This window comes from Coturnix japonica, chromosome 2 (genome assembly GCF_001577835.2).
Source record: "Coturnix japonica isolate 7356 chromosome 2, Coturnix japonica 2.1, whole genome shotgun sequence".
Taxonomy (NCBI): Eukaryota; Metazoa; Chordata; class Aves; order Galliformes; family Phasianidae; genus Coturnix; species Coturnix japonica.
Window position 1 is genome coordinate 7,076,770 of NC_029517.1, and position 144,179 is coordinate 7,220,948.

Consider the following 144,179-nt stretch of genomic DNA (forward strand, 5'->3'; position numbering starts at 1 on the left):
GAATTTGAAAACTCACAGAAAGGAAACAGAACTCACTTGAGTGAAGGTGAGTACAGCCACTACACTTGTCTCTGTCATCGTAGTTTGGTCCCTATTCCAGACCTGCTTAAGTTTAGGTGTTCAGAAGCAGCCACTTTTCTTTGTATTAAAATCGTACAAAATGACTGAAGAGTCTATATACTAACAAGCAGATTAAGAGTAAACTACCCTATTACTCCTCCTTGATATTGAACAGGTGTGTCAAGCATAAGCAAGGAAATACATGCCAACTTGATTTGCATTTGGATTCACAGTCACAAAAAGTCAAATCACTAGTAAAATAAGCACAAATATAGAACATTGAATGCCTATCAAGTAGACCTTTACATATCTGAATGCCACTCAGATATGCACTGTACATACTGTTTACATTTAATACTTCATTTCCCACCCTCAGCCAGGAAGAACACAGAGATTTCTGTCAAGAGCTGTGAAATGTAACAACCTGCTGCTGAGACTGACTGATTCTCACCTCACACATTTATTCCTGCAGCCTTTAAAGGGACCACAAAACTCCCTCCCGCACCAGGAAATCCTTTTGTGTTGCAAAACAGATACGCAAAAGAAAGATGGACACCAAGATGTGATGGCTGAAATCCCAGCCCCACAGGAACTGCCACATTTTTTACCGCTGGTAGTAGTAGGATTCACATTTTAACTTCTACCTCCATGTGAAGCAATCAGAGCTGGACAGATGGGCTATGTATTAAGTTACGAGCTCTGACCTACTGGTGGTGTGTTTCCTAAATTAAAGTAGGAATTTGGCTGTGAGTACACAGAAGTCTATTAAGAATAAACCTCTAGCAAAGCAGAGAAGCAAAGTTAAAAAACGAGACCAAATGCAATGTAGGGATGAATCTGCAGGGAGCCTGGAGCAAAGTGACATGAGAACTTCCCTATTCTCTTAGCGTGGCTTTAATCAGATAACGTTGATAATTTAAATATTAACATTGTTAATTATTTCCATGAGGATTTGTCCACTTGGGAAAGTTTTGCTTGTTACTTGAACTAGTCTTGTTATACGAGGATCCACATTATTCCTTTAGTTCAGATTGGGCTTTATAAGTAGTATAAACTAAGTTGGCTGTATATAAAGACACAGAATCACAGAATGACCCGGGTTGGAAGGGACCTCAAGGATCATGTAGTTCCAACCCCCTGCCTGGCAGGGCCACCAAACATACACCTTTACTAGATCAGGTTGCCCAGGGCCCCGTCCAACCTGGCCTTGAACACCTCCAAGGACGGGGCATCCACAACCTCCCTGGGCAGCCTGTTCCAGGGCCTCACCACTCTCCTAGTGAAGAACTTCCCCCTAACATCCAACCTAAATCTTCCCTCTTTTAACTTAAAACCATTTCCCCGTGTCCTGCTATTGTCAGCCCTTTCCAAGAGTTTACTCCCCTCCTGGGAGTAAGTTCCCTTCAGGTACTGAAAGGCTGCAATGAGGTCACCCCGCAACCTTCTCTTGTCCAGGCTGAACAAACCCAACTCCCTCAGCCTGTCCTCATAGGGGAGGTGCTCCAGCCCCCTGATCATCTTCCTGTCCCTCCTCTGGACCCTTTCCAAAATCTCCATGTCTTTTTTGTACTGAGGGCTCCACACCTGGACACGGTACAACAGATGGGGCCTCACCAGAGCCGAGTAGAGAGGGACAATTCACCTCCCTATCCCTGCTGACCACCCCTCTCCTCATGGAGCCCAGGATCCCATTCGCACCCCATATCCTCACCCCCAACACCACACCGCGCATGCGCACTCCCCCCCGCGGCGCCTGTCGGCCTTCCGTCCACGAGAGGGAGGGGCCGCTCCTCCTCCATCCCATCATGCAACGCGGGGGCAGCGGCGGCGGCGACAGTGACGGCGGTGGCGGCCGCCATGTTGTGGTAGTTTGTTGTTCAGCGGTGCTGGCTGAGCGCCGTGAGGCCGCCGCCGCCGGGCGCTGAATCCGAGCCCCTTCCCCGTTCCCTTCTCTCCCCGTCGCTCCAGGGGGCGGCACTTGAGGTGCTGTCGGGGGTTACCGCTGCCTGGGCACGGCGAGGAGCCATGGCTGCCGCGCTGGGAGGAGGAGCAGGTGGGTGCTGCGGCCTGCGCCGTGGGGATGAGGGGAGAGGGAGCAGCCGCCTCTCTGTGGTGGGGGGCAGCAGTGGGAGCCCCCCATAGGGGTGGGTTGGGGGAGTGGCCGTGCCGTTGGCCCCGCGGCCTTCGATCGGGCTGCTGGGCCCGGTGGCTGTGCTGGGCCGTACAGCGCCCCTCAGAGCAGGTTGGAACCCTCAGGTGGAATGGAGGCGTTCTGGGCTCTGTTTACATTGAGGTTCCGGAGTTAGCGTTCGTTTGGTTCAATGTTCTTTAAGCTATCAGTGTGTGAGCTGTTTAAAGAGCTGATCTTTAATCTCGGCAGTTTCACGGATAACCCAGAAGCAGAACGGCTCACTTGGAATAGGTAATAATAGGTAATAGTCTCGTGTGGGTTGGAAGGGAACTTAGAGATCATCGGGTCCAACCCCTGGGATTCGAGCCTCTGTGCCAAAGTGTGAATGTGTAAAATGAAGTCAGTGCTCGGTCCCAGGGTTCTTGGTTGCACCACTGTGCTTCTTTTAAGCTTCTGTTTGCATCATGTTAAGTGATGCTTGGACCCAGTGCTATTCTGATAGGCATATCCTGAAACTATTGCTTTGAGCGATTTTTAAAGAAGAAAAACTTCCATCCCATTGTGGATTTAAAAACTTCCATCCCATTGTGGACTGTGCATGAGGGATGTTTAAGGAATGTATGTATTTTAAGTGCTGTGGCCTTACCTTCACTGGGAATAATAGGTTAGGTAGCTCTGATCAGTCATTGCTTGACCCACTGGTCCTTATCTGCAAGATAGTTTGTATTATCTTCATTGCAGTTTTTGATGTTGGTAGCCATCACAGAGAAGAATATGGCTTGCCCTTACCAGAGTGCTCACATTGCTACCATTGAAGCAAACAGTGACGAGCAAAGTGTGTAAAATACAATCAAATGTTACAAAGAAATCCCCCAAAAACCTGGTGGGATTTACAGAAATGGTGCACTCAGCTCTTGTTGGTCAAGAGGCTGCTATCTAAAGTCAATATCCAATTGGGCAATAGGCATCCAAGGTGAAAAGAGCAGAATTGTGTGGTTCTTTGGCTTCAAAGCTATTGGTCACTTACAGGTGCAGATTGTCTGCGTGGATATGATGCGGGGCTGATAATCGAAGAACAAAAATGCTGCGTCTGCTTAACGCTTTGTGTGTCAAGATGGAAGGAAGGAAGTTGATTTGTGTGTTGTATGGATTGTGTAGAGTTGTTGGTCACTGTTATTCTTTAAGCTCTTAGGAAACATTGGCTTGATTCAGGATAGAGTGCTCACGTGTGCTTATAGTTGTTAGTCTGGTGTGTGGTTAAGGTGGTGATTCCCAAACTTTGGAGCAAACTTGCATGCAGCAGATGTTAAGACATCTGCTGTCTGATAGTCTGTGTATGAGCCAGCAGTGCACTCTGGCAGCCCGGAAAGCAAATGGGATCCTGGGCTCCATCAGGAGAGGGGTGGTCAGCAGGGATAGGGAGGTGACTGTCCCTCTCTACTCGGCTCTTGTGAGGCCCCATCTGTTGTACTGTGTCCAGGTGTGGAGCCCTCAGTACAAAAAGGACATGGAGATTTTGGAAAGGGTCCAGAGGAGGGACAGGAAGATGATCAGGGGGCTGGAGCACCTCCCCTATGAGGACAGGCTGAGGGAGTTGGGTTTGTTCAGCCTGGAGAAGAGAAGGTTGCGGGGTGACCTCATTGCAGCCTTTCAGTACATGAAGGGAATCTACATCCATGAGGGGATTAAGCTCTTGGAAAGGGCTGACAATAGCAGGACACGGGGAAATGGTTTTAAATTAAAAGAGGGAAGATTCAGGTTGGATGTTAGGGGGAAGTTCTTCACTAGGAGAGTGGTTAGGCCCTGGAACAGGCTGCCCAGGGAGGTTGTGGTTGCCCCGTCCTTGGAGGTGTTCAAGACCAGGTTGGACGGGGCCCTGGGCAACCTGATCTAGTAAAGGTGTATGTTTGGTGGCCCTGCCAGGCAGGGGGGTTGGAACTACATGATCCTTGAGGTCCCTTCCAACCCGGGTCATTCTGTGATTCTGTGTGTGTGACAGCACTGATACCTTAATGGATGAAGCTTCTGAGTTTATGCCTGAATGATGGTGAGTAAAGCCCTGGATGTGGTTCCATCTCTAGGTATTGCTCTGTGCTGGATGGATGGATGCAGCTGGACACTGTGACTTACATTGAAATGTATGCACTCAAAAACTGCAGTGTGACAGAGACCTGTATCATGAAATACAACTGTTTATTATTATTGAAGGTTTTTTTTACGACAGCTGAAGCCAAACCGTACTTTGTTACATCAAATACTGGACTGTAAGTTCTGTATGACCTGAAGTCTTACAGTCTAGAATGTTAGAGATAGCGATTGTTTCAGATTCAGCTGAAGTGACCTCCAGACAAGTAGTTACTGGTCCACCCAATGTTTGCTGTGTAAGATGCTGAAGAGTTGAAGTTCCTTATTGGTGTCCAAAGCCATTTAGGAACTGAGCTCATGTGGATTTCATTTAAACCTTTGGCCTTTATTCACTGTGAGGCAAGAAACCATGACACTTAATGTTTTTCCAAAGCAAATGTATTATTAATTCTAAGCAGGCTTTGGAAACATTTTTTGTGGCTTGGTTTAAATGCAGGTTTTTATTTTGTTCCTTTAAGATACTCTTTCTTTCAAGCACAGATTAGAAAGAGAACTTCAGTGCCTGTGGCATATCACTATTGGCTCCGTTCTTATTGCTAACGATTTGCTTTGTATCATTATAAATATGAGAAGAACACGTGGAATACAGAAGCTGAGGGACACATTGTGCAATTATTATGTTGTGACAGATACTTAATCACTGAATACTTAAGGCTTGTGTGAGTAATTGTTTACCAACATGAAGATGAGATGAGATGATATTTGTCCCTAAATACCTAAACTGTGTTTGTGGTGTGTTTCTTCTGCATGTGTTCTCCTTTGCAGAAAACCATATTGTGAATGACTGTGATTTTTATGACATGGAGCTTGACTGTCGTAAGTGAAGCAGGATTCATGGTGTCTTTCATAACATGTTTGCTTTGCAACACAGGCTTAAGGTCAGGGCTTCCTGTTGACCTTGTAACTAATTATAACAAGAAAAGCACAAGGAGTTTTTATTCAGTTGGTGTTATCTTGAAGCTTGTTATTCCCCTGTATCACATAGCAGGAGATGGGGAAATTCAGTAGAGGAAGGTGACAGCTCTACACTAGTCAACTAATGGAAATCTGGGTTATGCAATACCTGTATGTTGTATAAAATCTTGCAGTGAAACACGAAGAAAAAATGTTTAGCAGATAAGCTGGTAAACTGTTCTTAATCTTGCAGCTCATGCTTGTAGTGCTGCCAGGTTGTCATATTGGATGTTTGAAACACAGCACTGGGGAATGGGAGAGATCAAGATGGAGATTATCATCTTCAGATCTAAGCATAGAGAAGCAGTGTTTTTCCATGTAGGTGATGGCTTTTCCCTCTTCCCCCCCCCCTTTATTTATTTAAAGTAGCCTCCTAATTACTTTAAAAGGCTACTGCATAAACAGGGTGTGATGGAAATACTAAAGTGGGCTGGAATACCTGATTTGAGAAGAGAAGCCTAGAGAAGAGAAGGTTGCGGGGTGACCTCATTGCAGCCTTTCAATACCTGAAGGAACCTTACACCAGAGGGAGTAAATCTTGGAAAGGCTGAATAGCAGGACACGGGAAATGGTTAAGTTAAAAGAGGGAAAGATTTAGTTGGATGTTTATGTTAGGGAGTTCTTCAACATAGAGAGTGGTTACCTGGAACGGCTGCCCAGGGAGTTGTGGAATGCCCGTCCTTGGAGCGTGTTCCAAGCCAGTGGACGGGGGCCATGGCAACGAAAATATTATAACTGTATGTTTCGTCGGCCTCAGCAGGCGGTTGATAATATCCTTGACGGTCCCGTCCAGCCTGCGGTCATTCTAGCTGCTCTGTGATTTGAATCTGTGAAGCCAGAACTAGTAGTTGGCCTTCCAGAAAGTGTGCAGGTGCTTTTGTAGCAAGAACAATGTAACCAACAAATGTTTTTCCCAGGCTGGAAGTCTTGGGTTACAGTAATATACTCCATCTTAGCAACAGTTGCTATGTAGGTCTACCTTTTTAGGTTGTGTTGGTACCATTTGAAGATATGTGGGAGCTTTGCTCTGCGGCATTCTTGCTGATTCACCTCCCACACTCGTGAGACTTTGACTGTGTGGCTTAGGACTTCCATTTTACATGGGAAACGATTAGTGTAAATGTTAATGAAAGGAAGACCAGAGAGTAGGCAGGCAGACCTAACAGCATCCAGGGTCAGTCACTCTGCTGCATCCTGCAACCTTTCTGAAGCTTAATAGATGGTGATTTTCTTAGTGCTGCAGCAAGGAAGAACAGTTAGAGGGTCTGTGTATTTAGTGATCAACTGTCAGACTCTTCCAGTCGATACTGTTAATCTACACACACCTCGGTGAGCTTTGCCATGAATGAGGAGCCGTAGCTGTTGTGTTCCTTCCCTGGCTGCAGTGATAACACTGCAAGAAATACAAACCCTTTTTCACATCCTGCAATGGACATTTTCATGCTTAGAGCCCCTATGTTCATAGCTTCCCCCCCCTTCCTTTTTTGTTTTCCTTCTCACCTCGCATATATGACAGAATTATTCAAGCGAGGTAAAGTCTTCTGCTGTTGCTCCCTGCCCTGTGCTGAGTGTTTGTCTTTCTGTAGGAGTTAATGTTTCATGAGTACTTAACCATGCTTGACACAAAGATTGACTTCTTCAAGGGGAAACGTCTACACAGGTTATACTGGTCGTTGTTTTTGCCTGAAAAATGTAGTTTAAGAAACAAAACCCTAAGTCACTCTGCAGACATATGCTAGGTATTACATGGCACTGCATGTGTAAGGCCTCAGTGCCCATTGCAGTGTTTGCTGTCTTATACTATGAATCTGGGACTGAATGATGTTTGCAGGTCCATGGCTGTTGTAACCTGATTTTCTAAAGGAGAATTAGGAACTACTTTGGGTTCTGACAATGATTGTTAACATAGTGGTATAATTTGTAATTGTTATCAGTGTCAAATGCCATGGGACAAATAAATATAAGGCCTGGAAAAGATGTCTCCCCTTGCCACAAAGATCCTTATGTCATAAGTGTGTTGTGAGATGGGAAATGATGGCAAGGAAGTGATAGGGGACATGTGGAGCAGTTCTTAGCTCCGCTCACCGCACACACGTTAACTGGGCATTGCTGAGGCTTTGGGATGCATCTTGGCACAGGGCACTTGTGGAAAGGGCTTTGAAGGAGTGTAATACAGCTTTGGCCTTTGGTAGTAGTTGCTCTTAATACAGCAGGAGAGTTTTTGTGAGGTTGGAAATGTTGAAGCTTGTGTCACTTAGTCTGTGAGCACTCCTAATTTGGGTTACTCAAACTCAGTCACATTACTTTAAGTGACCTTTGGAGGTGGTTATATCAAGTGAGTGGATTACTGCAGTTCAACTGTAAGAACATCGGCACTGCAGGATATTTATGCCTTTAAAATGGCAATCCACTGTGATAATCCCTGCAGCATGGTTTGGAATAATTCTAGGGAAAACAATGTGCCAGTTGTTTTAGTGATGACAAAATTGGATAATTCGATGTTCCAGAGGAAGATAGTGTTTGAATATGTCTGGCTTTTCCTTATGGGTAGAATAGGATTTGAAGGAGGTTGTGGTTCATGAATGTTTGAGCAGGGAGATATAGGGTTAGAGTTGGTTTCAGTTGTGAAAATACAGAATATCAATTAGAATTTAGACGTATCTGAAAGCAGTAATTGGAATAAAGGAGAGGTTATTTTAATCTACTGTTTCAAAAGCAGCGAGTTGCCACACATTTTTTATTGCATTATAATTCATACTGAGCAGCCTTATTTCCATAGTGACATATGGTAGAAAATTCAGGCCTGGGAACATCACTAAACCAACGTTTTTTTATAAGAAGTTTCAATTTTTAATGGTTTTTTTTCTTCCTTTTTTGATTAATATCGGTCACTTATACTCGTATTTTGATTATGTGAAGTGAATAGATGTGTTGCTGCATGTGGTGAACACTCACTAAAGGATGTTGGGATTGAGTTTCAAGAGGAAAAGACAGACATGGGGTTTTTCTTTTGTTTGAGGCTTTTTAAAGGCAGAAATGTGCAAAACCAGTTGATCATTGACATTGTACTTAGACAAAGATTTGAGCACGGATTGTGCTGGAAGGACAATATGTGTGTGCTTAGTAACAGTGTAACCTACTTTCAGTTCTTGTGTAGTTTGTTCTTTTTAATCCCTGGCTGAGACAATTGAAGGTGTTTTATGCCTGACTTCCCTCGACCTGCTTGAGTTGCTGGTACTTTCCTGCCTTGTGCTGCTGCTTGCTTCCATTTTCAGAGTACCTTTCCAGGAGCCCAGTGTGGATGGATGGGTGTGATGTGCACAAGGCAAGCGAAGGACTGTTGGACATCATTTCCTTGACCTCCACAGTGCTTGAGCTTCTTGAATTCCTGGGAAGCTCCTGTCTCTGAAGTGGTTGCTTTAGAAACAACCTTGAATTTCAATAAGAATTATTTCATGTAGTTGCCTTTCTTTCTTTGTTTTTAAACAGATGATGACTTTGATCAGTTTGATAAGCCTGGTGCAGAAAGATCTTGGAGACGAAGAGCTGGAGATGATGAATGGGACAGGTGGGTAGAATATTGTTATGTTCAGCTTCTGTATATTAAATTACATTGTTGTGTTTTCCGATTCTCACATTTTGTATTCTAACATTTGCCGTAGTGCACATTTAGATACTAATGAAGACGTTGGTTGTTATGCATGTGTCAGCAGATGTTAGACTGTGCCAAATGTATACTTGCCTTGAGGAATATAGAGAGCACTATGAAGAGATGCTATTTAAAATTAGATAAGTATAAAGGATTTTTCGGTATGTAATTAAATTTACAATTACTGTCCTGGTTTTCCTCTACATCCTTAGTAGGGTCTTAATTGACTTAAACAGATTTTTTTCCTAGTGCTTGAATTTGAGGATTTTTAAAATAGATATTTAAATTCTTCAAAATCCTTTGGTAATGGAGCTTACATATGACCTTCTATTGAAAAAGTATCATTGCTATGAGGACTTAGAAATGCATGAACTTGGTTATTTTTAGAGAGTGTGTTATGGAAAAGCCATATCTAGCTGCTGATTTGACTTGTCTGTTCTTTATGGGAGAGAACTTTTCACTTTCTGTGAAGCTGATCTTTTTTTTTCTTGTTATTCCTGTTTAGTAGTTGAAAGACTTGTTCAGACTGTGCCAGTTGTCATCAGGTTTCACTGTGAAAAAGGGGAAAAAATGAAATAGGTCTTATCTAATAATCGCTCTTGTCACTGTAGTAAACAAACTTTACTGTAAGTAGTTTTCCACTGAGCTGAGCACTGGGAGTGAACCAGCTACTCTGCATTTATTGTCATTCCAGAGGGATTAGTTAGTTTCCTCTTCCATGCTTTCCTGCTAGGCTGAGTGAGCAGTTCTCATTGCTCTAGGAGGTAAATAGGAATGAATAAGCAACTCAGACAATATCTTGAGCGTACAAATGTTAGAGTTATTATTTTACTATTTTTTCATAGATTGCAGCGTTCTCTTGTGGAAGTGTTAAGTTCTGTGGTTGTCTGGGCAGCTGTAAATACCTTGTTCCTGAGTATGAGAGTATGTTACTGGCTAATGTAGTTACTGAGAGGGTGATGCATCATCCATCCACACTTGCACTGTGTTGCTTCTTAGCAGAGTCCCATCCCCCATACATGTAAACCATTTTGAATTCCCAGCTTTTTCAGCTCTCAAACAGCGAAGGGTGATTACTGAGAATTGGAAGGGTTTTATTAGTTTGGAGTACAAATGTCACATTGTTCTTAGAGATTTTTTCCCATTACTTTTTTTTTTTGGTTTTGTTTTATTTAAACATTCCTTCCGAAAACATTTGTCCTTGCTACTGCTCATGTTTAATGGGGCATGCTCATGAAATCAGAGGCCGGAGAGGCCCATATAATCTGATGTGTTTATCACGGGCTGTTAACTTAGACGTTTATCTCTACAAGTAGCTGAAAGCTCGAGTTTGGGAAAAATGTACCATTCCGGTGCTGTTCATTGAGATGACAGAAGTGATTTGATAGTTGATTTTTGTGGGAATTTATTTGATCTGACCCTCCTCTGTGACAGTTTCTCTATACTGGCAAAAAATGTCTTCCATTTTGTTGTGTTTTGTTCTTTTTTTAAAGGGTATTTTCTCATGGTGATTTGGTGAGCTGAATTTATTCAGTGAAGGGAAAACGAATATTGAAGTCAAAGAAAGAGGGGAAATGAGTCCGTCTCTTCTGAGAGCAGCAAACTGTTTGAATACTGTAGCATTAGAAAGACTTATGTCGTGGTGATACTGAGGATCAGTTTCCTTTGGAACTGTCACGGATGTGTACTTTTATTCCAGCTTAATTTGTTTTGTATGGCTTTGGGATCATCTTGCAGCCATTTGGTTTTCTCTTGGTTTTCCCTGCTAACCTAAAATCTTACGGTAGTGGTTTTTTAAGTTGATTTAAGTGAGATCCGGTAATTCTGGTTCCTCTTCTTCCTGATCTATAACTTCAGATTTAGCTCAGGTTTCTTTTTAAATAGCTGTGTGTGCTTTATTGTGGAGGCTTTCCGCTATTTCCTTGTCTATTCAAATAATAACCAACTGCTGATTTAGGAGAAGAAAAAACAGTGTAAACACGGAAAAACACTGTGAACTATGACAACTTTCCAGTTGTTATGAGCTTCATTTATTTGCTAGTGTCATTTCTTGGATTGTCATGTTATATATAGTATATATATACTATATATATATATTGTAGTGTGAATATATATATATATACTATATATAACATACTGTATAGTGTATATATATATACACACTATATACATATACTATATAGTATATAACTACAGCTATATAGTATATATAGCATACTATATAGTGTATATATATATACACTATGTAGTATATATACTATATATAGTGTATATATATATATATACAGTGTATAGTAAGTTTGCAAATACTTCTATCAATCCTTTCTTAAAAAAGGAGAGAAATCAAAGATATTTTAGTGATATTTTTGAATAGCCTTAACTATATTTAGATAATAAATTTAGTCTTTCATTGTCTTACAGTTCTGATCTGAACTTCTTACTAGTTTGACTTGCTTTCGTCTCTGAATGCTCGTGCAACACATGCTTGCTGTCTCTTGCAATTTGTTCTGTGCTATTTATTAAATGCTGTCAGTGGTGGACTTCACTGCTGGGAAACGTTTTCAAATCTTGGTGCATTTGTCAGGTTACTGGCAGCTGATTCTGTGCTGAAGAGATTAGGGTTGTTTCCCTACCTTGGGTTTGACTTGAAATTCTTCTGGATCCAATTCTGTTCCATAAAGTTTTCTGTCTCTGAAATAAAGGGCTGAAATTCCAGCTGTTCTACTCATTGTGATGCGTGATGTGTCTTATGTCCCAATTTGTGTTTAATATTGCAGCGATCACAGAACAGTTGCTATTAATGTTCAGTCATTCCTGGAACTGTTTGAGATCAGTAACTATGGACAAATACTGTGTGCAGATGATAACATCCTATTTAGTGCTGATTTGGAATATAATCGCTTTTCTCAGAAGATTCTTTTTAATGTTTTCAGGCATTATCTGTACATTAGCCACGTCCTTCATGAGATACATCTGCCAGCTTCTAGCAATGCTTCATGTCTTGGGATCTCTTCTAACTTCTTTTAAACATTCCACTGAACTCTAAAGAGCTCTTATGCATTTACTCCAGTATAAATTTCCTTTCTAGCTTCTTTGAAAGGGTGACAAATAAACTCTTTCTTGTGGGCAGAAATACGATGAAACTTGAATTAGTCATTATCAAAGTGGTGGTGAGCCACAGCCTTGATTTCTGTAATCTCAGAGATGTCTGGCCTGTCTTTATTTCCTTCTCCTGAAGCTTGGGGTTTTCACAAAATCTATAGGACTTAATGCCTCTCAGGTTAGCTGGTCTTCAAGTGTGTCCTTTGCCAAATGCCGCTCTGGTCCTGTAGCCTGGAGGTTGAGTCCTGCCTGCAGCATGGCATTGTCACAACTGCTGCTTCGGTGGGCAAGTGGGAAGGGACAATTTGGGCAATATGCCCAGATGGCCTTGAAAAGAGTAATCTGGAGCAGGTATCTGGCTGGCCACATCATAAAGTGGTATACTTTGCCTAGGTCTTTATGCTTTGTCATGGTTGGATGGATTTGGAAAGGATTAAGTAGAGAAACTGAGTGTTTGCCACAACAGCAGTGTTACTTTAATGTGTTTGGTTTGTTGTTACTTTTAAAATCTTGCTAAGTGCTTTGATAGAAGAAAAGCTTTGTATGGAATCAGTAACAGTTCTCAAGTTACTTTCCTAAGTCATGTACCCTATATGGTGTCTTTCTGTTTTCTGAGGTTCAACTCTTTCTCATTTTCTTAATATTTTCCAGTGAACTTGAAGATGATTTGCTTGGAGAAGATGTGATTGCTGGCAAAAAGGTAAGGGATGTACATTGAACGAGTTGTTAAGCATATTGAAATGTGAACTTTGTTCATCTTATTCACTCTATTTATTTGATGTAGCTTTTTATGTATCATACGGTTGCAACCCCAAAGACAGCTGTATTGCTCAGGTATCTGAGATCTGCTGTTTTAGCAGAGCAATCTGTCCCCATTTGTTTTAGTGAAATGCCTCCAAGTAGGGTGTTTTTTATAAATTTCTTAGATTTTTTTTGGCTATCAAAAATATTAGCAGTTAATGTAGTTACCATTATATATATTATACCTAGCACTACTCCATCACACAAGCTCATACCTACACATACTGCTGAGCACTAGGACAGAAAACTGAAAATACAGCTAAGATAAATATATAACTGTTAGCAGTTAATGGTAACTATATGTATATATAGTTACCATTATATATATGTGTAGGTATGAGCACGTGTGATGGAGTAGTGCTAGCTTTCTTGGGAAGTTTTCTGTGAGCTATGCAATGTAAACTTGCTTCTACTTAATTCTATCTCAGTACTTTTAGTTAAGCGTACCCTTGTGTAACCTTTCTGCCCCCATTAATTCAAGTGGATGGGAATAATGTGGCTAAGCAAAGCTGTGGTTTTCTTCCTGTTGTGTAATTATTTAGAACAAAATAAATGAGGAATATATGTATGAAGAAAGTGAAAGTTTGATTGTCAAATAAAGAGTTGAGGAAGGTCACAATATTTTCTATATTTTTAATTCACTTGAAAGCAAAATACATTGTGTCAATGTTCTTAATATCATTACGTAATTTCCTCTGGCCTCCTAAGTATTTCTGCCCTTTACACAGAGGTGCAGCTTGGTGTTCTTGAGTTACCTGATGCATCAGGGTCACAAGGCAGTAAATAAGTGCACTAATGCTAACATTTCTCTTGTCCTTTCAAGTGAGTTATCATATTTGGCTATGTTTGGGAATACCTCAGTTAAGGTCTAGGTAGCTGGACAAATCTGAGTAAGGCTGTCAAACATTTATTTACATATTTGTTGTCTTATGTAGTATAGTTTTTTCTTGAATTAGGTAATTTCACTGGAGATATGGTCTCAGTCTGGAATATGTTCCTCATTTAAAAAATATAAATTCAAGCCAGTCTTTAGAAGTTTGGGTAATATCTGTAGTTAAACATTGTATACTTCTTATGATAATGATTACTTTTTTTTTTCTGAAATCTAGAATCAATCAGACTTGTCAGATGAAGAGCTAAACGATGACCTCCTGCAAAGTGACAATGAAGAGGAACAAGAATTTCGGTATATCTTTTCTAAAGCCTGTGTTCTGGATAACAATTAAGCTATATGCACAACCATTATATGCAAATTGTTAATGACTGCCACTGATGATAGCCAATAATGAAACAAATTAAAGCTGAACTTAAATTGTTACATATTTGAAATATACTTTTGCTTCTTAGTTAACTACTTAATGGTGTATTATTATATAGTGTGTTGAGTAGCGTTGTTAGCAAATGAATAAAATTATGTTTAGTTTATTTGAATTGGATAAAATTAACATAATCAAAATTTATTAAAAAACAAAATAACTTGAAGAAATAACATTTCCTGTGCTGTTTAGGTCTATTTGTAAGTACTTGCAGGACTCGTGTTCTATGCTTTCTTTCTGTTGCAGTAGACTTTCTTTTCCTGACAAGTCCATTTTGGAGGTGCTGCCTCCTTTTTATCCTTATTTCTCCCCTTGTATGTGATCCTACTATGTATCATAACATTGCACGTACAATTAAGTCTAACTTTATGAAGCCCAAGGTGGAGTGGTTAATATTATTTAGCCTATTAAACCTGTACAGTAAGTCCAAGGTTCCTAAGTTCAAGTTGTCAATTGATTGCTGTTGCCTGTCCTGATTTCCATTGGTTCTTCTTCCTGATGAGCCTTATTTGGGGAGAGTTCACAAAATAAGTACAGCTATCAAGCAGGAAGTAATTTAAAAACGTTTGCACAACCAGTTTAATATCTTGTTAGCAAACCTCTTTTGTCTCAGTAGCTCTGAGCTGGACTGAAAGGTGTTGAAGATGCTTGTAATGTGGAAGTAATGCAGTACTGCTGCTATTTTTAATGTCCTTTGGATGCTGTTCTTGATGTGTCATGCTGTGCAGGTGTATATAGGTGCCTCCCTGTGTTGGTGATAGTGAGGTAAAATATCTCTGACCATTCATCTCTAAACTGGCTGCTCTTCCTCCTTGTAGGAGTGGTCTGTTCCCTTCAACATGGGAAATCTCTGCTGTTTCAGCTCTGTATTTCCTCCTTGTGAGCTAATGGGCAGCAGGGATAGCTATGTGACTGTGCTAGTGCTGAGAAAGTATTTGAAGTGTGGTAGTGGAAGCAGGTTTCTGTAGAAAATTCTTGCATTTTTAGCAGCTTTATTGCCAGGATATGAAAGCTTTGGTCCACTCCTTTCTCTTTGTTACCACTGAAACTCATCTGTGCCTCTATAGTTGAGAGGATAATGATAATCCTGCATAATGTCTTGGTTATTGTGTTAAATCTCCTTCATCTGATAGATGCAAATTGCTCAAAGCTGCCTTGATTTTGTGCCTTCAAACTTATGAAAATGGTTGATAATAGGAATGTAATTTAAAAAGCAACAACAGAAAGCAACCTTTATTTTCCTTGTACCCAGAACCTCTAAATCAAAGAGCTTTTTGTCCCTGCTTTTATAACTAGTCTGTTGTTAATGAGTCATTCTTTTCTGTGTTGATGACGCTAGCTTGTGTCAAACAGTACATTCTGAGTTTTGCTTTTCTTCCAGATAATCATCTTAAATGTTTTATTTTGCTTCTATTCATTGTATATACCAGTGCTGTGACTAATTTAGATTAAGTCTTAGGCATTTAGAAGACATGCGTATATATTTGTAATTTTGACAATATATATTATATTAGTGTAGTAAATCTGTCAAAAGACAAATTCAGTATAATTAAGAATGAACAATATTAATGCATGCTATTTAAAAATCATTTACTGGTTTATTTTGAGAGATTGGGAAAACGGATGCAATTATAGTAACTTTTTGAATTTTTTTTTGTTATTCTTGGCATTAAAATTAAATCCAGCCTGTTTTGGTTACTGAGCAGGACTTTTGCCAGTTTGACCTGTTAAACCGTCTGGCTGGTTTGATTCCCCTGGTCAAATAGCCTGCAGCTAGTGATAAGCTACAGTACAGTATGCATTATGAGAGCATGGCATAGAGTCAGATAGTGTGTGAGGAGCAATTTTATTCATAGACTTACAAAATATGTATTTGTTGGCTTTATTTTACTTAGTCTTTGTGTGTATGCTTGACTGTTTTATACTTCAGCCTTTTAATCTTTTTCCCCTACACTGTAGTTCTCAAGGTGTCACAGTTAGCCTCAATGCTACGTCTGGCATGTTTACATCGTATGAACTCTCTGAGAACATCAGTGATCCATCAGTCGAGCATGAGTCTGGGTACAACCAAGGAGAAGATGAAATTGGTTATGACAAATCTGAAGCACCTGGAGTATATGCTTCAGAGTATTCAGAGGAAGGACATTACGAAGGGAACGATCCTGAACTGACAGAAGACCAAATAGAATATGGGGAAGAGCCTGGAGAAGATGATGAAGTGCTAGACCTTGAAATCAATGAACCCCTGGATGAATTTCCAGTGAGTTTCTTTCTATTGTATCTTCAAAGATAACGTTGCTTCACGTGCATAGGGTTTCAGACTGATTTGAAATCTGTTTACCTCCCTTGGGAGGAGGGGAAATTAGACCTATTATCACTGTCTGCCAGTTTCTTTATCTAGGCTGTGACAAAGTTTGTGTTGACAGCTTGTTTGTTGGTAGGTAATGCTCCTTTGTCATGCTGGAAGGCAGTTGAGAATCATGACCTTGAGGATTGTATCCTTAAGGAAGAAAACAGCTTTGTGTGGTGGAGATACACTGCCAATTGTTAGAGTACTTAATGCAAAAGCTTTTATCCAAGCTTTAGGCAAGATCTGATAAAGTCTTTCGAAGGTGAAAAGATTATTGACCTGCTAAAGACATCTTTAAGGTGCTAATATCCTAAAGTGATTGATGTCCTGCTTGTTCATCCCTTTTGTAACTGAGAACTGTCTAAACCTGAATGAAGAGATTGGAGGTTAGTTCAGAAAATGTCACCTGCATAATTTGGTATAGTTAAACAGTATATTAGAGAACAAGAGCTGGTTTTAATTGCTAGATAAATGATATAATCTTAATTAACACTGTATGTGATCAGTGAGATGTCATGAAACATCAGCAAACTTCCTCAGAGGATGTTTTTGTTCTCCTTTATTGATAAGATTTATACAAAGTTACTGAGAATTGTACAGAATGTAACTCGTTAATTTGTAAATGATCTGTCTTCTAAGAACGTTTGTTTTTGTTGGACTGAAGTCTGGTGTTAATGTGTGTGCTGTAGGTGCATATTTCTTCTGGAAAGAAATTACCGCAGTTCTTGTTTCCCGAATTTATAATCAAAGGATGTAGAAGAACAGAAGCAGATGGCAGCTTTATGAGATGATGTTATTGGAAACAGTGAAAACATTTTGGTTACATGTATTTTTTTTTTTAGAATATCGAAATTGTCATCTAGTTAAAAGCCTGGCAATTATAGCTCCTATGATCTGTCATTTATAGTTGAGAATTCTGATAGATAGAGTTATCTTCCAGTTCTAGTAACGATAACAATACATTCAGAGCCTATTTGTTGGTGGATTTATGTTTCTGTAAAGTTGGCTTATGTCTTCACAGTTTCTTGCATTGTTGTTTTAGGATGAAGATTACATGCAGTCATACAATGAGCAAGCAATGGAAGAACAGGAAGAGTATACAGCTGATGAGGAGCTGGAAGAATCCCAGACAATGGCAAATGAATCAGAAGAGGTATGTTATGAATTTAATGGAAAACTGAATTGAGTTGTTTCAAAATTTGGATAGATCATATTGCTGTGTAAGAACTAATGCAACTTTGCCAATGTAGAATTATTGGTGGCATTACTCTTTAAGAGATGAATTGTGATAGCATCTAATGCGATAGCATTGGTACCCACCATACTAAATGCCCTCTGCCCCCTGGGCTCGTACTTGTAGGAGAGTACAAAGTGTTTGTATTTAATCTTAGGTTCAGCATTAGAAATTTTGGGAATCCTTTTGGGTAGGACAGTAATGGTGCATTATGTTTAGACTGATTAAAATCTCTAGTAGCATTGGTGCATTGCTTTCCAGACAGATGATTTCCTGCTGTTGAAAGTGATGGTGGAGCTCTCAGTTATCACATTTTGAGGATGACTATAAATGAACATTCTGTATATTGGAAAGGCAAAGATGAAATTTTTGTTTTGAAAGAAGTTGTATTGGGACAGACATTTCTGTGAACTTCAGTTCTTTGCTTAGAAAGGAGGCATGAGTTCCTTCATTTGCAAGGAGGAAGCACATGCCAGAAACTATTCAAGTATATGTTGCAGCCTGAAACAATGATATCATACTTGTTACTAATTTGCCTTCCACACCAAATGCTTGCTGCAGAGGGATTTTTTTTACTTTCCCCACTAGGAATCTGGTTTCATATTACTTTTATCCAGTTCTTAATTAAATAGGATTGAGTGTAATACCTGCTGAGAAGCGTAGTCAAGAGTGTGTGCCCTCTATGGAGACTGAACTCATCAGAAAATTAATTCCTCAAAGACACAGCAGCATTCTTCTCTAAGATTCTAGCAAATGGGTGTGCTGTGATACTCACTGGTTGCATGAAACTTTAAATAGCATTATTTGATAGAAGAACAGAGATATTGAAAGACAGCCTGTAGTGTTTACTGTTCTGTGCAATTGTGACATCCTCAATCAACTATAACTTAAACATCATTTACTTCCTACATAATAAACTTATCCCTTAAAGAAGTGTTGCACAGTTTTTGGTCTTTAAGAACTACTTTTTGTCCATTCACTGGATAAACAGTTCTTTGTGGTGTTCTAAAGGCAGTCTGCACTTGTGGTATCTGCAGTCATGGGTTCTGTGAGATGGTGAGAGCACTGCGTATCATATAAAATGAAGTACTGATCTTCTGTGTCAGACTTACTTCTTAAAGGAAGCACAGCTTTGTATTTAGAATATAGAGAATATTTACTACAGAACTCTTGATTAGTTTAAATTTTTCTAGTTCAGAATTCAATTGTTTTCATTCAAAAGGCAACATTAATTTTTAATTGACTTAATAGAAATTGTTCCATGTGGAATGCAGATGTTCTGTCTGCATCTTTATGCATTTGATCTGTATACTGGCTTTATTTTCACACCTTGCAGATTTCTACAACTTCTTTATTTCCAAGATAGTGCTATCTTTTTATTTATTTTCCATTCCAGATGTGTTTTATTTACCTTTACATGTAGTTTACCAATTGGATTCTCCCAAAGAGCCTTTTTTACTTGCGTTAGTGTATTGAACTTGGGTTTTGAAACACAGTAACACTTTGTGAAGCTTCCTTGGAAACTTACACAGGGAAATGGTTTTAAGTTAAAAGAGGGAAGATTTAGGTTGTATGTTAGGGGGAAGTTCTTCACTAGAAGAGTGGTTAGGCCCTGGAACAGGCTGCCCAGGGAGGTTGTGGATGCCCCGTCCTTGGAGGTGTTCAAGACCAGGTTGGACGGGGCCCTGGGCAACCTGATCTAGTAAATGTGTATGTTTGGTGGCCCTGCCAGGCAGGGGGTTGGAACTACATGATCCTTGAGGTCCCTTCCAACCCGGGTCATTCTGTGATTCTGTGAAACTGTAGCAGTGCTTCAGAAAACGATTTTTTCTTCACTAGATACAAAGGAAGACTCGCTAGATACAAAGAAAGACTGCTGTCTAGGTGTTTCAGCAGCAAAAAGTCGTAGTAAAACTGTCAGTTACATGAGTTACTATGTCCCATATATTTTCAGAGTGATATCCCTAATTACTTCTACAAAATATTCATTAAAAATGAATTAGAATTTATAATTCTGTTGTCACTTCAGTATTGGAACTAATTTCCTGTGGAGTCAGTGATGGAGCTTTCTCAATGTGTATGTTTAAACCATGTCTTGGGTTATACTTATAAAAATTATTTACTTAGAAGGAAAATATTTCAAAAAAGAAATGCTGCACATTTGTTTTCTTTTGATAAAATACTTAAAAATAAGAGGGGGAAAAAGAAAGTCAACATTTGTGTTTGTTGGGAGAGCGTTCATTCTGTGCTTAGCTAGAACTGTTAAGTTATACTCTTGCTTGAGTTTAAAGACACTGCTTATCAGCCTGGAAGAAAATGATGAACAACTACAAGTCAGAACATTCAAATTTGTAAATATTTTTCAAAAAACATTTAGAAATTCTGAGGCTTGTTTTATAGTCCCATTTTCTATCTGTAGGTGTCCTTGGAATTAGTGTAATACCCTCTTAACTGCTCTGTTGTTTCTTGATCCCTTAGGATTGAGCAATCGCTCAGTCCTCAGTGTTAACAGATAAGCAGGGGCTACCAGAGGCCAGCAAATTCATGAAAGATTCTTTTCATTTCTAATCTTTCTTGTGGAAGAAACGTAGCTTAGTCTTTACAATGCTTACCTGGGTTGTACCTCTTGGCATTATGGCAGAAAGGTCTCCAGAACACTTGCCAGTCCCATGTCTAGGATCCTGAACTAAGATCAGTACTGAGCATGCTGACTAGTGTTTTGTGCTGCTTTCCTTGGGCTTCCTATGCCTGTTATCAGTTTTGCTGCTGCCTGGCAAGCTGTTGGTGCAGGAACACTCCTTGCTCTGGAGCAGGTCATAAACCAGCATGGAGAGTTCTGGGCAGTGCCTGGGATTTAAGGCATAGTTCTCTAATGAGGAGGGTAGGTGAAGGTCTATATGCGTATATATACTGATTTTTCATTATTAGGAATATATATATATATACACACATATGTGTGTATATATAAATAATAATAATAAAAATATATATATATATGCACACACACACACATATATTCCTAATAATGAAAAATCAGCAAAGCAAAGCTCTTTGGGAACTTAGCACAAAGTGTCGTAATGGCCAGTGTTAAGCTCCTTTAGATCAGCGTTGCTAAGAAGCCTTGGCTAGCCAGTCCAGTCAGGTGATGTCGAGTGGCTGTTCATGTGTGTAGAGAGGTTCACCATTAGCTAGTATTAAATAGAATCCTCTAAGTACTATTACCTGTTAATTCTGTGCCTGCACTTGATTTCATTGCTGAAAAGTAGCATCTATTTATATGTTGTGATATTGGGAAAATAACAAATTGCAGTGGTAGGGTGTGCATTCCCACACAGCTCAGATAGCCTTTCCTGCTACTATATGTAGAGAACATATGGCTGACAGTCTGACATGTTCATGTCTCCATCGCAGCTAAATAATCCCTCAGTAATAGGTATAATCAGACTTGGACATAAGTCAGCATTCTCAAGCCTTGCCTTTGTCTTTTCGTTGTTATTCTTTTTTTCTGTGGTGGATAACACTTATATGGGTGTTATTTGTTAATAGGCTGCCTGAGCATTCTACTGATGAAGTTAGACCCAAAAGACCACAGAGTTTATATAAAGTGAGTGAGAATAATGGAGTGATGCAGGTCTAGAAAAGTTGGAGAAATGGTTATTCTTTTTTCCAGAGTGATGTGTTAGTTTTCTCTGGATGATTAAATAGTTAAAGGCAATGCTTTCCATAGGTTTTTTCTGTAGATGTCATTAAAGGATTTCAAGATTTCTCAGGACACTGCAGGCCACGTTAACCATTGTGGGCCTGATTCTTCAGTCCAAACTATGCACAGAGCTCTGGACAAGCTTGAAATTACATGATTGAATCCTGACTTTAATGAAAAAAAAAAAGTAGAACCCCAACACAGCTTTTAAGAGGCATGAGCAGCAGGAATTGATGTGCCTTGTTTTTGTGTTCTAAAGTAGAGCAAGAGGCTCAGCACAATGACAGCTTGTCCCACGAAGGAACCATCCCATGACTTCCTGATCCTGAAGGAAAACAAGCATTGGAACAGTAAAATGAAGGCTTTTAAGATATTTCAGAGTGTAGATTTGATGGAGGAATTAATTGTGTTATTCTTTTCCTTCTTGGAAGTCCCACCTTTGGAAGAAAACTTCTAGCTTTCTTCTTTTTGTTGTTTGTTTTTATTAAACTATGTTAACATTTTTATCCTTGTTAATGTGCCTCCTTTGTTCCACTGGTTTCTACTGCCTTTCCTCAGAGGTGCTCTGATTTTATGTAGATATATTAATCAGACCAGTTGTTCTCAGTTTGGGTTTTTGAGGCTTGAATTTCTTTCAGTCCTGAAGGACTTCCTTTGCCTGCCATCCTGTCTGTTGTTTCTAATTATATTATTTGATATGATAGCCCGTGTGTAAAATAAATATCTCTAAAAGTATCTGGCTTAGAGCTTTTTGTAAACTTAGACTGTTTGGTTAGCTTTACCTTGAAGAATTTCTACAAAGTCAGGATGTACAATGCTTGAATATGTGCTTACACTGGATAAACAACAATCTGAAATGAGATGAGATCAGTAAACCAAAAAAGCCCGGAAACTAAACATATGAGACCAAAGCCGGCGAAGCTTTGAGCTAGAGTTCTTACACTGTGCAGCCGTGTACAAGTTAAAGATGTCTTGCCAGGTCCTATCTTTTTTTTTAATTTTTTCTAATATAAAATGGGGTGATGGAAATTGGCAATTTTTTGCCCTATTCTGCTATTAATTCTTTTTTGATGTTTGACTTAGTATCTGTCTGCCTGACTGACACCTTTTGCCTTTTTCATATAAATTACTGCACCAATCTGGTTAATTAGAAGATTAAACCATTTCTTGCGTGTTATGTTTCACTCACTTTTAACTGTCTGAGCAACATAAAAGTTGTGATGTATTTAGTGACTTCACAAAGGATTAAATTGCATGTGCAGTCTCTAAGAAATGAGCAAGTGGGCTTCTACGAAAAATAGCCAACTATAGTAACCAAATAATTTATGGAAAATCATATTACGTTAGAACATTTTTAATTTTCAATTCCAGAAATTAAATATAACTTGTGTAACATTCTAAGCATTAATTTTATCTTACCAGTGCAGGAAATGACGTTTATTTACATATTTTAATTTGAAAGTGAGAAATCCATTTTCAATTGGGACATTTTCATCTAAATAAATGTTCCCTGTTACAGAGACAATTGGCAAGTAAATGAGGACAAAGGAGCAGCATTCCAATATACAAATTTAGTATATTCAAATGTTATGCGATCATTTAATCCATTCTCTTCCCCAGTGAATTAAATATTGGAAATATTCAAGGAGTAGAAAAACTAAAGACAAATACAGTTCTACATACATAGGGGAGTGAAGCTGAGAAATAGGAGGTCATCTGTATTTTTCTCTACGATGCAGTGCTTGTCATCGTTAAGAAATTAACGATTTAAAAATGAGTTAAAAAATGAGTGGTTGGGTTTCTTCAATCTGGTTGTGTCCCAGTATTGCATCTTAGTCAACTCAGTGACGGAATATCTCTGTGTGTCCAAAAGCAGTTAGCAATCTGATAGTGATTCTTATTGGAGATTCTGTATCCCTTACAGCATTGCAGCATAGTGTGTTTTAACAGTGGATATGACTATATAATTGATGACATGTTGTATTTCTGAGTTTTCTAATTGCTAATTTCTTAAAGTTCACTGAGTTTTTTTGTAATGTATAGTGGCAAGAAGACTTTTAAAGGAAGCTTTTTCTTCTGAATCTCCCTGATAGCAAGAAAGTAGATTTTCGGTTTGCATTATTGTCTGTATTTTGTGATTCAGGCAGCTATTGAATCTCTGGAACTTCAAGAAGAAGCAAAAGAGGAATCTGATGAAGAGGAGGATGATGATGAAGAGTCTGGACGATTACGTTTCAAAACTGAACGGAAAGAAGGAACGATAATTAGACTGTCAGATGTGACAAGAGAAAGGAGAAACATTCCAGAAACTTTGGGTGAGATTCTGTGGCAATGAACCATTTTGAAGAGCTATAATAAAAGAAACTTAAGAGGCTTTAAAGAACTTATGACAGCTACTTTGATAGTGAAAGATAGAATGGCCTTCTTTTAACTTACTGTCCTCCATCTGAGTTGTCCATAGTCATTTATAGCATGTGTTGTGTCCGTTTCCTTAGTGGTAGTGTTTAAGCTTACAGCATTTTGAATGTGAGCACAGTGTTTCTTCTTTGACATTTTTGTGGTCTCAAAAGCCTTTCTGTTCTCAAGTGGCAGCTGCCTGATCTCTGTTTCACTGCATATTGTTGTGGAATACATTTAAAGGAATTCCTTGAGGAAGGTTTTCACTTTATAAGACAGACTTTGTTACCTGTGTTCTGCTGTCAAATAGCTGTATGCTTACTTTTTTTCCCCACTCAAGTGTATGTTGTAAACCTATTGTGTTCCCACTGCTGGATTGGCTTAGAGAAATAATAACTTGTTGATCTCTGAATGTATTTTGAGTGCTAGAAAACTATGGAACCCCTGTCTTCTCTTTTCAGGTTTGTGAATTTATCACTGTTCAGAAGAAGCAGTAGATCATACAGCTACTTCATACAGCTGCCCTGTTTCAAAATAGAATAAAATCGGCTTGTGTTTTTTGAGGCTTGCTGTGAGGGAGACTTCAGTATATGAGCTTAGAATTAGACTCGCTTCTGTGGGTGATTTAGGATGTAGCTCTGACTTAAAAGGAGAAGGTGATGCAAATGCAGGTGAATCTATAAACAACTTACTTCACCTGTTTTTTGGACGAAATACAATCTTGCTGTTGTGAAATGGCTTCTATTCATACTAGTTTTGTGTGTTAATTTATTGGTGAAGAGACCAAATGATTGATCACATAGTGGAAAGTTGTCCCCAAGAAATACTTCTTCCTTGCTTGTGAGACTGCAGAGCAAGTATTTAGACACTGCTGGTTTAAAAATGAAACTTCGTTGTAGAGCCTGATCTCCTCACTTTAAAATCTGAACGTAGTTGAGAAAACACTTACAGAGAAATTAACATTTCAGTTGAAGTTACAAACGTAATTTCCATCCTGTCACATTTTGGTGACCTTTTGTGACAGCTTGTCTCTATTGGAGTAGTGCATTCTTTCTTGCTGATTAAAGATGTCATTTGAAAGCATTTTATTACTAGGGATATTGAAATTAACCTTGACACTTAGAGACACTAGAAAAATAATTGCTGATTCACTGCATTAACTGCGTGCATTTGAGAGAACTGTACAGTTAAGATCAGAGTTAGCATGTGCTGGTCAAACCATGTGAAAACAGAGTATTCTCTTAAATATAGCTGTAGTCTCTCCTAAATATTTTCTTATCCAAGGTAAAGTAAGTAATTGCATTGAAGAGTTTGAATAGAGAGACTGTAGAATGGCTGGGCCATTGATTTCTAGAGATGCTGAATCTTTTTTATCATTTTTTGGTGAGGAATACACCGCATTTAGTGCGTGTAATTGAACTCTTCACTGAGTTGAAACTGTCATTTTGCTGTGGATCTGCTCACCCATAAAGGAATATGAAGGAATAAAAAAGAAACATCACCAAACTAAAATGTTAAAAATTAAAAGAAAAAAACAGGACCCTGCACTTCTGCAGACTTGCTTGCAAACTGGTAACAGTTGTTATTGTTTGAGGAATTACTTTCCTATGTGTTCTCATTAGTCTGTGTTCACTGTGCCAACTTACAGCTGAGATTTCAGGCAAGGAAGGAGGCTTGAAATAAGGGCTCTGTTTTTCTCAGCTTTTTTTCTGCCTGCTCTTTCCAATTCTGACAGCAACGGTGGATAAAGTGATTATTTTAGTTGCATCTAATGCTTCTGATTGCATTGTGTAAGAGGATAGTTATGTAAATTTTCCTCCGTAATCCATAATGTGCGCACATACTGTAAAAAGTCTTGAGGGTCTGTGATTCCTTGCCCCTTATCTAGGTGTGGTATGAGTTTTTTCTTGAATAAACCTGGTTGTCCTGGGCTCTGCTGATCTCCTGAGGCAGGTACTAGGGCAGAGGTGGCACTTCGTAAGATCATCTTATAGGATGTTAAGAATATTCAGAGAAACTTGTCTCATTGCCAGCTTGCAGAAATGGCAATAGGAAGCGCTATGGCAGGTACTGGGATTTTAGACAGACTGTCATTTTGCTGTATTCTTGGACATATCGAAACTTTCCTTTTAAATATCAAAGAACCTGTAGGCCTTGAATATCTCTGAAAATTGGGGCATGCAAAATGGCAGCCTTTGCAGCTCCATTGTACAGGTGGTATCTGTAGTTCAGTAAGAACAGCTGAGTCAGTGGGAATATGCTGTGAGTCAGTGGGAATATGCTGTTCTCAGTCTTTTGTGCCCTTCTGTCAGTCCTCGATATCAAAGACTGAGGTTACTTATGAAGATGTTTAAGGTGGTGGGTTAAGTAGCTTTGGCTATTACACTTGCAAGAAATATTAGCATCATATTAATGTCTTCAGCTGACTTAAGTGTCATCTGAATGCTGTCAGATGTGAAGTGCTTTTATTCTCATCTTTGTATTCAGCAGTATTAGCAAGTAGCTGTCTTATCCTGGAAACAGATCTCTGTGCCTGGCTTCTTCTAAGAGGAGAATTTTTGTAAATGGAAAAAAAGGAAATCTTGCTCTAATTGCCATTCACATGAATTCAAGAGATGTTTGGTTTTGTTTCTTCTTTTGGCCAAGAGTGAATTTCTTGTGGAGTCACAGAATCATAGCCTGGGTTGTAGAGGACCTCAAAGATAATCCAACTTCACTCTCCCTCCCTACCACAGGCAGGTTTGCCATCTAGTAGACCAGGCTGCCCATAGCCACATCCAGCCTGGAAAATGTAGAGTAGTTTAATTTTCTGCTGTTAAATGTGGAAGTGAAGGATCTCACTGGCACATGGTGGAATGCTCAGCTGCATGCTTGGGTTTCATTTTTTCCCCTTCAAATATGGATACCTCAAGAACAGCACTCCTGGAGGTGTCACAGTTTGGTGATTCTATTGTAGACTTTCCCTGTATATCCAAATGTTCTGGTTACCTGGCTCTGCTACTGCATAAATATCTTAATGTTATCAACGCTGTTTCAGTTTTCAACAAGTCTTCATTGAGTACCATGTGTTCTCCAGTGTTTGCCTGTGATGTGGGTTGGGTGGCTGTTATCAGTGTCTGTGTGTCAGACTTCAGCTGAACTTGAAGTGTGCTTTAAGTGGAACTTGTGAAGTACTGCTGGTTTTTCAACCACATCAAATATGTATAAGTAGTTTAACAAAGCAAAAATGCAACTCACTGGCAACAGTGTCCTTCTTTGGAATATACCAGGTGTGCAGAACTTTCTTTGGGTTGAATCTGTTTCTATGGAAGACTCAATATATCCTTGGCACTAAAGATTGCTTGGGCTTTCATTGTGCTTCCTGGCATTTCTGCAGATAATCATCTCTTGTGGTATTTTTTTTTTTTTTTTAACAGAACTTTCTGCAGAAGCCAAAGCAGCGTTACTTGAATTTGAAGAAAGGGAAAGGCAGCTGAAACAGGGACGGTACGGCTCAAGAAGAGGAGGGCGAAGAGGAGGCTCAATTATGTGCCATGGCATGGGAGATCAAAGGAGAGACAATGATAGGGGAAGAATGAAGGATCACAGACCTGCACTGCTGCCAAACACACCATCAACAATGGTACCTTTTAATCCTTAGTATTCTTTGGACTTGCTTTCAGGAAGTGATGGAGAGAAGGCGCTCTAAATCATGTGTCTTTATGAAAGTGGAATGTGTAATTTCCAACATATTCTTCTTACTCCTTTGGTGTGCTGTTAGGCCAAACAAGTGTTGAGTAATGTGGTGATTGTAAAAGCACGGGGTTAGTCCTGCTACCAGCCTTAAAGAATCTCAGTGCTTGTGGGTGAAAACCAGATTTTGACTCAAATACAGACAGGCAAGGCAGTAGAGACCCTGATTGAGCATGGAGGAGTAAGATAATTGCTCTGAGATAGGTGCACTATGGGGACACGTTTAGTCCTGTGCTACGAATAATAACATAGTAAAAATAAATATAAAATAACTCAGGGTTATTTGAAATATTTTTTTGGGTCATACTTTACAGTTTATAAAAATAGATCTGTATTTCCACCATTCTACTATGGAGTCAAATAGAAATAAAATGATCACACCTAGGTGAATCAATTCCTTAGGATTTCAATTGAAATTTAACTTTGTTACTGTTATTGTTTTAGTTTGTGATACAAAGTACAAGCAGAAGGTGGTATTTTTTGCTTATACTTTGTAACCCAAACAAGATAATGTTACTTTTTCCATCCAGAAAGGCAGTGAGTAGGATCCAGGGGGTATCCCAGACTTACTTTTTTAAACTGTGTTATGGTGTACTGGAAACTGAATCGTAGAACAAACTCAGAGTATGACTTTGCAGGATGAGGTCATTTGTATTAAACAATGAGAACTTTTTCCAACAGCAGTAACTGTAGGTACTGTTCAGTAGCAGGACTTGGTGGGTGTCTCAGTGGTTGAAAGCCCTACCAGAGGAATGTTTTGCATTTTTAAAACTGTGAAGATGAAATAATTTTTTCTGTACTGCTGAGGTCTTTGCTACTTATTCTGATCTTAAATGTTGTAAACATTTCTGTGCTAGTCGTAATATCTTCTGCATTCTTTGTAGCTGCCTTGCTTGACGTACATGACTGCTGGAAGAAACAGATGTGATGTATCTTTGTTACTAAGGGGTTTTGTACTTGACTCTTCTTGCATTATGATTTTAAAGCTCCAATTTAGAGCTGACCTGTAGTATCAGTGAGTTCAGAAGCAGAAGGGTGAAGCCTCTCTGAAGGAAGGAGAGACATGATCTTTGTTATTAAAAAAATTAAAAAGAATATAAAAAATTGGCTATTCATGTTTGAGAATACTGAACAAGAGACTTGTTTTTGTTTTGAAAGGTATCTTTGAAGGATATGAACTTCTTTCCTTTCAAACAGCATGAATAAACTGCACTGATACCTCAGGAGTCTACCTTAATTTATGTTTTGAGTTTTCTTCCAGCTGTTAGTTCTGTCTTCTCAAGCTCTCATACATGAGACAAAAAGTTAGTGGATTTGCTTTGTTACTGGAACTCATCACATAAGTCCTAATGCAGCTGATGACAGTTTCTAGTGACATATGCAAACCCTAATGTATGAAATTAGGAAGTTTCACTGTTTAAAGAAAAAAAACCAACAAAAAGAACATGAACAAATGAATGCATTCTTATAATGTTCTGTGTGTGCACGTTCTGGGCAGCACTGTTGTTCACTTGTGAATTTTTTCTTGCTCTTTGCTGTTTTCTTCTTTGTGCTAAGTTCTCTGCTTTCCTGTGCTAATGGTTCTTTAGAGTTCCATTTGATTTGATGATATGGGGGGGAAAAAAGTTTTTCCATTCATATTTGGCCTTAGTTTTGTTCTCCAGAGGTGTCTTAATTTTGTGCAGGTTATTTGAACTTTAAATCCTATTGACTTTATTCTTTTGTCTGACTTTAGACTCATTCACAGAGATTAATTCCAACACACCAGCAACCTGTTAGGAGTCTGTTCCAGCACCAGCAGCAGCAACAACAACAACAGCAGCAGCAACAGCAGCAACAACAGCAGCAGCAGCAACAGTTACAATCTCTGCTTCCTTTACAGCATCAGCATCATTCTTCTCCTCCTCCAGGGCTACATATGCCCCCTCAGATAGAAACGCCTAGAATAATGATGACTCCACCACCAGTGACACCTCAGCAACCGAAGAACATACACATAAATCCACATTTCAAGGGAACAGTAGTGACGCCTGTACAAGGTGAGCTTTCTGAACACATTCATTATTATGTATCTCATTGTTCTTTGCTAGGGATGCAAACATATTTGTTTTCCGCTTCATGTAAGCGTTCCTCAGGCTGATTTTTTTTCTTCATTAAATATTTTGTAAGACTAAGTAAAGTGACATGAAAAAGGAAATCATATGAAAGAAAGAAGATACAGTGATGTACGTCTGTTGTTGGACTGTGGCCAGCAGAAATCAGTAAATCCATTTCTTTATCACCTTTGCTTCTCTAAAGCCTTCAAAGAGCAATAGAACTGTAAAGAGAATGTGTTTTAAAAGTAGCAGATGTTGGTTTTCAGTACCAGATAAGCACTGCAGTTTGGAATTCCCTACATCATTCTAGGTTCAACCAAGGGTTTGCAGAATGGCTACCCACCTATTTTAGTGAGAATACATAGAATTATAGAATTATAGAATGGTTTGTGTTGGAAGTGACCCCAAGGATCGCCAGGTTCTAGCCCATCTTGCCATAGGCAGGGCCATAAAACTCCAGATCTGGCACTAGACAAACCTGGTCTTGATCACCTTCAGAGATAGAGCATACACAATCTCTCTGGGCAGCCTGTTTTGGCACCTCATCATTCTCTTGGTAAAGAACTTCCCCCTGACATCCAGTCTAAAAGTTCTGTCCTTGAGCTTAAAACCATTCCCCCTTGTCCTGTCACTATCTACCCAAGTAAAAAGTTAATTCCCCTCCTTTTTATAATTTCCTTTTAAATACTGGAAGGCTGCAGTGAGGTCTCCTTGTAGCTCTTCTCCCGGCTAAACAAGCTCAGCTCCCTTAATCTGTCTTTGTGAAGTAATTACATGAAAGTAGCCTTTGAACTGTAATTGTATAATTGCTGTGTGAAAGGTACAAGCTGTAGTCTTTGCATAACAATATGTATGTGTTCAATTTTCATTCAGTGCTGCATTTATGATTATTTGATAGTGTAGAAGTACGCTAGAAGCACACTTTTTCTGCAACTTAACACAAGTACCCTTTGCACCTTTTAGGGCAGCTCTCTCAGCAAGCAGAGCTGTTAATATTGATACTTACTTGGAAAGCATTGTCCTCAAGAGGGTAAAGGAAAGGCACCTATTTATCTCTGATTTGCGATCAGTCTAGACAAAACAAAACAAGCAAAAGATCTACATGGGTGTATTTACCAATTAGGTTTTTTTTTTCTTCTTCAGATCAGCAGAATTCCAAGCCTGTGTTATCTTTGCTTCATTTGTTTGTCCAATGGAAGGCAGGAATTTGGCAGGGTAGGATATTGCCGGATGTTAGAAACCTGTTAGACATCTCACAGTTGGCTGCACAGTAGCTGCTCTACAAAGATTACTGCATTTTTTTCTCTAATAAAATCAGTGCTTCCCTAGGAATCAGGCATCAGGGCAGATTATCTGGTAGCAGTTTGAGAAGTTCTTGAGTCTTGGTCATATGCCTTCTGTGCATATTACTAACGTTTCCAAAGCAACAATTCCTGCTTCGTGGGAAGCAAAAATAGGTTTTGGACAATTCTAGATTCCACTCCATTCTCCCTCTGAAACAGTCCATACATCTCAACAATAGTGTAACTGTGAAAATTTTAGTGATTTAAATCTAACCTCTTTATTAGTGAGCAGATACCTTTCTGCAGTGGCTGTGAACAGTGGCCATCTCAGTCTTAGTACGTAGTAGTAGAGTTATGTTGCATGAACGTATATATTTGCACACTTAAGGAAAATATGTAGGACATCATGTGTCTTCTCTAGGGAAGATAAGCACAATTCTAAGATCTTCAGTGGAATTTGCATAGTAAGATGAATTCTTAAGCTAACACTGTAGGCAAATGGCTAATAGAAATTCCAGTGTAGGGATAACTGTTCTAAATTTCCTCTTAAAACTGTGCAAGAGTTTTCATACTTCTGCTTGAGGCCCTGGCCATGTTTGGAAGCGCATGATGGACACACTTAGGTTCTGTTAGTTTTAAGTGTGCTGTCATTTCTTTGCATGGACTGCCATTTTTTTGCTTCTCTAGTTTTATGGCATGAATATATACTTAAATTGTTGCATCAAGCACATGTGTTCTTACTTGCAAGCCACAGAAATATTTTCTCAACATATTTTTGTCTTTTCATCTCGAAATGCATTCAGTATATCAGTATTTTCTAAAATAGACTTAAAGTCTGTAAATTGTCGTGACACTTTTATTTGAAGAAAATAGCATATCAGATTTCTCATAGCCATCTGCTTTAGCCAGAGTGAGTTGAAGCACTCCTAAAGAATCCCATTATTGGCTTATTTCTTTGTTTGTTCCAAAAGCAAATCTTCAGTCTCAGTTCAGAACCCAAGAACTCCAACCAGCAGTTGCTTTTTGTCAAGCCAGTTTTTTCAAACAAATTTCTAGTATTTTGGGGGGGCTTTTGATTAAGAAAGGCTCATTCTGTCAAAGCCCTTAAGTGAATGTCTGTTGCAGATACTGTTTGTTCGCATTCAGTTGTACCTCTTGTGGCATTTGAATCCCATGTCTTACAGTTGACTGTCATAATTTTTTTCTTCTTTGTCCTATTCTGAGAATTAATTTTGATTTGTTGGAAGAACTTTTTGCCTGAATGCGTGTCCAAATTTGAGTATGATCAATTCATAAATACAAGAGGATCATCATATGGTGGAAGTAGATGTGCTGTGAAACACTGATTCAGCCTGTGAATTTTGGTACTGAATGTTTTTCCTTAATGTTTATATCACAAATAACTATTTCAAGGATACTGTAGTGCTACTAATGAGCAGCTTATGGCAGCTCAGTGAATTTTTGTGCCATTTACCTTTTTGAAAACTGGTGTCTTGGGGAAAACTACATTATTATTCTCTTAAATCGTCAGTATGGGAATGGCTTCATCTTTTTAGATAAAGCCTTGAAATTTACAGGCAAAGATAAATGAATCCTCTTAAAATAGCATCTAACAACATAATACAATGTTTGAAGCATAACTTTCAAACCTTTTGAACCTGTGGAAGATGTAATGTAGGGAAAATGAATCGTTATTTGAGAATTCTTTGTTGCTTCAGCAAGTGACTGGATACAGAAAGGGCACTGAGTTTGAACCATCTTCCAGGAGTATTAAATTCATTTGTTTAAAGGAGAAGATATATCTATATACTCCTGCCACAGGCAGGATACCAAAATAGACCCGAGTGCCCTGTACAGATGACACTCGTTTGCATTTACCACCTTCTGTGATTTTATTTTCCCTCAGTGCTGCTCTGACCTGAGCTATTTTAGTTGTAGGTCTATCAAGAGCACGCTGTCAGTTTTTTCAAGTGCTGATGGTTGTATGAAATTGACAGATCTTCATCAGAAGCCAAGATGAAACCATTTGACTAATCCTCTCCTGGAACCTGATGCAGAGTTTGCACCTAGTCCTTAGGAGCTGAAGGACCCACGTGCTTAGTGTAGCCTGTCAGTCCACGAACCAGTAAACTACAAGTACTTAAAAGTGGATGGAAGCCAGACATGAATGTGCACTAAAAATAGATGCTAATGCCATAGATCCTGTGCCTGTATTACTGAGGAAAAATGAATTCTTGAGGCATTTTAGCTAAATGTGTTCCTGAATGCAGCTAGTTTAGTGTTGTAAAGTTGTCTACAGCATCAACATTTAACCCTGAGTGGGAAAATAACCTTACTCATAGTTTTTAGTAAGCGAGCAAATGCATTTCAGTCAATCAGTACTGAATGTTTTATATTAACTTCTGTATGTCTTTTGTCTAACACTGATGTAAATTTACTTTTTATGACTTATACAATCCAAAGGTTATTTTTCAAGAAGAGGGTCTCCTAATTCTTGATGTCTCTTTATGAAGCAGAAGCCTGTCTTCCGATATCACCAGTTCTGTGATTACACAGACAGATTTTACTTGCATTCACCATTACAGTGGGAAAGTCAGACAAAGCAGTTTTTGCTTACTGTTAATTGCTGCTGCCTGCCTGCCTGCCTCATTTTACCCTCCCATGAACAGTGATTTATGCCAGATAGATTTTCTGATGCTTGTGTTTGCTGTGGGAGTAGGTGGTGACACTGTGAGATATGTAGGAAACGAAGGGCGTAAAGTGGGGAAGGTGAATCAACCATGTGGCCTTCTATTTGAAACATGGATTTATTGTTCAGAGTCTGTGTCAGCTTTGTCTGAGAGACATCTTTGGCTGAATACTTATTCTGTTTTTATTTCTTCCCTGAAACAAGAAGCAATCTAATTCTGGAAAATGCAGAATTAAGTTATGTAAATGAACTAGGAGAATCCTAATTGCCCTGTTGCATGTTGCAGGAGAGGGAATGGTTGCTTGAATTTGATTGTAGGAACTGTGACATGTGAGGATAAATGCAGCAGATTTTAATCATGGCTTCTTATTGCTACCACTCTTGGAAATAACAGCAACAACAACTGTTAGGTGAAACAAATGGTGTTAAAAGGTGCTTCTTGTTTCAGTGCCCTTGCTGCCAGTTCCAGCCCAGCCAAGACCTGCTGTAGGACCCCAGAGATTTCCTGTGAGTAGCAGCTGTTTCTTCTTCTTTGATATGGATAAGCATACATTTGCAAAGAAATATTAATATAGCAAATAAAGGCTGTTCTAGTGAAATATAATTTTAAGGATTTGTAAATATTGACAATACACTCTGCAGTTGAAAATGTTTGTTAAAAGCTTAAGGTCAATGGATTTTTGAGAGTAGAATTAATTCTGTTTAACTGTAAAATTGTTGAACCAGTCTCTCCAGTGGGAGAGGCATGAATGCATCTTATATTGAGGAATATGGGCTTTATTTTATTACTTGAGTCTTTCTGTATAAATAGAATCCTTACTTTATTTGATATAATAAAAGGCTGTTTGAAAAACATCTGAAAGCCTAAAAGGCAGCATATATTTTTTTTAATTTTTATTTTAAAAATCAGGAAAATTGCATTTTATCATTACTTCAGACATTTATATGCCTTCAGTATTTTTATATGGAAAAGGAGAATGGCCTTGTGTTCCTGCATGTTTCTACCTTCCAAAACAAACAAGACACCCAACCTGCTTCATGATGATCATTTAACTTTCTTTTTATGAATGGAGAAAAATGCCCTTCTAGGTCTTTTTAAATTGATATTTCACAGTTTTATTATCCTAAAGTTTTAATTCAAGTCATTGAGTATCAAAATAAGAACAATATGTATATAGTGCTTTATTGCCTTAACTATTTTTAGGTTGTGACACATACATTGTTTCTTAAACACATGCACAGTGTTATTCTTTGTTAATGTTTCTGGTTTGTGAATTACTTGAAAAGAGATCAGGTGTATTGGAAAGAAGCAGATTTTGGAAACCTGCTGTGACTTTTGATTACTGTATGCATACTTGGTTGCTTTTGATACAGAGTATTTCTTAGACACGTAGGTGAGAAGCTGTGATGTCCATATTTTGTAGGCTTGCTGAGTTTTCAAATGATCACATTTTGTCTATAAAACTTATGTAGTAAAACTTCAGTTTCATTGACTTAATCCATTACATAATATCAATGTCAACATTTTAACTGGAGCTAGTTTTCTGTTTGGAGTTATTGTGGTTTCAAGAGGAAGTTCTCTTCAGCAGCCTTTAGTATCAAGCAAAACCTTATTAACATTTTAAAAGTATCTTGCCTGTGGTTTCCTTTGACATTAACTTGCTTGTGTCAATAAACACAATTTAGTATTAAAAACAAATTAAAGGGCAAGGAATATCTGTAAAGACATTGTAATTGACATCTTTGAAGTATGTTTACACCAGTGTAGAAAAATTGGAAATTAATTTTTTTTAAATTGACTGTGAAATTAGATTTTAATTCTGTTTACTTTTGTTTTTGCAAGTTGACGAGTACGCCAACATAGATAATCTTGTGTGCGCCCATTTTTTAAATGGGATAAAGTGAACATTTCTAGTAGGACCCTTGTTCCTTTAGCCTAAAGGAAAGTACTGACTGACTACTTGCTGTCTTTATGTAAACATTGTACTAGCAAATGAGTTGATGTAATTTGCTTTTATTAGGAGAAAGAAGGTTTTAACTGTAGGATCCAGGAGTACTGTGATTTGACTGCCCTGAGTTATTCTTTTCCCCTCCAGCTTCTAACCTGTTCTGTGGCCATGAGAAAGGTGCTTAATCTCTCCATGACTCAATGATTTGTAAGCTGGGTATAATATGTTCTTCTCTTATGAAGTACTTTATACATTTTGCATTGCCGATCAGTTAGGATTAGGAATTAAGTGTCGCCGTGTTCATATGGTGTTTGTTTCATTAAATGTGGTACGTTTGTTCTTGAGCTGAGCACAAATTTGCTTTGATTTGAATGTTTTATCTTGCAGAACTACCTTTCCTTGCTTTGTTACATGTCAAATGCTGCTGTGTTGTTATAATTCACTTGTTTCTGTATAGATGTTGTCTCATAGCAGTATAGCAGTGGTTAGACAACTATGCTGACAAGCCATTTGAAAAAGATCAAAGTAGTATTCCAGACTGCTGTGTATTCACACATTTTCTCATTATAAAAGGAGTCTCTGGGTATGTAATCGCTTGGATTGACTCTTGTTGTAGGATCACCTCATCTTAAGATAGTAGTCAAACAATCTGCTGGTTGCTTTGTTTCTAAAAACTCTGGAGTTAAACACATTTTTGGTCTGCTTTCCCCTATGAATTGAACTGAATGTTTTGTTTGGTTGAATGTGAAAATGTAGGGGAGAGACCTATAAGTGATTGGTGCCTTATCTGAAAGATAGATTGCTTCTATGTTCCTGTCTCATCTAGCACAGACATGGGAAATGGAGCATGGAGGGCCCTTGTGTGCTCCAGTTCTGAGAGCAGCTTCAATCAGAGCAATTGCTACTCAACTGCAAGTCATAAATCCATTGGAAACCAGGTGTTATTAATTTATGGCTAATGAAGTGACTTGTAACCATGTAACGGTTAATTCTTAAAGCCTTTTGCAGACGAGTGTAATTAAAGAGTTGAACAAAGTTGTAACGAACATGTTAACATATTGGTTTCCGTTCTGAACTGTAAGAAATAATGTAGTACTAAATTGGATAATGTTGATCAGAACTTTGTTTCCTACTTAAAACTTAACCCCTTGTGTTTAGAGCTTTGAGTTCAGCAGAGACCTCTGTGCACCTATAAATGAGCTGCCTTCAGATGGCTGTATTTAGCACTAATTCAGACTTCAGCTGTAGTTGATGTTCATGTTTTTCCAGGTATTTGAATTAACCTGGAACTGTCCAATGCCAACGGAGTGTTTTCTTTAAACTGTTTAAAGGAGAGATTAAGCTAACATCTTCAGCTGAACCCTTTTGCTGGTGTTGCTTTAGATATTGTCTGCCTTCTATTTAAAGCAGTAAAATGCCTTCCTCTGACTTACTCTGCCGGTCATTGTTTTTCAAGTAACAATGTTTGGGGACTAATCTGGTTGAAAGAAAACTATCGAAGTAAAACTTCGATAAGCTGTTGTATGGATCTCCTAAGTTTTTTGCATTTTTTTGACTAAGTTAGTAGTTCTTATGGACGACCTGATCCAGGTGTGGAACTTTGTTATCCCTTTTGTGTAACGTTTGTGGTTTCTATATGATGGTGGTGGTCAGCTACGATAATTAGAGGAGTTTCTAAACACTCTATGTGTAGATTGCTGCTAACAGACCATTATAGAGACCAGATCCTTACTTAGTATGTAACTAACAAAATGATTTGCTTATGAATGGAAGTATTCAGGGGCTTAGATGACGGTCCATGTCTCTTCGTCTTTTCACCAGCACGTTCTAGGTTTGAAATATTCCAAGAAATTAGAATATTAGATATGCCTGAAGACATTTCCTTTAGATATTACTTAATTGTCATCTTGAGCTGACTGGATCTGCCTGTAACACTGTTTTAGCCAGCTTAGGCCAGTGTAATGGATTTCACAATGTACCTTGGCCTATGAGTTTATCTTTGCATAAATGCCTCTTATAGTCTGTGCTTTTGGAAACAGAAGTCCTTGTAGTAGTATCTCATGTTTATTGTGGGAAACATATATTGGAAGTTAATTATTTTTTCCAAAATGTCTAATTTGGTCATAGATTATTACTCCTAGTTAAGAGTTTTAGCAAATGCTGCTAAAGTGTTGCTGTGCAATGCCCGGTGTTCATGGTAAGGACAACTTTTAAATGGTTGTGCATCTGAGTTCTAGCAGTTCTTTTAAACTGATATTTAAGAAGTAATGATTTGCAGTAAGTAAGCAGTGTTTACAACAGTATGCACATCAGAAATAAAACTGTCAATGGAAATAAGAAGCAACTTGTGGAAGCGATTCTCCTACTTTCTCACAATTACTCTGCTTTAATATAATGACTAAAAGTAAATGAAATTTTCAGTCTATTACTATGTAGCAAGAGCAGATCACAGGTAGTGCAGAAAGCATTTTGTTTTCATTTAACAGGAAACGTGGTATCAGGTGGTGTTGATTGACGTTTCTTGGATAGTGCTTTATACAGCATTTCATGCAAATCATGTTTGAATGAGTCTGCTGCATCAAATTACATTTCTTTCAGATTTATAGCTCTTGCAGATGTGAGACAGAGCTTGTTCAACAGCTAGCAAAAAGCTTTCATTTTGAACACTTACTGCTTTCACAACTTGACTGCAAAGCTCTATAATTGCAGCACTTAAGTTAGTGAAGGTATGATGAACACTTTCTCTTATCAGATCTTTAAGTAGTAGCAAGCAGATGCAGCATGAGAACCCTCCAGCTGTCAAATATTGTCAGGCTGGCATAAAGGGAATGCAGTTTAAAATGCAGGTGACATAATACCCAACATCCTCCATTTGCTAGTGGGCTTCTGATTAATCACGATTACCATACATTATCATACCATCAAATTTAATCATATCAATGAATTCCCATCTGCAGGGGGAGCAGCAGCAGCTAAACATGATGGTAACAGCTATTAAATTTGAGAGAAATAGATGGTCTGTAAATGCAGTAACCCTTTAACTTGTCATGCTAGTTCCAGCATGCGCATGTTCTTTAGATATGAAAACCAAACACGAAACTTGTGCATTTAATTTTTCATGATTTTTGTCATTTAACTAATTGCAGTGTAGCACTACCAAGGAAATCAACGCTGCAGAATTAAACTTTTTTTTTGTATTCATGACAGTAGATTTTCTACAGTTCAGCATCAGCTTTAGTACCTGCTAAGTAGAGAATCACCGAGTAGCTGAGGCTGGATGTTGGCTTGTCCATCCCCCTGCTGCAGCAGGAACACCTTCAGCTGCTTGTCCAGGACCGTGTCCAGATGACTTTTGAATATCTTAAAGCTGGAAACTACAAACTCTCTGGGCAGCTTGTGCTAGTGCTCAGTCACCTGCACGTTTGAAAAGTTTTAATTTATATATAAAATTATATAAATAATATCGTTTAATATTTGTGTTTGCGCTTACACAAATATTTGCGTGTATGTATTTATATACATACAAATACATTGGTTTTGATTTATTTGTATGAATGAAGTTTGAACTTCAAGCTCAAAGTGCCTTATGAGCAAAGCAGTATTTTGATTGAAACACACACAAACACGTATTAAGGGCATAGTTTAGTTTCATAGCCATTAATTAGGCACTCCTAAAGACTGTTTTGCAGATGTCAAGATTTCTCTTACAAAGAAATTCAATTACAGCATACAATTGACTTCTTACTCCACAATGCATTAAGACTAATCTAGTGCGTAAATACTGAATGCAGTGTTCAAATGTGTTTGTTATAACATAGACCTAGATGTAAGTATGGTTCTCTTAAGCTATTTTTGCTGTGCTGAGAAGCTTCCTTTGAGGTAAACTCTGGTATATTTGTGTCATAACAATTAAAAATCTTATAGATAAACTGGTATTTATTTACCTTCTGTTCTTTCATTTCTTGCCATTTACTTTAGTGTGTGAAAGGAAAAAGTGCTTCATTAATGATAAAGTACAAAGATGTGCTACTATTTTCAGGAAACAGAGTTAATTTAAAAGAATAATACACGTTGACTGTGCCACATATGAGAAAAATAATATTTCCAGGCCTTCATCTTTAACTTGTGAGCAGAACCTGCAAGCACACGAGTAGCCCTGGATGTGTAAAGTCTTCTCATCAGAACGTTTGCAACATCAGATGTGTAGAACATCTCCAATATGCAATTTCTGTACAGAATTATAGATAAGCAATCTTGTAGCTTAACATCTACATAATCAGATCTGAAATGTCACAAACCGAAGTCAAAGTTTGCTGTAATTATGATATTTATTTTCTGTAAAGCTGTATTTGTTTTCTTTCTTTTTTGGGTTAGGGTAATCTGAAGCCTTTTAGTTGAATAGGGAAGCATCACTGCCCAGGTCAGATCTTTGAGATTCACACGTTGTTTTGAAATTAACTGCATTGTCAAGCTTGGAGTGTCATGTGGAAATTCTAAGTTTGATATCCACCATCCAACGTAATACTGGCCTCTTGAGTTTTGCTTCTAATCGTTAGTGATGTGCAGGTCACTAAAATACACGAGGTCAATAAGCTCTAATAATACTTCCATGTGATATTCCTTAGTCTCTGCATAAGTTATTAATTTTGTATGTGTTTTATGCCAATAGTTGTGAAAGCTGAAGAGGTCAAAAACCTACTATGCTTCTTGGAATTTATCTTTTCCTATTAGATAAGCTAGCTTTCAACTCAGACATATGGAAGATGATTTTTATTGTTCCAAGGTAAAATAGTTACAAAAATCTCTCTTTTTCATGAGCGAATTCATCATTGTGGCACGAATGTCTGTTGCATTCCTTTTTTTGTCCCATGTGTTCTTTCTGGGCTGTTCTACTATGTGTTGTCTTTATAAAAACAAACTGAAATTCAGAGCATTTTTGCCTCCATTTGCAACATGAGCGTGTCTGTGTTTGACATGTTAAGGGAGGTGCACCAAAACTTACTGGGGATGAATTTATTCTTCACGTACAGGGAATTTAGTTTAGTCTCCTGAACTGTTTGGGTTGGTCACAGTAAGCTAAAGAACGAGTTAACCATCCTTCTGCTTCTTTGTTCACTGTGTCCTTTGGTTTCTTGATTTTGAGTTGGCACAAGTAACAAGCGATTCATGTCTTCTCTCCTTCCTTGGATTCTACTTTGGTACCTTGTGCATTGTGATTTTCCATATAGATTTTTACGTGGAATTCCTGTTTTGAGATCACTTGTACTTCAGTGTCCCAGTGAACTTTCTTATCTCCTGGAGCTGTGCAGTGTCAAAGAGAAGCTTGTTCAAGTTACATGGCACATTTTAATATTAAAAATTAATTTGGGGTTGGTTTATAGAAGTAAATCAACCTGTTCTTTCCCAGACTGAGTTAGTATTAGGATCTGTGCTGTCCATGTACAAGATCCAGCAGTTGTTTTATTCTTAAATTTCACTGAATCATTTATTTTCTGTATACAGTGCTCTGTAAATCAAAATACTATGAAACTTTCATATAAAGAAGCACAGTTTGTATAATTATAGTGTGAGTTTCTAATTGAAGAATTTTAAAGTGTATTAAAGCACGGAGTGGGGTTTCTTACAAGAGAGGATGAAAAGTCAGTTCCTTGCACTGGAAGGTAGGCATTTTAGGAAGGCTTTTCAAAGAGGCTAGTAGCTGTTGAAATAAGAGGATTAACATCTTGTGACAGATGGCTATAGTTTTAATTGTCATAGGTTATAGTGGTCATTATTCTTTGCATTTAAACCATATAAGAAGAATTAACTGAGTGGCCCTGCTTAACTGTCAATGGGCTTCTCTTAGCTCTTTGCATTTTAAGTGAGATTAATAAATGAAAACATGTTGTAGAGGCAGGGTGTAATTTATTGAAAGATTCATGAAGTTTCAATGACATTGTTAAGGTATTTAATTAGTCTCATGGAAAAAAAAAGTGGAGTGACCCTTTTAGAGAAGCTGATAAGTCATATAATAGCTGTTAGATCCTCTTTATTCCTTGCTTTATAAGATTAACTTTGTGCTAAGCAATTTATGCTAAGTTTTCCCTTTTATTGGTAACCAAAGTTATCTGTGCTTCATGAATAGATTATTAGAGATAACATCATGTAATTAACAAGAGATGCAGAAAAGTAAAAGTACAATTTGTGTAAGAATTGTATGAGAGAGAATGTTAATTTCTTAACTAGGAAGGATATTTAAAGGGATAAAAGGAAAGCAAAATAGTGCAGTTCTTTGGAAGGATTAAAGTAACCTTATCTCATGTTCTTTCAGAAGGTAGGATTGCCTCAGTGAGAGAGTCGTGTTCAGTGAGCTATTCACAACTCTAATGAATTGTAGACAAGTTTGCATTGCATTTTTTTTTCCAGAAGTGATTGATAACATGCGAGTTAATTGAATAATGGGAGTAAAAGAAGAAATTGTGTAACATGCATGAAAAATTGTTAAAAAAATTATTGTAAATCATAGCGTGATGGGGGAGAAAGCGTGGATGGACATTTTTACTGTCAGGATAAGCTTTACAAAATTGAAGATTTAAGACAATAAAACACCTGTCAGTAGTACTTCAAAGTGTAGTTATGTTCTTTGGAGCATTTCTAGAATGTCTGTGCTTGTATCTCTTAGGAAATACCCATTTCCAGTATAGTTTTCATTGAGATCTAAGTTCTTGTATTCACAAAAAAAAAACAAACCAAAAACAAAAAACATGCATAAAACTTTTTGAAGCAAAATGAAGGGTAAACTAAATGGTAGAAATCAGCACTTGCATTCCTTGAGAAAAAGTCTGGCACAAAATTACTTTGGGAGCTTAAGAAAAATCTGCATGTTCAGTACATTGCTTTCATTGCTCAAGGATAGATGTATTTATTTTAGCTTACTCATAAGAGCATATTACAGAAAGCGTATACTAAATTACCAATAATAATGATGCTAAATCAAAAATAGTAATGCTGAATAATTAATCTGATAATGATGAGAAAGAAGGAAGCCTCTCCCAAAAAGCTGCAGTCTGTGCTCTTCTGATTCTTTCTCATGCAGATGCTCAGTAACTCAATCTTCAGAACCGCTGTCTGTAGGAATCGGAGCCAGCCCTGTGGGGTCTTGCTGGGAAGGCACATAAATATTATGTCCCTTCCCCCCAGTGTCACAGTTGGCCCCGGTTTGGGACTGGAAGTTAAATTTTACAGCCTTGACTGACTGTATGAATTTTTTTGCAGAGCTCTCTTACATTTCAGCTGAACAATTTAACTTGAAAATAGGTGGTTTTGAACAGCATGGGGGTTTTAAGTAGTTCCCAAAAATGTATTGTATGATGAGGTAATAAAGTGATATTTTGTGTGTATGTGTGTGGTAATGGTTAAAATCATTTTTTTCTAGGGAGGCTTAGTGTGTGTATTGAATAGTTGCTTGTTATTTGAAACTGTCCGCATAGCAAAACCATGAAAAATGGAGGTAACTACTGTGCATATAAAGATTTATTATGCATCTACGTTACAGTATGCTTACTTTATCAAAAATAGACCATTATGAAAACTGGCTTATGCACCTGCTCTTCATTAATTTTTTGAAGTTAAATAACTGCGTGGTCTTTTCTACAAAATACCAGCGGTCACTTGGGGATTATTCGTAGCAAATACTTGCTGAATGTAGAGTTTAGTGCTAATGGTAAAATAATCCTCTCTGAGAATTATAGTTTGACTGCTGTTCAGAAGGAAAAAAAGCACCAAAGCAATCTCAAACCTTAACCAGTAGAAAACTGCTACATCCCTTTGTGCAGTTTTTAAGACAGAATGTGGCGTAAGTTAAAGTTGAAGTTCTAATGTGAGTGTATTCCTAGAAGTTGCCGTAAAGAAATATGGAGGTATTTCAGAATCATGGATGAGTACCTCAAAACTTGGAAAAATATCCACCATCATTTGCCTGCTTTTTAAAATGTTTGTGCTTAGAAGTAATAGCTCTGATTGAAACTTAGTTTTGTGTGTAGCGTGTGAAATGATTTCATCACATCATTAAATTACTGTTGGAGCTTTCCTGAATGCTGAAAACAGAAGAGAAATCTCAGCAACGTCAAATCTGAAAACACAGACTTTTCCCCAACTGTATTACAGTGGTTTATGAGCAGAATTTTGGTTCTCCTTTTTAGAGGTACCACAAGAAATGCTGGTTTAGGAAGAAAAAAGTGGAGGTCAGACGTTTTTCACCGATGTTAGAAGGAGGCAAATCGAACTCATTTCTGTTTTTAGAAGCAAATATTGATAATTCATTTTTCTGCAAATAGCAAATGACTTTGCAATTAACTTTCTGTGATTGGCCTTTGGTTATCAGCCAGGAAATGTGATTAGTCATAATTTACTAGTTCCTTTAAAATGCCTCATACAGATGTTAAAAACTGCAAGTGATCAAATAAGCGGGTATTCCTTAATGATACTCTATTGTCTTTATAGCGTGCTGCTTTACCGTACATATGCTGGCATTTACTTCTGTAACTTCCCCACATTCAAAATTTCTTGATAGAAAACAAACCAAAAGCACTCACTGCCTCATTGCCGTTGTGCATGGATAAGTGCTGTGGCAGGGACGGGTTGTTCTTTAGTAATCAAATATGACATTTCAGCACTAATGATTGCTGACAGAGACAACTCCTGCACATTGCAGGATATAGGAAGGGTATTCATACTATTTTAAATGCAAAGTGGAGAATGAGGGTTGGCTTTAGGATTCAGAAATACTACTATTAAAAGCTTAACTAGCTTCTAAGCTTAACAGCAGTTAAGTGGGGAGGAACAAAATAAAACCAACAGCATTCTGAACTGTTAAGAAGAGGCTGATAAGGAAGAGTTAAAGTGATTTTCTTCTTGGTCTGATTTTGTTGAACTGTTTTGGAGTTTTGACCCAAACATGTGCTTTAGGATGTACTTTCTGAGGTATGATGTGAACAAAACCACAGTAAGAATGAATTCCAGTGCATCTTAATGGGATTTGCTTTTTTTCTGCAGTTGGTTAACTTTTTAAAGTCAGTAAAAGTAGATACTTCCCAATACTTCCATTCTGAGACTGAAGCTCCTTCCCAAGCATGAAAATGAGAGGGAATGGCCTGGACTAAGTGCCCAGGTAGGAGGGTCTGGGTCTGCTTTGGCCAAATGGCAGCTCCTGATGACCTACCACAATACAGGAGCAACTGGTGATGGTACAGAGCTGGAAAGCGGGATCCCAGCTGGGATTGGGAGCCAGTGATTCTGGTGAGGATGGCAGAAGATGTGTCTGAAGATCAGGTAGGATATGGAGAAAACTAATTGGAAATACTGTCTGGAAGACTGTAGAGTTTCAAAGTAAAGCACTCAGGAAATAGGAGAACTTTCTTCCCTCCTCAGGTGACACATGCTCACATGACTCTGAGCCGTAAATAAGAAGTAAGATAAAAACCACCCTATGTTGTGAGAACTCCCCTGGTGAACTGCTTTCTCCCCTGCCTCTATTGGAATGGCTGTATGAATTATGCAGCAACTAACAACTAACCAACTGTCACTTTGTTTGCTGGTGGCCTCCCTTGGGCTGTGTGGTTTGTGGGAATGCTGTATATTCCCAGTGACTATAAGAGCTGTACTTTAATATTCTTTTATCACCAAGGCTTTCAGGATGAGGGATTGCATTTAACCATAGCTTGAAAGGACCTTTGGCAGCTCCTGTGCACAGTGATGATACAGGTGTGTTTGGGAGCAAGGGGTCAGCATCCTTAAGGTTTGGCAGGTAGTTGCTGCTGTCCTCTTCAACTGGATGGAAGGGGCTGTAGAGTTGAACAGAATCGTTCAGCTAAACCTGTGTGGGGTTTGATGAGACAAATAAACGTTTCCATCCCAAATATTTCCCTCTTCTTCCAATTGCTATTGGTTGCAGACAGCCTTTGAAATTTAAAGGTCTTGGTATTTTCTGTGGGTAACTGCTATTAAGTAATGTGTATGTTATAATGACTGTTATGCTTGAGTGTAAAATGATGTCGTTTCACTAAATGAAATACCCACAGGAGACTGGCTGACTAGGAGCACTAGCAGCAGGATATAGAACCTCTAATCTCTGTGTGATAAAGAATTTACAGCTGATGGCTGTATAATGACATAAAATATGTAGTCTTACCTCCAAATAAGGTCTTAGTATTTCAGATGTCCCCACTTAGATGTTTTCAAGAAGGCCACAGATTTGATATTGGCTTTGATGCTCAATGGTACTTCAATATATATTTCTGGTCCTTGTGAATCCTGACTGTAGCTTACTTGTAGAGGAGTGTGAAGCAGCTTTGCTTTGTGCTGCTTGGGTTAACAGACTTTGGAAGTCAGGGCAAATACTGGGTTTTGCTGTGCAAGACATTTTTGAATCAAAATGCTAGTATTTTTGCAATATGAGCAGGATAGGGTGAGACTGCATATTTGTTTGGTTATGGCAGCCTGTTGGATAAATAATGATCCTTTGCTGATGACTGCAATTCGGGTTAGCAGGGAGCTTGTGCTCTGAGATCTGTTCGGAAAGGCTTATCGTCAGCAATGGCAAGTTTTAAGGTTTTAGATGAACACCAGATGGAGATAGAGCAGATGCCGCCACTAATTTCGAAATTGCATTAAGTGGAAAACAAGAACGTGCTTAGATATTATGTTCATTACTTATTTGATTTCCTCCTACATAATAAGGAAATGTTTGTGAATATAATGGTTTATGTGAGGCATAGCTCTTCTGTTATCAAAGGCTGTCAACATCCTTTGTCAACTTTTGATATAAAAGAATCGTGTATATTATTGACCTGAGTGTTCCTTCCGCAGAGTTCTCCTTTTGGATTAAGGTTCTGCTTTCTGCACTATGTGGACTCACTTAGCATTTAAAAAAATAACTTAATGGAGGAAAGATAATTTTCCAGTCTTTCTTATAATGTTTCAGATGCATTACGTAGGGACAGGCTTTTTGGTTTTTTTCTTTAAAGATTTCCTTAATTTTCCAATGTCACAATTCCCCTCCCCCACTATAAGTAAAGCTGCTTCACTTCTGTAGCTTACACTGTACCGAATGATGGCACAGAATAGCGTGGTTTAAGAAGATAAATGTCAGGAATGTCTCCTAAAGTAGACATTCAGGGTTTTTTTTGGATTAATGGAAAAGAAGGTCAATAATTGCATGGATTTCAATAAGCTGGAGAATAAATGGCATTCCTGTGGTGCTAGTGATTATTAAAACATTCTGAATTCATTTCAAAATACTGTACCGAGGTTTAATATCTCTTCTATTGTTGAAAGGATGACTCAGTAAGGGCTGCCAATTTGAAGAGATTATAGTAGGTAACTCCATAAATCAATTAGATTTTAAGAGGAGAAAACGTTATTGCAGGCAAAAGAGAGTTCTCTGAATGGTAGACTTTATCTTTTGTCTTATTTAATAGGTCCCTCCAGACTTCCAGCAGCACACACCTGGACCTGTTCCTACCAACTTCTCCCAAGCCCCACGGCTGCCAATGCAGGATCAGTGGAGAGGACCACCTCCCCCGCCACCACCTCTCCCTCCTCCCCCTCCTCAGGACAGAGACCCTTTTTTCCTAGGAGGTAAACGTTTTCATTTCAGTTAATGTACAAAACATACTTTTTGTGAAGTAAACATGCAGATGAGGAAGAACCTGGAGACCATGTTTGATGTAGCCTGCTTAGTACATGCCAAAAATGCCAGTGGTCTGATCTCTTTTCTCCTCTTTTGATGTTGTTTTCTGTCTATGTATTTAGCTACCGTTGATTTATGTATCTATCCAAATACAAAGCAAAATTAGCATTAAAGTAATTGCTGCAAATTGTTATAATTTGTTATATTTTAAACACCATACTCTCTGGAGTACGTGTACACTATAAGAACTGTTAATATTAGCTGGAATATTAGAGCATAGCAAATAAAATAGTTAGTTTGTGTGTACGTAGATTTTTGCTTTTACAAGTTTCAAAAGCATACTTGCTTCCCAAGGAGGTTTGTCATTTAATTTCTCCCCTGATACCCACAGATCCAAGATTTCCCAGCCATCACTTGTTTGAACAGCGGAGTCCCCCACCACCACCGCCTCCCCCGCTTCTTAACAGCCCGCATCCCGTCCCTACCCAGAGCCCGATGCCGTTCAGCCAACCTGGGCCAGCATTCAGCCAGCAAGGGCAGCAGCCTGTATTTCCCAGAGAGAGGCCACTGAGGCCAAACATACAGCCTCAAGGTCCGGTGGGAATTCTCCACTTCAACCAGCCAGGATCAGCAAATCCGCGGCCCTTCATTCCTCCGAGACAGCAGTTCCTACAAGCCCCAGGACAGCCCTTCCTCGCAGCTCATGCACAGCCTAACATGCAGGTACAGATCTGCAGTGGGGAGGGGTCCTAAAAGAGGTGTTTCAAGTGGCCTGGTACTGCGTTGTACCCGTGTAGCTGCATTACTCCTATGCATCAAAAACCGAGTTATTTGAGGTAACAGTTGCTGGCACTCGTGTTTCTGATAACAGTCTACACACCAGCCCTGTTTCTACAGTAAAGTTACAAAAACACTACGATTTGTTTAACACTACTGGAGGCAGAGAAGGAGTAATGTTGTTTGGTCCACCATCGTATAGCTCCTGACGTTCCTTTAGCTCCACAGAGGTAGGGAGGGGTGTCCCTGTGCCCCGATGTCCCCGTCCTACTGATGGCAGTCCCAGAGCGCCCTCTGCTGCTCAGCCCCGTGGCTCAGCAAAGAGCTAAGCCTGCTTCCCTGACAGGGAGCCGAGCTGCTTGCTTGATATTTTTGGGGCTGTGCAGTGATGCAGACAGCTCTGTTTATTTGGAGGTTTTTCTTCATGTTTTGACATAGGGAAATCTTGAGGTCTGGTGATGTTTGATTGGGGCAGGGGGAAGGAACAGTTTAAGGCATTAAAACAAGAAGGAAGGGAAGAGCAGAAAGTTTTTCATTTGCCTTTTTCAACTTATGCTGTTGGCTGTGTAAATATAGAACTTCCTTACTCAGCTTCTGTTAATCTATTTTTTCACTCGGTATGTTTTTGATTTTGCTTAGTCCATAGCTATTCTCAAAGTTTGTTGTTTTGTGGACTTGGGAGGTAGGAGCTACTTTTTTGAGAGGTTATTACTTCGGTACTAAAAGCAAATAATCTTTTTTTTTCATATGAAGGGTCCCTTGCATCCTCCATTGCAGCCTCAGCCACAGCCTCAGCCTCAGCAGCACCATCACCAGCAGCAGCAGCATCATCACCAGCAACAGCAGCAGCAACACCATCATCATCTGCAAGGCCCACCACAGCCTTTGATGCCTATGAACCAACCACAGTTCAGGCCTCACATGCAGGCCACACCACAGCAGCCAAATAACAACAGAATGCAGTGTCAGCAGCGGCAGGGTCCAATGAAGCCAAGGCATGTAAGTACCACTTACAGTGTTATCTCACTTAGTCCTGCATGGGCAATGAAACTTACCTAGTAGTGTTTTAGTCTCATATATTCCTTTTCTGATATGTCCCTTTTTCTTACTTTTTTTTCTTCCTCCTTTCTCTATCGTGGTCATTTTATAACTTAGATCCACAGTGTGTCTATCTTGTACCTTTTTTCTTTTTCATATCAGTTTCCAGTGTTTTCTTGATTTGGCTCCAATAAGAGACTATACAGATTTTCAAGAACTGTCAGTAAAGGGTTTTGGAGGATAAGTTTGCATTATGTTTAAAACTGCAGATAGTCTGTGACTGTGGGAGCCCAGTTCTCTGACACTTGCTTTGGTTTGATGACCCCTCAGCAGCACTGCAAATAAGCATTCTGGTTCATATGGTACCACTAACATCGTCTGAGTTTGCTCCAGTGCAGCATGTTGTATTGCTAGGTACGTTAGGATGACACAGCAATCTTATTGTGACTGTAGTTGAGAAGAGTGGTTTTAATTAAGAAAATAAATCACAGTGAAAAATGTTTCCAAGGAATGTTTTAAATAAGTTATTCAGTGTTGCTGGTAATTAAAAGAAAAAAGTTAATGTGCTTATTTTCATACTTTCTTCTTACATTAAAAATGCAGTGTCATTTTGAAAGGCTTATTTTTTTGTTTTTGACAAACAGTGAAGTTGTGAAAATCTGAAACAGGAAACATTTAAGTCTGACTTTAAGTAGAAACCTCAGATTTTTTTCCTTTCTGCTTTTCAGAGCACACCCTCACAAAATATTGTCAAGCGTCCAAATCAGCAACTACAGCCGACTGCTCCAAGAAACAGTAACTTGAGGGAGTTGCCCATAGCACCATCACACGCTCTGGAAGTGAGCAACAACAGGCGAACCTCTACTACTCCAGCTGCTCAGGTCAAACCCATTACCAGCACAGTGTCTGCTACCAAGACTGTAGCTGGTGGTGGGAACTCACAGGGAAGGCCTGAGATGAAAGCTAAGGCAGTTGCACCAGTGGGCCAAGCAAAACCAGAAGTAAAATCAGAACCAGAGGTAAGACTTTTTATTTTTAAAGACTCTTAAAACTTCTCTAGTCTGACTTCTGAACTGTAAGCACACCTGATGTACTACTATTTATCCAGTATTTTTTTGTTGCCACTAGAGGCCTCTCTTCTGAGTTGTACTTTTGTTAATGCAATAGCAAAAGCATTTTCTGTTGACAAAAAAAAGTATGCGAGATTGGCAAGGCAGATTTCATTCATTAGCGTTAGTGTGAGAGAATGAGTAGCATTGCATTGGTGCTGCTCTTAATACTGAGTGTCAGAAAGTGCCAGGAGAATATGATGACAACGTGCAGCCTGTATGATTTCTGAGTGTCGGGTTATTCTGAACAAAATCATGAATCATTATAGTTCATTTGCCCCTGGAACTTGTCCCAAGGTCCAAGTTTCCTTCATCAACTGTTGAAAGCTTTAACGGGGATAATATTTTCTTCCCTTTAAGCTGCTGCTGATTAGCTTTGCATCTTGTTCTTGAATTAGTTATGACCATTCCTAATTTTCACAAATGTGGCACAAAAGAAACCCATAGCTGGCAGTGTTTGACCTCCTGTGCAGGAGCTTCTCAACTGGAATAAAAAATCCTTTAATTTTGATAGTTTCTGAAAAATTTGCTGAAGTAATCTCCTTTTCCTCAATTCAGTTTCCTGGAATAGTCAAAGTCACAGAAAGTGCTGTGCCTCTTAGGAAAGTGTCTGTCTTTCAGGCTACTAGTAAAGGTGCATATTGAAGGCCGCTGAATAGGAGATAGAGGCCTCACCATGTAAAGCAAAGAGTCCTTTAGTAATTCTGTCACGTGACACTTTAAGCATTAGTTCAGAGATATCTCTGACAATATCTGGAAAGCTATCTTTGAAAACAGATTGCAGTGCCTATTTCGTGTAAGTTATATAATTCCCTGCCAAAACAAGAGGAAAGAAGTGTTTCACTTGGGAAAAAAAAGATGCAACTCCTTTAGTGTTTCATATTGACAATCATAGAATCACAAGGTTGTAAGGGACCTAAAAGATCATCTAGTCTAACAGTTCTCCCATTATCGTAGCTGCAGCAAACCACTAAACCATATCTTGGAGCTCCCCATCCAGATGCCTCTTGAGCACTGCCAAGAACAGCGACTCCACCATCTCCCTGGGCAGCCATTCCAGTGCCTGACCACACTCTTGAGAAAAAAAGTTCCTTCTTGTGCCCAGTCTAAACCTCTTCTGGTACAACTTGTGGCCATTTCCTCAGGTTCTCTTTGTTGCTTGGGAGAAGAGGCCAAGTTCCTCCTCATCACAGCCTCCCTTTGGGAAGTTGTAGAGTACAATGAGGTCTCCCCTGCGCCTCCTCTTCTCCAGGCTAAACAGTCCCAGCTCCCTGAGCTTTCTTCTATTGAGGAGCCCAAAACTGAACACAGTACTCAAAGCGCGGCCTCACCAGAGCTGAGTACAGGGAGATGATGGCCTCTCTGCTCCTGCTGGCCACACTGTTTCTTATGCAGGCCAGGATGCCGCTGGCCTTCTTGGCCACCTGGGCCCACTGTTGGCTCATGTTCAGCTGAGCATCGACCAACACCCCCAGGTCCCTTTCTTCTTCACAGTCATCCAGCCACTCAGCCCCAAGCGATAGGGCTGTATGAGGTTATTGTGGCCAGTCATAAAAGGAAAGCCTCTGCAGGTACACTCAGCAAGTATTGGAAAAATACATAAAGGTTTTCAGAGTGGACCCAAGAGAGAACTCCTGTGCTGCAAACAATGTAGTAGCAGTTGTCCTTCAGCTGTGCTACTGCAGTGATACTTATTGGTGCTATTTATCCTCATTTTTACAAACTGAGGATTGTTGCAGTAGTAACTTTCACTTTCAAGCATATAATCGTGTCTCTTACCGTCGCGTTATAGTTTATTAAATTTCTCTCATTTAGGCAGACTACAGTGTTTTCCAGCATTTTGCTGTTGTCTTATTACCTAACTTTTTTGTTGATTTTTGGCTTTCCATTAGGATGAGAAAGAGTTAAATTATGTCATCTCTTCTAGCTGTCTTACTGATAACTGAATTGGGCAGGTTATTTTGCAAGTGTCTTCAACTGGAAAATTAAGACTTTTTTTTTTCATCTCTGTCCCTGAAGAGCCAGTGGACATATTTATGAATGCCCTGTAATTCAGGAAGCACAAAAATGACAATATTGTGTGTTAAGTGTCTTCCTCATCTTCAAAACAAGGGTTTGAAACTAAAGGCTAAAAACTGTTTTAAATTTCTGAGTAGTATGCTTGTGTTCTTGTCGCTATGTGACTGGAAAATACTGACCTCAAATACCTTTGCCTGTTATTTTCCAAGATGTAAACTTGCATGTCTTCGGTCTGAAAAATCATTTTTACAATGAAATTGAGAGGTACGGGTAATGGCTGCAAGTCTAATTCTGCTCATGCTGAGGCCAGTTTAGGATGAGAGGAATTAAGGTATTTAAGTACTTTTGAGTTGAAGAGAAGGACAAAGAACATGCAGAAAGGTGACTTAAAGCTTTCCTAGTAGAAACTAGATATTGGAGGTCAGAACAGGAGAGAAGCTGGTAGAGCACAATCAGAAGTGTGCTGATATTACAGCTTATATTGCAGTTAATGTCCCTGATGTAGACTTTGGAGTTGGGTGTTTATTTGTTGGGTCTTATATCAGTAGTTGTTTTTTTGTTTTGTTTTTGATAAACTCTGAGTATGGAAAACAGTTGCTGCATTGAATTATTAAGCAGATGTGTCTAAATAATGTGGGGTTTTTTTGTTTTTGTTTTTTTTTTTAATATTAACTACCTGAAAAATAGCACATGTACAAATTGGATCTTTTTATCCTATTTGAATAGATTTAACTTGCAGATTTTAATAATGGTGCCTTCTGTCTTGTTCTTCGAAGATTACCATTGTCAGTCTTTTTCCAGTTAGAAGGACTAGAACTTAAATTACAGCAGGGAGTGTAATTGTGTATTTTAGTGTGTGTCTTTTCTGTCTTTTGCTCAGCAGGGCTAGTCTGAGCCCTCCTGGAGAATTCAGGACTTCTGCATCTCTTACTGCTGTTGCTGAGTTAGGCGAAGAAAGGCTGCCTGTAACATTTTCTATTGGCACTTTCCATTAAAACCTCTGTACATTTAAGGCAGAAGAAAAGCCTCATAGCTAAGGTTTGGTCTTCCCTCCAAACCACCAATGTACTGTGCTCAAGAACACAAGGTCTACTTAGCAGTTCCCTCAGCGTTTTGTTTTTGTTTCTCTCACTTTGTGCTCTTCTTTCCTTTGCTTTATACATAAAAGGAGAAGCCAGAAACAAAACACAGCTTCTTCATGTGGAGATTTCTACAGAAAAATGGTGAGGCATCTATAGAGTTTATCTGGGAAGAAGCTGCTCTGAGGTTTTCTGTTTCTTCACCCGCAGATTACCTTGCTCTTGGCAGCAAGCTTCCATATGCAGCACAAGCTGCGAACTTCACAGCATCTTTGAAAGATTTCTATTTCTTTTGTCAGAATGGTTTGTTTGTTTGGGCAATGCTGCTGCTTAAGGAGGAATGTGCTGGGGTGAAAATCATTAACAACAGTCATGAGGTACTGTTTCCTTCTTGATCCAATACGCTGTCTTGCTAGTTCCATCTAGTGAAGCTCCTTAAAATGTAGAAGAGATGCTGTTAAAGCTGAGGGGTGCCAAGGGTTCAACTATCGTCCATTTCCATCCTGGTGAGGACTTAGCTTTCATTTCTGAAACTGTGCAGTTGGGTCATTCCAGAGCTAGTTCCAATTAGACCTGACTCCTAAGGCAAATATTTTGTTAATGATCTCAGAATCTTTGTATTGTTTGGTCTTCCCCTAGCTGCAAGGGTACTTTACTAAGAACCTAAGTTGTTGTAGTGATGGGTCAGTTATCACCATAGTCTCAGTCTGAAAAGTACAGAGGAAGATCAGAACCTTTTGTTCTATGAAGCATTGTCCTAAAAAGTTTTAGGTTTGCTCTTGAAACCATGGCTCACATTTTAACAAACAAACAAACAAACAAACAAATGAGTTTTGGTGAAGTCGTCTTTTAGCCATTGTTTGGTCTAGACTTTTAGCTTGAGACATGCTGCTCTTTCTTAGTCACTATGGGAATAATCCGTGTCAATAGATGCTCAGGGAAGAAGCAGTTCTGTCTGCAGGAGATAAATGTACATCTGGGTTCTATGAGCACAAGCTCTACTGGGCTTTCGTATTTCTTAACCAACATTATGTATCTGTCCTGCTGTTTTTCCTTTGCACTGAGGGGGGATTCTGGGATGTACCAGAATAAAAACCACTTGGAACAACAAAATCTCTCATTGCTCACTGGAGTTGTGTATGTGCTTTAAAAAAGCAACAAAAAAAAAGCATTTGTGTTGACCTGGTATTGCACCCTCAATAGCGCAAGGTGAATAACTTCCGCAGATTCAGTCTTTCAGAGATGTTCTAATGCTGTTTATGCTGTAGCTTACCAGAATGAAAAGCATTGTTTCCCTGAGAGCATGTTTTTACTAGAGGTGATTTAATGTATCAATTGGATTAAATGGTAGGGTTTTGTGTTTGTTAACATTTGTAAGCAGCCTCTACAAGTCTCTAAGTACAGAGTGTTGAAAATAGAAAATGTGTATTTAAAAAGTGTGCTTTGTAGTTTTAAAAGAAAGCACATGGTAGTATCATAAGAGCATCTTCATTTCCAGTGTGACAGGGATTTGCATTTCCTTGACTCTTGTCCATTTCTTACAGCATTTCATAAGAATCCATTCTGCCAAAGTTGAGACATCTATAGGAAGGTTACTTGGTGGTGTATAAGACTTTCAGAAGGGCGTAGGGGTGGAATATTAAAGGCGTTCTCTAAATACCATTAATATTCCAGCACTGCATTTGGCAACATTTTGATTCTGAAGAGAGTGCATGAGTTCAAGGTCAGAGAGATTGACTTGTGCTGTTCATTATAACCAATTATTGTGTGACAAATGAGTTTGAGATCAGGCTGAAAATTCTGTGAGAAAAATCAATAGTTCTAATCAGGGCCTTTCAGGTCATTTACCACCCTACCTTTTGTTACTTTGTCAGAAAAGAGCAAGATAAAACCTGTGTGACAGTGGGTTGCCTTCGTATTGTTACTTTCCATTTGAAACATATTTTGATATCTTGAATTATATTAATTTAGTTTTAATTGCTTTTAGAAAGTTCTAAATGAGTTCCAATTTGTAAGACTTAATTTTTTTTACTATTCTGATAAGATTTCTTAACTGGTATTATAAGCTCCATTTATTTTATTTCTTTTTCCTCTTTAGGAAGTATATCTAAGTCTTAAACCTGATTCAAACTGTTTGTGTCTAGTGAATAACAAATAAACCATACTGGCAGATATGTTCTACTAATAACCTTAACTCAGTGTCAGCGATAATTTCAGAAGCTCTTCAGCTTCTAAAACAATATTTGAGCGCTATTTTGACCAAGCAAGGCTTATGCTGAGAATTTTCTAACTTAATTTGCATTTCCCTTTGTAGTATCCAGATGAAGATGAAGAGACTAGATTGTACCGTTTGAAGATAGAAGAGCAGAAACGTCTAAGAGAAGAAATTCTGAAACAAAAGGAGTTGAGACGGCAGCAGCAGGCTGGTGCTAGAAAGAGGGAATTGCTAGAAAGGCTTGCACAGCAGCAACAGCAGCAACAGCAGCCTTCTATGCAGCAATCCTACATGCAACAGGACGATGATTCTTCTGAGTTCCCTGCCAACGGCAATCCTTACATACCCCACTCTGGCTTACAGACCAGGCAAAATGTGAAAAACAGACTTCTTGTTAAAAAGCAAGATATGGTAGTTCCAAATGTTCAGCCCAAACATACAGACTACTCACAGGTTGGGGCTAATATGCCATATCAAGGACAGCAAATGAAACCAGTGAAACAGCTGAGGCAGACCAGAACAGTATCTCCCAGTCAGCCTCAGGCATCGCAGAAAGTATTACAGACAAAACCTGCTGCAGCGCCGCTGCCCACCACACAGACTGCTAGAGTGGCTTCCGTACAAGCAAGGCCACAGGAAATGAAACCTGGCGTGAAAAGAACTGTCATGCAGCGGACAAACAGTGGTAGTGGAGATGTGCCCCATGTCGGCAGCAAAGTCAGGGTGATTAAGTTGTCAGGAGGGGTAAGTTTCCAAGGCTTATCATGTGTGTGTGTGCTGTCATGGTTTGTTTCTGTGTGTTTCATTCTGTGTAAGTCCAGAATAAAAAATAGGCCTAAGATGAAGGGGGAAGTAGCAGATTTATCAGACTTTATAATCCATATTTTAGATGTTCAGAATTGTAAGTTACTAGCACTTACTCAGAAGTGTATGTTTGCCATAATGCTTCACCATCAAACAGTTATCATTGATACCACCTTTTTGGAAATAATACTCCATTCTTTTAAGTTCTTTATAACTTGAGTCTACGAGACTCCTCAACTTAGCTCGTTTAGCTTAAGGTTGGTAGGTCTGAGCATGGCTCAGAAAAGGACTTATATGGCTGTTTTGAAGGTGCAGTTAAAGGGCTAGGCTCTGTTCATTCAATAGTTGAAGCCACATAATTTAGTTGTGTGCAAGCACTGGCAGTAACATGGCTTCTGTACTCAAAGGGAGATTGTTTTTATTTCCTAGGGAAGCATGTTATGACTCAAATTCAAGCAGCGTGTTGGAGGGGGATGTTTCATGCTAGAGGCTGGGTTTAAAACATTACCGTTTCACTTCTGCATCTAAATTAGGTTTCCTTATCTTTTGATGAGGGGTCTGTTGTTTGTAGAGTGTCCCTTGAGCGCCAGTGTTGTGGATGACTCTCAGTGCCGGCCTTGATGGCAGTGTGCATAGTGAAGGTCTGGGGGATTGGATAGAAAGTTCATAGACGGGAATTCTTCTGTCTTAACAAAGAGACAAGTTAATTTGTTAGAGCTCTGGAGAAACTGAGATGAAGGGATGTGTTTGCCAGTGTTCAATATGCCCTTGGTTTTTACGCTGAGGAGGGCATGATGTATTTAATGCTGTGATACAATGAAGGAGTTTGGGCAGATTTTTGTTGTTCTTGGTTTTTTTGGGTGTTCTTGTGTTGTTCTTTTTTATGGTGGTTTTTTGTTTTTTTCTTTTTTTAAGATGAATGCTTCTTAAATTATGTAGAGTGTTAACTAGAGGAACATGCAGAACTGCTGTGTAATGAAGTGAATGTCCTGCGTTAACAGGCTTGATAAAGCCTTGGAGGCTATGCTTTAGTTCATAGAAATGTGGAGGAAATCAGATGCTAAAACCTTAGCTAGTTTTTATAGCTCATAAAAGCTAAATATGCTTAATACCTTGAATTGCATAATAATATGTTCTTTCAAAACATGAACACAAAGGACATTGTTGACTAAATAGAGCTGACAACAACCTGACTTAAAGGTTGTCTGATTCCTCAGACATGGTAACTTAAGTACAGGAGTAAGTACCAGAGGTTGAAAGAAATTGTTTCTGTTGGGCAAAGAAATAATTATATATAGATATGTCTGCAGGAATCCCAGTGGTCTACAAGAGGTATGACAGGTTTGTTATTCATTAATAATTGAATAAAGCAATCATGCACAACTTCTTTTATTATGTGGTGGAACAAAACAATGCCAGTCACCACTGCATACAGCTCTTCATAACAAAAGGTAATCAGTGCCCAAACTTTCAGCTGTAATGAAATAATTTTTTATCATAATGCTGTGTTTTAGGAAACTTTAGATGATTTGTTTCAGATAAGTCTCTTGGTAAGCAAGAGCAGTTACCTTCATTAAATGCATATGTAGCTTCTCTTTCATCATACACTCGAGCACATTTGTTCTGTCCTTAACTTTGAGATACTGAGGTTTTACCAAAGTAAAGCAGTTTCTTCATATGTTGCTTTCCCTTTTTTTTTTTTTTTCCATATAGTCATGGAAAATTTCATTTTCCTTCCCACTGTGGAAGAACAAGAGCAGGCATTGCAATTAGCTGCCTAACATTGATCAAGATGGTTGATTAATTTTTAATCTTTTGGTGACAAGCTGAATCTATATAACTTTGTTTCTTTGACCACACAAGGAAAAAGAAAAGAAGAGCAGTGTGGGGGAGCAATCTTGTCTCTTTTAAGAGGATTTCAAAGAATTTAATGCTGTTTGGACTCCGAGTACCATATAGATCACATCGCATTTAGATTCCCTTTTAGCCCTGCCACCTTTTTAATTTATTTTCACACCTTTTGCATCAACCATAGATGTACAGCAGAAGCCAAATCTCCTTCTCCCTTGTCATCCTCCTTAGCATTTATTTGTGCTTCATGTAGTTCCCTACCTTTGGCCAAGGAGGTCTTTGATGGCTCTGATCTATAGGCATTGCCTTCTGCAGTTGAGCAGCCCTGCTGTTGCTCTCAAGTCACTTGTACCCTTTTTCCTTTCTAGAGCTCTTTTGTGCAGTGATGTTTTTAAGACCCACATACCGGTGAGATGCTTGCCATTAGACACAATGCAGGTTCCTTTTTGAAGCTCTTGATTCATGTTGGTAAAGACTTGGAAGGTGCCTTCTCTATCAGCCTGCCAGCCACAGTGCAGCATGGTAGTAGAGCTGTCAGCTGAAGAGCCGATTCCTTTGAGGCCAGCCCCATTACAAACTTAGCTAGTCCAAATTAACCTAAAACAGAAGGTGGTGGCAAGGACTGTTCCCCTGCATTCAGCAGGGCCACATGTAGAACAGGATCAAATGGTTGTGTGCTACTGGTGACTTTTTTATGTAACATTTAAAGAGATGTATTTAATATATCGGTGAGATTTATGGTGTATGAAATGTCAGAAAAGAAAGGTTCATTTCTTGAGGGCAATATCTTTCACAATCTAAGCTTCTAACTGTATTTATCTGTATCGCTGGGTGTTGCCGTACTATTGAGCACCTCTGACCTTTCAGATAAAGGTAATCCGTGTTATTTAAGAAGGTAAAATAGCCTTTCATCTGTTTCTACAATATTCTCTCTTGAGAGGTTTTTACTTCTTAAGTATTTTAACAGAACGGTAAGAATTACTAATTAAATTCCAAGAAATAATTTGTTCGGTTTATCTGATGTAGAAGCAGTCTTCATTTATGTCTTATTATTCTGGAGAAAAGAGAAGTAGAAAATATTCAGTATATTCTGTGTATCAGAGTGAGTTTGCGTATCAAGATGACTCAGGTGTTTTGCTTTAATTATTTATTAACAACTTGCATTTTGTCCATTAAAAACACTGTTATGTCTGTCCCTTTCCAATACACCTGTAATTTATGCAGGTATTTATGCAGTACAGTAAATAGTTTTCCATTAAAATATGATGCTCTTGGAAAAATGTAATAGTGGCAAATCTTCAGAAGATTAATACTTTGGGTTGGGTATATTGTTGTTTTTTTTTCTTATTAGAGGCCCAAGAAGACTCTTGTCTTCATAGTCATCCTTTCCAGAAATAGGAGTCCAGCATATTTGCTGAGTATTTGTGTTCCTTTGTGAACCTAATGAATTGCATGAGGTTTGAGAAGGCCAAGTGCAAAGTGTTGTGCTTGGGGCAGTCTGGGGTGTATATTCAGACTGGGAGAGGAAGTCATTGAGGGCAGCCTTATGGAGAAGAGCTTGGTCATCCCAGTGGACGAGAAGTTGGACATGACCCAGCAGTGCACTCTTGTATCCCGGGATGCCAACAGTATGTTTATAACAGTGTTTATAAGGAGCTTATACACAGGAGGGAAACCAACTTTTTACATGGGTTGGTAGAGACAGGACAAGGGGGAATTTTTTTTTAACTAAAAGAGAGGAAGTTTAGAGGTTGGGGAGCTTCTTAACTTGAGGTAGTGTTGAGGCACGGGCAAAGGCTGCCCAGAGAGGTTCTCAAGGCTGGGTTAGGTGGGGCCCTGGGCAGCCTGAGCTGGTGTCTGATTTAGTGGTTGCTAACCCTGTCCGTGGCAGGGGGCTTGGAGCTAGGTTATCACTGAGATCCCTTCCAACTCAAGTCGTTCTGTAATTCATACTAGCATATTTTACTAAGAATTATTCGTATTAGCATATTTTACTTAGAAAAAGGCTAAGATATGCTTGGCTTGGAAAGGGGGCCTGAAATCAGTCATAAAGATCTGCTTAGGAACGAACAAGTGAGCTGGTTGTTTATCAGGAAGCTGTGCCCACATAAACCAGTTAGAGAAAAACAGCAGCAAAAGGACCAAGTAAATAGTTTGTTCTGCATTGAGGGGGGATGAACTGTAGAGTGTTCCTGACAGATTTCTTTAGCCTTTTGCCCAAGGTCTCATGAAGTGTTTTTGAGCAATCATGTCCTTTGATAGGTCACGTTTCTCTAGCACTTATGCTTCCTATAGTGATTTCCTTTGGGCTCTACAACCAGCGAGTCAGTAAATAGTTCTAGTACGTAGCACAACTGCATTCTTTAAGTCGGTACATTATAAACACCTTTTATTCCTGGAAGAACAGGTTTGTACCTTGATTTTATGAATTGAGTGCTGAACGTATTCTTTTCGTTTAGTTGGAGGTTCTGTGGGAAATCGTAATAAAATCTTAAAATGCCTGTATCTTTCATTCATCTTATATTGTTGTTGGGTGTATTTTCTCTAGCCAGAAAATGATCTGCCATGCACAAAGTGATAAATGTCTGTACCAAAGGCCTGAAAATGCTGATTTCTTACGCTGCACCAAGAATGCACCAATCTTTGTGGAAAGCTGCACAATGAGCTTTTTTTTATATGTGTAAACTGCATAAAAATCTCAGTGCTCCCCATTGGATTAAATGCAATCTCTTATTAGCGATCTTAATTTCTGAAAACCTGAGATTCTTCATCTGAAAAGCTCGAAGAAAGGATTGGCAAGATTTCTGTGAGAAGTCTGTCACAAAATTGCCCTCGGATTGTAAAAAGAAAATCAGAATGGAAGAGAAACTGCTTCATTCTTACGTGAAGTAACTGAGAAGGGAAAGTGATGAATGTGGAGTTCTGAATATGGAAAAAGACACTGATTTAAATGAATTTTGTTTGATAATGTAACCATATGGACCAACTTCGCTTGAATGTTTGTATTTGTTTTTGCTTGCATGTGTATGTTCAAGTTGAATTAAAATCATTTTGACTTGAAATCTCTATAGCGCCTTTCATCTAAATTTGTTAGGACAGATAAAACATCAGGATCTCTGCGAGCCACAAGATAGCACTCTAGAAATACTGCACAAATGGATGTGGATTGCTTATTTGGGAGGGAGGGGAGAAGGGAGAAGGAAGGAGAAGTAGTGGGACCATGGGAGTGTTCAAGAACTGTTTGGATGTTATGTTGAGGGATATGATTTAACTGGGAAGTATTGGTGATGGTTGGACCAGATGATCTTCTAGGTCTTTTCCAACCTTGATAATTCTGTGATTCTGTAAATTAGGGAGCCCTGTGATATTTCAGTTATGAAAAAGACGTATTATTGTGGAATATTTCTAAGTAATCAAACTGTCCTCCCAGATATCCAGTGAGGATTGTCCACATAGAAACAGAATACGTCATGACTTTGGAGCTGTTCATTATAGAAGTGAGGTGGGCTGTCCTGTGTTGTTGTGGATGTTAGTTACTGGGGAAATGAGGGCATTTGAGGGCACCCGTAGCAACTTGAGGGACTTAGACTCGCAGCCAGGCTGGGTGCAGGCAGTACTTTTTATAGGTTTTTAATAAGATCCTTGAAAGGGAGAATTCTAACTATGCTGAGTTTACTATTGCTGTGGATATCTTGAAGCCAAAATGTAATAACATATTTCCTATTGTAAAGTGGAGAACAAGTTTCTCTTTTTCCTCGGGAGACTTTCAAATTGTATGTTGAAGAGCTGTATCCTCCTGAACACCCAGAAAGCAAGGCATTTGGTATTGCTTGTCACTTTAAGTCTCAAAGGAGAGTTTTTCTGCTGTTACTAGTGACTGTAGTGGCTGGAGATATGGAGGTAATATAGTTTGTCTCTGCCGAGGCTGTGCAAGAAGCATAGGGCAGTGTGTGGGAAGGATTCAAGTTGCCTTTAGTTTTAAGCTTCAAGGATTGCAAGCTGGAGGAACTAGAAATGAGGGAAGCTCCCATTGCAGTGTGACACCTTGTGTCCAGCTGGAAAGGGCTCTTTCAGGAGCTCTGGGTTATTGAGGTTTTAAAACAGAAGTGTTTTCTGTTGGTGATGGCTCTGCGTGACCAGCTTTACTATAAAGTATCCTGGATGTGGTGCCATCAGCTGAATTGGGACGTGTGAAATCTTAGTTTTTGTTATCACAGCATCATATATTTCACATAACAAACTGGTGGATCCTTGTGCTAGAAGGACATGTAGTCATGATGGAGCACCTGATCAGCTGTGTTTAGGTGCTGGTGAAACCAGTGTAACACAGCTGGGGTTTTCTGATACCTTTTGAGCAGTTCTCCATACCTTAGTACATGAGGACATATGCCTCAGTACATGCGGAGATACTTAAAGGTAAGAAGTCTGTTAGTACACGGGGTTAAGTGGAATTAGGCCTTGGAAGGCCTTTAAAAAGGGTCACCAGGTGTTTCTCATTGCTGTCTGACAGATTGAAAACAGATTTTCAGCTGTTCGGAAGCAGTGCTTGTTCGTGTCACTGGTTTCTGGGATGTTTGGCAAGTGATTGAGCTTCCTATTCCCTGGTCCCTGCTTGTTTCGTACCTGTTTGGAGCACCAGTTGAAAAGCAGATAATTATTAGGGTTTTGCCTTTAACTTAGGTTTCTAATTACTGTAATGAAAAAAATATTCATGTATATTGGTAGGGTGTCTTCATTGTTATGTACGTAACTTAGCTTTACTATTTTATGTGAGGATCAACAGCTGCCTCTGTAGATGTCCCTGGCTGTAACCAATTGTGGTATCAGAGAAAAAGGAAAGGAGTTCACATATGAAAATCTATACAGCTGATGAAAGAACAGTAAATTGCTCCTGTCCTTGGAGTGAAGATGAGTTCAGTAACATAGTAGATATTTTTTCCTATTAACTACTGTGATGCTGCAGTGATGCTCATTTCTGGAAATATTGACTCAAACTGGTAGGAGATGAGGAGTTTCTCCTTCCTTAAAGGAAATCAATTACATGATATTTTTTGGATTGAGTTTTTCCTGCAAGATTCATGTTGGAGAGAGTTTGATGTATCACAAACATGAGAAAAGAGGGGAATATTTTGCTTCTCTGGGTTATTTTTTACACAAATCAGCAGTTTATTTCCTCTAAGTGCTTTATCCAGCATGCACATCCCTTTACTATTGGGTGATTTTGAATTAGCTTTATAAAGATTACATGGATAGACACAGCATTGTCGTCGTTAATAGAAACCTGTGCAGTGAGGTCTGTGGGCTGCAAGATCTCTAACAGTGCCAGTGACAGTGAAGTATGGCCTTATCGAAAGGAGAATTCATAAGAGGCTGCCCTGGGACACTGCACCACTATCCTTCTGTGTATCCTGACAATGTTATCTGTCCTCTCAGTACGGAGTATCAAATGTCTGTCACGAGTACAGAAATTAATTTAATGTCACCTGAAGACATGCAATTAATCTTTTAGAGGTTTTCATAATACCTTTACAGAAAGAGTTGCCAGTTTGGCGGATTTGGATTTTGGGGTTTAGCAGAAGATAAGGAAAATTAATTTTTCATCAGGGTTAATACAAGCTAGCAGGGCCACAAAGGCAGAGAGAAATGGTTTGGGAATTTGTCAAGTGTTGTCACTCTAGAATAATGCTGCTTAACGTCTGATAGGTGTAATCAAGAGTTGAGATTTCTATAGAGGGGGATTAATCAATTTGCTCACTACAGAATGCGAGTTGGTGATACCATTCCTTCATGGGGTTTAAGAATGAAAATAAGATTTGATCTGTCAAATTGCAGGAAGCTCTGACAGTATCAATAGGCATTTTTATCAGTACATTTTAAAGCATTTGTTATAAATAAATTTGTCCTGCTAATGTTGGTGGCAAATAAACTTCATCTTCATAACAAAACTGTCACCGTGATTATGATAGAGTGCAGAGCTTCAGCTCGCTAAATTCAGGCAGTATCATACAGTTCTGGCCTTAGAGTTTGTGATCTCATATTTGACAGAATGCTCTTTATGTTTCTGAATGCACAGCGCTGACAAGTGAGAGCATGTCAATATTGGAAAGCAGCCTTGATTAGTATCAGGGCATTGCTTCTAAAACTCATGGCCTTTGTGAATGACATCATTTCTGTTTTCTCTTAGTCTCCAGCTTCAGATTATGTGCTGCAGATTCTTTCACAGTCAAGTTTGAAAAATACTTACTATGTACATCAGGTGTTTTTGCCTCGATATTTGAGTTTTGCTTAATTATACGCAGTAGGGAGTAAGAAAAACATTTTGCCTTCATTGGCTTGCAGACAGAACATGAGATTTGCTGATCTGTAGAGGACTTTAAGAGGAAGTTTGCTTTATAAAACTGAAGATAGTCATCAGTCTCAGGTCTCAGCATAGGACTCAGGTGAACTGGGGAGTGTTCTACCTGGCTTCTGCACCTTCAGGTTGTATGAAGCAGGCCGTGATGATGGCTGGATGCATCTTTGAAAGATTTAGAGTTGTTCAGTGTATCCCAAAAGGCTCTTGGGAGGAGTAGGGAGGGAGAAAGAAAGAAAGATGTACTTTGATAAGACTTGAGATTAACATCTCATTCTATTCTTGCGTGTTTAAATGTGGGGGGAGAGGTGACGTAAGCTAATGAAAAAATAGCATTAAGAAATTAAGTCCTTTAGAAAAAGTTGATTTCAGTTGATTGGAACTGAGATGTTTTATGCAGAGGAGGTGTTAGCAGTTCAGCTTCTACGATTCAGATGTCTTTTTGGGTAGCTTCTGCAGTGCCATCTTGCTTTGCTTACCTGTAGCTTTACTGTATGTTTTAATTTGCCTGCTTATTTTTTGCTTCCCTGGTGGAAGTTGGGAGTCAGCACAGACACAGTCCTATTTACAGGTACTCCAATCTTCTACCAGAGTGTTAATATTCTCACATGAACGTGTAGCTGTAAGTAATGTACAGAGGATTTGTGGCTTTAAGACCAGATGATAAAGCTCTTTATGGGTGTTTTGCTTAAGACTTACTTCTTCATTTGCATTCCTGAAGAAGCCAGCAATTATCTTCCTTATAAGAAGTCTAAAGGATGATAATGGTGGCGAGTGCCATGTTTTAATTTTAATACTGTGTAGATTTTACTCATTTTGGTTTTAACGCTGCTTGACATCTTTAGCAGGTTTTTTTAGCTGGTTAAAATTTGCTACCTGAGCCTTTGTTGTTTCACTTGTTAAACACACACTGACCTAGGAGCCATGATTTTGGGATTTTGTTTGACTTGTTTTGTTTCTAATTTAATTTATTGCTGCTGTCCATGAGCTCAAGCCAGCTCAAGCAGCAGTGTTTTTAGAGCAGGGCTATAAAGCCAGGTATCCATTTTTCCTTTCTTGTTGCAGGAACCAACAGGCTTTGCTCCTTCCCTGTTTCTTAAACTGTGGATTTCCCATATTATTTTTTACAGGTTTTCATGTTTCTGAGATGTATTAACTTACAAAAAGTCCAAAGACGCTTCCACCTTATAGGTTGGCATCCGAGAGAATTTTGCAGGCTCGTCGTGTTAACACGTGTTAAAACCCACAGACTGGGTTTCAGCCCAGGGTTAGGTCTTGCCCCATTAGAAACCCCAGCAGGAAGCGTATCCCACCATATTCCTCATGAATGTGTACCCATACTGTGTGTTTATGCGTTTGTTTTGTGTGATTGTATGTTTCCTGCTGTAGTCTGAACAGTTTTATTTGGTGATAATTGAGCTTTGCAGTTAAATACTGGGTGATTGTTGGCCATCCGAGCCTTTATGGGAAATGATTGTTTGCTTTTGAAGTCTCCATAATGAGCATGGATGATGTGTTTTGTACCTGAGGGCTTCACTTGCACTCTGTTCATATGTGCAGGAATCATTGTTGGGTTTGGAGAGACACAGTCGCAAGTATTTATGGTTGTTGTGCACAGCAGGCATTTAGTGTAGATTAGATTTGAACTCCCAATTCTTAGGATTAAATTCCTGCTGGAATTTTTGCTTTTATTTTTTAGTTTCATAATCTTCCAGCTGCTGTAAGGTTGGATAAAGGAAATTATCTGACCAGAGCATAAAGCTTATGCTGGTATTTAAATCCTCTTCATTTGAGTGTTAGTTCAGTACTGTTTTTTTGCACAGGGTATTTGTTTGTGTGCTTATGTTTTCAGGAGAGGAGAAGGGCTGTTGCTTTCTTTCTGTTTCTTTTCTAAGCTGCAGTTGAAGACAGACTTTGAAGGAAAAGCTTTATAATTTCTTTCTAGTTACTGATCTCAGAGGTTTATGCGCAGAATTTCGTGTGGAGCAAAGAGAAAGTGAATGTGACGAGAAGACAAGGTGCCATTTTCTATTGTTTTCTCACTGTGGATACTATGAAAGAAAGCCCTTAAGTATGAACAGCTTCAGGACTCTGTCAGATTGTGTTTTTGAAGTGTAGATGGTATGAGGCAGCGATGAAGCCAGTTTGGGGGGAATTTGACTTGTCTGGGATTTAAGTTCTTGAGAAGTTGTTGACTGCTTATACTTTATAATACAGAGCATGTATGTGGTTTAGGGGGTTGAGTTGCGCACTAGTGAACTTGAGAACATGAGGATATCCCAGATAACGCCTTACTGGGCTGCTTCTCTTCAATGGCTGTGGGGAGATGTAGTAACAGGAGGTTACTACATAGGCTGTACTTATTTGGCCTGACTCTTGGTGTTGCAGTGATGTGTGATTGTGGGTTAATGAATTTCCACCGCCTGGCTCCCTTGGTGTCTTGGGCACATCCCAGGGCTGTAGGTGCTGTGGGCCTTCCAGCTGTTTTAGCAGCCGAGTGCTCGGATCAGTGGTGTGTGCTCCTAGTTAAATCTTACAGTGTAGTGAGCTGGTTTTAAAAGAAGTAAACGCAGGGTTTGCTAATATTAGCAGATTTTGGAGTTCTAAAGTGGAGTCCAACTAAAGTGTAAATTCTGCTGTTGAAACCATGCAGAAAGCATGTAATATTTCAAAGGACTTCGCAGAAGCAGAAGTACCTAATCTGTTGTGCTCAAACAAGCATTATTTCTGCTGTCTGTTGTTCCATGGGATGTTTTTCAGTGACTGCCCTGATGTGCTGGCTTGACACAAGCTCAGGTATTTCTGGACAGTGCTCTCAGACATATGGTCTGATTTTGGGTGGTGCTGTATGGAGCAAGGGCTTGGGCTCAATGATCCTTGTGGGTTCCTTCCAACTAAGGATAGTCCATGATTCTATGGACTGCCCTTCTGTTTATAGAGAAAGCTGAGCTGCTCAGGCAGAGGCAATGCAAGCGCATCACTTATCTCCCAGTGCTTTCACCTTTGATTTGTGCTGTATGTGCACTGCAATTAGAGGTGTAGCAGGAAGAGTTAGGGGTCATTGGAACAGAGAGGGAGTGAGCTGTGGTTAGTGCTTGTGAGTGTAAATATTTGTACTAAGAGTGTTATAAACCAAACAAAAAAATCATATGAGGAAGAGCTGTTCTAACTGCTCCAATCATGGGCAGTGTTGCGGGACAGAGATAACTTATGATGTTGCTGTTGTAGGAACAGACAGCGTAAACATACCCTACAAAATAAATACTGGTTTCTAAAGAGGGGATGGACTTATAACAGCTCTCACAGTTTCTTGTAACGTGTACATCTCTATGAAAGAAAGAAACCAAACAATGAAAGTAATATTAATAACCCAAGCATAGTTCTTATGTAACCCTGGAAGGAAGAATGATTCGGAAAGAGAAATGAAAATACCTTACTTGTTTGGATTTGAAAAGGTTCCATCAAACATAGTGGTCAGTAATGAAATCCAAACAAAGTAAAACATGATTTCCAGGCAGAGCCCTTTTTACACCCTTCTTGCAACTGCCCCTGGTTTGTTTAATAGGCGAATCGATGAGTGCTCGCTGCGCTAACCGAGCTGATGTCACAGGAGGTTTCTCAGGGTGAGCGTTTGCACTGTGTAGACATTGAGCCGCGTGTTGTGTTGTTGATTTCAGCAGGGGGGAGAGGACGCTGGCTTTTTTCACCCAGAGGGCCAGCCCCAGCGGCCTCAACAACCTCTGGAGCCGAAACAGCAGCCAGTGCGGAAGGTCACATTGACAAAGGGAATGCAACAGCAGCAGGCACTGATCCGTTCAGCAGCTCCTCAAGGAGTCAAAAACATCCAGGGAATCCATCAACCTAAAAAGGTGATTTTTAGATGCATATTGCTGCTAGAAGTTATACTGTTGAGCTGTGTTGCTATATTCATATCTAGCATTCTGTTTGTCAATTACTAGCGCAGGGCTGCATGACCCAGGAGATGCATAATTGCATATAAAGCATTTAATCTACAGAGGCCCGTTTGTATCCAGCACAGACTGGTGATGCCTGCAAGTTGTTTTGTCTGATGGCTTTCTGGCCAGCACGGTAGTCCCTATGGGAAAGGTGTGTCTCATGATAGCTACTATAGGAACGGTATCCAACGTGCTTTCTGACTTCAAAACCAAGAGTTATTCTGAAGTGCTCAAGCTTTTATTCACTAGAGCACACAACAATGGTTTCAGGATGCTCTTTGGTTGATTCTCAGAGGTGTTGTTGCTCTGAATAGTTGGTAAGCTCATAACGAGGTTTTCACACTCATCGCTCACTGGGAGGAGGCAGGGAGATCATTCACGCTGCTCTGGTGTGTACTTTCTCTTCATTTTCAAGCTGAGATGCTCCCTGAAAATAACAGGGATGTGGGCTTCTAATTTATTTGTTGTTCTGATCTGTAAACCATAACCTTCCTGCTTCATGTAAGGATAAGATTTCCTTGGTGATGCAGAGAGGAAGAGTTGTTGACCTTTGATAGGCTTTCCAAGCATGAATCTTGCTCTGGAAGAGAAAGTGTTAACTCAATGTTACGTGTTAATCGTTTAATGTTTGTTACTGTTTCATTGTTGATTTTTCTCCCTCTAACCATTCAACTTTGAATTTACAAGTATGGTCGCATATTTCCTGCTCTGGCAAATACTGTGGTTCCAGATCCTATGGGATTTGGGGGGGAAAAGGAGCTTTAAAGAAAAAGTTGTTTGCTATATACAAGTACTCCATCCTGATAACAGACTAATGGTTGATATGGTAAAGATTGGAAGCACTTGGGGTAGTTTTCTGGTCTCATGTGTACATTAAATTTGTCTGTAGGTTGAGGTGAGAGAAGGGAGAGGTATCGCTGTTTTTGTTGACTAGGCTCAAAATGTGGGAGCCAAGCATATGCCTTGCTGATGTGAGCAGCATATATATTTTGGTGTGGGACCTTTATTGCTTGGCTAATTATGCTAAAGCTGAGGCTTTCAGCTTTAGTATCATAACTCTCTGTCCCTCTAAATTAGGTTTGTATAAGGCGTGGTTGAATGTGTTAATACGTGGCCTTTCAGATAAGCTAACAGCAGCAAGCTGTTTTAAATCAACCCGTGCGTGAATCAAGTTTTTAAGTAAATTGCAAACTTTCATATTATCTGTCAAACGTGGTTAACAGAAGCACTGGGTAAGTAAATCAAAATACTGTTACTTTTGTTGTTGGCAGGTCATTATGCATGGGAGAGGCAGAGGAGTAGCAGGCCAGATGGGCCGAGGACGCTTGATGCCAAATAAACAGAACCTGCGAGTGGTGGAGTGCAAACCTCAGCCCTGTATTGTGTCAGTTGAAGGGCTTTCTTCATCAACTACTGATGTCCAACTGAAAAACCTGCTGATGTCAGTGGGACCCATTCAGGTAGGTCAACCTTGGTTTATAATTTTTGTGCCAAAAGTCTTTCATTCCGGAAAGCTCAATTAATTCCCTGACACTAAATACAATGTGTGTTTATTGGTAATTTATGTTTGAAGGCATCCCCCCCCCTCCACACACACACACACCTGATAGCAAAGACAAGCACATGATTATATTGCGGCAGAGGAGGTACAAGTAGGATTTTGCTAACAGTCACATTCCTGCTGCAAAAGATTCTCCTTCATTTTGGGGTTCTTGTACTGCTTTCATTGCTTCTGTATATAACATAGGCACGTCCATTCCGCAGGGTTTTGTTAAAGCCAAATCATCAAATAAAAACAAATATTCCGTTGCTGCTTTTATTGTTGGCTTGCAGCTGCACTCCATGATTCCTGTTGTTGCAGTCCTACGGTAACAGTATTTAATGAAGGCTACTCGTTTCAGGTGTTACACCATGTAGCACTATCTGCTTTTTCAAATGAAAACACATTCTGGTTCAAAGGATTTTCTATATTTATTTTTTGGAAGATCCCTCTTGAAGGAGGAGGGGCTCATAAGCAAGGTTATGACATACATGCTGGTGTATCTGCTGCAAAGCTTCTGTTCATGAAGAGCCTTCTGAAGTAAAACAGTGAAACTGTCTTTAAGCAAAACCAGGAGGCTTCCAAAACACTGACAGGCTTATGAGTCTATTTCTGCCTTTTTGGTGCATTCAAAAGTATCACTCAATGGATGATAAAACATACAGACGACTATGATGGCTTTTTTTACTCAGTTTCTTTCCATTTTGGGTGCTTGTTTTGACAGGATCAACATTTTCAAACAAATGCGGTGCATTAATTGGAGCTATTCAGTTGCTCAGAGACTTGTTTATGAATAAGATTATCTCTCTGCTGTAGAACACAGTGCTTTCCTGGAGATGTACACTCTGCCTCACTTTTTCCCAATTTAGTAAATGGAATAAAGCTGAATTATTTATGTCGTCAATTCTGAGAGGTTTAATTTGTTTGTGAAGGCAAAAGTACTCTCGCAAAATACTTTGTCCCTTCATGTTCTGTAGTACTTGAGGAAATTATTCATACCGTTCCAAAACACGTTTATTCGGTGTTTACTTGCTAAATCTTGCATGAGAATATTAGAAGGAGATTAATAGAAATCCTGCTAGGAAGCATTCAGAATTGAGAGAAGCTGCTGAGATGTGCTGAAGAATGTTTTCAGTACTTGCTGTATTTTTTTAGCAGACTACAGGCAGTGGTTTCTTAATGCAGTGTCACAGACCAGTTTAGGAGGGTATACGTATAGGAAGTAAATTAAGCAATTTCCCAGTGGGATTTGGTGTATGTGTGCCTGTTACAGAACTTGTGCTCTTGCAGTAGTGTCGGCTGTACCTTTGGTAAGTTCTAAATCAACCTTCACTTCACTGGGTGTATAGAAATAATACTTGAAGGAGGTGGCTGAATTAGCTGCTGATGCTGGAGGCTGATAATTCTGCATGTGAATTTTAAGGCAGACTTTTAGAAGTCTAGAAAATTCTCAGCTTTTTTGAGACTGTTATTTCACAAGTGTGGATAGTGAGGTATACCTTTTCTGCATTGTTATTTCCTTGTTCTTCATTTTACTGAATAATCATCCTGTGTAGTTGTTCCATAATTGTCTTAAATTGTATTTTCTTACATCGGATGCTTCCAAGCATAAAGTATCAGCGCAAATTCCCAGTATTGCTCGATTAAGATGATAAATTTTGATGTCTTAAGAGCAATAAATAGTGGAGTGGGGAGCTGCTGTGATGTATCAGAGGTGATTAGAATGCTGTGATTGTAGTTGTATGCTTTTACAGCTATGTGTTTTACTCTGATAATGTATGTAGTTATTACTTTTCTGGTCACAGAGGGGAAAAGAGTTTCCTTGTTGATGCGCTTCTCTTTGCTTTCCTAGAGTGATAGTGCTACCTAGTGCTCAGTTAGAGGAAAGACAGGTATCTGCACTACTGCTGTGCTCAAAGCTGATTTAATCTTTTAGGGTAAAAGGCTCGGTAATGGAAATGACAAGCAAATGTTGATGAGTGCGCCCAGAACATGAGTGCTCTTCCAGGATCAGCAGGGTTTGTCTCCATGTGACACGGCTCATGGGGGTGCTCAGCACTGCTCTGGTGACCTGTTTGTTCTTCATGCCTGTAAATATATTAAAAAAAAGCAACATTTTCAGCTGTTGCAGCTGAGTCTCTCTCCATTGACTGTAGAAGAAGGCAAGGTCAGTCCTGCCCTGCCCTTAGGCTTGGGGAGAATAGAGCAACTTTGCAATGAGCTTGTCCAGTTTGGCTGCGGAGCAGTGTGTGAGCGACAGAAGCTCATCTTTATCTTGACCACAGATCATCCCTGTTGCTCATCTCATTATTGTGCTTCTATTATCATACAGCTTGCTTGAATATTATTTTTGTGAACACTGGAAAAGAGTAGGTTTAAAAATAAAGTGTGTTAAAAGGAGGAATTTGAGACCAGTGTGTAGCTCTAAAGGAATATCTGTAGAGGGAATGGTCATTTTATAACGTTCATTCTTTAGCCATTGTTAACAGTTCAGCTGTAGAAAATGTCAGTGCTTCTGACGCTTTAGAGTTGTTAAATCTAATATGTTTGGAAAAAAAAAAAGCTGTAGGCCATCTCTCAATCAAAAGCATTGAGTGTTCATGAAATTCTGGCTGTTTGCAACTATTTCATTTTCCATCCTACTCAAGATCTGTATCTTCATGTGACAGTCTAAAAAAACAGAAAAAGGAGATAATCAAGATCAATATGAGCTCTGTGCTTCCAAAATCCTTTTTATAACATACTCCTTCCTGGCCCTGAACATTTTTACTCTTTTAATACTGAGACAATATCAGGATGTAATTTTTCTTTTACTACCCAAAGTCAAATGAGAAAATGCATAGAGTACCACTGATCTCACCTTGATCTCAGGCTGGTCTCCAGTAAGAGCCATATAGTAGATCTGGATGCCCTAATCTGTAAACTAACAAGTCATTTGAAATCCCCTAGTAGTTATTGCATTGTCAATCCTTCACACCTGAGTGGATCCAGGAAGAGGTTTTCATTCTCTGATGTCTGACTGGGTCAACTTAAAGAGAAAATCTGAATTAAGTTGTTTTTTCAGAGCTGTGATGCTTGGAATGATTGTGATACTTCAGTTTAGAATTTAGGTTGTTGTGGAGTGCAATGTGGCAACACCAGAATGTCTTGTTGAGGAGATTTCAATGTCCCTATATAATATGGGTGGTGAAGTAACCCTTGGTAGAAGCAGTGCGTCTCCATAGGCAGTGCTGTGTGGCTGGCCCTTCCCCAGTCTTCCCTGACTCACCTTTGGCACTCTGCAAAATCAGTAGCTAATGAAATAACACTGTATTTGTATGTTAGGAAGTATAGACTCACACTTTAATCGTTATAATGGAGAATATAAGGGAGAGGTTTATTTTAGTACTAGATATTTGAAAATGGGAGATGTCAGTAGGAGCAGATTAGGTACATTGTGGGAAGCAACAACCATACTGAAAGCATTACAGACAAGCATCTGTTTTTATACTTGCTCTGGCTATACTTGCTCTAAGACTACACTTAATGTATTTACAAATAGTAAATACTTGTACAATTTAATTAATGAAATGCCTTATACAGTAGTACCAGTAATTTTGGAAACTTGCTAGAGCATTCTTTATAAGTAATCTGTCTGCAGTACAGTGAGTGGTCTGTGTGGTGAACAGCTATCTAGGAGGTTATTTCAAGATGACCTTGTAGTGAATGTGTGAGCACTCAGGCTATCCTGAAAATACAGATGCTGGAAATACTGACTTGATCACTGAAAGCAATGGCTGCCAAATTATTCCAGGAGGGTGACAAAAATAATGACGTTAAGCTAATTAAGGTAGTGTGATTAGGATATTCAGAATTAACTCATTTTGTGTGTATTTTCCTAGCATCTAGGAAAAACTTGTAGAGTAAGTCTATAAAGGTAATGCCTTGAAAAAAAAAATACACCTTTGAGATATAAAATTCCACGGGTAACACACAAAATCAGTTTCATCACAATATTGCTGTTAGCATGGCTTACGTGCAAGTTCTAAGCTACGTATCATCCAGAACTGAAGGAGACAGAAATCATCCAGTAAGATGAATATGCAGTTATTTTATTTCAGGTTGCCATTGAAGTGGAACACTTGTTTGTATTCCCAGCCGATAGCCCATCTGTTCAGGCTCAGGATAGCAGCAGGTCAGGACCTACACACTCCAGTAAAATTGTACTGACTTGTTCTGTGCCTGACAGTCAGCATTGTTGTTCCTTTAACCATGTAAGCATAAAGTTCAGGGTTTAAGTTGCAGAGACTTCTGTTAGCAGGTATGAATGCAAGGTGTGATAGTAAGCATTTGTTTTCAAAACACGATGTTGATCATGTCCCACGTTGAGATATTAAAAGTCATTATCAGCAAAGGCATTGTGGTGGTATTGCAAGCTATGTTGTTCATATAGTCCAAGTAAATTAGCTTAGTAATTGTCTTAATTTCTTCCTTCTTAAAACCAAAACAAACCTTTTTTTATAGCTTAACGCAGCAAACACAAGGTTATTCTGCACCATGTTCTCTAGTCTAATTTGAGTCTCGTGAAGGCTGTGTGTATTTATGAAAGCTGTTTGAAGTAGATTTTTTCGGACAGCTCTTCCAATTGGAGGTGGCACACCCATCTGTGCCTCTTAGGTGGCTCACATCTGGATGCGTTAGCTGGGTGAATGTGGGAAAATCATGGCTGTTAGAATTTACACTGGGGATTTAAAATATAAAATACTGCCTGGGGAACTGAATAAAAGGGAATTCAGAAAGAAATTTCACAGTAAGGGAGGCATGCATCTCAGGGTCTTTTTCAGGTAGTTGTGTGTGGCATCGTTCCTCACTACTGGGAGGAATCGAAATTGGTGCCTTAAGACATCTCATCAATGTCCTGGTGTCAAAAGCTCTACCTGTTTCTTTGTATTGATGTAGTGTGAGGTTATACAGTCCAGAGGTGAAAATCTTTGACTTTTTCCTACCTCTTTGTTTTTTTACTGCTTCTGCCCTATTTCAATCCAGTAAAGCAGGTCAAGTGAATGAATCCAGCTGCCCGTGTGTGAAGTTAAGCACTGCCCAGTTGAATGCTTCTCATTCAGTTGACGGAAGTTCGGTTGCAGGGTTTGGTTCATCTGTGTGGATCAGATCGAAGAGTTGTGGTCTTTGCTAAACAATTGATTGTCTGAATTTTCCATTTGGCACAGTGGCTTAATTCATGAGCTCAAACAGCTTCAGCTGGGTCCTGAATGAAGTCTGTTTCCATTCCATGAACACCAATATGTGCTTCTAAGAAAAGAAAGATGATGATTTGAGTGGGTTCCATGCAAGATGTTTTCTTTAACTGAAATTTTTAGTGCCTATTAAAAATAGATTTTGATTTTTTTTCCTTACAGAGTTTACAGATGCTTCCTCAACAACGGAAAGCCATAGCGAAATTTAAGGAGCCAGCACATGCTTTAGCATTTCAACAGAAATTCCACAGGTAAGTAATTAAGCACTGCTGCCCTTTGGTTTGCTCACTCCCTTCAAAAGATGAAATTTCTTGCATCTGATCAATGTTTCTCTTAGTCCATTCAAGCATCTCCTTATTACTGACTATTATAGAACCTTCTTGTTTCAACTCTATACCCAGAATAAGCTTGATTACCAGATCTCAATTTCTTTTAACAGGCACATGATAGATCTGTCCCACATAAACGTGGCACTGATAGTTGAGTGATGTCTGCTGAGAGAATTACTTACACTACCAGAAACATACTGTGGAGCGACACGGGACACAGTGACAAAACTATCAGGTTCTGAAACCTTTCATCTTAGTCTTTTAATTGCCATGTTGAACTACAGAGAGCAGCAAGGTGTCCTCGAGAAGAGCTGAACTTGAGAGGATCTACAAAGGTGGAATTTCTGTTCGGTTTCTTCAGATTCTGTTGTAACCACATGGAGCTACAGTTTTGTTTGGTTTGGTTTTTTTGTCTCAAAAAGCTACAGTGCAGGTAGACACTGTTCTTCAAGATACTACTGTGTGACCACAGTGACTTTGAGAGAACGTTTACACCGAAAGATGTACAAACTTTCTTCGTAGCAAAGAATATTTGATAATGGTTGCTCTTATCTTCAGTGTGAGGCATTTGAACGAGAACTCACTTTTCTAAACAAAATACATTAGTTACGTTGTATATCCAAGAGCATAGAAGGTATTCTTGCGTAGATTTAAATGTGGTCTACTTCATTGAATAGAAGTATGCTGAGAAACTTTGGAGGTGACACTGGAAAACTGTAGTTTCTATCTTTGTTAATATGTTAAGTCTGTCTCTGCATTTTCTATTCCAACACAGACTTCCCATTTTCTCCTTCCAACTCCACTTATTCCATAAAACACTGTGTAGGAATAACATTGCTGTATTTTCCCTTGGTTTTTAAAAACAAGGATCTTTGCCATTCAGTAGCATCCTGGGGTAGTTAACTCCAAGTTGTACCTAAGTTGTTTTTAACGATGTTGCCAGCTATGAGGAAAAAAGAAATATTTAGTGGCTCACTTAAGAAAAAAAAGTTATACAGGAAAAGTGGTGTATTCCTAATAGTTCTTTTTGGCTAGTATTTCGTAATTGCCTTATGCTTTATTTGGATTAGGTTTTTTGTTTTTTTTTTTTTTTTTCCTCCTGAGATTTACTTTGTGACTAATGCTGCACCATAAGAAACCCATTAACTGAAAGGACTTGGTTTGATGTGTTGTTCCCAATGCATATGAGACTATAAGAACATTGTGAATCTGCTGGTGAACGTGGCAGTTCACAACAGTATGTGCAAACGTTAAGGAGCTTATATTTTATCCAAAGTAAAATCCATGTTTCCTTTTGGTTAGAACCATCTAGATGGTATTGCCAAAGGAACGACTTTTTTCAGTTACTTCTGAATAAACTTCTTAAAATGTCATCTTTACATTGGATTGCAGTTTTTAATGAACATTTCCATAGTTTTTAGACTGTGAGCTTTTGCTCCATCCTTTATTTTGGGAATATTCTTAAGCATCCCACCTACTATTGAATGGGGCGACTTAAGAAAAAGACAAAGTTGTGTTGTATTTTTTTTTTATCATCTTAACGACCACAGAAGAGCATCATCGGTATGTAATGAAACAGCTGTGAATGGGGTCCAATACAGGAGAAAGATGAACTGAGCAAGTTTATGGGAGCATAGATATATATTTTTTAATATCTAATTGGTAACCCAAGTCAGTAAGACAGAATTGGCTTTCTTACAGTTTTGGTCCAAACTTTGAATTAAGTAGATATTGCTAAAAATGATGATTGAGTAATAAATGCCGCCTGGTCCTCTAGGTAAGAACTGCTTTTTGTTCACTGAAGTAATGTGGTACTTTTAATTGCACTGGGGGAAAAAAATGTAAGGATTACTGTTAACCCAGTTACAACATAGTGACAAGGCACAAGAACATCATAAAAATATTCATATAGAAGTGAATGTTTGTGCAGTTCCCCTCCTACGCATAACGCTTAACATTCAGCACATTGATTCTACATTCAGTGCTGTTAATGCTTCAGTTAGACCTAAGCCCAGGACAGAGAATGAGTCACAGGTAGGAAGCGTCCAGTGGAAGCCAACTGAAGACCAATGCCAGGTGGTTGCGGCGACCAGCCCTGCTAAGTGCTCTTTAGTTGCTCACTCCCATGAGCACTGGGACAGCTGTGCTACTTCCTCAGGTTATGTAATTTTTATTTATTTATTTTAAAAAATAAATGTTGATATTAAAAACGAGTCATTAAACAGTTATTCACCCCACAAGTTATAAGACAGCAACTTCTCTGTACCGAGAAGAACGGGAAGGCATCTAGGAATATAGTGTGTGTCTGGAAATGTGCATTAGGTGCAAAATGCCAGACAGGCCAGCAGCTGAGTTCAGCAGTAGGAACATCTGCAGTTGATCAGCTGTTCTGTCATAAGCAAACGTTGTAGGGGTTAGAAGGGCTTCTTGGAGCCAAAGGATATGGGTTTGATTCAAAAGTCAAAGAAGTTTGTAGGAATGCTCCTGCTTTGGGTTTTGAATCTGTCCCAGAGAGGCTGAAGTTCAGCCAACCTGAACAAGTTCTATGAATTTTTATTCAGTTGAGTTTTGTTTGGTTGGTTTTTTTTGTTTTTTGTTTTTTTATTATTTTTTTTAATGTTTTTAAACATTGCCAAAAATGGGTGGCTTTGGAACAAAGACATGAATTGCCTCAGATCTATTTAAATGTAGGAGGCGATGTAAACAATGCCTGTTTAATGACTAGATGCGTTGTCTTTAAAGGTGGTTGCAGTAAGTTATTGCTTGTGCATAGGCAGCATGGGCAGATTGCGTGATTTTAGCTGCTTATTGCAGTGGCTGAGTGTTAGAACTATATGTCAACATTATGTATGTATGTCTATATGTATTTTATTATACACATACATACGCTCAACCCCGTACTGTCACCATATCTTTCCAGTACCTTAAACTCAGTAGCAAAAGTAGCAATTAGGCGAGTCTCTTGTAAAAATGTTTGTGTTTTGTTAGCTCTCAAATCCTTCCTTAAAGCTGATCTGTTGGCAAATGAGCAGGTTGAACGATGCATCTCTTTTAGTTCTTTTTGTCGTGTCTCCTCCCAAAAATACACCGAGGAAGTAGAGGTAAAGCTAGATGGACGTGTTATTTCCATGTTCTCTTTCAGCACATAGTTAAACCTGAACATCTTAAGTTAACTTTCTTGGAAGATCTGTTGCAACCATTATCTTGTTCTTTCTTGATCATGCGTTCAAATTACAATGCAAAATGCAAACAGAGCGTTTAATGTAGTATGTAAATATTGAACTTTTGGAATTAAAATGTTACTCAAAGTGCTTACAGTCAACCACATCTTAGCTATTTGTTAGTTTTTTTTGTGTTGTCTTATCTCAGTTTAATGGATACAGTTCCATAAATGTTGATGTGCTTTCGTGTAAATCTTCAAATTTTTATAAAGATGCTAGTAAGTCAATACGTATACCCTGATCTGTGTATTATTTGTTCACCATTTTTATTAGAGTAGTTTTATACTGATTTTAATAGGCGACTCCAGTAGGTCTTATATGGAGCCAACTCTTTTTTTTTGTTGCTTTGTTTTCATCTGTCACGCTGTAGCACTGGAGAATAATTCACTTCATGACTAATCATATTCTGCTTTGGCTAAAGGGGTTGGATTGGCCCTATTGGCCTTACGATGTGGTATTTTAGTAGAATGTTATACATTAAAAAAAGGAAAAAAAAAAGGTTTAAAAACAGCTCTATCTTTTAAGGGGAAATAGAAAACACTGTCAGACTAAAGCATGGGCTTTTTTTTAGGTTTGTTTGGTTTTGCTGTACCAGTTCAGATAGGTCTGCCTTGTAATTCTGTTCTCAAAATTTGGGCTGTTCTTGTTTTACACGTATTTCAAGTTGGTCATGTAACACTTGTTTTCATCACAATGTTAGCGGCTGATTGTGGCATGTACTGTACGGTGGAACAAACGGGAGTGTTTGAGGTGTAATTGCTGCTAGGTGGGGGGAGGATAGGTCCATAGCATCTTCACAGCTAGCAGAAACTGCCCCGCTGATGGTTTTGTCTCCAAGTAGAGAGAGGGTAAATGTAGACAGGGTGATGGTCCTCAGCCCCCCAGGTGTCTCCAGTATGACCTCGTGTAAGAAGAGTAAATACTGGCACTCCTGTGCGAAGTATCTTCAGATACAGAACTCTTGCCCCAATTTAATTCAGAAAATTTACTTCGTATTCCCAAATTTTCACCAAAAATAAAAATATTTTTTTTTAAAAAAGGCTATCTAATCACTAAAATGCCAATTCGAGGCCGATTTTAGTTCTTCAGTGTTAGACTTCCACTGCAAGGATTTAGATGGGCTTTCTTAACCAAAAGTAGGTGAGGACGTGCTCCTTGAGGGCCTTCATAGGTATTTTTTCTTAACATAACCTGCCCATTTGGCATGAGAAAAGTCTTTTTTCTTGGTGCAGAGGATTTTTAAATGTAGGATATCACCTGGTTAGCTTTACATAGGGCAGTTACCTGAGAAAGTGCTATATGCACTTCTGTAATTAGGTGAAGTAACTGCGTGCGTGTCCGTGTGTGTGGGTGTGATGCCCTTATACTTGGGGTGAGAGGGTGGAGGGAGGGTGTGGGTTTCATGTATTGTTTTTTTCTGCTTGACTTGACTTGAGATATTTCCTACATTAGTTTTCTGGTGTAGTTTTGTGGCATTCTGTCCTTCCCCTTCTATCATGGTAGTTCCCTGGGTTGTGATGCTCAAAAGTAGCAATCTGGCTTTGCGTGCTCACTGCCCAAGAGACATATTTGTTCATGAAACCATTTTTTTTTTTGTGCTTTTTGATTTTCAGCAGCATGTTGGATGAGAAGTAAATATGAAGGAAACAAATACTGAATGGACGGCAGAAAGTTAGCTGTATTATAAAGGGGGTAACGGGTCGTTTAGGGTAAATGGGGCCTTTGCTCCAGTGCTACCTCAAATACTAATTAATTTATAACCACAATACTGGAAGTATTTAATCTTTAATTAGTATTAAATCCTAAGGATTTGATGTAAGGGTTTTTTTTTGTAACCCGCTTTTCTTTTTTGACATGAAGATGATTTATTGTCTACATGAGCCAAAGGGCCTTGTGTGCAAAACCTGATTCATATTGGATCCTTACGTATACCATCTTCTGGTATCATACGGTTGGGAAGGATCATTTTGTTCTTTGTAACGCTGCTTTTTTAGGGTTGGGTTTTATTTTTGCCATTTGGTTTTGGGTAATGTAATCTCCTCCTTCTATTTCTGTGCTTATTCTGGTGGAACGTAAGCTCCCTATTGCACTAAACATAACCTCAAGGGGAAACCTAATCTCAGTGGGTCTTCTAGGTGCCTGTGTGGCTTTCTTACTTCTTGGTCAGACACACATTTTCCTGACTAACTGGAAACAGGCCTTGTATGTACACAGCTTTCCAACAGGTTACGTTCCTTTTCTCATGTAACGACGCTCAGGTTAAGCCAGATTTTTGCCCTCTGAATAATCTTGGTGTTACAGATTAAGACTATTTGTGTAAAGGAACCTGTGCACGGTTAAATGGAGCTGTATTGCAAACGCTGTGTGTAGTTACTTGGAAGATCACAGTTTGAACAGAAAGCTGCTGTATCAATGTTTACATTCATTCTGTGGCTCAGAGTTTTCTCTGCACGCATCTAATGGTTTTTAACATGTCTTCTGTTTTTTTCCTAGCATCTGTCAGGCTGACTTTGGAACCTTAAAGTTTTATTTCCATGTATATAATAATAAAAAGGGAGGGTTTTGCTTTTTTTCTGCAGGATTTCTTTTCCAGGCACCGACTCTTCTCAGCTGCTTAATTTTCTAATTAATGCTCATTTTCACTTACAGATAGACCAAAGACGAGATGCTAATGCTAATTTATTCACAGCTGATCTTCTCTGCCTCCTGATATAATTTATATTGATACAAGGTGCCCTTAGAAGAAGTCAAATTTCTTTTCTCCTTAGGTGCTCTTTTCCTCTGCCCTGTGCCGTACCTCATTTCCATCTCATTTGCCCCCATTTTTCCATTCCCACGAGGGTATTTGTATCCTTGTTATGCTCTTGCTCTTTTGACTCCACGTTCATCCCTCTCCCTCCAGACTTTCTCCTATCCAATTGCATAGTACTCTGTCATTTTGCAGCATCCTGTTTTCATCTCACCAGTGGCTCTTTTGATACCTGAAGCCTAAATCTCCCACGCAGAAGCATAAACAGCCTGTGTTTTTCTTTGCAGACTTACTTATAGTACCTAAAGTTGAGTCCACATTTGCAGGTGTCAGACCTTAGGAGATGCTGCCCATCCCAGAGCTCTGGACAAATAACCATTTTGCTTTGCAGTTTTACCCATGTTGGAGAATTACAAAGTATTTTATACACGCTCTAGCATTTATGCAAGCCAGGAGAAACAGGATTAACAACTCTTTCATCCTTTTTGCTTTTTCAGGAGTTCTGTTCTTGAGTTCAGTGATAGTAATAGCACTTTTTAATTGTCACTTAGTAATACAAGCACTGCCGACACAATTCTACCTCCTATTACTATTACTGAATGTGATCCTTCCTAACCTGTAAAGTCTGAAATGCTGTGTACGTTTAGGTGTGTTGAGAATCAGAGTGTATCGCTCTAATCTGGATGGCAGTTTGTTGATTAGCAGTTCAGAATATAAATCCATCAGCCGACTGTATCATTCTGACTCCACCTGGGGTTCATCCGCCTCATGTTTTCTACAGCATCATCTGCACACTTTAATTTCTTGAATGTAATACTGAGCTATACCAAACCCTCCGCTCGCATATGAGATCTTTGTCATACTTATTCAAGTGAATGTAAAAGTGACAACGCAAAAATGATCTCGTGCAAGTTTTGATTACCTGTAATTCCATGTTTAACGTGTCAACGTGCAAATATATTTATTGTACCTTAAAATATGTGAATAAAACTTTTTATCTTCTTCATGTTTGCTTTGTTGTCTTTTGATGTCATAGAATGGCCTGGGTTGAAAAGGGCCACAGTGATCATCTGGTTTCAACCCCTGTGCTATGATTTCAAGTATTTTTCATTTTCATGACATGAAGGAGCTCCCAAGAAGCTCAATATGGTCACCATCAACTGTATTGTGCACCACTGGACACAACAGTTCACTTGTAATAATAATGGGCCAAAACCAATCCTCCTATTTAAGAACACAGCTGGGATCAGTCATACCTGTCCGTGTGACTCTTAAGGTTAAAATCTCCCACCAATGAACTCGTAATATACAGTAGTGAGTGCAAAGGGCTGGAAAACTCCACGCTCAGCTGGAGGCTGATAAATGCAAAGTGGTAGAGGAAATCAATGGGACCAAAACCTGGTTATATTGGAGGAATGGAAAGGGAAGAGCGACCAAGGGAGGAACAAACAAACTTCTAAAATCAAATGTTGAGTTGCTTTGTGAAGTGCTGCAAAAATTGGTCTTGATTGACCTTAATTAATTTGTAATGATTGAGGCTCGAGGAGTTGCAGCCTGCTCAGCAAGCGTGGTGGGAGATTGCACAAGGGAGGGCTTGAGTGAGGAGGAGGATTGAAACACCATACAGGAATTGGATGAGATGGAGAATTAGAATAAAGAGAGTCAATTAACTATTGAGTAGTGCAAGAGCATCCACTCTGGTACGAACGAGTACAGATTTCTACTGTAAGCTGGGAGTCTCTGAGAAAGAAGTAGAGAGCAGCGAGTTGATTGCAGATAAATGGCAGGGCCACTGATATCCAGGTCTGGTATTATAAACCAGGCTGCCCACAGCCCCATCCAACCTGGTCTTGAACACCTCACCTCCAGGATGAGGCATCCACAGCCTCTCTGGGCAATATGAGTTCAATGAGGAATGGCTGATTGCATGGCACCATCACTCATTGGTTTCAAGCGTCAACTCTCCCATTCACTTTCACTGTTTTGACTCTAGGGAGTCATAGAATCATTAAGGCTGGAAAAAGAGCATTACGATCATCTAGTCCAGCTGTCAGCCCATTACCACCATTGCCCACCACCAGCTGGTAAGAAAAAGGGTAAAGTTACTCACCTGGAAAAACCATTCTATGGTGACGTGACCTTCGTTGGGAGTGCTCTGGAGAGAACGGAGAGCTGTTCATTGTCATGATCATTTCTCATGAAATTACTGATAAAAAGGACTGAACATCTATGAGAAGGATTTTAACCCAACAGCAAAGGGGCGGCCCTGTGGGTTAGGTTTTCTTAACTAAGTAGCTATTTCTTTGTATATCTCTATCCTAAATGTCACCACATGTTGGCCTCTCTACAAGGTGATGCCTCCCAGTCCCAGTCGCAGAAACCTCTTCAGGCTCTGTGAAGGTTTGTTGGAATGGGTTTCTTTTCATCCAATTGTTTGAGCTGGAAGGGACCTTTAAAGGTCACCTGGTCCCACTCCCTGCAGTGAACAGGGACACCTACAGCTCCATCAGGTGCTCAGAGCCCCATCCAACCTGACTTTGAAAGTCTCCATGGATGGGGCATCCATAACCTCCCTGGGCAGCTTGTGCCAGTTCTTCACCACCGTTACCACAGTAACTTCTTCCTTACAGCCAATTTAAATCTCCCCTCTTTTAGTTTGCATCCATTTCCCCTTGTCCTTTCACAACAGACTCTACTAAAGAGTCTGTCCCCTTTCCTACAGCCCCCTTTATTTTCATTCACAAGGCTCAGGAAAACCCATGGATCTCATCAAAGTGCAGAAGATGCTCTTGTTCCCAGGTCTCTCCTGGCACTGCTGTTAATCAGTGCACCCAGAGGGAGGATGCACTTCTCCCTTAATGGGGGCAAGGAGCAGGAGGAAGGCAATCAACCCTCATCAGCCAGCCCCTCAATCACTGCACTTCACACAGCTGGGGGTAAGCAACCTCATCTTCAGCTGGAAATTTTAGTACCTTTTCTCTATGCTGCCTCTGTTTTATGCCCTTTTTTTTCCCCCACCCCCCTCCCTCATAAATTTTTATGATTTTTTTTTTTAAAGGGGAATTTATGAGCACAATGGCAGAGAACCTGTGAAATGTGGAGCAGCTAAAAGGCTATCATGGCGGTAAATGAGGCTAAGTGGTGATAGACCACCAGCTGGTCGGAGCTTGGTGATTGAGCCTAACTGACAAGAAATAATTATCTCCTCTCCAAGAGGTAAAATGGGCTCTCACACTGAGTGCTGCTGGTGGAGGGGCTGTCCGGGGGGGAAGCAAGCAGCATTTCCAACAGCTTTTTGTGCTTTGAGCCCTTGCAAGGATCCTATGCTCAGGTTCTCATATAGGTGGGGATGTTCTCCAGCAACTCAGTGTGTTCCAGCAGGGGAAGTGCTACAAACATCCCTGTCCTCCTCTACCCAAATAGTGGTGTAGGTGAGATCTCCTGCTCCTTGGGTCTCCAACTCCACCTCTGTGCTGAAACTGAAGTAGAAAACAGAGTAGAAAAGTCAAATAGGATGATATCAAAAGAGCGTTACCCGCTGCTAAGTGCGGTCTGTCAGCCAGCAGGTTTCACATGCTGCTGTCCCGTGTAGGTGGTGGTGTGGAGAACAACCAAATCATCTCCATGTTTTGCTGGGAAAACAAAGAGGTAAGGAATTGCTGGAAGCTTTCACACACTCACATTAGTCTCCTCCAGTTCAATGAAATGGGATGACTTAACCTGCAGATGAATAGTTGGAGACTCAGCTGTTGGGGCACCTCAGCCCCAACTCTTGGCTTGTTCCAGAACGTACTTTAATACTCCTCCAGTGACTGTATGAACACAGGCTGCTGTTCTAGGACCAAAGTCTTCCCTGTGAGGACTCTGAAAAGTAAAAATAAATCAATAAATAAAATTCCCAGCATGATATATTCAGGTTTCATGGGTTCTCAGAAGCACGGAGCTGGCAACATAAGGATGGCAACCTCACCCACTGGCATCTCCATTAAGGCTAAGAGATGACTGGTTTGGCTTTCTGAGTGAAGGTCATAGAATTGCTTGAGTTGGAAGGGACCTCCAAAGGCCACCTACTCCAACCCCCTGCAATGAACAGGGACACCTACAGCTCCATCAGGTTCTCAGAGCCTTGTCCAGCCTGACCTTGGGTATCTCCAGGGACCAAGCATCCACCTCTCTGTGGAACCTGTGCCAGTGCCTCTCTGTCCTGATTGGAAAAAACTTCCTTATATACAGTATAAATCTCCCCTCTTCCAGTTTACAAGTTTCCTCTTGCCCTCCTCTGCCCAGTGCAGATCCTACATCCACGCTTTTGGCCATCCCCTGTCCAACATTAATGATGCAATAACTGCAGGCACAGGGAGAAATTCTGCCTCTGGGATGTCTCTGACCCCCAGTACTGTGGCACCATCTGCCCCATTGTGTTGCTCTCTACAGTGATAACATACAATCATAAAATCATAGAATATCCCAGGCTGGAAGGGACCTATAAAGATCACTGATATGAGTCTGTACACACCAAAAAGAGCCTGAGCCCATCTCCAAATTTTCCTGAGTGATTCCAGCCATGGCACAAGTGGAGCTTTGATGGGCAGCATCTGCGAGGCAGCGATGAAATATCCCCTTATCTCAAGGTCTGGTGGGAGCACAGGGAAAGGGAGAACCGACCCACGGAAGATCCCAGCGATCCTTCCTATGTCTTCGTTCCCCTTCTGGGCAAGGGCTGCACGTTCCCGACCGTGGGTTGTTTTAAGGCATCATGTCGGCAGGTGGTGCTCGGGGGCCGGCGAGCATCCCGCATCCTTAGTTGGGTGAGCAGCTAACCTGAAAAAAGTCCTCTGGTAGCAGCGGGACGGGGCACAGCACCGCACTGGGGTCTCCGGGCTGCTGGCTGCTGTTTAAATTAGCTTCATTACGCACATAATTAAAGGAAGAGAGCTGAGTGCTATTTAGCAGTGTTTTAGGGGGGGGTATTAATTTCAAGGCTAAGGGCACCTGGAGATTAAATGAATTAACTCACAGCTGAATCAGGTTAATTGTTATTTTCTTTTCCCGGAGTGAAGCTGAAAGGGGAAGTTTTTGATTCAGTGATTGTATGCGGGTTAAAGAAAAACAGATTCTTAACTAGAAAGAAATGCATCCAGCTGAACTGAGTGAGGGCTGGGGCCCGGTTTTGGGGCTTAGCTTCCAGTTTTTCCCCTTCTCCAGTACCAGGACTGTGGGCTCTGGGTGTGGAGATGAGGGTTGAAGTGACCCTGAAGCAGCAAGGCCCCATGGTGAGGTTTTAATGCCCCCAGGGCTTTGCTGTGGTTTATCAGCATATCCGCACGGTGCCATGGGTATCCCATGCTTCTGCTTCTACTCCCATAGGCTGAGCTTGTCAGCCCATAGTCTGCCCAGTGTGGCGTATGGGAAGAAATTAACACTGCTTTAAACAAACAGGTCATTGGCTATTGAGATAGCTATAAAACCTGATGAATTTCCCAATGGGATGTAACAGTCGCTGAGTGCTTATTTTTGTGGTGCTGGTGTGATGGGTGGTGCTAAAGTGAATGATGGGTGGGACATCTCAAAGCCCACATCTTCCAGAGCTCACACCACCCTGTGCCTCTTCCTTCTTCTCTCTCATTGGATTCCCTCTAGTCCTGAACAAGATGACCGAAAACAATGGCAACGTTCACCTTGTCACCCACCTTTGGAAACTTATCAGTTTCTTCCAGGGTTATTAAAATAGATCAGGGGGAAGATCAATGCTTGGGGAAATCCATTTGTCTCCTCCTCCCATTTTCACGGTGAGCCCCCATCACTGAGCCTACAGCTCCCACGTCTCTGTTTCCATTTTCTCTGGCACAGGCAGCATAGACTGATGTAACATCATTGCAAATACTCCTTAGATCAATTGTTCTGACTAAAAATAAAATGAAACCTCTTACAGTATCAAAGAACTGCTCTGCATTAACCTGACCCAATCAATCGGGTGCTATATATCTCTTTTTCTCCTTGGCTCTTAATCTTTGATCATTCTCTCATCTAAAACTTACTTTATTTTCTTGTGCAATACTGCGGCCAAGACCTCTGCTCCTTTCTCCCTGTTAGAAATCAGAGTCTCTACCCTTGCTGGGCAGTCACGTGCCAATGTGATGGATGTGTTTTAACTCCTCATTGCTTCATGTGCCATCTTGCACGTTGGTTCCCTCTTAATGATGAGCAGCGATGATTCTTCTTTTCAGTGCATTAAAGACCAGACCACACTTCCATGGTCACTTTCCAGCTGTGGATGCCCCATCCCTGGAGATGCTCATGGCCAGGTTGGATGGGACCCTGGTCTAGTGACTGGCAATCAGCCTATGGCAAGGGTTTGGAACTTGATGATCTTTGATGTCACTTCCAACCCAAGCCATTCTGTGATTCTGTGATTCCACTTCCATGGTGGATGCAGGTATTTGCATCCCATACCCTCATTGCCATGAGCCATTTTTCCGGTTCTGCCATATTTAACAACAGCATCCTACTGAAACCCCCAGCAAGGCAGCCCCTGCTGTCCCATGGACAGGCAGAATGGGGCTGCTCTGCAGCTCTCCATAGCTCCCAGCATTGCAGTGTGGGAATGTTCCACCGTGCTGCTTCTTGCTCATCTTCTGATGCCAACTTTGACTGTGCAGACTTTACCAGGAAATAAATACAAGATCATGTTAAGCCCAGGGATTGTTTTCATTTATGCCTCCAGGACTTCAAGATTTGAGGTTCCCCTTCTTGCCATCATTTCAGCAAGTGCCAAAGGTTGGAAGTGAGCTGGAATAAAAAAAAAACCTATGGCACAATCTGAAATTCTCATGCAATCACATGGCTCACGGAATCGCCTTAAAGTATCGAGATACTCCAAACAAAGAACAGAGAGGTTGAGTTAAAACACTCCAAAAAGCCCAAACATTCGGCTGTTGTTATCTGAGAAGTTCTGTCATCGAGATGATATTTCAGCCGCTGGAGACAGATGAGATTTCGAAAGGGGATTTCTAATTTGTGTTTGTTTTTAATTTGAGGTTTGGATCACAGCGACGGTGACAATTTGTTTTTGTTGTGTATTTATGGCTGCACATGTTTAAAATGGTAAATCTGCGCTGACCTATTCAACCACAAAAGCGAAACCAGCTTCTGTATTCTCCATTCCTGAGCTGAAGAACTAAACCCACAGCATGCGTGTATCAAATCAATCGTATTTTTACAGCTTTCAGATTTGGGCCTCAGAGGCTGTGTGAGCATTTCTGATAATCACAGCTCCGGCTCTATAAATAAAGGTTCTTCACCAGAAAGTGGCTCTGTCGAGATGAAAGGTATTTGTATAATTATTGCCCTTTGTTAAAATCATATCATTTTATTCAAAGCAGAATTAAAACACATGAGGAGATTATTAAGTTTCTTTGTTTATGGGAAAAAACACAAAGAATGGGAAGGGGATGCTTTGAGTTGTCTCCAATGAAGATATCTAAGTCTAAAAGACAATTATGGAGCCAGGTCACTCTGCACTGAGCTTGCTGCTTCTTCTTACCTGCCTGTTTTTATTGGATTTTCTCCTTGCGACGAAAACAGAAATGTTTTCTTTCTGTCTGTAAGCCTGAAAAGCAAACAGAGGTCCAACCGTTTTTCATTTAACACAGCAGTGTTGGTAGACCAGGTATTGCCTCCAAGCAGTGGCTCTGATGAGAGGTTCCCAGGGTAGAGCCCAGGCTGGGACTCCCTGATTGCTGAGTTCATTGTCTGATGACAAATCCTTGCTCTCTAGTTAATTTTCAAGGCTCAGACAAATGCACAATGTTGCTCATTCAAGTTTCTTCATGTCCCCAGGTGGAGGGGACAGAACCGTTCCTGAGCAATGAAGCCATAGGTTGACCATTAGTAGCAGCCCAGCATCTTGATGTGATCATTTGGGGGGTATAAAGGCAGTGGTTATCCAAAATCTGGGCTCCCCTGACAGGCAGGAAGGTCCCCAGCCCTTCTGGAGGGCTGGAAGGGCAGGTCCAGCAGCACCACTTGTGAAACTCTTCATTGCCAAGAGAAGTCCTCCTGGAACCTCCCCTAGGAAAGCGCTGAACTAATAATTGCTGCTAGGAGAGGAAGGTGCTGACAAATCTAGGCCAAAAAAATATCCCAAAATAATGAGCTTTATTGCAAATGGATGATGAAAGTAGCACTGACCACAACAAGGGAGCAAGTGTCATTAAGTTGCTCCAGCGGAGCCTCTGTGAAAATTACAGGGCATGCTGGAGTAGTTCTGGAAAGGAGTCAAGTGGCAATTTGCTCCATGCACGGCCATTGCAGAGAACAGAGCTAGGAGGAGGAATGATCTTCTGCTTCTTCCTGCAGAGGCACAGCTGTGCAGTTGTTAATGGGTATGGACGTGGAGATGGGTTGGAGGTATACACTTTAATACACATATGAAATTAAAATAGTCTTTCCTAGCAAGGAGAGAGTCCTGATTTTTACCCATTTCTAGTGGCAGCATTGAAACATGCAAGCTATGGAAGATATATTTTATGAAATATCTCTATCCTGAGCCTCAGCCCAGCTCAGCATCTCCTTCCTGCCCATCCCTACCTCCTGAACCAGAGGAATCTATTATTGCAGCTCCACACTCCAGCCCTGACACCTCCATGGGCATGATGGAGCACACCATGGACTCACTGCTGGCTGACTTCCCCACATCACTTCCTGGGAGCAACCCCTAAGATACCCCATTTCTGCACTCTTTTCTACTGATTTTCATGGCAAACACACTCAATTTGGTCAATATATTTTTAAGACCCAACACAGTTTGGGAGAAGAAGCGCAACCTTACCAAGGTTAGATGTGTCTCCCATTGCCCAGCAATGCTGGACCCATGGAGAGTGGCTTGACCCCACAGGAGCACCCAACATTTGCTGAACAACTGGTAACAATTTTGCCATCAGCCTGTGACTGTTCCAAAAAGTAGGAACAAACGAGTTAAATCACAAATCTAGTGCACTTCCTATCCTGCCTATTCCCAAAGAACGGCACGTCAGCAGTGCCAGAAGACACATGGATGATAAGTTACTAATAAATTCATTGTGTTGCTTATGTTTAATGGCCTAATAAAAACAATCCTCTCCTTTTAACAGTGCAAGGCTTGCATGAAAAGAACCAGTGGTGTTTTGGAAAACATTTTATACTCAAACAGTCCCTATGGTCGTTGTAATAGTGGCTAACTGCTGTAATTTAGCTTTAATCAGCCAGCGCGGCACTGCACATCGTGCTTGGCTGCATGGTTAGCAGTGGATCACTAGGGGTCACTTTGATTCCACCTAAAGGAAGGAATCCTAAAAGGTTTGGGACTTGATTTCTGCTTTTTTCTATATTTTTTTTTTCGGTAAGATATTTACTTAAAGACAAACTCTTCTAGCACATATGTATGATGCTTGTTTACATAAGCTACTTGGGCTGAGCTCTATTCTGGTGTAAAGGGTGAAACTTTAAAGAAGTTTATAAAGCTCATCAAGAGGAAAATTGGCCCTGACTACCTTTTCTAATATGAAACAGCTTCTACTGGAATCGATATTCGTCATAACAGATGACATTGTTTAACTCTCAGTAAATATTTCTGTCCCGTCAGGATCCCTATAAATGGGAAAAGAATAGCTGTGATGTATAAATCTGCAAGATAATATTCTAATTTTGCTGCCTGCTCTGCAGTATAGGAAGGTGGGATATTATCTATGAATTTCTTTCTCAGCCGCAGCTGATGACTGAAGCTCAGTTCTTTCCTTGGTGAGAGAAAAAGAGCACTAACAGCTAAACACCATGAAAAACACTTTCCTGTGATGTATTATTGCTGTGAATGACAGACCTGATGGGAACCCAAACTTGAGTTCTTTTACTTTCGTAAAGAAACAGCTCACGCTGTTGAGGCTGGCCAGCAAGTTGTGAGTGTCCCATCCCTGGAGGTGCTCAAGGCCAGGTTGGATGGGGCCCTGAGCAGCCTGAGTTGGTGGGGGTAAAACCTCCCCATGGCAGAGGGTTGGAACTGGGTGATCTTTAAAGTCCCTTCCAACCCAAACCATTCTGTGATTCCAGGATTGATTCCATGATTGTGTAGAATGAAACGAGGTGTTTCCTTCCTGTTGGACATCTGGGCTTCTTCACGCCCTACCCTGATAGTTCCTCCTGTTGGCATGCACAGTGGAGATGCCTGAATCCCAGGAGAGAACTGTGCTGTGGTTCACTTCAAAATGCCACAGCTCTATGCCAGCAGGGGCCAAGCTGTCACCAAGCCCAAATGTGCCCAAGACACATACCACAAGACAAAAGCCTGAGTGACTTCCTGGTGTCTGGGTGAGTAGCTCAGCTCCAAGGGCAAGAAGGGAGCTGCAGCAAGCTCTCATTCCACATCTGAAGCTTGGGAAAGGTCTGGGTATGGGGCTGAGTCACTCAGACTGAGTGCTGGCACGCAGCTGGTTGTGTCATGGACGTGCCCAACCACATGGGACTTCTGCTGCCATTTCAGAGCTGCCCAAAACCTGGTCTTTTGGAGAGTGGGTGCATCCCAAGATCCCAGAAGGTACCAAGCATGAAGTCAACATTGGGTAAGTATCAGCGCACGCCTCCATCCATGTTCCTGGGCCCTGGTGAGTGAATGGTCTCAGTTTGTTTCTTCTGCTAGGTCTGCACCCAATCTTCTCTGTGACAACACATGAGTTAAGGGAAATCTCTTTCCAGAGACACATCTCCTTGGCTCCATGGTGCTCTCCCAATGCCTCTGTGGCATTTTTCCCCGCAGCGCTCCATAGCCCCCCAAAGACTGTATTAAGCAATGTGACAAGCACCTCTCCCAAGTGGTTCTCTCTCTTTTCCCTTCCTTCCCCCCAAGGAAAACTGAGTGGGAATAGCTTTAATTAACTACACCATACGTGTGCGGTGTTTATACCAACGCAGACAAGGCTGAACAAGCATACCATGCACTTGGGAGGAAAGGTGCAGGAGTTTGCAGCTGTTCTGAAGTCCTGAGCTCATCCTGCAAGTGGAAAACCAGTGCCTGAGAAAGTCCTTTTGTGGGGGCCATGCCAGGCTCATCATGGGCACATTTGTAGGGGTGATTTGTCAGCGTTCAGCCACTCTACAAAGCTGTGGAAGGTCCAAGATGTGCCCCATGCTAGGACAGCTGGATGAGTCAAGGAGACCCTAATTGCAATCCATCACACAACAGAGAGCCTTCATGGTAAATGGAGAGCATGTGGGGCAAGCCACATCCAAGTTGGGACACCTACTTTTATGGTCATGACTGCAGGTGAGCTCTGAATGTCTCTTCTCCCTTTGGAGATGGGGTCAACTCAGCTCTCAACCAGATGCTGCCTTCTGGGGGCCTCCTTGTGACTTACGTGGCTGGTGCAACGTTTAATAGCATTCAAAAGCTGGCTACCCTCTCTTCCAAAGGTGTTTAGAAGGGATTTAATGGCAGAAGTCGAATTAAAATCAAACCCAATTTGTTAATCAGTATGAAAATTAGAGGGCTTTCAAACAGGCTGCTCTGTGAACGTACATCTGCACATGACAGTTCTGAATCTTCTTGGGTTTTATGGTACCTGTGCAGATCACGTCACTCAGAATGGCACAGATGTACATGTATCATTCAGATGGTGTCAGGATGGCGGTGTTTCTTATCCTGCAGACCACAGAAAATTGTCCTCAGAGGTGTGTTATTTATCCTCATCAGGTGCCCTGCTTGAGAAGAGGGTCCCACAGAGGCCATTGGTGGGGGAACCTAGCAATGCTGTCACACTCCCTAGAAGATGCCCCACACTGTGACTTCATGGATAGTTCTATTTTATCCTACAGCATCAAATCACCCTTTTCAAAGAGCAGCCGTGTGCTACCGACTCCATGAGTTAAACCTCATTGCTTCTCCAGATCAAAGAGCGGCGTTTCAGGCCTTCTCCTGTGCTGCTGTGCAGTGACAAAGTTCCTGGTGACTTAAGTGGGAGGGAGGCTGCGTCCTGGGAGACAAACTTAATTGAGTGTAATACCACAGGGCACGTAAAGTAGGACAACACAGCCTGACCTCATTTTGCCCATGCGTAACCCTACTGACATCAGTGGGAGCTGCACATATGCAGTCAGGAGATGACATTTGCCCACTCTTGGCTGCTCTAGGAAATTCTTGCCTGGCTGATATATTCTATTATTTAATTGTGCGATATGAAGGCAAGGGATACACCGAGCAAAGCTGAGCAAACACAGAGCAGCTCTGTGCCTGTTTGAAGTTGTGGAAAGGCTGCTTTTGACGCTGGTGGTTGTTGGACTGGGCCCACGGTACACAGTGATTCATAATCATTTTCTTCAATGAAAGCAAGCAGGTTGGTTTGTTGTTATTTGTGGGATCACATGATTCATTATTTGCAAATATTTGAATGGCAGTTGGACTTTCTGAGGCCTGTGAACCCCAGAGCTGCCACCGGTGTTCACACAAAATGGTTATTCATACACACACTGCGCCAGATCAGACTTGTTCGATACTATGCATTTATTACACTACTGTTTCTAGTAAAGCTTTGCAGAGCAGAAAGGGCATCATTTGGCAGAGCCAACAAAGCTCGCACCAAACCAGAGTCTATTCCAAGAAACTCGGCATGAGCAATCCCCAGACTAGTGTTTATTTGCATTCATCACAGTCTAATAAGGCCAGTGCATAATGTTGTAGAAATCAGAATGAGGCTGACATAGGGAAGAGGCTGGGCAGGCAGTGCCCAGCAGTATGGGTAGAGAGCCCCTGCTCTCTACCAGGCTATGGGAGTGGTAGGGCTCTGAGCACAAGGATTTTGAACCTGGCATGACTTTGCTATGATATAGCTTTAACTCATGTGTTTGGGTTTTTTTCCCCCAAAAAGGGAATATAAAGAGATCTGATCTGACCTGATCTAGTGCTTGATCTACAAACCATAGTATGATTCCATGGTTCTTTGTAGAGTTTTGCAATATTTAGGGAAAAAATGCTATTATACAGAACAAGATCTACTACCTAATGCAGGAAGCATCCATCCTTGGGCTCTCCATCCTCAAAGACCCACCGGGATGCCCCCAGCAGCCTGCTCTAGGCTGGTCCTATATTGGATGACTCTTCATCCAGAACCATCCTAGACTTTTTTATCCTAAACTGCTTCAAAAAACTTCATAAAGGACCGTAATGCTCCAAACTGGCCAGATCCCAATCTGTGCCCCGCTTGCAAAATAAGCTCCCTGCAGGCAGTGAGACCCCGCATCAGGTCTGTGACATAGCACACGGATGATACCAAAAGGATGTTGCCATAATTGCATGCAGATGTATCCTCTGCTCCCTTGCAGCGAATGCCAGCAGAAGGCTCTGACTTGGAACGCTGCAGCGATGTTTCCCCAAGAGCCAGGCACGAGCATGGGGACCCTCATGGTCACGCACTCAGAGCATCCCTTGTCACCTCTTCTCCTCAGTAATACGAACAGACATTTCTTTACACCAAACTGAGCAAATCTAATATTTATTTCACATTTAGGTCACAGTCCATCAAAGCAAATATATCTATATATATTTTTTTTTTTGCCACCCCCAAACAGATATCCTGACCTTGCGGTTTCACTTGTGATTTGCAGCAGGGTTTGGTGGTTTGCACTCACTTAAAAAAAAAGGGGGGGGGGGGGGGAGGAAGAAAGAAATACAGGTCCTGCACTGGGCTCTGGAGTGATAGCACAGCTCCCTGTGCTCCCAGACCTGCTCTGAATGCCACACTGGGTTCTGCTGTAGGATTGCAGGATTATTAAACCCATATTTCCTGCCTTTGCTCCCTGTTTGTTTGGTTTTTTTTATCACTAGGTCCTGAAAATCAGAATTGTTTAAGTCTGTGTGGCTTAGCACCCCAAACACAAAGTATTGAAAATGTCATTTAACAGTCTTGGCTCAAACAGTGCCTGCGGGTCCCATCCTGCTCCTACCAAAATAGGAGAAAATCCCATCTCCTATAAAGGTGCACTTTTAAAAAGTGATTTTCCTTTCCTTTTTAGCTTCCTAGGCCAAGGATCGCATTAACACTGCTCCATTGAAAGCTCTGAAGTGTTCTGTATATGGAAAATTGACTTTCTGGGGTTTTTTTTTTATGCAGTTTGTACTAGATTTAAAGCAGAAATTGCTGAAGAGAGAATTTGAAAAGCTTGGGAAATGTAGTGGTCCCTAATGGCTCTCAGTAATGAGTAAAATCAGATGCTCATTCCGATTTCCTTCCCCCTGTAATTGAAATATAAGTCGTGCTGGAGCTGCAAAGCTGCCGCCCAATTATCACCCAACTCGGCTCATTTACATCACTCATCCTTCTCTGCTCCACGTGAAATGCTCAGGAGGGCCAATGTAAATGTATTTATAGCCCAGTAGGATGTGTTTAGCTCTTAATATGAGGGTAATAATGTTATATATAGATATTTGTGTGCATATACGTAAAAAGAGCTAGGAGAGCTCCTTCACACGACAACACAGCTACCAGACATGGAGGAGCTGATTTGCTTTGGTGAGTGGCTTGAATTTTAATTGCCATGTGTATGTGATCCTCCCTTACTGACACATCCCTTCTGCCCTTCAGCTGGTGTACCTGGCACGGGGCACTGTGTGAAGGACCTGCCCCATTCACTGAAAACCAACACAAAACAGCCCCAGTCTCATTAGGGCCATTTCTCACCCTGGTCTCAGGGCAAGCTCACACAACCTTGAAGGATAACACTCAGCACAGCCTTTCTTCCCTCCCAGAACCCTGCCAAATGAATAGTTGTCTTTGCACACCCAGCTGGAATTTGGCAGGCAAACATCAGGCTGGCCTGGGCAGAATTCCTCCCATGCCAATCCCCGTCTCCACGTCCCATCTCAGTGTCACTGGGGGCAAGAGCTGGCGAGCTGAGTGTCACACAGCAGGCATTCCAGCAAGTCTCTGTAATTTCTTTAATTGTTCAGACAACAGAGCACAAGAATATTAGCTTCAAGTACATTCTTATACATTATTTTAACAGTAATAGATATGTATTTAGTCATAAACTACTCTGTAGCCACCACTATGTGTACATTTTATACAAACTATTGCCATACTCAGAACCTGAAAATGGATGGTGACATCTCCTAGGCAAAGCGAGGTGACAACAGCACATCCTTCCTACAAGAGCTGGTTGCATTGGTTTGTCCTAATGAATTGCTTCTAACGTGTAGAGTGGTGGTCTGGGCACAGTGTGCCGAAGGCTTCGGGAGATGTCATAAATACATGGTGAGAGGAAGGTCAGCCATCAGAGTCGAGTGCAAAAGGACCCAGCACAGGGCTACTGGGCACAGCAGCTTGATCCTAGTGTACAGTGGCTTCCGAGCTTCTCCCACATAGCAAAACTCCAGGATTTTGGTGGAGATTAGAGGTGGTCTGATATGATCTGCACTGGGACGTGTGCCCTACTCTGACCAAAGCACAGGCTCTGCACTGGAAGGTCTTTGTCATCTCAGTTAGTTTAAAGACCTCAACATCAATGGCTCAAGCTCTATCCTACTGCACAACCTCATTCTACTGCACAACCCCATGAAGATCTGGGCTTCCAGTGCCATCTTCCCCTGGCAAAGTCCTTACATCATGCAAGCTGCTGTTGAGAGATAGGGAACAGAGAGCTGAGATGCCCCAACACCTCCACGGAAGGACAAACTCTTTACAAAGTAGAAGCTCTTTTGTTCCATGACCATATTTTACATCCATGCTTGCAGTTCCCATTGCACCAGCAGCTCCCAAAAGACCCACATGCAGCAGAGTCCCAGTCTTGATGCCTTCAGTGCACATTCCCAGTGATGCCATGCACTGGTGAGAGGTGACAATACTACCACCACTGCTGTGGTGACCTCACGGATGGTTGGAGTGCTACGGAGGATGGCATTTACTGAACTAGAGTAGCTGACACAACTGCAGCCAGAGGGTCTGAAGACTGCAGTTGCCAATGTCTTGCAAGCATGCCCATCCGAGGACCAACACTAGTTACTTCTAAAGCTGGCCCTTCGGCAGGAGTGGCTGACCCATCCCAGTGCAGAGCTTCTGTCCCCCGCCCAAGGCCATGGCTCTGCTCTCATCCTGACAGTCCATGCAGACACTGCAGCATTGAGTGGTCATGCAAAGCGCTGGCCATCTTGATCACCACCAAGCACCGTCCCTATCTTCAGAGGGAGAAAGTGGCATCCAGCTGGAGGTTGCCAGGAAGAAGAAGCCACCTCTTGAGATCCATCCCTTAGAGGCTGACGTCGGTGCACACGTGCCCAGGCTCTCACATCACTGCTTCAGGAACTCCCAAACTCTGAGCACAGAAGAGCAGGCTCTGCTCCTCCATGCACCCCAGGAAGACCTCTGGAGCTGCCTTCCATCCCAGTGGAGGATGTGGCCTCGTCTCTGGAGCACAGTGTTGCCCAAAGGGTGAACATCCTAAACCGGTGAGTAATGGAAACCGAAGAAAAGGTGAGAAGACATTCAAGGAAAGCTCCCTTCCAGCATGGTCCTGTCTCAGACGCACACAACACAATGTTTTGCAAAATTTGTCAAGGAATCCTGAAAATCCTCCGTGGAGGAGGAAGGGGGTTGCAGCAGAACCTCACTGATCAGCACCCCCAAACCGAGCTCTGGGGCCTTGGAGCTGGGCTCTTCTCCCCCGGATCTCCACTAGTCAGTGGCTGGGGGTAGGCTTGGATGTGTTACCACTCAGGTATGGCTGTCAGAATAAACAAACAATTTTTACCCCCTTCTCGGCAAAGGTTGTTTTCCTCTTCTCTTGGTAGCCCCAAAACCTGCATCTTCACTCAGGCAAGGTGGCCACTGGGGTCCAGTCAGCAGCCCTATCTTTCAGCATCAGCCATGTGAATCGCTACTAATTCACCGAAGTCAGTGCCAGTTCCCCAGGTTTGCATCTTCAGGGGATGCAAATTAAAGCTCGTCAACCCCAAAGACTCACTGCAATGGGAATGCAGCTGCATGTCTTCAGGATAATTTGCTTCCAAGGGCAAACCAGGCTTGGTCCCTTTGGAAATCCATCAAGAAATACCTACAGTGGCCAGATCTGACCAAAAGGTGGGCATGAACCCAGTGCTGAAACTGGAAGAGGAGAAACTTTGCCTGAGCAAAGATGGGGAGTTGGGGAACTGGTGGGGGCAAAGGGAAAGGTCTGAGGTCATTAGTGCAAATGAGTGAGGTTCTACTGTTAGTACAACAGGTTCGAACGGGTGTGATGTATCTGTTTCCTTATCCAGCATATCAAAATTAAGGTGGTAAGCAACACATCTAAATAAAATAATGGGCACTCCTGTGGACGTTACGTTTTCCAAACAAATAAGGTAAAAATAATTAAAATAAAATAATGTAAAAAAATAAAGTAAAATAAGAGGAAAAGAAAAAAAAAACAAAAAAAGCAAAAAATGGGATGCACCAGGAACTCTTAGTTATTATATACTAACCAGACTGTGCATGGCACATTTTATTTCTATAAAAACTATTAAAACTATTACAAAATATTCAAAAAAATACATTTTAGTAAATTTACAGCAGTTATTTCTCAATTTATTAATGCAAAACATCCTTTGCTCCCCTTTGTACAAACTACCACCTCCATCGTCACAGAATCGCCGCCATGTGCGCTTCTTAAAAAATATTATTTTCTAATAAATCCTTTTTTTTTTTTACTTTTTTTTCTTGACGTTAAAAATAACAAAGTTTCTTACGGCTTTTTTTTTTTTCCTTTTTTTTTTTTTTTTTTTTTTTTTTTTTTTTTTTCTTTTTTTTTTTTTTTTTTTTTTTTTTGCAAATAAAGAGAGTTTGTGTAACAGTCTTGACTTCCATCAACGTGGCCAAATGGTGGGTTGGTTTCTTTTCTTACAGAGCAAAAATATTTAAGAAACATGGCAAAACAATACAGGAAATGACGTTACATCTGCAACTATTTAAATTAAAATAATATATTCTCATATTTTACACTATTTCAAAAAACGAAATGTGATTCAGTTAAGTATTGATCTCTCAAAAAAATCTAATTTACAATTCTGCGTATAAAAATATAATTTACGGACCCCCGTGAAGTTTGTCTTTCTTTTCTGTGTATATGTTGGCTCGCTTGTTTCTCTAGACTTGCTGAAATGAAGGAGCAACGCAATGGAGAGATGGGAAAGTATGGCATTTTGCTGTCTGAAAGTCAGGACACACGTGACATGTAGAAAAATAGACTCTGCGCAGTTTTGCTCGGCCTCACAAAATAATCTTTTTTCTTTTTTTTTTTTTTTTTCCCCTGTGAGAACAGTTCGCATGATAATAAATTATCAAAAGAAACTATTTAAGGCTCTTGAAGGTCCGGTTCATAGCATTTAAAACATCTATTCGACATACCGAAGAAATAAATATCCAGGAGAGGAGGAAAAAAAAAACAAAACCAACAACAGCAACAACAAAACAATGAACAAAACAACAGAAGAACAAATAAAAATATATATATATTTATAAACTAAACGGAACAGAACTTCCCGGGGTCTTTGTTTCCCTTAAAGTCTACTTTGGACTGTCCCTACTTAATTATTATTATTTTATTATTATTATTTTGTAAGTCTTAATCCGTGCTCTCTTTTAAAAATATGTATTATTTTTTCTGTTTGTTCTTTTTTTTTTTTTTCCTTGTTGTTTTTCTGTTTTCTTTCCATTTGGGTTATTTCTTTTTTTTTAATTATTTTTATTTTCTTTTTTTTCTCCTTTTCCCCCCTCCCCCATTTTTTTTTTTTTCTCTCTCTCACTCCCGCACTCTGTCTCTGTCCCTCTCCAGCCGCTCTCAGCTGGCCGGTGCCACCATGCCCAGTGGGTGCAGTGCATCACCATCCAGCACCCAGCTGCCGATGTGGTAGAGGAGCCGTGAGTACCAATGGATGCCGGTGGTGGTGGTGCCGGCAGAAGGGATGGCCCCATCTGGGCAGAGGGCAGCCAGCAGCCCCTGAGCCAAGCGGAATGGTGCAAAGGCCCAATGGGCCCAACTGTGCTCCTCGATAACAGCGTAGCAGGAGGTCAGCACCCGGTTGATGAGGATGGTGCCTTGGGCGGTGAGCGGGGCGTAGGCTCCGGATGCCTCCTCCCGCAATGAGACGCTGTGGACAGATGCAGGTAGCAGCTGCCGCCCGCCCTCTCCCAGCACATAGACACGTTGGCCAGGCTTCACATTGCTGGCAAAGAGTGCCTGGCCACTGGCGGGCCCATTGGCCTCTGACTGGTTGTGCTGGGGGGCCACAAAGAGCAGGTGGGCAGCTGTCAGCAGCAGCCGGGCCTGGGGCTGCCGTGTCTCGATGACATAGAAGAGCTTTCGGGAGCCGTCCTCCCGGTCGAGGAAGGTGAGGAAGTCACTGTAGAGCAGCCGGCCATCCGTGTCAGCAGCCAGCACGCGGTCCCCAGGGCTCAGGTCTTTCACCAGCTTGGTGCCGCCATGCTCCAGGTGCACTGTGGCCGAGCCAGGGAAGCAGCCTCCTGATTTGGCTGCCACTGAGTTTTCTGCACAAAGAAAGAGGCACAAGGGGTTAGAGGGCTGACCAATGGGACAGGGTGCGGGGACAACTCTCCTAACATGCCCAGAGCATAGAGCCATGAATCATTAAGGTTGGAAAAGATCTCTGAGAACATCAAGTCCAACCATCCACCTACCACCAATATTGCTCACTAAACCACGTCCTTCAGTGCCACATTTCTACATTTCTTGAACACCTCCAGGGACAGCGACGGCACCACCTACCTGGGCAGCCTGTGCCAGTACCAGACAACTACTTCAGAGAGAAGTTTTTCCTAACATCTAACCTAAACTTGGCTCAACTTGAGGCCTCACCTTGCCACAACCTCTTCTAACAGACCTGTAGAGAGTGATTAGGTTTCACATGTGCCTGCTCTTCTCCAGTCTTCTCCAGCACCACCAGTCCTGGTAACCAGCATGTCCCCATTGTAGCTGGCTACAAGATTCCCTTCCAGCACTATGCCTCCATGCTTGACCTCCTGCCGAATTATGAGCCCTATCAGTTGCATTCACCTCCTTGAGTGAGGCAGTCAAAACTTTCCAGCTGCAACAGCTGTTCCAGAAGAAGTGTCATGTTTTCCTTTTTTTCTGGAACTTGAGTGCCTTGCACCTCACAGCTGCTGGCAGACAGTGCATAGGCCTACAAGCAGGGTGGCTTCTCCTGCTCTAGGACCCTGCTCGCTGCTCATGGCAGCTTGTACTGAAGAAGCCCATCTCTCAGGAAGCAAATGCCACAGGGCAGAAGAGTAGCTTTCTCATGGAAAGAAGCAAAGCCCAATTTGTCAAGCCTTCCACCCAGAGCTCACACGGTGCAAGTTCCACCATTACACTGCACTGTTCCAGCCTTCACTGCCTTCTCATTTCTGGGGTTTGCACCCCATTCCTGGTAACACCACTGCACTGTCCTGAATTAGTGGTCCCAGGGCATCCCTATGCCTGCACCCAACCCAGATAACCTCCTTCACATGAATTATAGAATCATTAAGGCTGGAAAAGAGCTCTAAGATCATCCAGTCCAATCTCCCACCTACCGCTATTACTGCCCATGTTCCCAGGCATTACTTCTCCATGTTTCTTGAACACATGCTCAGGTGTTGTTGGAATTGTTCAGGGTTTTGACACCGAATGCTGTAGCTACTGCTGCAGCTTTTTGAGAGCTAACAGGGAAAATAACTGTAGGCTTTAACATATCATAAACAGTGAGAGGACTTGATGGATTTCAAGTCTCTCCTACAAATTCCTTCTGGAAAGTTTAGCCCTGGATGGTGAGGTTTGGAAGGACCGCTGCTGATTTCCAGGCCTAGCCTAGGGACAGCAGGGTCTCACTTCTCTACACTGGGTTGTAGCCCATGGTATGTCACTATAACAAGTGCCTTTGCTGCAGTCACCAGCATTCCTGATCCTTCCCTTGCCTTCCCTTGGTTTCTCCTGTTTACTCACTGTGCCAATTTAGAGTCCTGGTAATTTATCTCCTTAAAAGTAGTCAGATTTTATGTTTTTCTTCTGTGGCCGGTGCTGAAGCTATCATGATTTACATAAACACTCAGAGCATCTCCTAATGACTTTCTCAGGAAGGACAGGAAGGGCGAAAATTAGAACATTATTGATTTGCTAACGACCTTATCACTTCTCTTTCAGAAATGAAGCAGCGAGATCTCCAAGGCCTCTTCAGAGAGGACATGGCAACAAACAAGCTATGCGCTTTATGTGGAGCCCTCTGCTAGCAAACTACACCTTCGTACAAGCCCGCACCAAAGGTCTGGCTTGAGCTTTGTTTGCATATTCAGGGACTTGATGAATAGATCTAGTAGTGTAGCAGCTCTACAAACACGCCAGTGAATTGGCTGAGGTGTGAAAATCTGCTTCTTTGAGCAGCTCTTGTTTGGGTTCTCTAATTAAAATCCAATAAAGGATCAGCATTGTCATTCTGATTCATGTAATAAATGCAGACACTCTTGGAAGAGAGGACACTTCCATTTTTTTCCCAGCTTCTTCCCCCCCTTTTCTCCCCCTCCCTATTTGTTCAGGTGCAGAAACCCTATGTGCCAATTCACACACATACTCTCCAAAAAACCCAGGACCTTCCAAGCACTATTTGCACAGCAGAGCCACTTTTCCAAGGCACTCAAGATGTGTATTTGAATTTTAAATGCAGAAGCTCGCTCTAAATACTTGCCGCAGCGCATTATCAATGTCCCTTTTACCACCCCTGCCTCTCCCTCCCCTGTCCCAGTGACAATAATTCAGGCCTTGGGGGAACTCTTCTTTGCATTCCAGTCTCTGGGATCATACTTTTTGCAAACAGAGATCTAGATAAAGAATCTTCCTGCCTGCCATTATGGGGTTTAATCTTCTCATAAGATGCTCCATCATGAAACGAGGTTTCCACAGTTTGAAACCAGACCGAGCGGGTGGAATTCAAGCCCATTCCCTTGCAACCCTCGTGGTACAGTCACACGACCCCGCCTGACACGCACTAAATGTCACCCCAAAGTCCGCGTGTGCGGAATCTCAATGAGCAGCTCGGGGGTTGCTCCTCTCCTATGAAATATACATGGAGGTGGATTAGGGTGGGTGCTCGGAATAAGGTTATTGTGCGCCACAATCAGACACCTTGAGCCATAAAGCCCATCCTCGCTATTGAAAGGGACGTTTCATATCGCTGTGAGACCAGCAGCTTTGTGGAGCCTCCGAAGGGCTGGGGGAGATGAACAAAAGCAATGTCAGGCTCCCAGGACAAAGCCCTGGGCTGGAGAAGTCCCAGTGTGGACTGGGACCCAGTTACAGCTTGGCATGTTGAAGCCAATGCTGTTTACTTGCTGTTTCAAAGTAAATCGATATTTTTAGAGAAAGCCCATTATTTTCTTTTGCAGCCAAGTGTTTCTTGACACTTGCAGCTCTCTCCAGGCTGGAGGATGCTCTCACAACACTGCCGTACAGCACAGGGAGGCGGGCCCGGCGACTGGCACACGCCAAAGGGGTTCGCTTAAAATCAGCAAAACGACGATAATTTTGTTTTAGAAGAGCCAAACGCAGCTCGGGGTTTCTCGCGAGCTGTTCCCGGGTTGAGACAGCGTGTGGCGTTGTAAGCACAGGGAGGGGAGGCAGAAGGAGATGCGCGCTTATCGGGCGCTGGGAGTTTCCCGTCGGCTCCCGGCGGAGGGGCCTCGCTCGGTGCTCATTTCCCGGTCCCCTCCAGCCCCAAGATGAGCGATCGCTTCGGATGGGGAGAGCTTAGATCCCACGGAGGGAGAAGAAGGGCGTGTGGCGGTGGTGGGAAGGCTGGGCAAACTGACAGAGAAATTAACGCTGGCAGGAGGTGCTGCAGCTGGCTGGGCTTCTTCCTTCCTTCCTTCCTTCCTTGCATTTTTTTCTTTCTTTCTTTCTTGCATCTCCCCTATCTCCTTCACTGCCCCTCTCCCCCCACCGCCTCCCCCACGTGTGCCTCAGAGGCGGGCGCTCGGTTCCGCACCCCGACGGGGCGGGCAGAGCTGATGGGACGGGGAATTGGAGCACAGAGCCCGGGGGTGTCCCCACCGCGTCCACCCTCCCCGCCTCACCTGCTTTGACTGAGCAGTGGATGTGCGCCTTGGACTCATAGTAGACCCAGTCGAAGCCGGCCTCGACGGCCAGGCGGGCCAGCATCCCGTACTTGCTACGGTCCCGATCCGACGTGGTGATGTCCACAGCGCGACCCTCGTAGTGCAGCGATTCCTCGGAGTGGTGGCCGTCCTCGTCCCAGCCCTCGGTCACCCGCAGCTTCACCCCCGGCCACTGGTTCATCACAGAGATGGCCAGGGAGTTCAACTTGTCCTTGCAGCGCTGCGGGGACATGGGGACACAGGGAAAGGCACATTGAGGGGACACTGCTGTCACCGGGATCAGATGCCCCCCCCCCCCCCCCCCCCCCCCCCCCCCCGTCGCATCCTACCCCCCCCCCCAGCCAAAGGGAGGAAGAAGGGATGAAACACCNCACTGCTGTCACCGGGATCAGATGCCCCCCCCCCCAGCCTCCCCGCACCTCCAGGGTCGCATCCTACCCCCCTCCCCAGCCAAAGGGAGGAAGAAGGGATGAAACACCGCAACGCCGCTCCCTCTCCAGCACCTGCCCCACAGCCTGAGTGCGCGGTCTAAAAGCCCCGCATTCCTGCACTAAGTGCCCTGTCCCTTTGCCGAGAACAAAGTTCTGCCGAGAATAAACACTCGCCATATATCTGAGAGTCAGGGATTCTCCCCGGAATGTCTCCCCGGGTCTTTTCAGCTTAATTCTGTGTTGAAAGGGGTCTCAGTACACGTTAACAGACTTTATGTGCTGCTGTTTTTTGTTGTTGTTGTTGGGTTTTTTTTGTGTGTTTTGTTTTGTTTTTAATTATTATTTCTCACCCATCACTCATTAGAGTCCTCAAAGCAGCGTGGGCTGGGAGCATTTGCTCTGCTTTTGGCATAGACATATGATAACATGGCTCAGAAAAGGAAGATGGAAAGCAAGAGAGGGCCAAGCAGAGGAGTTACAGGGATGCTGAGTGGCCTTTGTGTGCAGTGAGAAGCTTTAGGCCCCATAGGAAAATGCTATAGGGTTTTCCTTCAGCCCCCTCTCTGGAGCTACTGGGCTCACCTAGAGCCTCACAGTGGGCAGATTCAGGGGTGAGCTCTATACAGAGCCCTGAAAGTGTAGAGGATTAGTGTGTGGGTCAAGGAGGTGGAATGACCAGCTCTACAAGGAGAAGGACTTGCAGCTGCCCTCAGACATAAGAAATAAGCACTGAAAGCATTTGACTGAAAGGCACACAGCTAGAAAAACCACACATGGCCAACTTTTTCCTCCTTTTTCAGAGAGAAATAACTCATGACTACAAACAGCATGAACGCACATGGGGTAAAGTCACAGCAAGAGGCAGGAGCTCTCCCTCACATACATCCCCAAGTGGGACGCCCTGTCCCACAAAGGCCCCTTCACAGCTCTTAGCAGGGCCCAGCATGGCCATCCCTTTTCCAGCCCCACTCTAAGGGACATGACAAGACTGTTCAATGTGAAACTTCCCATGTGTCTATCACAGCCATAAAAAGCAATTCCAGCAACACACACGGCCCCGAGAGATATCAAACACAATCACGAGCTCACTTTGGACTCTGTGGCCTAGCACTCAGTGCAAAGAGCCAAGGAAGCTGCTTTCAGCCCATTCCCTACAGCAGAGCACGAGGAAGCAGAGGGCATATTTTTACTTCCCCCCTTTGCACACCTGAGAGGATGGATGTGCTCCTGCAGAGCTAAACGGGTACGAGCAAGGTATGGGGGTGGCAGGACGTCCGGGTATTTATAAGATCAGGGTAGCAGGATCTCACAGTAGCAGGATATCGCAATACCAGGATGTCACGATAGAAGGATATCACAACACGAGGATATCATGATAGTAACATATCATGATAGCAGCCCCAGTGGTGGGTGTCCCTCCCGGCCTCTGGCTCAGAGAACGCAAGGAGCCGTGAATCGAGCAAGGGAACGGCCTCCTAAAGGACTTTCCTCCCTTTCACTCCGCCTGAGCTGGATTGTCGGAGTCAAAAGCCGTGAAGCCCAGACTATTTATTAATTCATCGGGTCGTGTGCCACAAATCAAGCCCAATTCTGTTCAGCCACCGTGAAGCTCAGCAGGGCTGCCTCCGCCGACGCTTTGTGTGGAGGCGAAGTTGTTCAACAAGCCCTCTCCTGCCAGCTCCTAATCTCTTCACAAATGAATTGCTTGAAGGAAACACTTAACAGGTACCTGTCAGTGTAAACAACCTGGTGGGCTTCCTAAATGCCAAGCTGATCTCTGAGTTCCTCCCATCGCGCACCGCCGTGTGCCCGCGTTAGGCGAGATGGCTATTTTATTCCATACAAATTCCAGCTTTATCGTGCTGACCTGGCCTCCTTATCTCTCGGCCGGATCCAGCCAATGGCCGGGGTGGGGGGGTGGGGGAGGGAGGGGGCAGCCCTCAGCAAACTGCTGTTGTCACCTGCAAAGTTGAGAACCCGACTTACCGAGCTCTGTTTGCCTTTTTTTCCACCCACCCCCCCCCGCCCCCTCCAACCCGAAGTTAATATTAACCCGCGACTAATGCATTCGGCGGCTATTCCCCGAGCCTAACAATTCTCTCCGGGGGAAGATCTCTCCATGCTTGAAGGGTTCGAGGCGAAGGGCGAGGGGCTGCAGGACGGCAACCCCGAGTCCGACCCCTCTCCTTCGTCCCCTCTGCCCCAACCCGGCCCTCTTCCCTCTTTGTGTCTAAAGCAACCCGAAAGAAAGAAAGAAAGAAAGAAAAAAAACTATTTGTTTTCGTTCCGTTCGTCTGAGGGAAGTTGACAGAAGGTCAGGAGTTCACCCGCTGCCGTCTAATGCGGCGGGAGCCGTGCCCCGGGAGGGCATCCTCGCACCGCCCCCGGTCCGCACCGCTCCTCCGCACCCGCTCCGCCGCGCCGTGCCCCGCCGGGAGCCCATCTCCCGCGGAGCCGCCTCCTCCTCCTCCTCCTCTCCGCTCGAGGAGGGAAGGGTGAAACCCGAGCCGGCGCGATCGATGGGCGAGAGGAGTTAAGTGGAGCTGAAAATGCGAGATGCGGTGGCAGAAAGGGCGGAGGAGCGCTCAGCGGGGCGCGGGGGTTGCAGCTCCGCGTTCCGAGCTCCGCGCAGCGCACACGGAGCTCCGCGCTCCGCCCCGGCACAGACGCGCCGCCGCGCTCCCGAGGTACGCGGCGGATTTAAGGTGGTCGGGAAGAGATGGTGGCCCCGAGCCCCGGGAGAACCGGCAAACGTGCGGAAAATCAGGCCGAGAAGCTGGGAGAGTTTGGGAAATTCCCCCCCACCCTCCCCCCCCCCCTCCCTCCTTCCCCGCACCCCATCCGCGTCCACTCCCCGCCTCGTCCTTCCCCGCGAGTCCTGTTCTAGCGCTGAAGGTGGGGCTTAAATGTATTAATATTAAAAAAGCGCCGTTGACCTATATTTGGAGGAAACCCATTTCCAGTGCCTAGATTGCATGTAGTTTGAGAAACTCCGGGATTGGCAGAGCAATTGACTTCACCGAGCTCTCTGGTGAGCATGAATAATAATTACGAGGTGACTCTCGGAGAGGTTCTCTATCTCTCTCTCTCTTTCTTTCTCTCTCTCTCTTTTTGCATAAAATGGTTCCGCAATCCGATTCCGCCCGAGATCCAATATTTACCCGGTTGTAAACCTTGTGCCATCAGATTTTTTTAAACCCGAAGGTGATGCAATGCCGATAAGTTGCAAGTCCCTCCCCTATGGAAGTACCAGAGAGCTGGCGGCGAGCATCCTTAAAGAAATATCAATATATTTACGCTCTGATGGGCACAATCGCAAATGATGGTATTGCAATACGAGCTCTATCATACGGAATCAGGAGAGCCATGGTCGATCCGGCTTCAGCTGCCTTTTGTGAGTGCACGACTGCATGCCTACTAAATATAGAATACGCTCGCGAGGGAAAAAATAAATAAAAGGGTAAAATGAAATGAAACAGAGGGGAAAAAAAAAAAGAAAAAGAAAAAGAAACGAGCGATAAACCCGAGCGATAAACACGAGCGCGGAGGCTCCGCCGGCGACGGGAGAGAGCGGCCCAGCGGTCACTGAGCGCCCGCGGTCCTCGGATCTGGATGCAGTTTGTTTGAGCAAAGTGCATCCGTGGGGACGAACGCGAGCGGCGGTCCCTGCCCAAGTTCCAAGGGAACGCCATGGCGATGCCGGCTGGTATCGCACCGAACCCCCACCGGCGGCTCCGGCCCCGCTAACTTGTCTGAGAGATGGCATTGACATTACGGGGAAAGTAGCCGAGTTTGGAGGGCGGGGGGAAAGGGGGAGGGAAAGGGGGGGGCTCCCAAAAATGCTAAGACAGATGCGTCCTTTAGGGGTTCTCAGAGAGGTTAACAAACACAAATACAGGTATCTCTGTGGCTCTACCTGAGTCATCAGTCTGTCAGCTCCCGTGTTCTCTTCATCCTTAAAAATAATGTCAGGGTTGTAATTTGGGGTTAGTTCTTTAAATCTCTCGGAGTTTCTTGTGATCTTCCCTTCATATCTTCCACTGGCCCCTAGGGTCTTCTCTGCCACATTGGGAATAAACTGCTTATAGGCTAACGGGGTCAGCTTTTTGGGGTGCCTCCTTTTTCCAATGCCCCTGCCTGGTCCACAAGTCAGCCCAGAGGAGACTAAAAGAGCGCAGATGAAGCCCACCAAGAGAATTCTTGTCAACAGCAGCATTTCGTCCATTGAATCCAATTACTTCACAGCTCTCTGTGCCTATCCCTGGCTGTCTCTCTAGAGCTCTCTCTCCTCCTATGTCCTTGTCTGCTTTCTGATCGTATACTATCCACCGATCCCTAGCAAGACAGGTGCTGGAATGGCAGCCTTTAGGTCGCTGATAACGGAACACATCGGAGTTTGGTCGGGAGACAGCAATCGAGAGACAAAAAAGGGTCTGATTTTAATGGTAGCAAAGCAAGACGCTTGTGAGAGGAGTCTGCCTTTAGTTCTATATTATAGCTGCCAGGGCCGAGAGCTGATTGGCCAAGGCGAGACAAGCTTGTCTTCTGATGTTTTAACCCTCAAAAAGGCAACAAATTCTTGAAAGATTTTTTTTTCTTCTCCTTTTACCTGAAGGGCTCGGAGCTGAAAGGGGCGGGGATTCAGCTTTCTTGGGATAACATCAATTACACGCTGCTTGTTGGGTGTTTTTTTTTTTTTTTTCCTTTCTCTCCTTTTTAAGGAATAATAAAAACTTTCTTGGCAGAATGGTACATTCGACAGCACGGGGAAGGGACGCCTCTGCGAAATAGTAATAACAATAAATGCAAAATACATCAGGTTCGAGGGGTGCGAGGCGGGGCTCTGGGGGCAACTCTTAAAATACCGAATATATCGGGGAGCCCCGCGAATAGAAACCTAGTGGGGTAATGGTAGAGCTCGGGGGGAAAGTGAGCTGTGAGGTTGAGCCCACCTCGGGGGCTTTTGTAACAGGTTTCTTCCCTAGGAAAGGGACACCGCTCCCCTCGTACAGCCGCGCGTTGAACCACAGTCACGTTTTAACTGATAAATGACTGCTTTGGAGGGAGGAAAAACCGATAGGAGGAGGCAGCCGGGTGCCCGTCTGCATCATGCGGACACCTCAGCAGCGTTTATTAACGCATAAATAAATAAACAATAAAAATCAGAGCGGTCCCCATTGAAAATAACGCAGCGCCTCGGGAAAGTGGCCGCAGTCAGTGATGGCACAGCGCTGCGCTTTGTTCTGCGCTCCGAGCGGCTCTCTCGGCTCTCACACCTCCTCGCGGGGTGTCATTAAGTTTTGAAGGAGAGCGACGCGCTGAAAGCATCCGCAAACACAATTAGCAGCGATCGATCCAGGCAAAGTGAATGGCGGGGGGATAAGTTTAATGTGAAATTAATTGTTATCTCGTGCAGCGTGGCAAGTGATGTCTTTATCCCCGGTCTCCAAAAGCGACTGATCAGACAAAGGTGTTGAGAGACGAGCAGAACTGCAGCGATGGGGCTGATAGAGCAGGTCGGGCGGAAAGGCAGGGTCCCGTATGGACAAATACGGCTGCAAAGGGCTCCTCTGCTTTTGCTCCGGCGTGTACGCGATTTGTCCCAGCGTCCCGAAACTCGAAGAAGCTTTTTGGGAGTTCTCAAAAGTCCCGAGATGACAAGCTGTAGTGAGCCGAAGTCCTTAGTAAAAAATAATACATAGAAATCAGCTTTATTTAAGGAAAAATAAAACGCAGCTCTTTTGGAGAGAGAGATGATGCGGGAGTTTTCCCGTCTGAGTCGTAATCCGCTTAAAGCACGTGAAGATGGACTTGAAAATTAGTTTTTAAGTGGTTGAAAAAGAGTCAAGTAAAAGTTGTACGCCATGAACAGCAGCATGGAGGACCACCCCAACTTGCAAGGGACAAAGTGATCTTTCCTAGGTAAACTTTAGAGAAAGAGCTGAAAGAAGTGATTGGAAACTCTCGGATCGACTTTTCCCTCCCGTGCACCCACTCTCCTCTCCTGTTACTTATGTTTCTCCGTAACCTTCCAGTGAAGCTCTGCTTTCTCTTCCCCAACTTGAAATTTCGGCGTTTTTAATGTGGGGATGGGTAAGGAGAGTGAGGAAGGCAGCCGCTTGTCTGCGAGGTTTTTGTCAGCCCATCGAGCTGCAGAAACAAGCCGTCTAACAGCCAAACGCCTGCTTCATGCCATGAAAAACACACTCAAGTTTTATCTTCCCGTCTGTGTGCATGCGAGAAGACAGATACAAGGAATATATAATTTATACAAAAGAGGCTATGTTCTTTTGATGTGGTTGCTTAAACAGCATGACTTGATATAACAGTTGATTAAACAGTGCCAAGGAATAAAAGCTGCCCCTAATGGTGTGGGATCCTGCAAATCTTTTATCACCCCTCTTACCTTGTCCCCCTCCCCAAGGAAAGATGATCGATATCCTGGAAGGATCAAGTATAGGGAATAAGGATAAACTCCCTCATTATCAGATTGCCATATGTACAGAGCAGTCACCCAAAGATTAACAGGAAAGGAAACGCAAAGAAGGAATTAATTAAATGCGAGTAATAAATGCAGGGGGGGGAAGGGGGGGGGGCTAGGGGAGAAATCAAGAAAAGTTGTAACTGTGGGAAGCTCGAAATCACCCTGCTATCAAATTAGATGTGAAAGAAAGCAGAGCTGGGGGGTGGGGGGCTCTGCTCAGCCTCAGCGCGGCCGCAGGGGCCGGGAGCGGGGCCGGGTGCGGGGTGTGCCCGCTGACCCTCCCTGCACTCCGGGCTTGCAGTTCCACCGTTCCCAGGGCCGGGGGAACACCAGCCCCGGGGGGTTCTCAGCACAGCTCCCCCTGACCACCTCTGCCCCTACCGCTGTGCTGCTGGAGAGCATCTGACACAAAGACACCGTGCCCGACACACGGACATCCTGCCCGACAACATCCCTGCCTGACATATAGACATGCTGCCTGATGGATCCTTGCCCAACATACAGACAGCCTGTCTGACACACAGACACCCTGCCCTACACATGGACATCCCTGCCTGATTCACAGACGTACTGCCTGACATGCAGACACAGTGCCTGACATATAGACACACTGCTGGATGCGTACAGACAGCCTGCATGACATACAGACAACCTGACTGATATACAGACCATGCCTGGTACACAGATACACAGTTTAACAAACTAACGTCCTGTCTGACTTGCAGATACTCTGCCCAACACATGGACATTCATGCTCAGTGAACCCCTGCCCAACACACGGATACCCTGCCCAATACATGGACACCCAGCCCAACAAACAGACATCCTGTCTGACTTACATATGGACTTTTCGGCCCAAAAGAACCTTGCTTGATCTATGGACATACTGCCCGACGTATAGGCACCTTACCCAACACATCACTGTCCAACCCACAGACATCCCTGCCTGCTCTGAGGGCACATTAAACAACAACAGCAATAAAAAACACCAAACAGAACACCAAAACTAGACACTGATACCTCCTTTAGAAAGATCAATCCCTCAGCTGTGGATTATAAAAGTCAGTGCTGGGTCTTGTTGTCACGAAGCATACAGGCCAACTTTTTGTTCTCTGAGCACAGAGGCTGGGCCCTGCCCTCAAAGAGCTGCTCTTCACTTTTTTCCCATGGCCCCCAACCACAGCACCCCCAGAAGTCAGCAGCCCCCAGGGCCTCCTTGCCCAGAGAGTGTATGCTAACAGTTGAGTCCCTCTTGGCAGTACCCCTGGGTTCCCTGTTGTGCCTCTAATGCCTCAAATCTAAAAACTCTGTGAGCTCTTGGGTCATCTGGTCCTGATCCTCCTGGGTACAGCAAGCACCAGAGCCACGGGTGCATCCACCACTGATCCCAAAGAGTCATCTTCTCCTTGCTTGTATACAAGCTTCTCCTATAGCTGGGTGGCCCAACTTTGTTTGCCTCCATATGGGTTCTTCTAAGTGGCTCTGCCGCAACCGCAGAAGCTCCCAGCCTTTCCCAGTACTGGCCTGGGATATGTTTGCCTCCTTAGCCCTTGCTGTGATCCAGCAACACCTCTGAGAACCTCAGTTATTATTTATCAGCTTTGCTGTTTGAAATCTGAACTTGTTGTCTGCTGCTTGCTTTGCATAAAACCAGGGAAGGGCTCAGACCTCACAAGTGATGTTGCTTGTTGGCCAGGCTCCCTGAGTTTCCTTGCACTGATACATTTGTTTTTGCTGAATACCAAGGTGCAGGAAGCTTCCCCTTGAAAACTGGAGAGACAAACATGTAGGTTTTAACTGGATCTTAATTACTTATCACCCTTTACAACCATCTTTAGAGCTCTCCTTTAGTATATGACTTTTGAAATCAATTACCACTTTTAAGAGTGCTAACGCTTCATTCCCACAGGCTCTTCTGCACCTGTTTCCCAAGATACATGGGACCCGAGTGCTCACATACAGTGAATTAAGCCTGAAAAACTTCAGTGAAAGTTGAGGTTAGGATGGAGTATAAACTGGTACAAATGGCAGAGAATCAGGCAGGCTTTTCATCTCAAGCTTTGTTTGTTTCTTTCTACACCCCACCCTCCTTCATACAGATGCTAAACTCGTTCATTTGAAGGAGTAGTTCATCCCTGTTTGCCTATCCTGGCGGTATTGCCATTGCTATCTTCAAAATCGACTTCAGAATTTCACTTTGGAGCTGCAGGTTGGTTGGCTGGCAGCTCCTCCTTTATAGTGACAAGCAGAACAGGTCTTGTTCCTAGGAATTCCCCTCCAAAATAAACAAACAAATAAATAAAAAATCCGCCAAACAAAACAACAACACCAAAAAATACAACCCACAAACAACAACAAAACCCTAAACGCTGGCACCAGTGAGATATTAAGCTCGTGTTTTTCCATCTAGTTTGTGTTTGCTATGAAAATTCAGGGGAAGCCTGGTACCTGCTCAGATACGCTTGTGGTCATGCAGTATGTAGGCATTTCTGCCACAGGAAAAATGCTCTCAGTGTGCAGAGAGGCAGAAAGCAGTTGCTTTTGGAACAACTACATGCATTGATTTTGCTGTTTTTAAACCTACCTGCTTGTGTATTAATGCTAATCATAGTCTTGAATTCAATCAGTAAAGCTCTCCATCATGCAGACACAGAATCAGGTAGGCAGCATTATTCGTAAGGTATTTTTATACATTCTCTGTGTGCATATTTTCTTTTAACTCAGACTCTAAAACAGGATGTTCCACAGAATTATTTATGCCCTTAATACAGGGCAATAAGCGATGTCTAGTTGTACAACTACAGCAAAATCTTTAGATCAGATCTTCCTCTTTCTCCTTGGACGACCTGGCCTTTTTTTTTCCCATACCAAGAGCAGCAGGTAGGAATTATTAACATTTATTTTTTCCTTCCTGGTTTGTGATCCACTGCACTTTCAGCCACTTCCTCCTGGTCATGAGTGGGGGAAAACCCCAACCCGGGCACTGGAATCCAGGCGGTGCCGGGTAGGGAAGCAGCCACTAGGGGAGCTCGGAGGTGGGAGCAGCTCCGAGCATCTTCCTCGGCTCCACAGTAGAGTCGGGAGAGTCAGCAGGAAGGCAGGTGCTGAGTTTAAAAGGGGGGGAGGGGGGAAGGCAACATTAACATGGAAAAGTTTTGAATCTTTATTTCTTTAAGACTAAATAAATACGAATTTGAAACCTTCCTTCCTTCCTTCCTTCCTTCCTTCCTTCCTTCCTTCCTTCCTTCCTTCCTTTCTTCCTTCCTTTCTTCCTTCCTTTCTTCCTTCCTTTCTTCCTTCCTTCTCACGTTCTGCCCTATCCAGAAGTTGCATCACACATCTTTCTAGCCTCACCTCCTTTCCTTCCTTCCTTCCTTCCTTTTCCCCGCTCTATATTTATTCTCCCGTTCTTTCCTTTTTTTTTCCCTCGCCTTCCTTACTTCCCTCGTGCTCCCTTCGTGTGTTCCGCTCCTCGCTCATCTCCGGCGTCTACTTACGAGCTTCTTCCTCCGACTACACCTCTCTCTCTCTATCCTTCCTTTCCTCTCATCTCACTCCTCATCTCTTGACCTTACTTCCTTCCTTCCTTCCTTCCTTCCTCTTCTTCCTCCTTCTTCCTTCCTTCCTCCTTCCTTCCTTCCTTCTTCTCCTTCCTTCCTTCCTTCCATCTTTCTTTCCCCCTCCTTCCTCCTCCTACTCTCCTTCCTTCCCCTTCCTTCCTTCCTTCCTTCCTCCTTCCCTCCCTCCCTCCTTCCCTCCCTCCCTCCTTCCCTCCTTCCCTCCTTCCCTCCTTCCCTCCTTCCCTCCTCTCTCCCTCTCTCCCTCTCTCCCTCTCTCCCTCTCTCCCTCCCTTCTTTTCTCCTTTTCTTCCTTTCTCCCACATACACCTTGAATTGGTATGTGTGCGTATATACATGGGTGTGAATGTACCCAAGTGCACAGAGGTGAGAAGTAATCACATATTTCTTAAGTTCTTTGGCACTCATAAAGTTAAGAGATAGAGCCATAAAGTTAAGAGATATTGAAATCTAGCTGCTTAAACACTGGCTATGAAAAAGAGAATGTTTAAGTGTTAGTCCTGCAGGTTATGTTGACTTGCATTCTTGATCATTAGTTGAATCCAGTGTTTCGATCATATAAACACTGCTAAGAAAAAACCCTCAAAAGAAAGTTGTTTTAGAAGTAGTTAACTGAAGTACTAATAGTTATTATGTTTATTTGGGTGTTGGTTGTTTATCTGTGGAATTTATCTGGGCATCTGAGTCAATGATCATTGGAGACTGTGGGTGTATGAAAAGCCAGGAGATTTTTTTCCCATGCAGGTCAATGTTAACAGGTCCTCTCAAACTGTCCTGGGGTCACACAAACTTTCCTCTGATTCTGTAAAAGCCATTTAGTTTTAACAGATTTGTTCTCATTGCTTTCTGTTCCAAGGATAATAGCAGCTAATAAAAGTGTTTAAATTCAACATTAAAAACAGCCTCTTTTTGATAGATACCATTACTATCCACAAATGGTTAATAGATTTACTTATTCTGTAAGACCTGCATTTTGAGATACTGATTTCTATTCAGGAAAAAATAAGGCTGATGCATGAATAGCATTACAAAATGCAAGTAATGCTATCTGTCTGCCTTGTACTGTTACTGCATTTTAGGGAAAAGTGCCGAGTCATATTTTGGAATATCAGATGATGATACATCTCCCAGGCTGCATGATATGACAGCCAGACAGGGGATGCCAAGAGAAACCTGAAGGCATGAAATAAATTCAAACTTAACTTGCTGCCTTTTGCAATGTGAGGTTGGTTTGCCCAAAGTACACAAACCAACAGACTGGATCAAGGCTTTCTGTTTGGGCAGAGATCAGGAACAAAGCTTGCCCTCTAAAGTCCACCTCGTAGCCAGATCCAGCCATGGTAACCACTGTATTCACTGGGCCATGGCAGCAGGAGAGGTATGTGCATGATTGTCTTAGTTTTTCTTGTTTCCTTACATTTGCAGACTATTTTTGAGCGCAGTTTACATGTTTTCTTTCTTTATTTCTGGCATATTTACACCCCAGCTTTTTAAAACGCTTTGTTCATGCCAGTCAGTTTAGCACTGAGCTTGTTAAAAGAGTTCCTAATATATTGTATATGAGTGAAAATGACTTAATTGTTCTATTTCTTTCTGACCCCAATAAAAAATGTCCCTGATACCATTCGTGTCTCTCTGTTCTCAAGCGCTTCCATACGTGTCACTGGGTGGCTTTGAAACACTTCTTAGAGACATCAGTTCAATTGCTCTTATTTATTTATTTAGATTTGTAATAATGACAGTAAATGGCCATCTGAAGCAATCTGGGCACTTTGCAGTCATTAATACTGCAGCATCAATATCACATAACACAATTATAGTGCAATAAATTTTCCATGTGCTTCATCTGCTGCCCAACCAAAATAAGAGCTCCCCAGATCTATCACATTCCTTACTTATGTCCTTTCCCTCTAAAACACCTTGATGGCAGAAAAAATGGGCTCCAAAACGTTCCTGAAAGCTTAACAAAATGCCATCCTTTCCAGAAGAAGAGGCAGATATGTGCGTTCAGGAAATGGTGTGCGGGATGCTCCATCAATCAACTGATACATCTCCATGGCAGGGAAGGGCCCAGTCCCTGCACCAGTTCAGCAAGAAGGGTGAGGTTGATAGAGCACTGTAATAGTCTATGGAGTCTCCATCTCTGGAGATATTCAAAACCAGCCTGGACAGTTTTCTGTGCAATCTGATGTAGGAAACTGCTTTAGCAGTGTTTGGATTGGGTGATCTCCTGGGGTCTCTAACAGCCCCTATATTCTGTGACTCTTTGGAGTCTTCTGACCACGGATCTCAAGCCATGTGGGACTTTCTAAGTCAACACAACGTCTTGAATTCATGTGGAACCCTTCAGTCCTCTGTCTGATAATGGCGTAAAGCTGTTTTAGTGCTGTTTCTTTCTGGGACAGTATTAGCCATGTATACTATATCAAACTGCTCTCAGAAACATTTCTCCTGGGGAAACAGGGAAGGGAGAGAGGGTCTGTTTGCACACAGTCCTTTGTGCCACCACAAACCTGTGTGCTGCTGTGCCATGGGCTGGAATGGGAAAGAAGGAGAACTTGAACCTATGATTTAAAAAAAAAAAATTAAAAAAAAAATGGATAACTTCCAGGCTCAGTAATCCCTGGGTTTCCCATGGGATCCCCTTAGAAAACCAGTTAGGATGGCTGACTTGACCCTGGTAGGCCATGATTCAAAGTCCTCTGGATTCAGCTGGAGTCTTTTCGGTTGTTTTCAGCAGATTTCAAATCACTTTCATGTTACGTCTGTTACATTTGTGTTGCTCAAAGCAAACTGCTCTTGGCGCTGTTAACAATTCCTCTGATTCGTGCATAAATGCAGAGGGGCAACACAATGGTTTTATAGCATCAAAGCAGCATGCCCTGCCCAACTCCCTGGTGAAATTCTTCGGGTAGCTCTGCAAGAAACTCCATCACATAGCAAACTATTAACTGTTCATGCTAGGCCGTTATGTCTCCTTGACAGTTGTGGCCTTCTTGTCCAAATCTGCTGCAATGTGACTACTAATCCATTGGTCAAACTTGTTTGTAGAACTAATGAATTTTAATCAGTAATTGTTCTTGGGCAATAATTCATTTATATCCTCATCTTTTGGCTCTCTTTGTCATGATAACATCTGAGTAAGTTTTGAAGAGAGATATGTTTTGCTGTCTCAGTGTTCAGAATCAGGCAGTGGTGATGTTGATGAGTATTTTGTCTACACAACAAAGGTGCCCGTACATGGCTTCTCTCTGAGCATGGAGTTACAGTATGCCAACAATACCGGAGGACCATCTATATACACCTATATATAGAATAACATGACCAAAGAAGGCCTACCACTGGAGAGTATGATATATTTCTCCCTCCACAGCCGTAGCTGTGAGAACTTAGCACCTTCTTGAACAAAGGATAACGTTTCTTTTTCTTTTAGCTCTTCCCTGAGTATATTTTTCTATATGGAATGAAAAATTATAGAAAAATTAAAGTCATGGGAAGTGAGGAGTTTTCTTCATAAGAAAAATGCCCACACTCCTGAAATATTCATAATAAAATGAGAAATCAAACTGGAATACCCACACTCTTATTACTTCAGCCAGCCTTCCTTTCAGAAAGTAAAATAAATCATAATTTATGCATGAAGACCTGAAAATCAAAATAGTCGGAAAGTAGTGTAAGAGCAACCTGACTAAAGAAGGCATAGCACATATGTGCTAGAAAACAACCCATCATGTAAACAGTGTAAGTGACAAAGGCAATTGGGCACCGGGAACTCAGTGATTTTAGAGAGGGGGGGGAGGGGGGGAGAAAGCATTTCACTGAGATAACCTTAGGGAACATTGAAATCACTCCAGTATGCACTACCTGAAGACAGGCAGATTTTGGAATGCATTCATATTATGTCATTATATCTAAATCTGCTGAGTAAAGAGCAGGATAATATTTCCCCTTCCTTTCTACTGTTGAAACAAATTAAATTTGGGGCAGAAATTATTCAGCCTCAATCAGTATTTTTTGGCTATTAGCATCCAGTTGAATTTAAGGCCAAGTCAAACAGGCTGCAGACATTGATGAGCTGGTATTTTTACTCATTGGTGAGCTTAGAACCCAGGAGAGGATTAAGCACCCTTTTGCCAGGCTCTTTCCAAACAAATCCAAGACAATTTCTTCTTCAGAGAGCCCACATTATTTTTCATTCTATTTACTTTACTCTACCCATGTGAAGACCCACTGAGGTAGGAAGAACAATTTACAGAGTGAGGCATATTAAATTTTCCAATCTCGTGTAGTAAAATGAAATATCGTAAAAGACCTTAGCTGCTCCTAATAGGATTCAGCGTAAGAAACACTTTGTTTACCTTGGCTGAGGGTCTAATCCAGACACTTCCAAGCTCTTTGCCAACCTCATCTCCAGATACTGCAGAGGCAGATCTATTCAATATTTCAAGAAGGTTAGAATACTCACATAATTAGAGTAGCTATGATGAGTAGACAGTTTTAAATTAAGTGGAAGCTTTAGTAAATTTGGGCAGAATGTTCTGCTAATTATTGAGAGCCAAGAGGAAACTCTCACTTTAAACACCTTGTTGTGTAAATACCAGTGCGGATGGTCAGGCAAGAGTAGTCATTGAACGTGGAGTCAAGGGGGAAAGGTTTCCAAAGACCTCTGGTGATTTAGAACCACAGACACACTTTTTAATAAGTGACTTGTGCATCTACAGGCTCAGAAACAAGATTGAGTTCCAGTGGTTTCATAAGGCACCATGGTAATTTGTGGTGCATCCTCACTCACCCTTCAAAGAGAAGTTTATATGATAGTCAAAGCAAACTTGTGCAGATGCATAGGTAGCTTTTGAAAGTGTCACTTCGGTATGAAAATGTTCAAGTTATTTGATCAATCAGGAATCAGACTGTTGATGGTGAGTATTTGGCAGAGGGAAGAAGCAGAAAGACCCTCACCTTGCTTTCTTCATCCCAAACATCAGAGAAGTGCTATCTTTAAGTTATATTGGTATTTCCTAATCTGATGTCATTCTGTGAAATTATGTTATTACTAGAAGTACGGATTATTTCATGTTATGCTTATAAGGCATTATCAGACTCCAAAAACTTTCTGCTAAGAGCTTGGACTTCTGTATGTGACAGCCATTTAGAAAACAAGATTTTTTTTGTTTTATTTTTTTCCTTCTTGTACTTCACGCTCTTTATTTCCTGTGGAATGCATTTATTATACATTAACATAATTACTTTAATTGATTATCTTACTAAATGTCAGACCTATAAGACATCAGAATACTCATTCTGTACAACACAGAGCCTTGAACAAATGTTCAAACTGAGCATCAAATTTCTACACCATGTAGACATTTTTTTTTCTTCCAGATAATATTGTGCAATTAAATGTGCAGTTGTAATTAAATATTGACTTTGTTATACCTATGCACTTCTGGGATCTGTGCAGTCTGAGACCTGCCAAGCAACGTCCAGTTGGCTGGGAAGCCAAAATGTCCTCTTGCTGCTGATTCTGACAATGGTGCTTTTAATAAACGAATCTCACACTCCAAATTTAAGGATTTTTTCCCCCCCCCTTCTTTTCATGCAACTTCCTGATGAGGATTATGTATTCATACAATTCTCATAGTAACATATGGCAACCACTGTCTCTAATCTGAATTGGCAGAATTTGCAGGAATGACTCCATAGAAGTCATGTTTAGTTCATACAGTGTCAGTAGTTTTAAAAGTAATCTCCTAACCTGGAGTCTTCACACAATAGATCATTTCAAAGGTTTACCCCCGATTATGTTGGTGTAATTCATTGGGAGGCTCTAGGAAGGCAGAGCTCCTCTTGACAAAGTATCAATGTTGTATATTATATAATATATCACAATGGCTTCAGAGAGACCCTCATAAAACAATGTATAGTGTCAAAGTTCCACATTACAGTATTTTAGATGTGTCATGTTATGCTTACTCCTGATTCTCTATGAAATATCTACAAAAGTGTTAGGGACTGGCATCAAGGGAAATGAGTGAACCACTAGCAAGAAGCCTGTTTGTTTCCCTGCAGCCTGGGGAGAAAGTATGTTTTCTTCATTGTCAGCATCTTGTGGGAAGGACATCTACTGATGAAAAGGACAAAGTGATGGAAACTTCTCTACACAAGTACCCATTTGATTAGGATGCCGTTAGGCCAGACTTTCTGTATGTGCTCTGCTCACAGCATACTCCTATGAGAGACACTGGAGACCAATATCGTTAACAAGAGATTGATTGTAAATATTTCTTCTCTTACAAGCTGAATTTGATTGCATGTGATAAAGCACTCCCAGAACAAGTACATATCTTTTCTAAAATGCAAACATCAATTCAAAAGATCTATCTCTAAATAGCAAGATATCTTCTTTTCAATCCAAATCTCCTATGTTTTTCTTGCTATAAAAGTCCAGCATTTTTCTATGCTCCGTTTTAAATAAATCTTTAAAGTGGAACATACATTTCCAAGGGCAAAAAATAATAATTACAAAGAATAATAACTTCATCTCCAAGCTTCTCTTCTTGATTTTCTTGTCTCCTGAGCCAATGCATTTTAGACTGCTCAGCTGTCACCAATAACTTCCCAGATAAAGATACAGGTGCTGAGGCAGTGCCACTGCAATGCTAGCATGGAGTTCAGAACTTTGCAATGGGAAACTGCACATCTGAGCTCAGAAATGAAGGTTTCTGCACACACTCAGTGTTTTAAGGTTCTGAGTGAAATTATTATTTATTGATGTATAATGTACAAGGAGAAACACAACCCTCATGTTATTACTTCCTAGAGGTAATTGACAGCTTGTCTCTACTTCAATCCCTCCCCCAAATACCAAATCCTCTGAAATTAACCATAATAGGGGTCAATTTAGCCAGGTTAATCTTCCTAGAAAGTAAACAGAAATCATCTGGTGTTGTCACATCACTATTGGCTTAAATAGACAATCAAAACCTGGTGATAGCTGTAATTAGTTATCAGGTAAGTTTAGGCTCTTCTGGCTTCTTTCCAACAGCTCTGTCTGCCAGGAGATGTCTGCTTGCTCTTCCATCACATATGCTCTCTCTTATGAGGAGGTAGCTGCTATCCTCACTTAAGGCAATTTAGCAACGTGTTGACATCAGAGACACTAATTTAAATCTCTGAATCACTGTGGTGTTCCCTTCTTCCTTTCTTTCCTCTAGAAAACATTAGAAATACATTTCAGATAAAAACTCTAAATTGATTTTTGGGCACTTTCATATTTGCCATTCTCTCCTGAGTTTTTTTTTTCTTCTATGAGAGAAGCCAGATTCTTCCCAGTGCTTGGCAGGCTGCTGCTGGTGCTCCTTTTGCCACCAAGCTGTCCTGCTCAGCCACCATTTCTGGAGCAGCAAAGGCTCATAAGGTAACATTTAATGGTATTGGGAAACATTTTTTCTCAGAAAGAGTGGTTAGGCATTGGAACAGGCTGCCCAGGGAGGTGGTGGAGTCACAGTTGGACTCTCCTGGTCTACTGACAATAACTTGTTTTAATTGCATCTTCATAACTCCATTTTGAGGCCAACCTTGTAACAAGAGACAAAAAAGCTTTTCTTTTGCCTAATCTGCTGCTGAGTCCTCTTGAGGCACTAAGGCTTCATGATAGGCCAGAAGATGCCACTATCTCTTAAGTGGTTTGTTTGCTTGGTGTTGGAAGGTGATGTACCCTGGGTTCTTCAGCTCTGTCTGTGACCAGAAAACTCATTTTATTTTTAATCTATAGCAGCCTTGAACTTGGTGTAAACTGAAATATCGGGGTTCAAACCAAATGGCTTCACTAACACTGTTGGTGCTGTCCTCACTTTAATTCATAGTAGCAGAGTAGCATGCAACTACTTTGTCCAGTGTTCTCACAAGAGGTTGTGTTTCTTTGCTTACTGTACATTTCTAATTCATATTAATAAATGCGTATCCTTAAATGAGTGTTATTGAACTGGGAATCAAGTCTGAGTCTGACAATTACATGCATCACATCCATGTTGGGTGAAGAATGTTAAATGAAAGAAAGAAAAGCAACACAACCTTAACATTTTCACATGCCAGAGAAACTGACTTTCATGTACTTTAAATAAAAGAAAGGAAAGACATGTTTGGGAATAAAGCTGTAGCCATCAAATCCACTTTTCAAGTATACTCTGTTACAGCAGCATGATTCCTTTTATGATTGTATCCATCATGCTGTCAAAAAAAGAAATCTTATCTTTGCTCATTACTAAATACACAAAGAGCTGGGATTTCCATTTGGCAAATGCTCCTGATTACCTGAAGGCTTGATTTTTATTTTTTTATTTTCACTTTGATAATACTCAATTGCAGAGATAGACTAAACTTTTTAATCCTTAAACTACTCGAGTTTGTAAACCAAGTTTTGCTCTGAAGTAAGGAGTGTGTTCATGAATTTTCTTTATTCATGGGAAAATTAAAGATTTTATTATGGAAGAAAGCCAAAGGACTCATCTGGCTCTATCCTTTCTGAGTTATAAACAGCAGCTACAATTCACAACCACTCTGCAAGAAGTCTAGTTNGAAATGGTAGTGTTTCCTCTTCTCTATCCAGAAATATTTGAAAAATTCAAAATTCAGCCACCAAGGTAGGTGTATTTGCTCTTTTTTTCTTGTATTTTTTTTCTATCTTCTAGAAAGGTCCATCAATAATGGGGACAGTCTCTTGGCATCTGTCTCCATTCCCATCCTTAGATCTTTTTAATGTTAGCTCTTGTGGTCTAAACACTGCAGTAAAAATATCAGAAGAAATTCCACTGGTTTAAAAGGTGCAGAATGCCTCTCCTCTGCCATACGTTCCAGTTTGTTATAAAAGACAGTATGCAGTAGTTCATGAATTCACTGATGGACTTCCTGACTCTCAACATTACTGAGTGCCCTCGATTGCTTGATCTTTTCCATCATGTTATTTTAAAACTAAATAAACATTTAATATTATATTACAGTGTCAACCACAAACATTATAGTCCGACTGTTTTGAGCCATGCTTAAAATGTGAAATCACAAACAACTCTCTACCTTGTTATTTAAACAAATACAGCAGTCAAAGTCTGTTAACATAAGTGTGGAAGTGATTTGTGCATTGGCGGTCATAGAATTGTCAAGGATGGAAAAGACCTCTGAGATCTCCTAATCCACCCACTGATACACCCCACCATGTCCACTATACCATGTCCCTCAATGCCACATCTCCACAGTTCTTGAACAACTCCAGAGATGGTGACTCTACCACTTATCTGGTCTGCTTATTCCAGTGTCTCATTTTCTTTGCTCTGGGTCTAGCATTTGGTTTTATTCATCTTGCATTCTTAATTTGAAAAGTTAAGCCCAGGTCTAGAGCACTCTCTAATGACCAGTGTTCCATGCAGACATGGTCTGGCTAATTTAACCATCTGGTTCTTTGATACTTTAGGGTCACTGACATAACTATATGAACAACTCTTACCTGCATGCTAATATCTTCGAGTTTCTCCCTCTTATCCTGACCTGATTTCATATGGGTTGCACTGCATTCTTCATCTATAGGCTGATTTTTTTATCAGTAGAGAGGCCTGCCCTTAGCCAATACTTATAGGCAATGGGTTGTGCTTTTGCACAGGACTATATCCTAAAATCAAGATTTCTGATTTGCTTACACATGACGTTTCTGTTGTTACGTCAACTATCTTTAATTAAACAGTAGCTTTCTAGGTGTTCCCCTACTGTATTCCTGATTAAAATTTCCCATAAATTTGAAGGATAGGAATCAAAATCTGTGATCTGAGGAATCTGAGGAAAACTGCATTTTCCCCATACATGCAGATTACTACTGCAAATGATATATTTTATATGACAGAAATAATAGCTGTGGCAATGTTTAGCTAATTTCTTTTAAGAGTACTGATGTGAAGGTGCTTAAACCAGGCAAGGATCAGAGGGTACCTTTGTAGCTCTCACACAGAGAATTGCATCATTCAGTTTGAGAGCCAGGGTGGTTTTTGGTAGGTGAGATGGTGCAATCAGACAGTGCTCATATGCAAAGAGCCCCATCATTTCCAGGTATTTCCTGAAATAGTGCACTGCTGTCCTTTCCCCAGCCCATGACCCAGAGTGGGTATTGCTCACTCCTGGGTTCTGCTCCTACCTGCCCCACTGAAAGTTTAAATGAGGAAATTGTCACCACACAGCTGAGTTTAGGGTTGCTTTTCCTAAAAGGAATCATAATAAGAGTGAAACTTCTTCCTGAAATTCAATTGCTTTGCTTTTCTGTGGGCTCTCCAGACAGATATCGGTCCAATTGCCTCAGTGATGTGAATTCTCAGTGGTAGAACCTGGCGTGAATTTTTCCCAACATAGAGCATAAAAACAGCTTCAATCCCTTCCATGCCAAGATGAATACAAAAGCCAATAGACTTCTCATTAAACACACAAAATCACATGCAATAGCAGTTTCTATTTGCGCCATGGATGGAGGCTACAGAGCAATCTCACTGTCCCTGTTGGAGAGTGGCTTTCCCATTCTTAGAGTGTGTGTCCTAACCACTGACCTGTTTTAGGAGAGAGTTTTCTGAGTATTTCCTGAGAGAACTTGATCACTTGTATAAATAACTGATCAACATAGGGACAGCACTCCATTTTTATTTTTATTTTTTAACCAAAATTCCTTTCTTTTGTCCTAGTCCTCAGGTTCTTGAGTCTTTTCATCTCCCTTCCTCATACAAATTCACACATTCTAGTTTGGACAGAATCTCTACTCTGGACATGAAACATCACTAAATGCGGGTACTGGTTTCAACTAAATATCCAATGGAATTGTGACTATAGGCAGAAGAAAGGAATAAAACCACACTATGTGACTTAACCAACTAACATAATCCATATCTTCACCCTTGCAAACGAAGAAGTGAACTAGTTATGTATGCCTATATACACTTTATTAATAACAGTACTTCTAGATATTTTTGTTGCTTTTTTCTCCACAACTTCCTTTTTATGTGTGTGTGTGCCTGTATATCTGTGTGTTTTTTTCCTTTTTTTTCCCTTGTGAATGAAAACCAAGTAGCTTAACACCACTTACTGACTGTGACTGCATCATGCAGGTGATAATGTCCTTCCCTTTTTGCCTATTCTTTGAGTGAAATATTGCTCTTTGAAACTAATTGTTTTGTTTTCTTTGTTGCTGTCTTTAATGGAACCAAATATTTCATCTGTGTTCTCTAGTCTTGCATGTTCCTCAGGGTAAACCAAACCTTGGTACATCTATTCCCATTAAGTAACATATTCCTTGAGCAATCCCACTGGCTTTTGTGAGACTATTTGGGACTATCCAATGGGAGAAGAAGTACATGAGTCTGGCCTGAAGGTGCTTACACACCACCTCTCTCAGTGGTACCTTGGTTTCGGTCAGTGCCTTTGGGTGCTGCTGCACTGCAGCCTTTAATAATCGGTTGGTTCGTTTCAATTCTCAGAGTGAAATTTTTTATGAATAGTCTATTAGGTACATGTAGAAACCCAATCTGTGAAAATGAGAAAATAGTCAAGAAAACGCTTCTGTATGGGTACTTCACAGAAGAAGGAAGGATGAGGTCATCCCAGCAACTATTTGTTTGGTTTTTGGCAATTCACCCTTCTACGTCAATAGTTCAAAGGCTGTCTGAGCCAGCAATGGACTCATCTGTTCTATATTTTCACACAGCAATTGTTTTTGGTGGGAGAGATATGTGGGTACCTTGGTGCTTGCTTTGTGATAATGTTGGTCTCACTGATCTTCCGAGAGGGTTTCGCTCTTTCTGCTTGGCTCAGGCAAATTCACTTTTCTGGACTGAGCTGAGAAACAAGTATTGATAAGAAGAATATCCTTTAACAAGAAGAGTAACAGAAGGGCCAAGTTTCAACGTATTCAGTCAAATATATGAATTTCAACAGGGCAGATATGGAAAGGTCTTGAAGATGTTGCCAAGACTAAGAAGTCAGATCACAAGGGATCAATCTTAGATATCTAATCTAAATGTGTTGTGTAGAATCCTGCTATTGACAGCAAAGAGAGACAAAGCCTGATGATTAGCCTTCTGAAGGTGTTTATGTCTCTCCATGCTGACTATGGGTGGAGCCCAGATAGCTGTTTTAGAGTAAATATCTAACTCCTCGTGGGCTATAGTTAGAGATATGTTAATCTCACACTTAGTTTCCAAAGGCTGCATTTCTTCCATCACTGAGTCAGGGAAAAATAATCCATATCTACATGCAAGAAGTGTCTACATGGGGGGAAAGTACCAATGTGCTGTAAACCAAGGCCTACAGGGAGGGCGCCTCTGTGGGACGAGGAAGGAGCCAGTCACTGGGTTCACTAGGGGGAGCTAGGAAAAACCTGCAAGTCTCACTGAGATGATGGAATTTGTGCTGCAGAATTATTCAAGAGAAGGTTGTCGTGGAAAATCCTTGGAGGTCTCTTCCTTACAAGCTCATGGACCTAGAGCTGGATTTGTCATATCAAATTTTCCATCTGAACTTCTTGTCCTTTTGATGACAAGCGCTATTTTTTATTGCCTCTTCTAGTTAAGGGGAAACGTAGTACAAGATAAGCATTCATATGTCTTCAGAGGAAAAACAACAATGGCAATAATAAATCCAGGTGGCTGTAAGTCAGTTCTGTATCGAAAAGACTTTGGACATATGACCGGTAATGCACCTCAGTGGTACAAGGAGGATTACGCATGCGTATATACATATATATATATATATACAAATATCATAACACGTGTTTCTGAGTGTACATCAATAAAAAAGGCTGACCTGTCTCGCTTTCTACATCAGCCAGGCCCACTCACTCTTTGCATCAGCAATTACCCATCTTTGCAGTATTTTCTATTTCAGCAGGATGAGACAACAAAACCAGCTACTGAGCTGATTGCTTTAGAAGTCTTTCCTCTGCTTTGCTGAACTCAGATGAGCATGAACTTTTTACATGAGCAGCCCCAGCTCTGCTGGATCTAGCTGGTTTCTGTGACAGTGCATGTCTGCCTGCAAAATTGATATCCTGAAGCATTCTATTTTTATGCTGCGAGTTGCTGTGTTGAGATCTAAGATGTTCAGAATTATTTTTATTGGACAAACAGAAGCACTGAAATCATGAGGTTCTGGCAGGCCCGAGCTCTGCCAGCTTAACACTTGTGCTTGGCAGACAAAACAGCTTTTCGATATTGTGGTTGCTCTTCTGCTAGTCTCCATGCAATGTAGGTGATTTTCAGTTACGTTAATCAAAAGACAGGAAGCGTGCAAGCACTGCTGTGAGACTTCAGATTTAATTGAATAAACTATTCCCTGACAGATTTAATAGCAAAAATGCAAATTTGAGTTTGAGCACAAACTAGCGTGATTGCCACAGCTTGCTCTCCAGCTGAGTTACCTGTGTGCTGAGTCTATCCCTGCACACCTGAGCCAGTCTGGTTTATTTCCAGTGCTGGTAGTCCTGCTCTTTGTGATTCAAAGCAAAATCCCAAATAATTCCATTGTCTTGAAGGATGTCGTGTTCTGTTGACCTTGGACCTTCAGTCCCCTTCCTGCTAAATACAGGCTCAGCAAGACAGGTTTGGTGTTAGAAAGGAGGGGGAAGGAAGGAAAGGAAAACCTGGATCTTCTCCAGCAGTAAAAGAGCCCCAGGTAGATCATTGCCAGGTTCTTTTCTGCAGATAAGCTTAACTCAGTGTTACGCCCAATGAATGCTACTGTGACCTGCAAATGCCACAGTATGATGGAGCCCCATAAAAGAGGTACAAACCAGAGGGAAACAGGGAGGGAGTTGGTGATCTGTAAAGGACCGGATCCTCTCTTTTCTTTATAATGCTGGTGCAAGTTTGGGTTAATTCTACTGTGATTATTGTGACATTGCAGCAGACTGCTGAGCCAGGATCTGTTGTAAAGGCAAAGTAATATATTCTTCTACCAGTCTCTCTTGCAAAACACTTTTTTTCCTGGTGACGTATTCCTCTGCCTCCCGATTATTATTTCTGGTGTGTGTTTGTGTGTGCGCGTGTCTGGAGTAGAAGGATAGCTGTATACAAATGCAAACTGAAACCACGGCCTCAGCGAGGATTCAGGCAGCTGGGTGAGCTCATCGTGGCTCAGCACTCAGGCAGAGCTGTGGGCTGTAATTTACAGCAGAGCCCAAGCTCTGGGTAGCAGATTCAATTTTGTAAGTATCTTTCTGGTTCGGGCTAGGTGAGAGAGTCTGCAATAGACATCCTCTACATTTTCTATAAATAGCAAGTTGTTCAATGTGTCATTCGACTCCCTCCGTCCACATCATTGATTGCAATGCAAAGCACATACTTGGGAATAAGCAGCCTCACCCCCCCTCATCATGTACCGGGGTATTTATTTATTCCTTATTGTCATTACAGGAAAATAAAAGGTTCGACCTAATGTAACAGAGAGGTGAAAGGCTGATTATTGCGTTTCCACAGCTGTTGCATCGCTGTATTTTATGTTTATAAATCATCTGCATACCAGCACATTATTACAGCTGGGAAGGCATATCTTCAAGGAAATATATCATTATTTACTAAAAAGAGATACGAATAGCTAACTGTCTTATCTGAAAGCCTGCCTTAAGTCCAAGAGCAAGGTCCACGCAGGTATTTATAAATATCAACAGTATTGATTTTATTACTCATATTTTATAAATGACATCGACATTCTGGAAGACTGCAAACATTTGCTTTGTTGTGCTATTGTCTCGGTTGGAGTGTAAATCTCTCACTTTTGAAATATACACAGTAATTTTTGTTCTTGTCACTGCCCTGTGACTGGAGGCATTTTAATGATGATTTACAGGTTTACACATAGTGGGACTATAAACTTCTAATTGCAATTAAAAACGAGTTAAATGAAAACCTGCAGCTTGAAGGCAATGTCTTCATTGCAGCGTGATACGGAGGACTTAGATTTGATACCCTGAGGGAAAATAATAATAATAATAATAATAATAATAATAATAATAATGAATTGTTTTCATTTTTCCTCTTTTCCAACTAGAAGGCCAAAGAAACTTCCAGAAAACCATATTTTGTGCAGATTTTCCAGGAGGACAATTTTAGAAACATAATACCCTGCCACTCTTGAACAGCTACCAGTTTCTTTTTTATCATTATTTATATGCCCAGTGGGTGCTCAGCTCAGAGAAAGGACTTGTTTTCATTTTTTGCCAGAGGAACCGTGGATCAACAGCATGTAGGATCCACCTTGAGTGCTTACTAAATAAGGAGCTGAAGGTTTTTAGGTGCTCATGAAGAGAAAAAACAACTTTATTTGGTATTGCAAATAAAGAGTCTCCTTCCATGCCGGGGTTCTCCATCCCAAAATGCTGAATTTCCATTTGTATCATTCAGTAGTATTTGGCAGCATGGCATTAGTTGGTGACTATATATGAGAAGTATTATTTCCAAAATACTCCTGAGTATGTCATTATGTGATTGTATTAATCAATACCATAACAATTTTTTGTTGAGTTTGCAAGATGTAAACAGTGCAATTAGGTGGAGATGTCATTCAAGTGTGGACTTTTGTATAAGTACCCACAGGTATAGGAGTACGTTACGTAGTCATATAAGCTATAAGATAGTGTGTGAATTTATATCAATAAAGAATATTTTTACTGTCTGTGAAAAGTAGCCATTATACAGCTCATTATGCAACTGTATGCCACATTTTTCACAACTGAACTACTTCAGAATTTTCTGAGTCCCAGAAAACCCATGAGGGTACCACCACATGGGTTTTCTTCTCTCTCTTTGCAGTGTTATCACTCCAGCTGTGTTGGCCACAGAATACTTTGACCACCAGAAGGAGGGCTGGGGTGGGAGTGGAGGCTGGGCAGGTTGAATCTGAATTTTGTTTAGCATGGTCTATGTGTCTTGATGGGTGCGCTGTCAATATCCAGTCACACTTCGTTCGCCCAGCATTATTCTGTGGTTGCTTCCGATCTGGAAACAGATCAGAAAAGGCTCAAAGATGGTGAGCTTTTCCATAAACTCTACAGTTTAAATCTCATTATTCTCCTGCGGTTCCTTTTGCTATAGGAATTTAACACAGGTTGGTGAAATTCAGTGCACACTGCCCATCCCCTTGCCAAATACTGGTGTCCTGCCTAAGCAGTAGCCCTGTTGGAGCTGTGCCTCTGCTTTCTCTGTTTTTAGAAGTGCATTAGAAGAAGTTGTACATACCTCCCCAAATACATTCATCCGCTACTTTATTTCCAAATGAAATAGACAAATAATGATGCTTTTAAAGAGATGGCCCTGACTAGCATGGATGCTGTATTAAGTCTTCCCTGCAGCACGCTTAAATTATCCATTCTCAAAGGCCCTTTTAATCTCTTACAAAGAAGGATAGAAATGCAAAGAGAAAGTCATATGTGGTTAATGTCTGCTTAGCTGCTCTGTACCTTGGCAACGTGCTCTGTTTTGGGGAGCTTCCAAAGAGCAAAATCTGACAGTTGCTGGAGTCTCCTCTTTGTTTTTATTAGATGCTACAAGATCAAATAAGACGCTTTTTGCTAGTTTGAGCTGATAAAAATATATTTTTACCTGTCTATAATGAACTGCAGCATAATGAATGTGAGCAGTTTGAAATGAAAATATGTTTTTGGGACTATTGCTTTCTGTAATTCTGACACCTGCTTCATGTACTTAAGGCACCCAGGCTGAACAGTGGGTACCTGGATATCAATCATCTACTCATAAGTATTCAAGGACATTCATAGCCATTGACAAATGCAGATTTCCTCAAGGAGAACATTATTATCTGAAGTAGGCGATACTAGAACAAAGCTGACAGGCCTCCTAAGCAGGAAGAGCATGTGGATGTAGTCCTCTACAGGCTAATAGGTGCAGACTCAGATTGGCAGGCCTGGTCCTCATGGGGGCTTTAACCATGATGATATCTGCTGGAAAGAAGACACAGACTACAAGAAACCCAGAGTGTTAATGGAGTGCACTGATGATAACTTTGTGACTGGGAGAAATGCTTGAAGACTGGAGGAAGAAAAACCTCACTCCTTTCTACAAGAGGAGGACCCAGGGAAAAAAAAAGGATGGACAATTTCCCCTTAATCCCTTGGAACATGATAGAGAAGCTCATTTTGGAAAAGTTTTCCAGGTATGTGAAGGACAAGAAAATCAATAGCCAGCATGGGCTCACCAAGGCAAGTCATGCTTGACCAATTTTATAAGATTCTGTGATGAAATGTCTGGTAGGTGAGGGGAGAGAGGTGAATATTTTCTTCCTGGAATTCAGTAAGGTGTTTGACACTGTTTCCTCTCAGCTGTTGTATGGTCTAGGTGGGAAGACAATGAGGTGGACTGAAATGGTGTGAGCAGCTGAGCTCATAGAGCAGTGATCAGAGGTGTGAAGTCTAGTTGGAGACCAATAACTAGTGATGTACCCTAGGGGTCATTTATGGCTCCAGTCCTGGCTCCAGCCCTCAACTTGTTTGCAGGCTACATAAGAATGGGAGAAGAGGCAGATATACCAGAGGATTGTGCTACCATGCTAACTGTTCAGTTCCGGGCTCCTCAGTATGAGAGAGGTATGGATGTATTGAAGAAAGTCCAATATGTGATGATGATGAAGGGTTTGGAGCATCTTTCTATGAGGAAAGGCTAACAGAGCTGGAACTGTTCGGACTGGAGAAGAGGAGGATCTAGGGGACCACATCAATATCTGTATCCCCTCACACTCTTTTTTGGGAGCCTTCTTTGTAACTGTGCTATACCAGCTTCATACTACTGTATTGAAGTGAAACCCTCTCAACTACTCTGCAGTGATAGGAAAACTACTGAGATGAAAAGGAGGGGTTCTTTGAGGTTTTAAATGTGAGAGCCAAAATCCTCCAATGATATAAATGAGCTTGATGTTACCAACTGTCATGATTTTTGCCAAGTCTTAAAGTATTTGGAACAAATTTCTGTACCCACTGGGATGAAAATACTGAAACACATGAACAACAGTGGGGTTTGATGGTGATTTTAATATCAGCCACGAGAGATTCATCTAAGTAAAAACTTAAACTTCCCTTCCTTCAAAAAATAATAAACTTTGATGATGCAAAGGGAACCTAGACTGGAACGAAATCTTTCAATGCAAACATCAGATCATGTAGAATAATAACCTTTTCTTAACCTCCTGTGGTTTGTGAGCCAGACTTATGTTTTCTGTAGCCTGACTTGAAATCTTATAAACACTCCTAGCTGCTAATACAGCAGGATAGCTCCAAGAGAATAATAACAGGTATCAATGGGTAGAGCTAACTCAGACTGGGATCTGTTACAACATCAGGCAGCCACCTTAAGACTTCTTTGCAGCGTCCCCATAGGGCAGGGCATAACACAGGTGGTAGTTACACCAGCATACCCAGTGGCAATCAGTACATGAACAGTTCTGAGGGGCTGAGGTTTAGCTCTGTGTTCCCTGCTAATTCAGGACTAGGACCACGTTTCCCTCTTGATCTACCATGGGGTGGGTCTGTGGTGTTACAAGTCCGTATCTGTGCTGTTGTTACTGATGGGGTATTGGAGTTGGACTGCTTTGCAATAGGCATTTTTGGGATAGCTTTTCTGTGCCTGTATGAACCAGGCAGTTTGCAAAGATGCAGTTTCTCTGGTGCTTTTCCTCTTTTGCCTCAGCACAAATGCAATAGATCCTTCTGATCCCATAGCAGTGAATCTCTCTGCTTCAGCTGCTCTGGTTTAACAAATTGTCACTGTCATATGGATTTTTAGTAACAAATAAAATAAATGTGAACTGACACATTAAATTAAGAACGATATGAAAGCTGCTATACAGATATGAAAAGCTGAAAATTCCTCTTTGTTATGGCTATGCATTCACATCAGATTTTCTTGAACAATTGCTATGCGTTGCTATTTTGTGATTAGTCATAGGCTTTTCTATAAGCCAGCACAAATGAAGCCAACAGAGCTAATGAATTAAACGACAAATACCTACAAAAGAATAATCTTAATGAAAATGCTAGAAGAGTAATATTATAAAGAAACTCTCTGTCTCTGCACAAATCAAACAGAATATAATCTTGGAAAAAATCTGAAAATGAGTACAAGCACTACTGACTGTTACTCAGGGCAAAGAATTATTGATTCTTGGCTGCTTCTATTGATTTTATGTCACTTCTGTGATTTAATCATGTTTTCCTTGTTATCTCTTTGCAGTCTTTCTTCTATTGTCTGGCATAAAATCTCAGCCAAGGCCTTCCTTTCAGCCTGCGGTGGTGATCAAAATAACTTTAGCTTCCATTTACATTGTTTTAAAGGAATGATTAAACAATCTAGCTTAGGTGATCTCGGACAGCATTACACAGTATAAATGCATCTTTGGAAAATGGAAATATCTCCTTTCTTTCTAACAGTTAGGGACTAAGAAAGGTCATGTTATGCTTCTGTAGACAATCCAGCACTGTAAAAAGCCATGCAACAGTGTCTAAGTATTTCACTTCTGCATTAATCCATCTATTTGTTTCTTTTTAATACACTCAAATTGTGTTAGATATTCTGGCTGCTGAAGTTGATGGGAATGAGCTTGCATGTGCGAGAGACAAAACTTGCATTTTATTAAAGCTCTATGGCTACTGCTGTGCAAACTCCTCTATGAGATAATGCTGCTCTAAATGCCTACAGAAAACAGCAGGATTTGTCCTAACCATTGACTTGTATTTAAAAATACATATTTAAGTTAATGTTTTAATTACGGTCTTTGAAGGAAAGCCATTTCTAAGGAAGTTCATTCTCTTAAATGAGCAAATTTGAAGTATATATTAATAGGGCAGCATTTAGATAGGTAATACGGTTGAATTTATTTTCTGAATTTACTACAAGGTTTTGTGCACGTAGTTACGGGCAGCTGGTAAATGACTGTATCCCTCACATGTACTTCAAACTGTTAACGATAGATGTTTCTAGCTTTCTGGGTCTATTTCCATAATGGAGTACCTTTTTCACTCTTTGTATTAATATTCCATTTAGAAAGGGTTCAGAGAGGTTTAGTATAGAGTCACTGGATTTATGAGTGTGTTACATACATAATTATTATAGATGGTTATAAGCGCATCAAAAGAAGTGTAATAGATGTTTGTAAGCTCTGGTGACATGAAACCTGTTGGACTCTAACAACTGAATCACCATCTATTCAGTGTACCTTAATAATCGATCATAGCCTTATTATAGCTTTTAATGTAATGCTCAATTATTTATTTTTCCATCTGAATCCAGACTTTTTAACCTTATATGCATAAGACATGTTGAATTTCAGAGTGGGAGAGGATTGGATTGCCAATGAATAGGATTTACAGAGTATTATACTTTACACCACCGAAGGTCTAGCCCTTGCATGTATGTACACACACACACTGCTTCTCATGTTCTTCTGTAAGCCACTTAATGAGTTGTGTAAAGAACAGAAACATGCCGTATCTGTTCTTTGTAGCTCATAAAATTATATGAGTCTGTAAGATATTTTTTTGTATAAAATGGGCCAAGAAAACATTTTAGCTCTTCTCTTCATATTTGTAATCTGAAGTAGAAATGATACAGAAAAGTGTCTTGGAGACCACTAGACTTCTGCCCATCCAAATAGGTAAGAGATGATCTTATGACTTGGACAGGCTGGAGAGTCGAGTGGAAAATAACTTTATGAGGTTCAGCAAGGACAAATGAGGAGCCTTGCACCTGGGGATGACTAACTGCCTGCATCAGCACAGGTTAGGGGCTGACCAGAGAGGAGCTCTGTAGGGAAGGACTTGGGTGTGTTAGTGGACAACAGGTTGGCCATGAGCCAGTAGCATGCTGCTGTGTCCAAGAAGGCCAATGGCTTCCTGAAGTGCATGAAGAAGAGTGCAGCCAAGAGGTGGAGGGAGGTAATTCTCTCCCTCTACCCTTCTGTGGTGGGGCCACAGAAACAGAGGGAACTTCTAGAGAGAATCCAGAAGAGCACTGCAAAGACGTTTGGGGACTGGAGCATCTCCTGAGCAAGGATCAGTTGAGAGACCTGGGGCTGTTCAGCCTGGAGAAGACTGAGGGGTGATCTCCGAATGAAAGTCAAGAGGATTGGCCTTCAGGCTTTGCCCAGTGGGAGAAAAAGGGGCAATGAACACAAATTGGGACATAGGAAGTTCCATGCAGACGTGGAAAAAATTAGGGAACTGCTTTAGTGGGGGTTATACTGTATGATCTCTGGGGGTACCTAACAAACCCAATGATTCTCTGATTCTGTGGTGATGCCATGTGGTGACCTAGTTGGCTTTCCAATGGACATCTGTGGCAAACAAAAGGTCAAAATGGAGGCGGAAATCAGAGTGGGTGTGGAAAAAAATAAAACATAAAAACGTCACTGTGCTACTTGTTGCCCTATGACAAAGACTGAGTGGGAGGATGGATTGGAAATGCACGTGAGACCTTCCTTGGTCATCTACATGTTGTCCTTTGCAGCAGCCCAGCTTAACTTCTGTGTTCTTGTTAACAGAGTGTACTCTAAGCCTCAAATATAAATAGTGACTGGTGACTCATTCAATGTAATTCTTCAGCTATGTCAGTGGGACGGAAGGGTGGCTTTATGGGTAAAGGCATGGCTTTCATGCAGGAAGTGCATATTTCATTCTTGCCACTTGTCACAAGATAAATCATAAGCAATTTCTTTAATCCTTTTATTTGTAATTTTGTGGGGGGGAAAAAAATGAGAAAAAATTTTACTCCTTTCAGAACTGTCAATTCATTTGAGGTCAGCAAAGAATTCATTTGCCTATAACAGGACAGAAAAGGGCTGCTATGCTTGCCACTCACTTTGCCTGTGCCAGGCTCACAAAGAGCCAGGATGGTGCTGCTGATGGGGATTGGGCTGCTACAGCTTTCCTGCTTAAGAAGCAGCAGGCACAGCTTTCCCAACTCCTTATACCACTTCAAGATCAACAAGCCCAGATCAAATAAGCCTCAGTCTCTCACACACTCCTGTTCTTCACTCTTGGTCCAGCAATACTTGATTTTACAGGTGATGCTGAGAAGCCTTGGTCTGGTTCTGGCTGAACTCTTTTCCACTTGTGGGTCTCTTGAGACCTCAGACCTGCTTATGCGCTTCAGGGATTGCTGCCTTCCAGAAGATTAGATGTGGTATAAAGCTGTCCAGTGCAGAGATGAGCAATGGCCTATACTTGCCATCTTTATGCATGTCTGGGAAACAAAACCATAAATTGAACAGCAGTGTAAAACTGTTCAACTCTGAATGCAAAATGATGCTTCATTTTTTAGGTTTTTAAAGTTGCTCATCACAAATGTACACGACTACTTAGAATTTTATAGGCCACAGGGCAATATTTGCTTTAATGCCTTCATCTCCTTTTCAGAAGGAGAACAATATGTTGAAGTTGGAATGTTTTGCTCTTTGTCTTTTCTGCTCTTTATACTTCAAAGTCTGTATTAGTTGGCCTTGGATGGGCAGGGAGAATTCTCTCTACAAGCCTATTGCACAACGAAACCTGAAAAGGAAGATTCTTAAGCAAAACATCAACTTCATCCTTTTCTATTTGCTCAGGGGAAAGTGAGATTAAACACTGAGAATGGGGAGCTGACAAAATAAAAGAAGAAAATAAAAGAAAAATTCAGAGCATTTAAAACAATGTTTTTGGTCAAATGGCAGGAATAGTGCAAGGGGATATATTTTGCACTTTATTCAAGCTGAGACTCCCTTATGACTTAAATTTGCTTTCATTTATGTACGTTATATATGTACATTATGTACATCCCTTGCATGTGTTCTTTCCCTGTGCCTCACTTCTCCTGGAAGGCATAATTTTGAAGTGGGAGTCACATCAGCAGAAAACTATGTACTGAGGAGCAACGTTCAGTGAAAGCTCTGCCCTGTTCCATAGGGCTTAACCTCCCTCTTGTTTCTTGCGTGTTTGATATCAGAGTTTTCAGATGTAGCATTTCAATAGCAACACATAGCTTACTCCCATACATTCAACAAATAGGTTACTGACAATGTTAGTCTAGGGTAATAGATAAAAAAGGGCAAATATTTTTGCAGTGCAATAGAGAGTGCAGCTCTATTGAAAAGCTGAACTCAGAGGAAAGATAGAAAGGAAAGGTTTGGCGTGCAGTGAGAAAGCCTCACAATGTGTGTATCTGACTGCCTTCTCTAAAAGGTTCCCGACTTGACATACTGTCTGTATAGCTGCTATTCTCTGCAAGTTCACTTCAACAGCTACATCCTGGTATTGAGTTTTGTTATATTATATTGCCACACTGACGTGTACGCGTTTGTTCTTGCTGATGAACATCCCCTAATACTGAGTTATGGATCAGGTTATCGCAGGAAATCTGAGTGAAGATGTAATATTTCACATGCTTACCTTAAGAGGAAAGAGCTGCTAATATCATGAATAATTTCTCACAATACAGCTCCAAGCTGTCAGCTCCAACTATGATATCTGGGCCCCAAGGGAACTCAGGTTTTCATCTGGAGGTGTACAGATCCAAAGGAAAATTTGGCAGCATTATCTTGACAGTGCAGGAGAGTTCTACTTTCTTACTCCAGAGTTCCGTTAAATACATCAATAGATACACCATATTATGAATTTTTAAGTACCTCTCCAGAGACTGTACTTAATACAGAATATTTGAGGACTCAGCCACCGCAGGGCTCGTTTGGTGCCTTAGAAATGTTTCTGCTGGGTAAATTTCTGTGGGAATAGAGTTCAGCTCTTTATTTTAATCTGTCTTCTTTCAAGATGAGTGTATTTATTGTTCTGCAGGTCCAGGTGACACTGGCTGATTCTTTTAGCATATCCAGACATGATGTCTGGACGATACTATAAATTTGTTATAAAGGATTATATTTTTAGCATCAACAAGACATAATGAAATGTTCTACTATTTTCAATGCTTTTACTGTTTTTCTTTAGAAAAGAAAACCACAAAAAATCACAACACATGGAATATTACACCAAAAAGTATTCAGCTTCTGAGGAGAAATGATAAGACTGTACTCAAAGAGAGAATGAGCACAGAACAAGATCCTGGGACACCCTTAGCATGGACTCCACGTGTGTGAGATACCTTCTGCTGTTGCTACAGACTGGATTTCTCTAAAATGATTAATGTATCTGAAGAACACCAACATCCCTCAGCTTTTAGTTGGGAATATGGACACTTTCAGTGTCAACTGCAAGGAATGTGTTTGATTTCACATGGTGGGGTGCACAGCTGGATCTAATGCCTGCTTCAAATCTTATTTGAAAGTCAAGAGGGCTCTACAAAGTCTTCTGCACTCAGGGGTTTGGTTCAGAGACAGAGTAGAAGTGTTCAGCAGTGGTCATTTGGCAGTCCACGTGATACTGCAGTCATTCCTATCCTGCAGACCTGAGGGGACAGCATCAAGCTGTCAGTGGATGGTCAAAGGGGGTGAGGGAAAGGCTCTGCCCCAGAGGGCAGTGAGCATGCAATGGGCTGCCCAGGGCAGCAGGCGTGACCTAGAGCTTCTCATGGAGCATTTGGACAATGCTCTGAGTCCTATGGTCTGATTTTTGGGTGGTGCTGTGTGGAGCTGGGAGTTGGACTCAGTGATCCTTATGAGTCCCTTACAACTCAGGATATTATATGATTCTATGATCAATCCCTGCATTAAGCTTAATATATAGTGTTCATTATTCCAGAATTCTTAAAGCAACAATATTCTTCCCAAGGGCTATGGCTCAATTAAAAGAGTTAATGATTAAGGTCATGTAAAAATATTCAAATATCATAAACCAGCATCTTATCTTGGTGTGGGGGTATTGCTATGCCTTCAGTTTCTGGTCCTACTGATATGAATGTGGTAGATTCCTTAGTCGCTTGTACCAACTTATACTGAACATAGCTGCAGTATTTAAAATCAAAACAAAGTACCAGTGACTGTATTTTAGTGCATGTGCAGAAAAATACATAAAAATAAGCAAAGAAAATGAACTTGCAGCTAGATTTAAAGAACTTAAAATGCATTCAGGGTATTATAGAATCGTTTGAGTTGGAAGGGACCTTTAAAGGCCATCTAGTTCAACTCTTCTGCAATGAACAGGGACACACCACACTTCTCCAAGGAAAAATCTTTGCACTCTTATGTAAAGATCAGCCAAGGAGGAAATGGTTAACAAGATAGCGAGCCTCATCAAAAGCCAGTGACCTGATGGCCAGTGCACTGCTGAGTGTCACATATCCACATGACATTTCTTGAGCTAGCAAAAATGGCAAGGACAAAAACATGCTACAGTTTTCAGGCAAAGAAAGGCTGTATTTAAGCTAATTTATTACCTGAAGTATTTCTAGGTGTCCAGATAAGCTTTTGAGCTGGGCTAAAGCTGCAAGCTCAAACACTGCTGCCAGAGCTGGTATATTAGAACAGAAATTGTGGTATAAACCCCCTCCACTGATACAAGGCTATCACCTTGAGTGACTGCAGTCTTGACAGCTATATAAAAAGCTGCTCATAGACTCAGAGAGATCAATTTGAGCATCTTAACCATCTCTACCTCATCCTGGTTGGTGGCAATTTTCTGTCTGCATGTACTGATGTAATCTGGCAGCATCAACTCATGTCCAAGTTGCATGTGGATTAAAGAATATCAAACCTCTGACCACCTCCCTGAGTGTCCCACCACTGCACTAAGGATGTTCAGCATGCACCCATATGGAAGGCTCAGAGGTTTTCGCCTGGTCTATCAAACACTGTTTATTATAATAGTGCTGGCTGTTTAGTGTTGCTCACACACAATTTGCTTTTCAATTAAACCATGTTTTGGAAGATTTGTAACAGTTATGATGTTTTCCTTTCACAACATAAGGAGGATGCTTATGTGTTGGAATCAGAAAGATGTCCTATGCAAATAGTAGCTCCCTTACGTGAGAAGCTGTACTCACTTATGAGTGGTGAATATGAGCTTTGGAAAGAGAATGTATCTACCTCTCATTTATAAAATGGTCAAATTTTCCTAAGAGGCAAGATTTGGATTCACAGGAGGGGGTTATACTCCCTAATACTTGATTTAACAGAAAAGAGGGGGTGATAACTTGGTTGACTTACCATTATGGCTTAAATTCAGCAAAAGATATCAAACTGAAAGCAAGTTTCTGTGTCTTATTGAAATCATCATTGGGATGTAAGCATTTGCCTGTGTTAGACAGAGGGGGAGGCTGCTGATTTGGTGCCTGAGTGAGGGACAAAACCGGTTTATTTATAAGCACTCTATTTATAGCTTTTACTGTGTTGGAATACACTAATTCATCTTAAGTGCTCTATCTCTGCAGATGAGCTCATAGCTCTCAAGAAGGTGAAGTTATCTGCGCTGCTTGTTCCAGTGTGGCACAGAGCTGTGCCTGGGAGCTGCACAGAAAACACCATCTCTCCATGCACAGCAGTTAATGGGATGAGCAGCATGCAGCAGGGCTCTGCTGAGCATCCCTTAGATTCCAGTCAGCTGGGGATCAGTTCTGCCCCAGGAAAAGGGCAAAGCCTCAGTGAGACATTATGGCAGTAATAACATGGGCAGCATTGGAGAGCCCCTCACCTTCAAGGTGCAGAAAGTAGAATACCATCTGAAGCCACAGCTGGAGGAGACATAGGGGATTTATCTTCTCTGTCCTTCCTTTAAACAAGGATCTGCATGCAAATCCCTTGTCCTCATCCCTAGTGACATCTGCATTTCATTCAGGACACTGCTTCAAAGAACCTGTCCCTGGAAGCAGGAGTAGCTGGGTTTCATGTGGCACAATTCACATCACTTTCTGGGAGCTCTGAATCATTGTTTGATGTTGGCAAAGTCGGTTCTGGGCTGCCCCCATGTTTTGGGCTACACTCCTTCCTACTTTGTGGTCCTGTCCTAGCAGCATCTTGAATTTCCAGTTTGACTCTCGTCTAAATTTGAAACCAGACTAACCAGTCAAATTCCATCCCCAGCCCAGGCAACCCTAGCAAAACCCTATGGTCTTCATTAATAAAGAAGTTTATAGGGAGCCCTTGTCGAGATGGCATCTGACGCTCCACAAGAGGATGAGCAAGCGGAAGTCAGTGACAGAATTATATGCAAATTCCGTGATAGAGCCACAGCCTGGTGTTTGCAAACCACACAACCTCACCTTTGATCGCTTTCTCTTAAGCCCTGAGCACATAAAAACAAGTCCATTAGACATGGCAAAACATGCGCATTCCCTATGCTCCTTCGCCAGAAATAATGAGAAAACAGAGATAAAAAAAGGCTTGAAAAAACCCCAAATTTCTAATAGGTTTCTCTTCTTATTATTTTTAAATATTAATACTTCCATTTGTCTAAAGTGGCCTTCACTTACGTTTCTCTGTTGAACACAAAAGAGATATTTTCAGAAGCCCAGAGGATTTTTCAGTGCAGCCCACTCCTGTCTTTATTTTCTATCAAGTAACCAAAAAAGAAACAAAGATCTCAGACATAGGTACATCTTTAAGAGAATTTGCTCGCTCTTAACTTTGTTTGAATGGGTAAACCTCATCACTGTTTGCCCTTAAAGCTATTCTAACAGAGAGCTGTTTTATCAACACTGGCTGCTTAGTAAGGAGAGGCATTTTCCTCCACCTTCAGCGCAGTTTTCTATGCCACTGTTGGGGGGTGGGAAGTTGACCTTACGCGGACCCTCAAGACAAAACCAGAGGCTTTAAGTGGTGAAGAATAGGCAAACACTAGCCTGCAGTTGCCATACACAGAGTACACTGCTCAAAAATCCCAGAAATCTGGCTGATAGAGCATTACGCTGTGACTGGGCAGTGCTTCTCCCCTTGTAGTTTATACATGTGTCAATAGGAGATTACGCCTGTAAGTACAGACTCTGCAAACTCACTTGTAGTGTTTATTATGGAATTTTTCTGGGGAAAAGTAAAAGGAGTGCTACAAATATTTTCCCCCACCGTGGCGCCCTGAATCGGCGCTGAAGGATGGCATAACTCCCTCTGGAGTTTCTTTGGATAAATCCCTAACAATTCAATTTATTATAAAGTTTTACATGCTCTGGGCAGAGTGATTAGAGCTAGGAGTGTAATGTTAAAATTCACAAGGAGACAGATCTGCTCACAACCATTGAACAGAAGTCTGCACTTTGGACCCATATCTCAGGTCTATGCCCCATGAGAAAAAATCATCAACAATTAAACAATAGGCTTGAAAGTAAAACTTACAGCTGCATTGCATGGATGCTTTGGTTTATCTCAAGCCTATTGGGAACAGGTTCAAGATAAACTTAATTAAAGCGACTATTTAAACTGTAGCAAGAATGTCCACAGACCTTTTGCAGTGACTCAATGGAATAAATTGGGTAAAAACAATGTACGGTAAACTTCCTGGTCTTTTTCCAGATATGGGTTTGTAGTGGAGGTACTGGAATGGGTTTTAGGAGATCTTGATTCTATTTCTGGCTTTCCTTTACCCTCTCTATGCTTCTATTTCTTATCGCTCACCTAGGCATAATTAATATATATCTGTAAGGTGAAACCATAATATTTGCTCAGAGACTGAACTGTGTGTATTGGTGGAAAAATATAAACATGCACAGGTGATGTTTTTCATCATACTAGTTTCTATCATTAAAAAAAATAAATAATAAAATGTCATGGAAGATCTATACATTCTTTTGGAAAGTGACTTGAAATTGCATCAATACCATTTGTAGGTTGGCTAAAAGAAGGTTTAGTTGTTCTGTTGTTGAGCCATTGTTGTCAATCTTGCCACTAAAGACCTGAAAGACCATGTTAGTTTGGTGTTCAGATTCCACTGTAGCAGCTGGCATAAATCAGGGATATTTACCCAGTTTCACATAAAAAATTCAGATCTCCATGTCTGAGAATTTCTCATGAATATGAGGATGTTCCAGTAATTTCCCCTCAGAGACCCTCTTCTTAGTCGTAGCCTAAATATAT

The 144,179-nt window shown here is 41.2% G+C and overlaps 2 protein-coding genes and 1 long non-coding RNA gene across 7 annotated transcripts; 2 read left to right on the forward strand and 1 right to left on the reverse strand.

Annotated features, from left to right (window-relative positions):
- The first annotated feature begins 1,856 nt into the window (after positions 1-1,856).
- RBM33 (RNA binding motif protein 33) lies at positions 1,857-82,535 on the forward strand. 5 transcript variants are annotated; one of them, XM_015852836.2, is made up of 19 exons: positions 1,857-2,113; positions 8,780-8,858; positions 12,693-12,741; positions 13,952-14,028; positions 16,118-16,418; positions 17,551-17,661; positions 23,586-23,757; positions 27,256-27,461; positions 29,454-29,610; positions 34,088-34,146; positions 47,045-47,204; positions 47,648-47,979; positions 48,787-49,032; positions 49,800-50,090; positions 55,593-56,237; positions 68,178-68,369; positions 69,728-69,916; positions 75,393-75,481; positions 75,670-82,535. In XM_015852836.2, exons 1-19 carry the CDS (start codon positions 2,086-2,088, stop codon positions 75,716-75,718), a joined length of 3,432 nt encoding a protein of 1,143 aa, XP_015708322.1. In that variant the 5' UTR covers positions 1,857-2,085; the 3' UTR covers positions 75,719-82,535. The 5 variants fall into 5 exon arrangements, with proteins under 5 accessions (XP_015708322.1, XP_015708320.1, XP_015708321.1 ...); XM_015852834.2 differs by having other exon boundaries at positions 29,307-29,610; positions 75,670-82,531; XM_015852835.2 differs by having other exon boundaries at positions 29,307-29,610; positions 68,181-68,369; positions 75,670-82,531.
- A 17,759-nt stretch (positions 82,536-100,294) lies between these two features.
- SHH (sonic hedgehog signaling molecule) lies at positions 100,295-109,781 on the reverse strand. Its single transcript, XM_015853028.2, has 3 exons — positions 109,030-109,781; positions 104,641-104,902; positions 100,295-101,067 (listed from the first exon to the last, which is right to left on the reverse strand). The coding sequence occupies exons 1-3, from the start codon at positions 109,336-109,338 to the stop codon at positions 100,361-100,363; spliced, it is 1,278 nt and encodes a 425-aa protein (XP_015708514.1). The 5' UTR covers positions 109,339-109,781; the 3' UTR covers positions 100,295-100,360.
- LOC107308851 lies at positions 107,072-111,485 on the forward strand. Its single transcript, XR_004306328.1, has 2 exons — positions 107,072-108,507; positions 110,530-111,485. It is a non-coding gene; the product is annotated as an uncharacterized LOC107308851 (long non-coding RNA).
- The last annotated feature ends 32,694 nt before the right edge of the window (positions 111,486-144,179 follow it).

Coding starts and splice junctions, on each gene's coding strand:
- RBM33 (XM_015852834.2), top strand. CDS start 2,086: ATGGCTGCCGCGCTGGGAGGAGGAGCAG. Junction 12,742..13,951: donor ATGTGATTGCTGGCAAAAAG/GTAAGGGATGTA, acceptor TCTGAAATCTAG/AATCAATCAGACTTGTCAGA. Junction 14,029..16,117: donor GAAGAGGAACAAGAATTTCG/GTATATCTTTTC, acceptor CCTACACTGTAG/TTCTCAAGGTGTCACAGTTA.
- SHH (XM_015853028.2), bottom strand. CDS start 109,338: ATGGACGAAATGCTGCTGTTGACAAGAATTCTCTTGGTGGGCTTCATC. Junction 104,903..109,029: donor CTGACAGACTGATGACTCAG/GTAGAGCCACAG, acceptor ATGTCCCCGCAG/CGCTGCAAGGACAAGTTGAA. Junction 101,068..104,640: donor CCACTGCTCAGTCAAAGCAG/GTGAGGCGGGGA, acceptor TTCTTTGTGCAG/AAAACTCAGTGGCAGCCAAA.